At 48.4% G+C, this 137,467-nt stretch overlaps 36 protein-coding genes across 36 annotated transcripts; 16 read left to right on the plus strand and 20 right to left on the minus strand.

Moving 5' to 3' along the window:
- Positions 1-9,779: 9,779 nt before the first annotated feature.
- Positions 9,780-10,094, minus strand: EPUS_01194 (uncharacterized protein; the record flags this gene model as incomplete). The annotated part of the gene is made up of 1 exon (XM_007788487.1): positions 9,780-10,094. The coding sequence occupies one exon, from the start codon at positions 10,092-10,094 to the stop codon at positions 9,780-9,782; it is 315 nt and encodes a 104-aa protein (XP_007786677.1).
- Positions 10,095-12,244: 2,150 nt separating this feature from the next.
- On the minus strand, positions 12,245-13,262 carry EPUS_01195 (uncharacterized protein; the record flags this gene model as incomplete). The annotated part of the gene is made up of 2 exons (XM_007788488.1): positions 12,245-12,740; positions 12,850-13,262. The coding sequence occupies 2 exons, from the start codon at positions 13,260-13,262 to the stop codon at positions 12,245-12,247; spliced, it is 909 nt and encodes a 302-aa protein (XP_007786678.1).
- Positions 13,263-14,573: 1,311 nt separating this feature from the next.
- On the minus strand, positions 14,574-15,469 carry EPUS_01196 (uncharacterized protein; the record flags this gene model as incomplete). The annotated part of the gene is made up of 4 exons (XM_007788489.1): positions 14,574-14,649; positions 14,703-14,801; positions 14,865-15,132; positions 15,208-15,469. 4 exons carry the CDS (start codon positions 15,467-15,469, stop codon positions 14,574-14,576), a joined length of 705 nt encoding a protein of 234 aa, XP_007786679.1.
- Positions 15,470-16,732: 1,263 nt separating this feature from the next.
- On the minus strand, positions 16,733-20,068 carry EPUS_01197 (uncharacterized protein; the record flags this gene model as incomplete). Its single annotated transcript, XM_007788490.1, has 2 exons — positions 16,733-16,946; positions 16,998-20,068. 2 exons carry the CDS (start codon positions 20,066-20,068, stop codon positions 16,733-16,735), a joined length of 3,285 nt encoding a protein of 1,094 aa, XP_007786680.1.
- Positions 20,069-20,479: 411 nt separating this feature from the next.
- Positions 20,480-22,690, plus strand: EPUS_01198 (DNA replication licensing factor mcm5; the record flags this gene model as incomplete). Its single annotated transcript, XM_007788491.1, has 2 exons — positions 20,480-22,146; positions 22,198-22,690. 2 exons carry the CDS (start codon positions 20,480-20,482, stop codon positions 22,688-22,690), a joined length of 2,160 nt encoding a protein of 719 aa, XP_007786681.1.
- A 459-nt stretch (positions 22,691-23,149) lies between these two features.
- EPUS_01199 (uncharacterized protein) lies at positions 23,150-24,199 on the plus strand (the record flags this gene model as incomplete). The annotated part of the gene is made up of 1 exon (XM_007788492.1): positions 23,150-24,199. The coding sequence occupies one exon, from the start codon at positions 23,150-23,152 to the stop codon at positions 24,197-24,199; it is 1,050 nt and encodes a 349-aa protein (XP_007786682.1).
- Positions 24,200-25,833: 1,634 nt separating this feature from the next.
- Positions 25,834-27,122, plus strand: EPUS_01200 (uncharacterized protein; the record flags this gene model as incomplete). The annotated part of the gene is made up of 2 exons (XM_007788493.1): positions 25,834-25,927; positions 25,984-27,122. 2 exons carry the CDS (start codon positions 25,834-25,836, stop codon positions 27,120-27,122), a joined length of 1,233 nt encoding a protein of 410 aa, XP_007786683.1.
- Positions 27,123-28,323: 1,201 nt separating this feature from the next.
- EPUS_01201 (uncharacterized protein) lies at positions 28,324-33,836 on the minus strand (the record flags this gene model as incomplete). The annotated part of the gene is made up of 3 exons (XM_007788494.1): positions 28,324-29,870; positions 29,952-30,509; positions 32,720-33,836. The coding sequence occupies 3 exons, from the start codon at positions 33,834-33,836 to the stop codon at positions 28,324-28,326; spliced, it is 3,222 nt and encodes a 1,073-aa protein (XP_007786684.1).
- A 620-nt stretch (positions 33,837-34,456) lies between these two features.
- EPUS_01202 (uncharacterized protein) lies at positions 34,457-34,801 on the plus strand (the record flags this gene model as incomplete). The annotated part of the gene is made up of 1 exon (XM_007788495.1): positions 34,457-34,801. One exon carries the CDS (start codon positions 34,457-34,459, stop codon positions 34,799-34,801), a length of 345 nt encoding a protein of 114 aa, XP_007786685.1.
- A 942-nt stretch (positions 34,802-35,743) lies between these two features.
- On the minus strand, positions 35,744-36,501 carry EPUS_01203 (uncharacterized protein; the record flags this gene model as incomplete). Its single annotated transcript, XM_007788496.1, has 2 exons — positions 35,744-36,405; positions 36,477-36,501. 2 exons carry the CDS (start codon positions 36,499-36,501, stop codon positions 35,744-35,746), a joined length of 687 nt encoding a protein of 228 aa, XP_007786686.1.
- Positions 36,502-37,065: 564 nt separating this feature from the next.
- EPUS_01204 (uncharacterized protein) lies at positions 37,066-40,768 on the plus strand (the record flags this gene model as incomplete). The annotated part of the gene is made up of 3 exons (XM_007788497.1): positions 37,066-38,158; positions 38,205-40,059; positions 40,153-40,768. 3 exons carry the CDS (start codon positions 37,066-37,068, stop codon positions 40,766-40,768), a joined length of 3,564 nt encoding a protein of 1,187 aa, XP_007786687.1.
- Positions 40,769-42,569: 1,801 nt separating this feature from the next.
- On the minus strand, positions 42,570-46,121 carry EPUS_01205 (uncharacterized protein; the record flags this gene model as incomplete). The annotated part of the gene is made up of 6 exons (XM_007788498.1): positions 42,570-42,777; positions 42,833-44,907; positions 44,955-45,386; positions 45,435-45,610; positions 45,665-45,887; positions 45,939-46,121. 6 exons carry the CDS (start codon positions 46,119-46,121, stop codon positions 42,570-42,572), a joined length of 3,297 nt encoding a protein of 1,098 aa, XP_007786688.1.
- Positions 46,122-46,422: 301 nt separating this feature from the next.
- EPUS_01206 (uncharacterized protein) lies at positions 46,423-50,747 on the minus strand (the record flags this gene model as incomplete). Its single annotated transcript, XM_007788499.1, has 2 exons — positions 46,423-46,532; positions 49,427-50,747. The coding sequence occupies 2 exons, from the start codon at positions 50,745-50,747 to the stop codon at positions 46,423-46,425; spliced, it is 1,431 nt and encodes a 476-aa protein (XP_007786689.1).
- Positions 50,748-50,995: 248 nt separating this feature from the next.
- EPUS_01207 (uncharacterized protein) lies at positions 50,996-55,121 on the plus strand (the record flags this gene model as incomplete). The annotated part of the gene is made up of 5 exons (XM_007788500.1): positions 50,996-51,241; positions 51,304-51,330; positions 51,377-52,332; positions 52,395-54,727; positions 54,820-55,121. 5 exons carry the CDS (start codon positions 50,996-50,998, stop codon positions 55,119-55,121), a joined length of 3,864 nt encoding a protein of 1,287 aa, XP_007786690.1.
- A 1,552-nt stretch (positions 55,122-56,673) lies between these two features.
- On the minus strand, positions 56,674-57,602 carry EPUS_01208 (uncharacterized protein; the record flags this gene model as incomplete). Its single annotated transcript, XM_007788501.1, has 4 exons — positions 56,674-57,221; positions 57,286-57,342; positions 57,397-57,453; positions 57,512-57,602. 4 exons carry the CDS (start codon positions 57,600-57,602, stop codon positions 56,674-56,676), a joined length of 753 nt encoding a protein of 250 aa, XP_007786691.1.
- Positions 57,603-60,641: 3,039 nt separating this feature from the next.
- EPUS_01209 (uncharacterized protein) lies at positions 60,642-60,952 on the minus strand (the record flags this gene model as incomplete). The annotated part of the gene is made up of 3 exons (XM_007788502.1): positions 60,642-60,672; positions 60,733-60,835; positions 60,898-60,952. 3 exons carry the CDS (start codon positions 60,950-60,952, stop codon positions 60,642-60,644), a joined length of 189 nt encoding a protein of 62 aa, XP_007786692.1.
- Positions 60,953-61,730: 778 nt separating this feature from the next.
- Positions 61,731-62,873, plus strand: EPUS_01210 (uncharacterized protein; the record flags this gene model as incomplete). The annotated part of the gene is made up of 3 exons (XM_007788503.1): positions 61,731-62,016; positions 62,075-62,373; positions 62,478-62,873. 3 exons carry the CDS (start codon positions 61,731-61,733, stop codon positions 62,871-62,873), a joined length of 981 nt encoding a protein of 326 aa, XP_007786693.1.
- A 934-nt stretch (positions 62,874-63,807) lies between these two features.
- EPUS_01211 (uncharacterized protein) lies at positions 63,808-68,128 on the minus strand (the record flags this gene model as incomplete). The annotated part of the gene is made up of 5 exons (XM_007788504.1): positions 63,808-66,268; positions 66,328-66,909; positions 66,963-66,987; positions 67,037-67,210; positions 67,270-68,128. The coding sequence occupies 5 exons, from the start codon at positions 68,126-68,128 to the stop codon at positions 63,808-63,810; spliced, it is 4,101 nt and encodes a 1,366-aa protein (XP_007786694.1).
- A 902-nt stretch (positions 68,129-69,030) lies between these two features.
- On the plus strand, positions 69,031-70,584 carry EPUS_01212 (uncharacterized protein; the record flags this gene model as incomplete). Its single annotated transcript, XM_007788505.1, has 1 exon — positions 69,031-70,584. One exon carries the CDS (start codon positions 69,031-69,033, stop codon positions 70,582-70,584), a length of 1,554 nt encoding a protein of 517 aa, XP_007786695.1.
- A 3,541-nt stretch (positions 70,585-74,125) lies between these two features.
- EPUS_01213 (uncharacterized protein) lies at positions 74,126-75,158 on the minus strand (the record flags this gene model as incomplete). The annotated part of the gene is made up of 2 exons (XM_007788506.1): positions 74,126-74,765; positions 74,818-75,158. 2 exons carry the CDS (start codon positions 75,156-75,158, stop codon positions 74,126-74,128), a joined length of 981 nt encoding a protein of 326 aa, XP_007786696.1.
- Positions 75,159-76,530: 1,372 nt separating this feature from the next.
- EPUS_01214 (uncharacterized protein) lies at positions 76,531-77,576 on the minus strand (the record flags this gene model as incomplete). Its single annotated transcript, XM_007788507.1, has 2 exons — positions 76,531-77,179; positions 77,272-77,576. The coding sequence occupies 2 exons, from the start codon at positions 77,574-77,576 to the stop codon at positions 76,531-76,533; spliced, it is 954 nt and encodes a 317-aa protein (XP_007786697.1).
- A 2,398-nt stretch (positions 77,577-79,974) lies between these two features.
- On the minus strand, positions 79,975-81,005 carry EPUS_01215 (uncharacterized protein; the record flags this gene model as incomplete). Its single annotated transcript, XM_007788508.1, has 4 exons — positions 79,975-80,193; positions 80,254-80,385; positions 80,435-80,719; positions 80,781-81,005. 4 exons carry the CDS (start codon positions 81,003-81,005, stop codon positions 79,975-79,977), a joined length of 861 nt encoding a protein of 286 aa, XP_007786698.1.
- Positions 81,006-82,127: 1,122 nt separating this feature from the next.
- On the plus strand, positions 82,128-87,014 carry EPUS_01216 (uncharacterized protein; the record flags this gene model as incomplete). The annotated part of the gene is made up of 3 exons (XM_007788509.1): positions 82,128-82,575; positions 82,658-83,344; positions 83,407-87,014. The coding sequence occupies 3 exons, from the start codon at positions 82,128-82,130 to the stop codon at positions 87,012-87,014; spliced, it is 4,743 nt and encodes a 1,580-aa protein (XP_007786699.1).
- A 1,741-nt stretch (positions 87,015-88,755) lies between these two features.
- EPUS_01217 (uncharacterized protein) lies at positions 88,756-90,507 on the plus strand (the record flags this gene model as incomplete). Its single annotated transcript, XM_007788510.1, has 2 exons — positions 88,756-89,635; positions 89,705-90,507. The coding sequence occupies 2 exons, from the start codon at positions 88,756-88,758 to the stop codon at positions 90,505-90,507; spliced, it is 1,683 nt and encodes a 560-aa protein (XP_007786700.1).
- A 332-nt stretch (positions 90,508-90,839) lies between these two features.
- EPUS_01218 (uncharacterized protein) lies at positions 90,840-92,828 on the plus strand (the record flags this gene model as incomplete). The annotated part of the gene is made up of 1 exon (XM_007788511.1): positions 90,840-92,828. One exon carries the CDS (start codon positions 90,840-90,842, stop codon positions 92,826-92,828), a length of 1,989 nt encoding a protein of 662 aa, XP_007786701.1.
- Positions 92,829-98,365: 5,537 nt separating this feature from the next.
- Positions 98,366-100,439, minus strand: EPUS_01219 (uncharacterized protein; the record flags this gene model as incomplete). Its single annotated transcript, XM_007788512.1, has 2 exons — positions 98,366-99,782; positions 99,835-100,439. The coding sequence occupies 2 exons, from the start codon at positions 100,437-100,439 to the stop codon at positions 98,366-98,368; spliced, it is 2,022 nt and encodes a 673-aa protein (XP_007786702.1).
- Positions 100,440-102,211: 1,772 nt separating this feature from the next.
- EPUS_01220 (uncharacterized protein) lies at positions 102,212-103,897 on the plus strand (the record flags this gene model as incomplete). The annotated part of the gene is made up of 1 exon (XM_007788513.1): positions 102,212-103,897. One exon carries the CDS (start codon positions 102,212-102,214, stop codon positions 103,895-103,897), a length of 1,686 nt encoding a protein of 561 aa, XP_007786703.1.
- Positions 103,898-106,874: 2,977 nt separating this feature from the next.
- On the minus strand, positions 106,875-108,281 carry EPUS_01221 (uncharacterized protein; the record flags this gene model as incomplete). Its single annotated transcript, XM_007788514.1, has 1 exon — positions 106,875-108,281. One exon carries the CDS (start codon positions 108,279-108,281, stop codon positions 106,875-106,877), a length of 1,407 nt encoding a protein of 468 aa, XP_007786704.1.
- A 631-nt stretch (positions 108,282-108,912) lies between these two features.
- EPUS_01222 (uncharacterized protein) lies at positions 108,913-112,084 on the minus strand (the record flags this gene model as incomplete). The annotated part of the gene is made up of 3 exons (XM_007788515.1): positions 108,913-111,903; positions 111,960-111,995; positions 112,052-112,084. 3 exons carry the CDS (start codon positions 112,082-112,084, stop codon positions 108,913-108,915), a joined length of 3,060 nt encoding a protein of 1,019 aa, XP_007786705.1.
- Positions 112,085-115,886: 3,802 nt separating this feature from the next.
- On the plus strand, positions 115,887-116,753 carry EPUS_01223 (uncharacterized protein; the record flags this gene model as incomplete). Its single annotated transcript, XM_007788516.1, has 1 exon — positions 115,887-116,753. One exon carries the CDS (start codon positions 115,887-115,889, stop codon positions 116,751-116,753), a length of 867 nt encoding a protein of 288 aa, XP_007786706.1.
- A 333-nt stretch (positions 116,754-117,086) lies between these two features.
- EPUS_01224 (uncharacterized protein) lies at positions 117,087-118,511 on the minus strand (the record flags this gene model as incomplete). The annotated part of the gene is made up of 1 exon (XM_007788517.1): positions 117,087-118,511. One exon carries the CDS (start codon positions 118,509-118,511, stop codon positions 117,087-117,089), a length of 1,425 nt encoding a protein of 474 aa, XP_007786707.1.
- Positions 118,512-119,255: 744 nt separating this feature from the next.
- EPUS_01225 (uncharacterized protein) lies at positions 119,256-126,319 on the minus strand (the record flags this gene model as incomplete). The annotated part of the gene is made up of 6 exons (XM_007788518.1): positions 119,256-122,477; positions 122,546-123,221; positions 124,563-125,464; positions 125,510-125,767; positions 125,818-126,149; positions 126,202-126,319. 6 exons carry the CDS (start codon positions 126,317-126,319, stop codon positions 119,256-119,258), a joined length of 5,508 nt encoding a protein of 1,835 aa, XP_007786708.1.
- Positions 126,320-127,010: 691 nt separating this feature from the next.
- On the plus strand, positions 127,011-127,584 carry EPUS_01226 (uncharacterized protein; the record flags this gene model as incomplete). The annotated part of the gene is made up of 2 exons (XM_007788519.1): positions 127,011-127,026; positions 127,079-127,584. 2 exons carry the CDS (start codon positions 127,011-127,013, stop codon positions 127,582-127,584), a joined length of 522 nt encoding a protein of 173 aa, XP_007786709.1.
- A 443-nt stretch (positions 127,585-128,027) lies between these two features.
- EPUS_01227 (uncharacterized protein) lies at positions 128,028-128,723 on the plus strand (the record flags this gene model as incomplete). The annotated part of the gene is made up of 1 exon (XM_007788520.1): positions 128,028-128,723. The coding sequence occupies one exon, from the start codon at positions 128,028-128,030 to the stop codon at positions 128,721-128,723; it is 696 nt and encodes a 231-aa protein (XP_007786710.1).
- Positions 128,724-129,093: 370 nt separating this feature from the next.
- EPUS_01228 (uncharacterized protein) lies at positions 129,094-130,022 on the minus strand (the record flags this gene model as incomplete). The annotated part of the gene is made up of 2 exons (XM_007788521.1): positions 129,094-129,704; positions 129,773-130,022. The coding sequence occupies 2 exons, from the start codon at positions 130,020-130,022 to the stop codon at positions 129,094-129,096; spliced, it is 861 nt and encodes a 286-aa protein (XP_007786711.1).
- A 1,715-nt stretch (positions 130,023-131,737) lies between these two features.
- EPUS_01229 (uncharacterized protein) lies at positions 131,738-134,719 on the plus strand (the record flags this gene model as incomplete). Its single annotated transcript, XM_007788522.1, has 1 exon — positions 131,738-134,719. One exon carries the CDS (start codon positions 131,738-131,740, stop codon positions 134,717-134,719), a length of 2,982 nt encoding a protein of 993 aa, XP_007786712.1.
- Positions 134,720-137,467: the final 2,748 nt, after the last annotated feature.

The following is a 137,467-nucleotide window of genomic DNA, read 5'->3' on the forward strand; positions in this document are numbered from 1 at the left end:
TAATAAGTAATCTAAGATAGCAGATTATATAATATTTTAGGCATGCTTTTCCTTAGCTATCTCTATAATGTTTCCTTAAGGTCACCTTTCTTTCTTATAGATTTCTTATCTGCTTAATTCTTTCTTTAAGGCTTATAACTTTCTTTTTCTAGAGTTTCTTTAGTAGTACTTAGCTATTACTTAAAGTCCTTATATTCTTTAGTAAAATAACTAGGTTTTCTGTAAAGTAGGTATAAGCCTTTCTTATATCTTTTTATTTATTAATCTTTAAAAATTCTTTATTTACTTTTCTTATCTTAACTCTTCTTTAGTAGCTCTTATTTTCTTTCTTTTTAGGTTATATTTAGGTTTATTAGCATGTTTTATCCTGTAAAGTAATATCCTAGAGTTCTTTATTTTAAACATTATATATTTGCCTTATATTATACTAGAAAATTAATGTAACTTTTCTTTTAGCCTCTTTTAAGTTATCTTTTATAATTCTGATTATTAAACTTAATTATTATCTTAATTAAAGGTGATAATTTACTTAAATAATTAATCTTAAATAGGTTATCTTTTATTAAATTCTTTAGTCCTTTATAAAAGATAGCTATTAATATAGTATCCTTTTAGTCAACTTATAAGGTGATCTAATAATACTTGGAAACGTAGTCTATAACAGATCTCTTCTGCCTTATGCGTAATAGGTCTTGTTTAGCTTCCTTAATTATATTCACGTTTTTATATACTTATTTAATCTTAATTATAAAGTTAGTAAAGCTATAAAAGATTTATTATATATCTAGTTTTTAATTCTTTATTACTTCCTTAAGTCTGTCTTTAAGATAAGGTTTAAACTAATTATATTTATTACTTCCTTAAGTCTGTCTTTAAGATAAGGTTTAAACTAATTATATACTACTTCTTAAAGAAAGGTAGCTATATATAATATTTTCTTTTTATTTATATCTACTACTTATATATAAAATAAGAAGTTAATTCTTAGTTAGTTTAAGAATTCTTAAAATCTTTTTTAGTCTTTATAAAAGAGATTTAGTAATATAACTTTAAATTATATATTTCTTCTTTTACTCTTAATAATAGTAGTAAGTTCTAAGGTAACTAATATAATATATGTTGAAGTTCTTACTTTATAGTATTATTTATTCTCCTATCTAGATTTTCTAGTAACTACCTAAAAGGGATTTCCTATGCTAAGGCACAGGAAATCAGGGCACATGACGCGTCAGAGTAGCGCTAAGCCGCTTTGAGATTTGGCTGTATATGTATAGCTAAATCCTCTTAGTAGTTATAGCAGCTCGCGCTGCCTTGCGAGGAGGTTGTTAGCTATATAGCCATATTAGCATTAAACTGTGTTGCTTAACACTTCTACTCAGACGTCTAGCTAGCAGACTACGAGTTGCAGATGATAGCGGCGCCAGGAGAATAAGAAGGAAGCGCTATTACTGAACATCCCTGCCCTTTGTTGTTTACCTAACCAGGAGGGATACTGCGGCGATAGCACGGACCAGCCGTAAAGGAAGAAAAGTGTGGCGATGCCGTGGTGCGTTAATTGAGAAAACCGATAAACGAAAATAAGAGAGAGGGCCTGCTACGCAGCAGGACCAAGATACACAGGGCCATGACGAAAGATGTTAGATCAGGCTAAGGAAGTTGTTGATAGCAGAGAGGGTCTGAATTGCCTTATAATGGCGAAGGAAAGAGTGATAGAGAAGTTTAGCAGATTCTAAGTACTTAGCTTAGTTATAACAGAATATAATAAGTTGCAAGTCTTATTTAAATTAATAATAATCATGCTATTTAGATAATATTATTAGTAGTATTATTTTTTAGAACTTGTAATCTAAGTAACTATAAATAGTTATTAATTTGTCTCTTAATAAATCTTTTATATAACTATTAGTAATTATTTTGTTTATTTAATAATACTACAGCTTAATATTCTAGTTCTTAGAGTATTTATATATAAAGTAATAGCTAATATTAATATGCTTTAATTATTTAGTAATTTAATTATTATTAATTATCTTGATTATTGCTTAATTATCCTTATTTATAAATATAGTTCAACTATTTATTCTAATAAAGTTAAAATAACTAATTTTGATAAGGAATTTTGATAACTATATAATATGCTTTATTATAAAGACTAATGCTATTAATTCTGCTTCTGCTATAGATATAATAACTACTTAAATACAAAACTAGATATTAATTATTTATTATTCTTATTAATAGCAAAGTTAAAATCAGAATATCTAATAATCTGCTTAGACTTAGATTATACTTTATAATAGATTTGAAACTTCCTTATAAAATATAAGTATTACAAGAGATATTTAATAGTAATTTTATAATAAATGCTAGGATTACTTATATATTAACTTAACTTATATATTATAAAATAAATATCTAAATAAAAGTAAACTATAATAAATATTATATTACTAATCTTTTATTAGTAATCCCTTAGTTCTCTAAGCTCTTTATTATTCTATAATTAATGTAAACTATTAGTATTAGGCAATAGAATAGTTATCTCTTTTATAATAAGATTCTTTATAGCAAATTTATAAAGAAACTTCTTAATATAAGCTTGTTAGTCTAAGTAGATTTTGCGCTTTTTACAGGTGTGTTATATCCTAATACTAAGGACTTATTTAATTATACTAAGTTCTTTAATTTTAAAAATTAAACTTAGTTAATTCTTGATATTAATCATTATTTAAAGATGCTCTTTAAGGGTCAGGATTATCAGGTTATCTATATATAGCCTAATAATAGCGCCGTCCTTTTAAATAAAGATATAAGGATCTGTGTTTATTACTCTAAATCCTATATCCTTAAGGACTTTACTATATTAAAGATATTATTTATATGCTAACTACTTAAGGCTATAAAGACTCTGGATTAGCTATAGAGTAAAGCTAGATCGAATCTGAATACTAAGAGATGACTTTATATAAATTATCTTATAAAGCTTGAATTCAGTAAAGACGTTATTAATATTTACTTATTTAGCTTTTATGTCTTTTACTATTATAATAGCTATAAGCATCCTTAATAAATTAATACATCTTATTAAAGCGAATATCTTCTTGAAATCTTGATTATAAATTTGACTAAACCTGCAGGTAACAAGTCTGGCCTTATAATATTTAATACTATTATTAATATTATACTTAATAGTAAAGACCTACTTACTAGTAACCTAATTAGCGTCCTTAAGGAGCTTCTCTTCTTACTAAGTACTATTACTAATTAGTCTATCAAGTTCTTTCTAGATTACTTTTTATTATTTTTGTCTATAGATAGAGTTATTAATAGTAGTATTATAGCTTATAGGAATAAGGACTTAATTATTAACTTTATAAAGCTAATTAGCTTCTGTTACTCTTACCTAAAAGATTATTTCTGCTATAATTATATTAATCTTAAGAATAATATTCTTTATACTAGCTTTAGCTTCCTTTAGAGATAGCCAGGCTTTCTTATTATCCTTAGGACTAATATTATTTTTAGCGTGATATTTAGATGTCTTTAAGGCAGGAGCAGTAGTAAGAGAAGATTCCTTAACTTACAAGATTCTTAGTCTAGCAGGAGGAATCTTAATAATAATTCTTAGGAAGGTTTTCGCTTTAAGTAATAATTTAGTTATATATATATAGCTAAATTTACTTACTATATTAAGTAATTAATCTTTAGCAGAGTTATTAGCTCCTACTAAGTCTAATTCCCTTATTGCCTTTGTGCTTAAGTATAAACCTGATTATAAAGATGTCTTAAGAGCTTAAGAGGCATTAAATAATAGAAGTTTATTAAGAGTCTCTAAACTGCTAGGCAGCTTTAGATCCTCTTAAACATTTTTAGCTAAACTGCTAGATAGCTTTAGACCTTTCTAAACATCTTTTATACTTTCACTTAAGCTGAATCCTCTACTTAATGTTGCTAGTTCTATATCCTTCCTAGTGAATAGATCTAGTGATTTCTCTGATCCTTCTCTTACTCTTAACGAATCTGGATTATCATTATTTGTTAAGCTAGAGAGGAGAGTATCACTAGGTATAGTTTTGTCTACTAAGACATAAGTTACATCTACTCTTTTTAGTATGCTAGCTTTGACTATTTCTACCTAGTATTAGGCAGCATTAGCATAACTAAGAAAGATGCCACTATTTCTACCTAGTATTAGGCAGCATTAGCATAACTAAGAAAGATGCCTATCTCTCTGTATTAGCTTACTTTGTTTTCTAGTTTATTTATATAAATAAAGTACTTTAAGCTAAAGACGCAAAGAATATTAACTTAGGAAATTTTCTTAAACTAAGCTTGCTTAAGGGATTACTTAAGCTTGCTACTATTTTTCTTTTCTAGATTAGGATTATTAGAGAGCCTATTCTTAATATAAAAGGCTACTAGAACTATAAGATTCTAGTAATCCTTTAGAAGTTAAGTATAAGTAAGCATTAATTATATAATAGATTAAGTAAATTATAAGGCTTATTTAGCAGTTCTATTTTGGCTTAATATATATAGCACTATAAGTTATACTTTTATACCTGATTTGTCTACTTATAATTATTATTACTTTTGTTAGAAGCTACTTGTTTAATAGATCAAGTTATATTATTATTCTCAGGCTTGTTATTATCTAGGTAAGCCTGTATTAATTTTAAAAAGCGTACAGACTTAGATGCTTTATGACTGCTCCCTAGTAAGAGAGATCACTATAAGGATCGATTTTAGTAAGACTAAGACCTGTTTAACATAGATCTTAATACAGACTTCCTTTTGTGCTCCCTAAGGAGGCGAAGAATGAGCTCTTAGTTAAGGCAATCTGAAGAAGCATGCTTAACCTTGTTATATTAATAATAATCAAGCTCCTTTCTGCTATCAGCTAATAAAGAAGAAGATAATAAATAATTTAATAAGTAATAATAAGGGCAGCGGCTATGCTCAGGGCTCTTGATGACCTATTAACAAGGAAAGCGGCTACTAGATTTCGGAGAAGGACGCCTGTCAGCCCTGGAGTAGTAGGCTTTTTCTCGTCTTCTGCTTAATACAGAATCGAGCGCCTTCTCCGTCTCCTCTAGCTACGTAAGTCCTTCTTTGATTTCGACCTCTTAGGCCTGCAAAATACGACTTAAGGCCACGAGCTCTCTCAGTAGCACGGATACCAGATAGTTAAAGATATGCCTAGGCGTTATTATAGCACCTAGAGTTACATTATATTCTCTGACTTTTCAAGCCAGATTCTTCACAATATAAGTTATACGTACGCTTTGTTCCTTAATCTTGTATCTATAGAATTCGCTAATGTAGTTCTCTAGGTTATAGACTCTAAGGCCTTCTTATATTTGTATTTTAAATACTGAACAAAAAGAGCTACTTCTTAATATCTATATGCTATTTAATAATTATTATCTTTAAGTCCTTAAAAAATTAAGGATAATATTATAATGTTTTAGGCTTTAAATAATAACTTTTTGTTTTCTTTTTCTTATTATTAAATATTAGATAGATTATTACTAATTATATATTTTATATACTATTCTTAAGTACTTATAACTTAAGATTATATAGCTAGTCATCTTAATTATTATATATAAGTTTTTCGCTACTTAGAATCTTGCCTTTTATAATATATATTAGCTAATACTCTTATTTATTATATATTTTATAATTATTAGAATCTTAATTAATTATAACTTATTATAGTTATTTCTCCTTCCTTATTCTTTCTTTAATTATTATAGCATAAAATGCCCTATAGCCTAGAGAGGCGTTAGGGCAGGGCATAATATTAGTCAAGTATTAGCTGCGCACTAAATGCTCTATTAGTGTTATGCTGTATTCGGTCTTAGGGCTGAGAGCTAGAGCAGGCTTAGCGCCCTATGCGTTATACCTTTATCCTCACCTTTATAGCACTTAAATAGTCATTTATCTTTATATATACCTACTTAACATAGTTATATAGTTGCCTTCTATAGCTTCTTTGTAACTCTCTGCTATCTCTATAATACTCTTATACCCTATTATATAGCTTTCTGCGTAATAATTAGTAGACATGCCAGTGAATACTTAATTATAGGCGCTATAGCTACTCTGCCTATCCTTGATTTTTGTTAAAGCCTATCCTTCGAAATTTAACCTCCTTAAGCTTGTAAGGTATCCCTGTAGCTTACTAATAATCTGTTAGGCCAGCTCCTTGTCTTAAGCAGCTCCTTTGCCCTTCTTAATCTTCGAAATCGCGAGCACAGATTTCGAGCCCTTTAAGCCCTCCTTGAGCAAATTAACGCTCGCCTCTTTGAGCAACTTAATGCTCGCCTCCCTAAGCAAGTTTGACGCTCTCCTCCCTGAGCAACTCGATCTCCTGCTCTCTCTCTACCGTCAAGTCCAAGGCTTTCACTACAGAGCCTCCTGCCTCCTGCCCCTCTCTACAAGCCGACTCCTCTGTTAACGCCTACACGCAAGATTAGACTTGCTTGGCATCCAGAAGTCGTGTAAATCCTTAAAACAGGCTAGTCCGGTTTGTCCCTACTAGTTGTTTGTTAGACAGCGCAAATATAAGTCTTATAAAGCGCTTATATATATAGTATAATCTCTCTATGCCTACAACTCTACTATTAGTCGAGCCTTATCTACAAAGAATAAGGGTAAAACTAAGGAAGCAGATATAGATAATAAACCTGAGGAAGTAGATAAGAAGAAAGAAGTAAAAGAAATAAGCAAGACTATATATTTTATATTTATAGTTATAGACTTACAACTCTTTCAAGGGCCATGAGTCGTTTGATATCCATTGGTCGATTTCGACGCGTTTTAAGCTCGCCAGAGGACCTGACCTACTACCCTATCACGAACTTCAAGGACTCTGAGGACCTGCTCAGAGACTATTTCGAAAGGCACCCAGCGAAAAGAGCGCCTGATTGGTTGAACTTAAGCTGAATACAGGAAAATCCAACAGAAACGTCACGTGACAAATTTGGCTGTACATGTACAGCCAAATTTCAGACTAACCTAATTAGGAAGTTGCTAGACTTAGTAATAGAATTTAAGAGAAATAAGCTTACTTTCTTATACTCTTAATTAAGGGCAATTAATTTTTCAGAAGGGGGAGTAGTATAATAGATGGAGTATCTCCTCTGCTATAGCGCAGGAAATACACAGGACCAGCCACGCACTCAGACGGCAGCGCTGATAATGTATCTATAACGGCACGCGGAACTCTTGCTGTTAAGCTATTATGCCGCCGATAGAGGCATCCGTACGGCACGTGGCTCCCCGTACGAGTACTATGGAACAGGAGATTGATACGACCCCTTTAGGGAAGTATAATCTCCTCTAGAGGGAAGCTACCGCTTCTGGCCCTGCAGATACTCCGTCGGATCCTTTGTGTAGGTTTACTAGTAGCACCCCTTGTGTTCGATGGAGGAGTATATAGAGTAGAGCGCTGGCCGCACTGTAGATAGACTCCTCAGCTTACGTTTTAGCAATCTATAGACTATTGACTTGTTCTAGTTTCAAGCCATTGCATAATTAATATACACAGGGCGTCTTGATCTATAAGAGAGGCTTTATCTAGGCTCTATCTTTAATTACTTAAGGAAGAATAATGAACTTTGCTGCTCTCTCTTCTCTCTATTTAATCATGAATCATCTTGATTTAATAGTTCCTAAACCTTTATATAATACAGGGTATTTATATCAAATAGACCTTGCGTTACTCCTAGAGTAACGACTTTCTTACACAGTGTTACGCGGATGGCCGTGCTACAGGGTATGGGGGTGCTATAGAGATAGCGGAGAGTCACGAAGAAGCTATAGAAGGCAACTGTATGACTGATTGGTATGAAGGTGGATACTCTCTAAGTGCTATTGAGGCGAGGATAGAGATATGACGCGCAGGGCGCCAAGCCTGCCCTAGCCCTCAGCCCTAATGCCCCTTTGGGCCATGGCGCAGCTCATGCCGTAACACACAGTCAAATAATCCCAGATGGGTTCTCTAATAGCTGTGCTACAGATAAGAGAGTTTTGTATCGTCTCTTAGGATAGCAAGTGAGTGTTGAGCTTTTGTTTACTGTAATGGCTCAAAACTAGAATAAGTCAATAGTCTATAGATTGCTAAAACGAAAGCTGGAGAATCTATCTACAATGTGGCTATGCACAGATACATATACTCCAACGCCAGCGGGTGAGGCCTGTGTATGCGTGGGCCACGCCATAGGCCACAGAGCATTCATAGTTCCTAATCCGGCCTCCTGCTGTATAGTGAAGTTTAGGCTTCCCTAATCAGGTAAGGCGAACCTCTCTATTCGTAATCCGTCCGGATAGCTCACACGCTTTGACAAGCGCCCTACGGCAGGAGTTTGCTTGCTGTCGCAAGTCAGTTATAGGCGTTGCCTCCTGAGTATTTGGCTGGCACATGCATTTCCTGTGCCATGGCAGAGGAGATGCACCATCCATCACAATATCCTTTAATAATTCTATATTAAAGCTCTTTTATTAATGTATCTAAAGCTCTTTAATTAGCTACCTCTTTTTCATCTTCTGTATAAAGATGTCGCTTTAGTCCTAGTTCTTCTCGAATCTATATAAGAGAATATTTCTTAACTTAATAACCTTCTTCTTATAGGATTTAAAGTAATTTTGTATCATCAAATCCATCAAAGAATAAGTCCTGAATTCGAGTTTGTAAGAGCGAAGTATCTTGTGTTCAAGGTCGTACAGTGACTTGCCAAGTCTGTATACGTTGTTGTAACGTACGTAAAACCAGTTGAACTTCGTACGTTTCTCTTAGATATTGTATAACATCTGAGATAGTCTTTCCTTGAAACAAGAGATCAACTATTTCATCTTTATACAGTTCTAAATTCACAGATGGAAGAGCCATTATACAAAGTGTGAATAAGAGAAATCAAAAGAACAAGATAGACAAAATTTAGAAAAAAGCGGTAAGTAAAATTTTTCCCTAAATTTTTCCTACTCAGAATCTTTAACTTTCAACCTTCGTACGATTAATCAAGATGGGAAAAAGATATACTATAATAAACCAAGTTCTGCGGAGAAAATGCAATACTATATAAAATATATAATCGTCTTGAAGAATGTCCTATTTGTGGTGCTCAAAATCCAAAATTTCAGATCTCAACTATTATTAAGATACCTAATAATTCTCCTTAACCAAAAGCTCTTCGTACAGAATCCTCCCTGTACGAGGTGTCAAAGGGGACTTAGCGTGTTTTCAGAGTGTCATCGGGTATTAGGACACTTCGGCGGCTGCTGTAGCAATTGCAAGTGGCCTGAGGCTGCTGCTCATTATCAGTTCCCGATAGTGATTGATTTGCATGCGGGGAAGTCTGACGACGACCCTGATGACGATGAAGATGTAGAGCCTGCTGTACGACGGTAAGATCTCTCACGGGCTATCAAGGGGCCTGGGGTGGCGGCAGATCATCCTATTGTGATAGGATAGGGTACGTACGAAGCTTTCTTGTTCTTCTTGCATGCATTCAGCGTTCAGCACCAGCACTGCCTAGTCGTACGGGATGTGTACGACACTCAGACGATGAGCTTGCACTTCTACGCAGTGTCTGAGACTAGTAGCCGCAAGGTGAAGCAAAGTGAGCTCGTACATAGCAATCAGATAGCATCTCGTACGAAATGTATTATTATGGAGTTCTGGATTCTGGATTTTGAATTCTGATTTTTGATTTCCGAAAAATTTGATTTGGGCTCTAGCACGTAATAGTCCTCCGTACGTTTTTTCTATGAGGTTAATTACTTCCTTGGATTGAAGGAGTCTTGCTTGCACAAGCTGTTTGGGGGTATATTTTTCTCTTCTCTTTGCCATGTTCAGACTGAAGACGAGAGTCCGACAGTCCTTTTCCTACGATTGGGGGGTTCGAGCGGGTGAGAATGAGGACGAGAACTTTTTGCTGGTAAGCATGCCATATGGTATGGTATCCTGGCTGGAGCTTTGCGTGAGGGCTGCGTGGTGGTGGTGCTGTTTGGGTTTGGGACATGGATTCTGTGCTGCTTTGGATGGGGCCTTCTTGCGACGTTGCCAGCATTTTTGTCGTCTGTTCCATCTGATGCCACTGGCTGACCTTTAGGCAGTTATAGGGAATGGATCTTGTGGGGAACAGAAACGTGACTTTCCGTGGACTTGGATGATGGCGAATTAGTGAGATATGTCGCGGCGTCGGTGGATATGTCCGGCACTTTTCCCTGGCTTGCTTGTTTTCACGACCGAGATCGTGAGTTCTGCCTTTTTGATTGACATGATTTTTTCGCGGTTATGGGAATTTTCAGACGTCAAAAGCCTCCGGGCATTTGCGGTTGGGAGTCATCCTCCTCTGAATCTTGCTCTGAACCTTGCTTTGATTCCCTTGCTAAATCCATTTCGCAGGAGTCGCAAATGGTTTGCCAACGTGGGTCTTTTACAAAGGGATCGGTCTCGCTATCCTCATATTCCTCGTCATACTCATCTTCCTCGTTAGTGGAAGCTGAGAGGCAGTCCTCCTGCTCTGTGCAGGGAGGTCTTGAGTCGATTGAGCCTGCCGCATTTGGGGGCCGTGTAGCATGTTCAGGGCACCTAGTCGACTTGTAGGCATCCTCTATAGAATACGTTTCATTTTTCCTTCGTCGATAGCCCGGATATTGCACTTCCGATATTCTGCCTTGTTTGATCATCTCCAACGACCCTTCCCATAGTCTGTCCCTGAGGCCAATTATCCATTTGTCGCATAGTCGACACGGTGCATATGGTCCCTCAGGCTCCCAAGGCTGCCTAACGGGCTGAAACTCATGCATGAACAGAGCCAGGAGTGTATCCTCGGTCCAGCCCTGATTGACCAATGGCGAATATCGTAGTTCCTGTATCACGAAGCAATGCAAACAATGTCCATGCTCAAGTAACATCTTACGCCAGCAAAAGAATTTCCCTGATCCACGCATTGCTATTGTAGTCGGCGATTGAAGTCCACTGATCGAAAACAATATTTTACTATGATTCATATGATGTCCTATACGGTGGAGATCCGAGCCCTGCTCCACACAGTAGGTTATACAGTCGTACTCTTTTGATAACCAGGAATCTGTTAGCCCGACCGAAAGATGTAAAGGTGAAAGACCCCCGGGTTCAACAGCGGCGTTGATGTCAATATCTAATACGGTCAAAATGTGGTGTAGTGTTGAGATAGAGCAGTTAAATAAAGCTGTTTCGCAAGCGTTTATAATAATCGGTCTGAATGCATCTTCTTTCAATTCGGAACGGCAAGCTTCCAAGGCCCACTTAAGAGCTACTTCGGATTTTTCCACAGGATTGCACACTAAATCGTCAAGGAAGCAATAGTCATCCTCAAGTCCATTTTCGAGCTCTAGATATGGAAATAACAAGCGAAGCGTGGGAAGCCGACGAGGTGTGCCAGGTGGACGGCCACTGCCAAAATAAATGAACGGACCACGGCATGCACTCTCAAAAGCGGAGCTGGATTGAATCGCATCATAGTCAGCGGTCGGTCGATGTGTATACTCAGGTATAAGACATGTCTTACCGTGGAAAATCTCCTGAACCTAGACGGTATGTCTTGGCACTCGGGTCAGCACCTTCAGTCAAGAGCAGCTCACAGACTTCAACATGGCAGCTGAAGGCAGCCATCTGGTGAGGCATATCTGGTTAGCTATTGGTAAGACCTGGTGACGATCCGAATGCATAGGCATGACGAAGAGAACTGCTCTTACAGAGAAGAAGTCCATCCGGGCTGAACCAATAACAATGGACGTGACAGAGCTATAACGCAACAACTCAAGAGCGAAAAGATCGAAACGCATGACTCACATGTAATGGGGTCCACCCATTGGGGTTTACATCCCATGGTGAGGCTTCCCGCCTGGCAAGCAAGGTTCTGACCCCGTCTAGGTTTCCGTTTATACAGAAGTCAAAGATCAACGAATCTCTAGGGACAGCTTGAAAGGTTTGTATTTTCCATTGCCATCCCTGGGCTGCCTTCGCAATAAGCACATTAATGCCAAAATTGAAACACATCCGTAAATACCATAGAGCAGGATGATAAATAAAGGACGTCTCGTGCTCCAGAACATAATTGTTATGAAGTGTGTCACTCTTGGAGCATAATCCTGTTGTGACTTGATACACGTCTGTTTGCATGTAGATCCGGCCGCCGAAAAAATCCTTAATAGACGTTGTGCTCCGCGCAGGACACCGCACGCGCGCCCTCTATCGACTAGACTCTTTAGCGGTTGGGCTCACAGATCTTTTCCTAGCCCATTTGTTGCTAGTGTTGTTATTGATACTCGAATGACCAGCAACCTCTGAAGGTGCTGAAAAGGCACCTCTTCGAGGCGACCATGCCGCCTGCTGTAATACAGGTTCCTCGTCTATTATCGTGACCAGGTGGGACTCGAGGGCTGCTTTGGCAGCTGCTTCGAACCTCCGGCGAATTACCGGGTTCGGTATTTTGGTCATCATCCGGGCTAACTCTTCTGAAAGATCCGCCGCATGTTCTGAGAGGCTAGAGGAAAGCGATGTAGTAGAAACAAGCCGCGATCTGTGCTTGACAGATAAATCAGCGAGTTGGTCAGCTACTTGTTGCACAACTCCTGATAGCTTGTCTCGGTGATTATCAATAAGTTCAAGCATATGCTGTTGGCTTTTAGCCAGGTCATCGCGTATCCGCCGTTCTATAGATACCATGTGAGAAGCATTCCTTCGACTAAAAATAACAAGGGTGCGTTAGTATTATAGCAAATGAGGAGCCGAACCTTGAACAAACGATACATAGCTCAAAGCGCCCATCCGGACTACGACCTCATTTGACTTACCTCAACAAGAGATTCCTCGCCTGTAGCGCTAATACTAAAGTAATCTTCGTCTCCCCCAAAGTGGCTTGAAATTTACTTATGACGCTGCTCTTACGTGCCGCTGTAAATGCAGTCCAGCTTCGGGTTTTCCGACTTGCAGATCGAAATCCAGGTTCCAGTTCATTAGTGAGAGCGTTCAGATCATTGACTTTATCTATGCACGTGGCCAAGACGTCGTTTTTGATGGATCCGTCGACCTTTATGTCTTCTAAGATTGAGGCAAGCTGCGAAAGATCCTTCGTGATGGTCGCAACCACTGCTGGGGCCGTTTTGATGGACTCAAAGAATTCACGCAATTTGGAGATGCTTTCCACAATCTGAAAAGTCAGAGAGACAACGGCTATACCGCTGGCGGCGCCTGAAAGACCGTCCATGCTGTCGGGAATGTTTCGGGAGAGCGATTTCAAAAGCGATTTCAGCTCGGCTCGATTTTGGCTAATACGGCGGACTGTTATTGCTGCGTGGAATTGACAGAATCTGAGGAGTTGGTGCGGAGTTCAAAATTTTGATGTGTCCTCAACCCAATAACAGTCCGCCGTATACGAGTTCATACTAAATAAGAACTAAATTAGTACTAAATTAGTAGTCATGAACATCACGCTTACTACGTAAGTACTTACTGTATCGTGAGTCACGTTGTGAAAGCGGACACAAGTGCTGCTGAAGCCTGTCAAATGACACCACTAATCCTACATGCTGCAGAGGGTACTACCTACTCAATTGTCATGGCCGTGAGTGGCCCAATCTGCCCTCTATGCCACGTCCATAAGCTGGCCAGGGATCATTTATCCCGCTACAATCCGTGTTGTCAGACTTCTGCAAGGTTGAACTGTCTCTGAGATTTGGCGTAGAAGCTGACCTTGTGGCCTTGAACCCATATACTTACTTAGCCTGAGCTCCGAGTACAGTACCTGCGTCTGCGGTGCTGCCCTAATTCTTCTCTTGCGATATTTAAGTACTCCATCCTCGTCAATTATTTTGTATCTACTTTTTAACGAATCAACATTCAAGAAATGCTTGTCCCCCCTCCCCTCCCCTGCCGTTTCCTAGCCTTGTCTTTTGTGACGCTGCCTTCCTTTCCCTCCTTATTTGTCCAATTATCTACCTCTTCGCTCCACTACATACTCTTTGCAAGACGTTCTGCCTCTCGAGGTTTAGTTCTGCTATGACTTTGGAAGTGGTCCGTTACATGATGAGGCTGATTGCGCGGGGCCGAATTACATATTATCCCCCTGGTACATCTTGTACTGCACCTTTTTGGAATTTCAGCAATTTGATATAACTAACTCCCTAGGAGAGGCCCCGGGAGGACGCCCTGGAAGAATGCCCCAAAGGCGTGTCCTGGGAGGCTGCCTTAGGACAGTGATCCAGGAGGGTGCCCTAACAGAATCTCCAAAATGATACCTCAGGAGAAGGTGGCCTAGAAGAATGCCCTAAGAGGGTACCCTAGGAGAATGCGTGGTTGCCCCGTTTAGTCCGAGTCGACTATCCCCAGGAGCTTTGTATTTCTTGGAGCGTAGGACGCTCCACAGCACCTCAGTAGCGTACCACGCGTAGCTGGTGACCCCCAGCTCAGCAAAAAGGGTGCTTAATGAAACGGGAAGGGATGACATACAAATCTGCATTGAGGGTTGCATATCGTTTGTCCAACTCACAGTAGACATTGTCAAGCCCATACCCACTAGTTAGTTAGCTTTATCAGGGCCGTGTATGTCGACAACCTCGCCGCCAGTGATGTGGGTCAGGAGCCAATCCCAATGACTAGACGCTTCAGCCTATACGCTAATATCCATAGGTGTCGATCAGCAACCCACGTATATTCGTGGAGAACAAGATGGCCCAAGATGATCATCTCGTCGCTGAGAGTGTCACCAATCTCGTTGCATGTCAAATCGTCCCTGTCAGGGGTGACCCTACGGTTCGGTGGTTTAGTCCGGCACATGCCACTTGACTCTCTTGATCAGATACCAACCTACCACGCATCCTCACAGACAACTACTACGGGACCACCTGTTTCGTAGTAGTCCGTGTACATATTTGTCCCGGGTTTCTCACAGCCGGGATCATCATCGCCAGCATCGGGAGTGTCTATTCCTTGGAAGGTGATCTGGCCCAACTCGGTAGCGCCTTCGGGGATGAGCTCATGTTGGTTTGCCGGATTGCCAGCGAGCTTAAGGAAAAAAAACGGCCTTGAATTTGGCGCGATCTCCCTCGTGGAAGTAATGGCTAAAGACTGGGCTGTCGCTGTCTATACCCGACGCTAAATGAGATAAATGTTAAAAGAAATGTTCGGCACATCGTTTAGAAAAGATAGCACACCTTGTTCAAACAATGCGTAAGTCAGCAACTGCTGCGCATTACTGAAAGCCCCGGTTGTTGGGAGCCCCTGACGGGCTACTAGCTTGCCTCCTCTGGCGGCGTCATTAACGTCGATGGCTTTGCCGAGAATGGGGTTCGTACGTTTCGCAAGCCTGCTGGGATTGGATGTTTCAGATGTGACACGCAAGCTATGAAATGGAATGGCATTGGTGAAAGTGAAGAAGGCGAGAAGGGCAAAGTGGAGATTGTGCAGGCAAGCCATCTTCAAATGGATGTTGCTCTGACTGGGATGCAGAGAAAGCAATGCATGATGAGAGATCGCAGAAGAGTTCGATAATTTTCAGGAAAGGAGTGTTGAACCCACGATTTAAGAAGAGACTCCACACCCTCGAGGCCCTCGAACGCACTGGGTCAAACGTTTGGTGATAAGCTGACCGCCCTGTCCTGCCATAGCAACCAAGGACACATTGTGCGCATTTCACGCTGCCTGTGTGGATCGGGCCATGGCAGCTTGTTCATTTAGGATTTACTGAGAGGAACGTAGGAGACTGAGGCATTCAACCGAGAGTACGGTGTCATGTGCTGTGCAGCAATGATCATTCAACATCTCACAACCTTCGTGATTCCTAATCATGGAATCCAAACAGGTAAGCGTAAAGTCATCTCTCGGGTTGTACGGAGTACCTGAGGCCGTTTTATTACTCCTATTCTGTCCGGCTTACTTTCTCCGTCCCTCTCCTGTACACAATATCCAGCATTTCCTACCCGTTCCAGTTTACCCCCCCAATCCGGTGCTTGTATCCATCATGTGCGACCCCCCGGCCCCGAAACCCCCTTTCACAGTGACAAACTCGGCGCCAGCACCGTTGCCGCTCGCTTGTCTGAGGGGGTCCTCTGTGGATAGCTCAACACCTCGGTTTGTGCAAGTGTAGCGTCGCATTCTCAAGTAGAGGAGGCCATCATCTTGTTAGAGGAAACGAGATATATGGATCGGGAAATGGTGCTGTTGGCTGTCATTACTATAATTGGTAAGTCGACCCGATTCTAGCGACGATGCGTGTATGGTAGCCATATGGCCTATCATTGTCTGTAGTGCGTTTGTGAGAGCCTGTAGGAAGATCTGCGGACGCATGTGTGGCGAGAGAGACACCCAGCGGTAGCCGCCTGTTCAGACTGGGTAGTAGGGGAACTGTGTATTGGTTGGAAGCCACTGCAGTGGAAGAGGCGAACTGCCCCTACTGCAAGTAAGGTATGAGAATTGCATGGTGTGAAGGCGTGGTGGTAACCAGAATCCGACAGGCATTGGCATGTTCAGGGGTCTTCTGTAGCAACAATTGCAATCACCGAGATGCAATTTAGGAAGGCTGTTCTGCTTAGACAACTCAAGACTCGTGTTGTCTCGCTTCGCAAAGAGTTATTACAATCGTGTCCGTGATTGTTTCCGTTCAGAGGGTCTTGCTCTTTAGTGGTCCTCCACATGATATCACTAAGGGAATAAGTGTCTGGCGGCCTACGAAGAATACGCTCAAGGTTTTTCTTGTTCGCCGTCGACATGAGTAGTTCTGTCAGTAGTCTCCTTTGCGGGTATGTCTTCCTTCTCTGATGAGACTGGTTCAGGTTGTTTCGAATCTGCAGTAACCGTCTTGCTTCTCACTATCTCAACAATATGCGAGCCCAAGTCGCCAGCGCCTTCGAGCTTGCTGATACGATTATTGAAGTATTGTGCATCGGCCAGCATTCTGTCAGAGGTCAGCTACCAGAACTCACATGTAGGAGACATATCTTCTTACCTTTCTTTAGCGACCGTCGACTTCAATGGAACATCTCTATATGCTAACGACCACTGGTCCCTATAATTCGCATATACTGGCTTCATAATCGATGAGACAGCGGACTCGGGGAGATGCTTTGAAAGCACTTTCTGCAGGGTGGCAGTCTCCTTCGTGAGCGTCTCCACGTACGGACTGATAGCTGCTGAGTCTGAACGAGAAGCTTCTTCCCAGTCGATCTTCTTCATTGCATTCGCATGCAATGACGCTCTGGAGCTCATAATCTCTATCAACTTCTCGTGGATAGCGTTTTGATGATCTTGATACAACCGTTTCACTTTGTCAAAATCTGCAATCAGATTCGACGCGGTGGACGACATGTATCGTCTGAAAAATTCTCTGATATATGGTATCTGCGCGATAATGAAGCTGAGTGCTTGCGAAGCCAGAGCGAGATGCTTCGTAGTGATATTCTTAAGCCCAGCGCTTCGAGTAGCACCAGCACCAAGGATGAGCTGCGACAATCTTGAATTGAAGAGCTTGAGGCAATCGAGAAGATTGCTCGCAATTTCTTGCCCCATACTTGGGATGCCGGTCATCAAGTGTTCGAGGCTTTCGACAGCGCGAAGAATCGCTGCAGCAGACTCTGGAAGGAGAAACTTCTGCTCATCAATGACTGCGCTACGAATTTTGTCCCTTGGATTTGAGTGTATCTGACCGTTAGGAACTACTCCGTTGGCACCATGTGCGACCCCTTCGTCTTCACTGAGCCAGATCATCGAAGTCTGGTACCATGCGGGTGCATCTCGAGTGCCACCTTCGAGCACTCTCGTCAGTAATGTAGACTGATGTTCTCCAAAGTCTTTAGCATCCCACTTATCGGCATCCATTACTTCGATGAGAATCCGCTTCTGTAGATTTCCGAACTGTGAGACAAATTCCTTGATCTGGTTGTCGACAGTGCTTTTGAGAGACGTTCCACTCCTACCGGAAATAGCTTCACACTCATCAGCAAAGAGTCGATTCAGGGTGAAGAATCTAAGGAACGCTGCCAACGGGAGGTGAGAGGTCTGCTCAGAGCGAACTTTGATCACCTTGGTGATTTGTCCCTGAACTATGTCGACTGCCTCTCCTAGAAGGCTCGACATGTCCAAGACTTGTTGGATATCTTCCTGAAGCGTAATAAGTGGCACCTGTTTGTTTGCTGATTGCGGAGAGAATGCATCACCTCGAGATTGAGGGTTTGGGCTACTCGCTAATGATCTTGAACCCGGTTCAGGTGGCTTTGAAAGTCCACTAGTGATGTCTAACAGGATCTTCACCTGCACACTCAGCCTCCGAAGCGATTCACTGACACCAGTGTATATCTTCGTCAGCATCACCTGAGCATCTTCGGCATCGAGCTCCCTTAGGTTTCGGGCCAATACCGAGGACTTTTCTTGTGAGCTGAGTTGGCGGCCTCCATGCGTAGAAGCGGACGTCACCGACTCGCTATCATCATCATTGGAGCTGGGCAGATTTTGGCGAATGACGCTCTTCATCTCCCGCAATATCGAGGCTCTGAAAGCCGCGGCTGCCGGCATTGTGTGTTGTGCTCTCGCTAATCCTCGAAGCTCAGTCTGTAATTCGGATCTTAAACCATCGTCGACGTTCATATATGTAGGAAAGGTGGACGGCTGCCTATCCCTTGACCTTGAGCGACTGAAGGCAGCAGCCCAGCGTCGCAAAGTGACATCTGCTGGTACGCTAGTAACGTGGTGTCGCACATCGTCCAGCAAACTGGTAAGGAAGCGAACTTCATAAGCCTTGCCTATTCGCAGTCGAAGCTGTGCGAGGTCATCCATAGCTCCATCTAAGGCTCGAAGGCGCCGAAGATCGTATAGAGAAGAAGGATTCCTAAGATTTTCGGTGCGCGCCGTTGGCCTGCCTGCCATCAGTCTCTCGACATGGTCAAGCTGATCCAATGCCTTATCCACATGGCCATTTTCAACCATGTCCTCACACTCGATGACAGACTCGACGATGCCCCTGAGCTGAGACACTGCCTGGCCAAGCTGATGGACGTTCTGCCTCCTCTGCTTCAGATTGACCACTTTCAAGCCACCCATAGCCATGTCTTTGTCCAGTCTTGCGAGATCTTTGCGCAAAGTCCGGATTTTGTCTACCGAATCAGCTGCTTCGGCATGCAGCTCTCGCAGTGAACCAAGGGCAGAGAAGAATGATTTGGAAGCAGTCGAGATTGAAGATATGAGATGGATCTCTACCGTGTCCATGTACCATGACAGCTTTTCTTGAAGGATAGCGTTCGTGGCAAGGGCCTTCCTACCGCTTCCCGTGGTGTCTGAGCTACGATTGGGATCTCTCACAAGCTCTGATCGTTCTGACACGACATCAAATGTTCGCGGATTCTCGATATGAAAATCCTCGTCGAAGTAGACGGGAGGAATTGAAGACAATGGCGCTACAGCATGCGAACGTCTCTGGCCGGTCGACTTTCTTCTTGGCTGCGGCTGTTCCAATGGTGAAGCAGCAGAGTAGGCAGAGCCTGCACGCGAATGAGCCGGCCGGACGGGAGACGACGCAAGGAGTTTTTCTAAGTTCTCGTCCTTGCTCTCTTTGGAGTCTCTATGAAACAGTTGTGAGTCGCTTTCAACTTCCTCCTTTGCCTTCCTGAAAGCGTCGTAGAGGGATCCAACTTGTGTAAGGTAAGGCTGAAATGCCTTCGATTCGACGTGAGGAATGTTCGTCAGGGTCACCGGAGGGATATCGCGAGGAGTTGGGGCTTTGAAGCCGCTCGTCGAAACACTTGAATGTGGTAACAGACCTGTTCGTACGACAGGAGGCTGTAAAAGTGTAGATATTGCATTTTGGCCTGACTCCGCTACCGAATGTTGACCGCTGCGGCTGAGGTCCAACACTCCTCCGATGCTGGTGATTGAGCTAGTATTTGATCCCTTGCGCAATTGCTTGCTGTCCGAGGAGACCAAAGTTTGTGCAGACTCCCGCCGAGGGAACGGGAACTGAGAGTGAGATGCATTTGGGGAAGGAGACGCAAAGGTTTGCTCAAGTCCTTGTCGATCCGGGGAGGACATCCTGACAACCGTGTGTCTGAATGAAAGGTAGGCATGAGGACGAGGACAAGGAAAAGGATGCTATCGACCGGACGTCATCTCTCGCGCAGAAAGGCCCATCAAAGTGTGCCTATTGTCGCCGGCGCAATAGACTCGTCCATGATAGTTGATGTCGACTGCTAACCTTAGCTCCCACATGGAGGACTAGCTAGCTCACCATAGGCATAAATACTTAAACTGTAAGGGCCGAAGGGCCTCTGGGCTTTCGCCCTCGGGGTCGGGGAACTCTTCGGCCGACCGCGCGCTAACTAATGCAACCACTCTCCAACGCGTCTTTCGTCGCGTCTTCTAACTAGATCCAAGGAGTATTGATCACGATTACCACGTACCAGAGTACCGTTTCAATCCTTTAATCCAGAAACCACAAGCCTTATGGATACACGAAGCACATACTCGCTCAGCGTGCTTGCGCCTCTGCATGATGGCACAGAAGAGCCAAAAACAGAGATCCAAGCGAAACTGCGAGAATTCATCCTTGCTTTCCAAATCGATGGCACATTCATCTACAGAGACCAGATCCGTGAGAACGCTCTAGTCAGACAGTACTACTGCGACATCGATATCGCGCATCTTATATCCTATAACGAAGAACTTGCGAACAAATTGACGACTGATCCTTCAGTGACGATACCACTATTTGAAGCCGCACTACGCCAATGCACGCAACGCATTGTCTATCCACAGAAGCCGAATGAAGACCTACCTCAGCATCAGTTGCTACTACACTCCTCCGTTTCACATCTGAATATTCGCGACCTCAACGCAACAAATGTCTCGCAACTCGTCCGCATACCAGGCATTGTCATTGGTGCCTCTACCCTATCCTCGAAAGCAACAGTCCTAAGCCTGCAATGTCGAAGCTGTGCAGGCACATATCAGATGATTGTCGAAGGTGGGTTTTCCGGGATAACACTACCAAGAGTATGCAATCGACAACGTCCAGAACACGAAGCATCGGAGAAATGCCCGCTGGACCCCTACTTTGTGGTCCATGAGCGCTGCCAATTCATTGACCAACAAGTTATCAAGTTACAAGAAGCTCCAGACCAGGTGCCAGTTGGCGAGCTGCCTCGTCACATCCTCATCTCAGCAGACCGATACTTGACCAACCGAGTGGTGCCTGGCTCTCGTTGCACCGTGATGGGCGTATTCAGTATCTACCAATCCAAAGGCGCAAAGGCCAAAGACAGTGCCATTGCAATCCGGAACCCATATCTGCGAGCGGTCGGAATCACTACCGACGTGGACCACACAGCTAAAGGGAACTCTGTTTTCTCAGAAGAAGAGGAGCAAGAATTTCAAGAGATAAGCAAGACGAAAAATCTATATGAGAAGTTTGCCGATTGCATCGCTCCGTCCATCTATGGAAATAAAGACATCAAAAAGGCAATTGCATGCCTCCTTATGGGCGGATCGAAGAAGATCCTACCAGATGGGATGAAATTGCGTGGTGATATCAATGTTTTGTTGTTGGGTGACCCTGGAACGGCAAAGTCACAGCTGCTCAAATTTGTTGAAAAAGTATCTCCAATTGCCATATACACCTCTGGCAAAGGTTCATCCGCCGCTGGACTGACAGCTTCTGTCCAACGTGACACTGCAACACGAGAATTTTACCTTGAAGGTGGAGCCATGGTGCTCGCCGATGGTGGTGTCGTGTGCATTGATGAGTTCGACAAGATGCGCGATGAAGACCGTGTTGCCATACATGAAGCGATGGAACAACAAACCATCTCTATTGCCAAAGCTGGAATCACCACTATTCTCAACGCCCGGACCTCTGTGCTAGCAGCGGCCAATCCAATCTTTGGACGTTATGACGATCTGAAAAGTCCAGGTGAGAACATCGACTTCCAGACCACAATCCTTTCGAGGTTCGATATGATTTTCATTGTGCGGGACGAGCACGAGAAAGGTCGAGATGAGCGAATTGCGAAACACGTCATGGGTATCCATATGGGTAGATCCGGCGTTGAGGAACAGCGCGAATCGGAAATACCAGTAGAGAAGATGAAGCGATATATCAGTTACTGCAAGTCGTGAGTCTCCACCAGCCCCATGGTTGATGTAGGTAGCTGACGTCCAAACAGGAGATGCGCACCACGTCTGTCCCCTGAAGCAGCGGAAAAACTCTCGTCCCATTTCGTTTCCATCAGGCGACGTGTCCACGAATCTGAGCGCGCAGCGAACCTTCGTTCCTCCATTCCTATCACTGTCCGACAACTCGAAGCCATCATCCGTATTAGCGAATCTCTTGCCAAACTCACATTATCCAATGTTGCGACAGAAGAACATGTCGATGAAGCCATCCGGCTGTTCCTGGCATCGACAATGGATGCAGTGACGCAGGGTGAAGGACAAGGAAGCAGAGAGCTGATGGAGGAGGTTGGAAAGGTGGAGGAAGAATTGAGAAGGAGATTGCCAATTGGTTGGAGCACTAGCCTGGCAACTTTGAGAAAGGAGTTTGTGGAAGGAAGGGGATATAGTGAGGAGGGGTTGAGGAGAGCGCTTGTGGTGTTGGGAAGGAGGGAAACTGTACAGATCAGGAGTGGAGGGAGCCAGGTATATCGGTGTGGTGCTTGAGGTGGGGAATGTTATTGGCTGTGTTGCAGTGGACTGGTCCGGCGTATGGTGTGATGGCATATCATGATGGATGGTCTACTTGGGGATACACGTAGTAGTAGTGCATGGTTGCTGTAAGAGTCATGGACGAATCTCAAACAACGAAGAAGTCTCTGTTTCGCGGTCAGAACGAGTTGCAAGATCTTCATGATGCCGGAAAACTAGACTGACTCGATACCTGGTTATCGTTCTGGATGTACAGACATTCCCAACAAAGCTATGCCTCTTAACTGTTCCCCTTGATAAGTAAGCATGAGGCTTGGCATTTCCGTCTGACGTCGTGCCTCGCAGTGTCTCTCACTTTCTCATTTTCTCAAAACACATTGACATCGTCGCCGTCTCGATCAATCCACGGGCAATTCGTGTGGAAGTAGGGCTCTGCCTACCCCCAAGTTACAGAATCTTCAAGAGATTTTTCCAATGGTGTCGCCCCATATCCGCGTGATTGGATCGTTAAACATTGATTACACCACTACTACGCCGCGGTTTCCAGGACCAGGTGAAACCCTGACTGCAAAATCTCTATCTATCAGTGCTGGAGGCAAGGGAGCAAATCAAGCCGTGGCATGTGGTCGAGCTTCGTACACTAGTACAACAGAACACGATGTGCAGATCGAGATGGTCGGCGCAGTGGGTGCAGAGGATCCTCAGTATGCCGCTTTACTCAAGCCAGTTTTGGAGAAGACAGGAATTGATTGCAGCGGTATCCGAGAAGTAGAAAGGTCACAGACTGGCACTGCAACGATTATTGTGGATGCATCGAAGGATGGGGAGAACAGAATCCTGGTTGTGCCGGGGGCGAACTACGATGGCATGAACGATGTGGAGGACGTGCTGGAACGAGCCTTGAAGGAACCATTACCTGAAGTTTTCGTCTTGCAGGGGGAAATACCGGCAGAAACCACGTTTGCATTGCTAAAGGCTATTTCTGACACAGCAGAGAAGACTGGAAAGTTGGTCGAAATCGTGTTCAACCCGGCGCCGGTTTATCCAGAGGGCATACCCCTGGACTGCATGAAATGTGTCACACATCTGATTGTCAACGAGACAGAGATGGGCCAATTGGCTGTTGATGCAGGCGACCAATATGTGGCAGCGAACACGGAAGAAGAGAAGAGAGCTGCTCTGGTCATGGCGGCAGAGGTCTTTCATCGAAGAATGGTCCGCAACGTCATAGTCACAAGAGGAGCCGAGGGTGTTTTTGGCAGCACGCCTGCTGGTCCATTCCACCTTGAGGCCGCCAAAGTCACCAAGGTGACTGATACAACAGCTGCTGGAGATACGTTCGTGGGCTACTACGCTGTCGTACTGGCAAGACAAAAGAAGGAGGGGGGAAAGGGAGCCTCACAAGATGCTCTAAACGAGGCGTGTCGCCAGGCCACATTGGCCGCGGCAAAGTGTGTGGTAAGAGAAGGGGCTATTGAGAGCATTCCCTGGGGATATGAGATGGAGGAACGTAGCAAGACGTGATCCGGGAACCACATAATCATGCGGGTAGGATTCCTTACTGTCCAGGGTGGCGACAAATCATCCAGCCTGAAAGACGAACATGTCGTCTTCCGTGGCGACAGACGTCCCGGCAATAAGATCTGAATTATGGCAATGCTTCTGGCAATGCTTCTGGAATGCTTCTGGCAAGGGGATCTCAAAATTCATGATGCTAGCAAGGGTTTCTACGCTATGCTACTAATATATCTGCGGCAGCCGATGCAGCGACTGTTTCCTTGGATGTGGCCTCAGTGTGAGCAGCGAACATGATAGGAGAGCTTGATGCCTGAGGCAGAAACGCGCTCGGCTAGAACACTGAGCGGTAGGCACAATCTTATACACTGGCAGTTGGGACCATCATGCAACAGATGATACCTGGATGGAACCAAGGTCTGATAGGGATCGGGGATGAAGGGAAGGGAGGGAAGATGATTGGTGGTGTGGTGGTCGTTATTGAGGTCACTCGTTTTCGATTGGCCTAGATTGGCCTGGATTGATTGGTGAACCGCTGGCGCTGAAACAATACTAGGTAAAGCCGAACAACCTCGCAAGGTTATGCTCCGTACTCGAGTATGATGATGTAGACATTTGCAAGATAGGGAAATGGTACCATAGTGACTACATGCTTATACTTGTCTGGACTTGTACCCTTTTCAGTCAACGCATATTCAGTTACTTCCCAAAGTGGATGCCTACCACCAGTACCACTACCACTGCCACTACCACTAGTGAGGGCGCGAGATCCTGGCGTGATACCGTGACACCGTGGAGCGCGTCGGGCACCTAGCCTTGCATCCTCGCCCTGGTTTCGCCCCTCTCTTGCTACGTAGCATTGCAACTAACCCAAGCCACCTCCTCACTCGGACAAGGTCCATACCCAATTGACTGCCTCAGGCGCCAGGGCATGAACGCTCACCTGCATTGGATCGTCACGCTAGAACAGGCAGCACGTCTCTATCTGGTTTTCCCCCTTCTGTCCACTGGTTCTCACTCTAGGCTTAACACAATCCCTTGCCAGAGAGGACTACCACGACTTTTTGCGGTACAGCGTTGACCCCATCTCAGCCAGAATAAGGTTGGCTTCTCGTCACGCTTCAGAAACCTAGCGCGCAATTGCTCGCGAGTCCTTGCTTACTACGTACGGAGTATTCTTGCTGGATATACACCCACCACTCCCCTCAGTCAGCCTTCTCGCCATATTTCCGTCACCAGTCCTAGAGAGCTCTTTGTGTTCCACTATCACTATCATACAGCTGTTTGTTCTCGAACACTTTATATCATTACCGACAGCAACTATTTCATATTTTTGATTGTGATCCACCAGTCGCTTAGCACAACAGTGAAGTTTGGACGCTGAACACTTACGGGTGTTGGGGATCAACCTGAGGCAACAACAACATCTATAAAGGGCGTTGAACCACAACATCCACTTCTCAAACCTTACATTACCTTCCAACGATTCATAACTTGGTTCTCGAAGCTACAAACCTCTACCTTTCTTGCCAGCCGTTGTGATACCAAGATCCGAAATATCCACGAGCTTCTTCCTACAAGGTGCTGCAACAACAGATCAAGACACCAAAAGCAATTCGAATACAGTCTCCTCGCTCGTTCTGATGGCATCAGTCCAGACTCCTGTGAGGCAGCCATTTGGCGTGCTTGACAGTTCCAAGCTACGCAATCTCCAAAGTATCAAGAACTGCCAAAATGGTATGCTCATATAGTTCAAACTGCCGTATTTGTGTTAACATCAAGCTTAGCAATAGCTCCATCTTCAGCACCCTTGCTCAAGCGTCGCCATGTTGCTCTGGACTTGTCAGACTCTGAGAATGTTGATCCCATAGACTTCAAGGCAGCAGGATCTAAACGAATGAAGACTGATACCTCCGACGACCTTTGCAAACCTTCAGCATTCACACTGAAGACCTTTCCTAAACCCAAGTCTCGGATCTCAAGCTCCTCAATCTTGACACCTCGTCCAGAGACTCCAACCATCAACACTGCCATCAAGCCAACCATTACCTCTTCCGCCCCTGCAGCAGCCGGCCGCTCTCCCATCAAATCAAAGCGGTCCGGTATCCTCTCCAACCGCCGCACGCGTCTTAATGCTCCAGTACTTGGTGGTCGTAGCCGTGCTCCTCTTTCACTAGCAGCAGCTCTCAATGGCACTATAGCTAACAAGAAGCACAAAAAACACGTCGATACTGCCACCCTGGAGGATTCTAAGCCCAAGTCGTGGTTCTTCGACATCTACGAGGAGACAGAGGCACAGCAGGACTTTGTGGTCAATGAATGGACCATGACCCAGTCTGCCTGCTCTCTTGACATCTCTGATGACGAAAGTAAGGCTGTCACCCAGGATGATAGGGGTAAAGAGAACGTTCCACCCAACGAGGTCCATTCCCTTGCCATCACTCCTTCCGGCAATGCTCCTTCAACCCAGGCAGCCACTTCAAGGAAAGACATGATGACCGATGAGCCTCGAACTCCTCTGGGGGACCTCAACCCGTCCGACTACTACGCTGACGGTCATGATGCCACTTCCATCGTCCTCGTCGCTGAAGATGAGCCAGAGCCTGAGAAGCCAACCGCCTCCGACGCTGCCCAAGACCTCACACCGGAAGCCCCGTCAACAGACTTCAACTTCAGTGCTGGATTACCAGCCACCGAAGGAGAACAAGACAAGCTGATGACCAAGGCCGAGCTCAGCAGCCTCCTCCTCGGCGCTGCATCGTCCCTCCCCTCGGAGCAAGACGACGTCGAAGCAGGTCTCTTCGATAGGTGCCACGGAGGTGCGGATGCCGAGACTGTCGAGCCGGCTGATATCGAGATCTGGGAGAGCGGAAGCGCAAAGGATGAGAGTGGCGACATGGAGGCCCGTGACAGTATCTTTGCTGTGTTGTGATAGACCCCTCTTTCTCTCTCTCTCTCTCATGAAATGAAAGTTGACTGTCTGTGTGTGACCGATGGACTCGCTGTCCGAGATGAGATGAGCTGTGACGTGGTGTGATGTGGGTACGATCAGTTCCGGGCTTTGAGATTTTCCCCTGTCAAGAGTATGACGGCGTTAGGTATCTGCTTGCTTGCTTGCTTGCTTGCTTTCTGGCCTTGCTTGCCTGCCTTGTTTGATTTTATTGTTGTTGGGAGTCTTCACGTCGGTCGGTGGATGCTTGCCTCGGCGTTCGTTTTTGTTCGCTCGCTCGGTAGTATGACTCTGCACCCAAGTTTCTGCTAGTTAGCAACCTAGTTTTATGTTCAACTTGAGTTCAATCATCTTCCCATCTCCTTCCTGTGCATATCAATCTCTGCTGTATGGATGGAGGAAGGAAGGGTGGAGATGGTTTCGGTGGGAGAAGGTACGACTTACATAGTCTACGCGAGAACTCCTTTGCACGTGATTGCTGCTTTACTTGATCCTTTGATCTCGCCGACTTCATATGGCATGTAACGTAAGTAAGGTGCGTGTGTCCGTGTAGACAGACGTATGTATTGTCTACCCCATGTGGGTGGGAGAGGGGAATCGATTCAGGGGGAGGATCATCCCTCTCCCTCTCCCTCTCTCCCATGTCAGTCTTCCTTCACCCTCAAAGTCTGGACGCTTCACTCTTGTATGACATGACATGGCCTGCACAACTCCCAACTCCAAACAGACTCTAACTTAGACTCTAGACTCTACGGATATTACAGCTACTACAGCAGCTGCTGATAAGAAAGTGACAAGGCATATCATATGTTCATTCTACCAACTAACCTGACTAACTTGGTCAAGCCAGTCAGTTTCTAGACGGCGCATGCATCTCTCCTGATATCCAAGCCTCGCCGCTCAGTGGAATTTTCTCTCTCCCTCTCTCTCTCTCTCTGTCTCTCTCTCTCTCTGAAGTCGCGGAAGAAAGCCAGCGTAGAATGCGCCTCTCGACCTGCTGTGATGGACAGCCCCAATACAAGTTGGCCAAGTAGTAAAGCATGCTGATTGCAAGCCGACCCGACTCCAACTCCGACCAACTCCGACCAAACCAGACCAAACCAAGGCAAGGCAAGCTAACGCCTGTGTAAAACATGCCCGTGCCTTGCTACCATGCCATCTCGTGACGCGTACCCGCTGATTCTTAATCTTTCTTAGCCTCCTGCTCCAACCTCACCACTGCCGGATCAACCGCCACAAAGGGGTCGGCCTCTGCCTCCGCCTGCCCGCCCTGCCCAACTCTGCTGTTGGCCTTCACCGCCCCGATATTCGCATGCCCAGCTTTGTGCTCGACTTCCTTCCTCTCCGCCTCCGCAGCTTCACTGGGGCCCACAAAGAGCATGTTGCCGATCCTGGGCATCTTAGGACTTGGCTCCCCCATATCCGCGTCAGTAGCACCACTTCCTCCACCACCACCATCCCAATTGCCATCTGCGTCTGTCGTGAGGCCACTCCCCACGACTTTGCGCCGAGGAGGCGAGTACATCTCCACATACGCCTCCCTCAGCACCTCGTAGAGAAAGCTATACTGCACATCATTCATCACCATCATCATGCGCTGTTCACGAAGCGTATTCACCGTCTCGAAGATGAGATCTTCCTTCGCTTCTGGCGTTGATTCCTTACCCATCATCATCGCAAAACTATTGCCATCGACGGACGCAGTGTCGGATTCCTCTTGTGAGGTCTGGGTGCGCTGGCCTGAGGAGCTGGGCCGGGATGAGGTGGACGGGTTGATTTCGAGGTTGCCTTGGGCGAGCTCTCGGAGGAGGAAGTCGAGGGCGATGAATGTCCCTGTGCGGCCGACTCCGGCGGAGCAGTGGACGAAGCGCGGGTTCAGGCTTGGGTCTCCAGCTTGCAGGGCGGATTGCTTGATTAGTTCGAGGAGGGCCCGCCGGTCCTCGCCTTCGGGTTTGGCGTAGTCGGGCCAGCCGTTGAAAAGGTAGTGCCATATCGTTTTGGTTTCTGCGCCAATTTGGAGTTTAAGCTTGCGCACCTCAGATCGCGATATCGTGTCATGGTGAAATTCGAGTAGAGTAACACTAGCTTCTAGACTTCTTTGGACTTTGGGTTCTGGAGTGTTTCGATCGGAGCCGGGGTCTTCTGCAGGGTTACTATCAGCATCGGCGCTTAAGGGGTCCGAATCCAAGAAGGGATCACCAATAGGGTTTGAAGGGTGATCATCTCCTTCGCTAGATCCCAGATCAAACGTAGGTATATCCATGCTGGTGGGAAAATACTGTCCGCATTTCTCTTTATTGCCCTCCCAGCATTGGGTCAGCATTACAATCACACCTATTTCGCCGACGGTCTCTTGCATGACCATATTCCAGAAGTGGGAGAATTGCCCCTCCTTGGGACCTTGTGTGGCGATGTATTTGTATTCCGGGGGGTCAACATTGGTAGAGGCGCTTTGATGATGGACAGACACAGAAGATCGTGCATTTGGGCTAGATGAAGGAGACCTGCTCTTGAGCCTAATTGGAGAGGCATTGACGTAGTCTGAACCAGCGATCGGAACCTCCAACTTTATTCGCGACGAGTCCCAAGGCTGAACATTGTTATAGCGATTTCTGGAGAAGACCATAGGAGACCTCTCGATGCGGAATGGGGAGCTCGTAGGATTGTTCATAGCATGCTGAAGACGAAAGCGTTGGCGCCATTCAAGCTCTTGAAACAGCTTTGATATGTCTTGTAGATAGGTCAGCATGATAGAAGAACAGTTCGCGGATGATTGTGCCAGAATTGCCCCGTCAAGGGGTCACGACCCACCTGCTTTGGAATGATTTAAGAAGGCAGGTATGCGGAGACCTGGACTTGGTGGAGGACCATCATCTACCTCACGATGCGTAGAGCTTGCTCGACCCAAGAAGGGGCGACCATCTCGCGAACGCTGTCTCTTTGATGGTGGAGCGGGAGGAGTAACCGTGAGGGAAGAAGGAATCATATCGCCGAAGGATTCTGGTGGAGCGGAGACATTAGGACTTCCTGTGACGTCTTCATCGGCTGGATGAGGAGATCCAGCGGGTGAAGGTGACGGCGACGCCTTCGCTGACAATCTTGTCTTTGACTTTGACCTTGATCTTGATCTGTGCAGGAGTAGAGTTGGACGGATACTCAGTCTCCGAAACAGTGATGGACGGATTGCGTTCAAAGATTCCTCGGCTGGAGACTGAGGAGCGGCGCCGAGGTGATGCGTGTAACGAGGAGAAATGGTCGTTTTGAAGGAGTGACGGGATGATAAGAAGCAAATCTGGTGCAGTGGAACAAGCAAAGGGGCAAAGGCTGACGGGAACTGGAAGTTTCTTTGGCAGTCAACACCTTTCGCATCTAACAGGAATCAGAAACACAAGTTGAAGCTGGGCAGGCACAGCGGTAAGAGTGTAAGAGTGTTAGACTGTAGGATGTCAAGTCAAAGGTGCCTTCCCGAAGCACAGTTTGAAGAATATTCTTTTCTTTTCCAAAAGGCAGAAGGAAAAGGAATCTATTCAATGCAGGGATCAACTTTGGATCAATTTTGGTTGTGACTGATTTGGTCCGAAATCAAGGGCAGGATGGAGGGTACGACACCAGAAGGGAAGGGCGCATAGAATGATATTCGTAATGAAGGAGGTCTTCAAGGAGTGAAGCAACATCAACCAGAGCAGAATTGTAGTGGTAAGTATTGAGTATGTGTTTCAAGATGCTGACTTGAAGCAACAGCCAGTGAGAAGCGCTGCTCGAGCGTCTGAAGTCTCCACAACCCGCTGTCAACTACAGACTCGTATGTATGAATCACTCTCGCCACCACCACCACCCATAATCCAACCATCTGCTTAACTTCTCCATTTGTTATCCCAACCTTCATATTCGATCCTATGGCATTATTGATACACCGACTGGGGGATTGGACGTGTTTCACGAGATGAAGTTGCCATGGCCAGTCATTTGGCAGTTGGAGGTGCGTCCATTTAGTTCGCTCACCTAGATGGCTCGCGGGTTAACATGCGCTTTCCAGCAATTACTCGTCCTGAGAGTAGGCTCTTGTCTGTCCATCACCATACGAGGATGTGCGACCTGACCATCTCCGCAGCTCCTTCGCAGTCCATCTTTCCACCGAGGAGTGCAAGGTATCCATAAAACCTTACATCGACTGCGACATGGCACACCTCCCGAAGAACTAGGAGGGATCAAATCAGACGGTATACGTCTTGATCTGCAGATGCGCTCGCTTTTGTTGACAGTAATCCGTTCCAGGAGACCGTGGACCTCGACGCTTTTTGCAACTGTTTTGGGAGGAGCTTAAGAACGGGACCCAGACCCGGCCGAACAACAAAAAATAGTTCATTTGCATGGCGATAGTTTGGGGCTACTATCCTGGGTATCTGACGATCGGACGGAAGCAAGGCGAGTAGAAATAGACAATGAGTCTACAATTCATAATATTTGGTCGAATGGCAATGGGTGCGCATCCCCCCCTATTTTAAGTCCTCTTGACCACATACCTCATATCAATTCACCGGATCAGATTGGGTCAGCATCATGTTCAGTTGGAGACTGTCCCTCACTCAATCCGAAGACAAAACTATGCTCAGAACCCACGATCACACCGACCTGTTACACGGTAGAAGCTCGTATTCATTCAAGCGCATACAGACCTCGAACGTTGTGGCGCAATCATGTAGGAAGCTCCTAGGGGCTATAATACCCTATATTTGTGGTTGGATGGCCTTTAAGCTGGTATTCTCACTTCCCACACCTCAACCCTGGCTGCTGTTCTTCTACGTGCTAAAGCTCTTCCCTAAACATATCAACGCTCGCGTTCGCAATTTCACAGCTCTCGTGTAGTCGACCTTACCTTACTTAACCCTACCCCTGGACAACATGAACTCACACCTTTCTGCATCTTTACAAGACGTTCACAAATGTCATCCAAACAGGGATCCATCGCTTCCATTTCAAGGATGGCGCTTTCGAAAGACAAAATAGCTCAGAAGCAGGAGCCCCGAGACCCATCAGAGATCGTCAGCACGTTGGAACTACTCATAGCTTCATCCTAGACAATCATTTCGGAGAAGACGGAATTTCGGAAGATGGTCGACACGATGGGCATGACGGGTCAGATGCACGGCATCACAACTTGGTACTCCGCCGAGGAGGCGAAAACCTTCAACATCGCGACCGACAGCCTCATGGAAGCATTTGTGGAAGATCATCGAAAGCGCAGTTGGTGTCCCCATCCACTCTGATTTACAGGTGACTAATGCAAACAACGAAGGCATCGAGCAACATCTGGCCGATGATCGAGAGATATATGACAAGGCGTATGGTCCAGAGTCCAATTTAGATCATGCCGTTCGAGGTTGACGATGGTTTCATGGGCTACTGCAAACTAATCAAGTCTACGCTTACCCTCCCATTGAATTCGGCTGGCATGGAGCTGCTACCCGTCTATCTATCTCTAAGGCAAATGCTCCAAGCGCACAGAATCAGTGATAGGTAAGATAGAACAACTGCTAAGAAACATTTTGCATCGGAGTAATAGAACGGGAGACGTTTACCGGCCTGTAAAATCCAATTCCCCTTATTCCAATAGTCCATTGCGGCCATATACCGTTTCGCAGTCAAGTATGACGCGTTTTGACACGAAAGAGAATCCTGCGACAGTCCGGGCTCACTTTCGAAGCGCAGGCGAATTTCTCCAGCCTTCCGCGATTTGCCTATCTCGGCATCCCTGTCTCTGGCAAGATGTACCCTCCATCTGGTATCCGTTGGGGTCAATCCTGCACCCAGGTCCAGCCATTTCGTAATAACTAACGCTGTTCCTTCGTTACCAACCTCTTTGATCTCCATTTGGAAGTCTATGTTGCAATAGCGACATTTGAGAACTTCCGAATCTGGCCGGCACACAGATTCTGTGTGGTGACGCTTTAATTTGGACTCGATAAGTCGAGATACCTCCGAAGACCTGGTTGTTACATGGTCACATATCATCACGAATTTGGTCTTGAGAAGCATCGAATCACGTTTCGTAGAGCCAATCAACGCCCATTGCTGAATGCGTAGAGATAAACTCGTCGGCTCGAGGCAGATCCGCGCTTCCACTGATAGCAGCGTCGTAACCTGCTCTGGCTTGTCTTCGTCAATGGGTACTTGAACTTCTGTGAATGACAACGACTCGGTAGGAATCCCATATCCTGGGCCGTAGTAGTGCCTTCTCATAGCCAGCTGCAAATGTGGAAAAACAAACCGGTATCGGGACAGCGACCGGTGCGCTCGTACACATCGCCAAAGTTCGAGCTGGTGTCCAACGCAGGGCAACTGGTTCTTGGGCTGCAACGCCGGGCCAGGCGGGCCTACGTTGTGCCATAGATGGAGACGAGAACAATGGTGGCAGAAGAAATGGCCAGGGAGATCTCGTGCGAGGGTAGTCAGGAACGATTCTCGATAGTCCTCGTCTTCTTTGCCGGATCGTAGTGAATACCAGTATTTGTTTCCAAGGGCCCACGGCAAGTCGTGATTGCAAAGAGTCAAGCTAGCTCTGTCAACCGGCGAAAGATATTCTATGATGATCTGCAAGATTTCTGATGGTAGATTCATGAGGTTGGCACCCCCTTTTTCGTGCTTGGTCTCGTTTGGGGAGTGCTGAGGTCGGAGCATACGCCATCTAGACGGCATTTCTTTTCACCGCAATACTGTAACACAATTGAAGTATCTCGTAGAGCTTAGCCCGATCTGTACGAAGTAGAACGAGGTTCATAATTAAATTAGCGTTACAGAGTACATGAGATGGGAATACAAAGCAGCGTCACGCTAAGCTACAAACAAGTATCAATTCATGGTCAAATCCACAAACCTCAACCTCAACCTACTACGTATGGTTTCGTACACACCCAGCAGCAACTTTATCTACATTATGCGCTTCTGGTGGTCTGACATCTTGCACAAATTTCATGTCAACTACTAGTGGCCCCACATCGACTCTCTCCTTCAACTGACCTGGCCTCTGCCAACACCTGGAACAGATATCCACGTCATACCCACCTCTCTTCTTCACTCCTCTAACATTCAATATGGGTTTAATCCCAGCTGCATCTACTATTTCGATGTCTGATAACTCAATCCTTTTGCTTTAAAACATCTCTCAGTTGTAAGGAGCGGTCTTCTCCCAATTCTCTTGTCTTCGTTGCCTTAACCTCATGCTTACTGCTATCGTGATTGGCGCCATAGGTGTAGATGGCCCCGAGATTATCTCAGCGCTGTCGAAAGATCCTAAGACATGAACAAATGTCTACAGCATGTCGCAGCGGCAGCAACTTTCAACAGGGCCTCAGACATCTAACATTCCGCAGTCAACGCTCTATTTGCAGTCGTCGTCAATGGATACTACGGAGCAGTTGACAGACGTTGAGGCTGACTATCTGTTCTTCTGTGCCTACGATGCTAAAGGTTGGGAGCAGGAGAACGTAGACGTCAATGTTCCCATGTTTTCAAATCTACTTGAAGTTCTCGGCAATACAGGCGCAGAGAAAAAGACTCAACGGCGTTATCCTTACAGCAGGATAAAGCAAGTCGGCGTCCAGTGGCAGAGGCCTCAGAACTCAATGGATAAGAGTGACCCGGGTCCAGTGATCGGCCCTTGAACTTCTATTACGACCAGCAAGACGTGCCAAGAAAGATGCCCAAAGACAAAGGTTGGGACTACGTTGTGACTTATCCTCAGGATGTTATTGGTGTGTCGTGTGATAACCCTATAAATCTAACTACAGGCCCCGGTCCCTTTGTCGCGGTGGGTAAGGATGTCTTTCCGGACTCAGAGTTGCCATTTCCGAGTAGAATGGAATGCTTCTTGGGGTACAGCTGCTGGCTGAGCAGCAAGATACACGCCAAGCTTGTCCTTGGGCAGCTCCTATGGACTGTATGGATGGAAAAGGCTTCAACCCGATGTCGGCAGCATAGGAGAAGCTTCAAATAATCTGGATGAAGATGCCTGGAAACAAGCAACTTGGACCTTTATGGCCTTCATGCTTATGAACAACGCCAGAAGCTATGGCTTCATGGTTACCAAGACACTCCAGCAAGTTTCGAGGATGCCATCGACGAACTGAGAAAAGAGGGTATCCTACCGCCAACGAAGTGATCAGATTCGATTGTGAATTATAACGGTGTATGATGCTAACGAGCTCTCTTGGAGGCTACCGGCGTGGGCTTACATGCGAGTAATCTAATTGTCATTTGTAGTATGCAAATCAAAAGTCCTTCGAAAGCTATAACTTCCTGCTGAAGACCTTGTATGATGTTCCGCTGTCCCAAAATGAAACTCCTGACTTATCTCCTAAGTAACATGAACTCCCCGCTGGATATTACAGGATTTGGATGCTGTATCTTCAATCTCTTCTTTTTCTTAGCTCTCTGTTGCCGACATACCAAAGCTTCAAGCCCCAAATGGCAATGCCGTGGCACTGCTTGGCTCACACGGAAGAATAGTTAGGCTGAAATGAGCGTTTATGGGATGGTTGTTGGCTTTGCATTGAAGAATGCACATTGTTTAGCTTTTATGAATAATATAACCTGGGAACGCCGACTCAATCAACCGCGACCTTCTTCGGCGCGTCGTCATCGCCAGCAGAGCTGCTTGCGGGAGTAATCTTGGTCCCGGCAGTACTTGTGCCTGTAGCATCGTCATCCCCGTCCCAAGCGTCATCCTCTGCATTTTCATCCCAATTGTCCAGCTCCTCTTCCACTGTCCTCGATGCTATAGGTACCACTCCTGTTTGTTGACCCTCATCTCTGTTTCGATTACTGGGTCCCGACCCAATGCCAGCCTCGCCAAGCTCCAGATCCTGCTCCCCTCCTGGGCCCTCACCAGTCAAAGCGCTATATTTGGCCTTCCGCCTCCTTTCTAGCGATCGCCTGTGATATGCGCTAGCCAGCCCAAGCGCGGCGAGACTACCGACAACATTGGCGAGAACATCCAACGGATCGAAATCTCGGTCGTTAGGTAGAAGGCCCTGAATCACCTCACTGCCTACACCTAATGCAAAAGTGCAAACAAACAAAGTAATGTGGAGCACGCGCCGGCGAGTGGTATCCAGTATAAAGTAAAAGGTCGCGGTCAGAGCAAAGAAGGTGAGCAAGTGGAGGAACTTGTCTGTCTGAGGAACAGGGGAGGTAGGTGTATTTGGGAGGGCGGAGTGCGGAAGAAGACCACCAGCGGAAGCAAGGAAGAGGAGGACCAAAAAGGCAGCTGTAGAGATGATTAATTAAGACTAATCTCCTCCATGAAAGTCTCAGAAAATCAGAATCTCGTAAGCTTACCTGCGAAAGGGAATCGTATTCGCATGGTGGTTATGTCCGCTGGACGGCCGAGCTGAAGGCGTCAGGTATGGTAGAGCTGCAATTGCGCCCTCGTTCTGCGCAAGTGCACAGCCAACACCTATACCATCTTCTCGATGATCTCAAAACCCATCAAGATCATTCAGGGGCACAGAAACAGTCAGGTCTTTGAAAGAGTGGATGGGTTTAGTGACGGATCTACTAGCTGGCTTCGATGGTTTGCGGACTGACTTTCTTAGCCAGTGCAGACAGATAGTGACCGAGTACTATACTACAGTAGTTACACTGGGTGACTTCAGGCCTCTGGGCTGGGCGGTCGGAGTCTCTTCTGACCTCAACCCCCCAGCTGTACTGGCTACCAGCGACGAACCACCGCAATCAAATCCATCGACATAGCACCACCATTCATCGAATTATTCTCTAAATTTATCATCATTCGAATCAGCGATCTGCAAAATACCATCTACCTCCATTTTCCAACCCACAAAGCCTTCGATGTGATCACAGTAGCGACTCCTAATTACCGTGGAGGCCGCACCCCTCGCCCGCCGTACAGGCGAAATCGGCGGCCATGTCGCTGGGTCACCACGCAACATGGCTGCCACCAAATCACCTGCGCCCACCCGACGATGATCACCATCCCCCAGCCCATTTCCTCCATAGCCAATTCAAGGGCCCATCGCGACCAAGCACTCCCCGGATGAGGTTGCGCAGTTTGGGAGATGGGTCGCAATCCGGTACAGCTGCGGAGGGTGACACTAGTGTGGACGATGACCCTCAAACCGCCAAATTCAGAGAACTGTACAATGCCTGTGAAGACAAGATTGCCCATCTCTTCAGTGAGGAATATCAGGCTGCATTGGCAGAAAAACAGGCAGAACAAGACCTCGAGGCGCAAAACACCCAGGTTGCGACACAGGGGCAAACCCAAGCTTCGGCCACTGTATCGAAGAAGCGCAAATTGGATGATGACGATTACGACGACTTTGACGACGATGACGAAGATGATAGCACCGAGATCAATGCATCTCCGCTTAAGGGTAAAAGCCATAAGGTACAGATCGTCGCCGATGCAACCCAATCGCCCATGCCAAGGCCAGTTGTGCAATCGAGGCTCTCGTCGGACATACTCAGGACAACGGTGAAGACTGTCCCACCGAAGTCGCAGAAGGAAGAGGCAGAGGCTGCTCGCAGGAAGCTAGAGGAGGCGAAGCGGGCAGAGGTCGAAAGCGTCCAGCGCGCATCGCGGATGATGTTCTTCACCCTCGAAAATGATAGGGATGCTATGCTCGACCAGCAACGACTTGACGAGGCCGAGAGACGAGCGGAAGCCGAAGCCGATGGTAGCAGTAGGACACATCCTGCCGACCAACAGGGCAGCCTTGCCAGTGCCAACCTTGGTGCATCCAATCTCACGCTGAAAAACTTGATCGCACGCATCGACCAGCATCGCTCAAAGGTGCATGCCACAGAATCTGAGCTGCGAGCTTTGATGACCGAGGTCCGAAAGAATCGAAGCAAGTGGGCAAGTACAGAGAGGGTAGGACAAGAAGAGCTTTACGAGGCAGCCGAGAAAGTACTCAATGAGTTGAAAGCCATGACAGAGCATTCCGGGCCATTCCTGAACAAGGTGGCCAAGCGAGAAGCGCCTGACTACCATATCAGTAAGGATCTCTTCAGCTGTGTTGCAAAGATACTAATACTCAACAGAGGTTCCCAATCCAATGGATTTGGGCACCATGACCAAAAAGCTCAAGCAGTTGGCTTATGGCTCCAAGGCCGACTTCATCAAAGATCTGGCTCTAATATGGCAGAATTGTCTTGACTACAACGAAAGAGCAGATCATCCTGTTCGCAAGCATGCGCTGTTCATGAGAAAGGAAACGGACAAATTAGTCCCCTTGATCCCAGATATCACCATTCGCGACCGGGAGGAGGTGGAGGCCGAAGAGAGACGCCAACAGTTGGCAAATGGTGAGATCGATGACGGGGCCGAAGAAAGTGACGACGAGCCTATCATGTCATCACGAGGACGTAAGGCACCGGGCAAATCGGCCAAGAAAGGTGCACCAGCGCCTCGAAAGACAGCACCAACTGTTGACAGCGCGCCGACTGCAGACACCAAACCGCCACTGCAGGCGTTCGGATCATATGCAAGCGGCAGTATTGCTGCAGACTCGGAAAACAACGAAGGCCGTTTGACTCCTCCACCACCTGGCTCGTTGACGCCGTCGGGTCCGCATGGCCTTAGTAGCGGGATACCTGGAAGTACCGCAGATCCGCTGGAGCTCGAAGGTCTTATCGGTGGCTCTCTCCCTCCACCAGCCGTCATCGAGCAAGAAGATGAAGAGTACAGATTGTGGAAGCAGAAAACCAAGAAAGACCGCGCACTGATGGCAGCGGAGAGACATCGACTTTTCCGCGGCGATCGATTGAATGCCGATGAGAATGCTTTGCTTCGAAGCAAATCTAGGATGCGAAGGTGGCTCAAGATCCAGAAACAAGCGATAGCCGATCACACTCCCAATGCAGAGAAGGCCAATACCGAAGAGCCGAAGCAGTCCACGAATGGACAGACCCTTGCGGAAGGCATGGAGGGCGAGGACGATAGTATGCTTCCTGACTACTATGATTCTCTGGCTGGTGTTCCCGACCTTGATCGTCACTTAGCATGGGAAGAGGACTCCGAGGGGCAGGTTATCGACCAGACCGAAGCTTTCTTACGACTGTACCCCAAGAACCGATTCGTCTCGAGCGGAAGCAAGCTTGCTCAGAAGCTACAATCCAACATGCGTCAACTACAGGAAACAAGAAAGGTGTGCACCAAGATCGGCGTTGTCAAGCAGATGCAATTGCAGTCACAAATGTACCAAAATCAATTCCAAAAGTACCAACCCGAACCATTCGTCGAACGCGACATCGAAGACCATGTCATGTCGGATTCTGGACCTCTCGTGGCACCTTATGTTGCTAAAGCTGCACTGCAACGTTCGGTTGGGGAGTTGTTCTATCATGCTGGTTTTGAGGAGTTTCAGCCATCAGCCCTGGACGCTGTCACCGACATGGCCGCTGAATACTTCCAACGCCTTGCCACCACACTTGTAAATTATCAGGAAGCACCGAAAATTGCCGTCACCACTACCGTCGCCAACTCAGCCGGCCAACCAGAAACCACAGTCACTTGGAAACCCGCGTGTACACCAGAAGAATCCATCCTTCACACCCTACACGAATCTGGACTTTCCCTATCAGAACTAGAAACCTATTGTCGCGACGACGTTGATCGCCTCACCTCCAAGCTCACCACCATGCACGATCGGATGCGAAAGCACCTTGCCGATCTCCTTCGACCTGCCCTGAATGATGGATCCGCCGACGGATCCTCGAACTTCAACGACGGAAGCGAACAGTTCGTTGGAGGCGACTTCGCGGAGGACATCGACGAAGACTTCTTCGGCTTTAAAGAGTTAGGGCTGGACAGAGAGTTGGGCTTAGCCAGCTTAAGCGTGCCACTGCATCTGCTACAAAACAGGTTGAGCACGGTGGGGAGATTGGCGGATCCTAAGTATGTACTTCCTCTTTCCCTTGCCGTGGCCTATCTTCTCCATCTACCGCTGTATCCTACATACATCACTTACTAACCATCTCCGAACAATAGCGCAACCACGACAACCGAACATCTCTTTCCTCCACCCCCTCCCTACCCCCGCGTCATGCTCTCCCCCATCCAATCCCAGCCAACGCTCATCCGTGAATTCTTCCTCCGTAAACTCCACGCCAATAACGACGAGCCTCTCGCCGAAGACCTCGAGTTACCGCCCAAACAACGCCCGAATCATGGACGGCCGCGTCTGCCTGCCACCGGGAAGATTGGGGAAGGCAAGACGGCGAATCCCAGCCCCGCTAAGAAGAAAGACGGTGTTGGGAAGGGAATGTCGAAGGGTTTGGGCAGTGTGAAGAAAAAGAGCGGACCGGCGACCGAGCTGAATGGTATCAACACCTCCGCGGCTAGTGCCGGTGTGGGAGCTGGGATGGAAGGTGAATCTCCCAAAGTCAACGGTGTGCTCAATGATAAGAAATCGCTATCTTCGGCTTCCATGGGGAAGACCGGCGTGGGAAAGCTCAAGCTCAACGTTCCGAGCGCTACCGGATTGGAAAGTCCGAACAAGAAAGACGGCTCTAGTGCCGGTGGAGTCAACGGTCTGACGCACAGGGGTGGTAGTGCCGCTCTGACAGATGGCGATCCCATCATGATGAGCCCGGATAGCCTTTGAGCGCTCATTCTCCATTGCTGCCTTTGTCATCCTACTCGGGGAAATGGGGAAGAATTGAGAGCAGTCGTGCTAGACGCAGGAAGAGAGCAATGACGACGCTTATCTCGTCCGTGATGTGATCACTCTTCAGTTCTGCCGAGCAGGGAGAAGCACGACGGCCGAAAGATTAGTATCTAGCGAAATGTATATCACTTTTGGAAGCAGTGCCCCCTTATCCCCACATCTGTCCTGTCAATGCTGCCCGACCTTCAAGGAAACTGAAACCGAAACCAAAACTCCAGCGAGCGGAGGGAGCGCCTCGGGCTAACTTAGTATGAGCTCTCGATGAAACCCCGAGTTACGTATCTGTTCGATTCAACCGAGGCTGGCCCAGAGCAAGTAAATATTGTGTGACACACACGCCCCCTCTCCCGTTCCAACTGACGAGAAAGACGCCCTCCCATCCATCCATCCATCCACTGTACTCCTTAATCCCACCAGATCTCCATCCCCACCTTCCCCTTTCCCCCAAGAGAGATCCATACAACATAACATACCCACCCAGCACCAATACCCACCAAAAACGGACATACGCGCTCGCTACGCTGTTGCAGCAGGCAGGCGGTACCGGATGATTAATCATAATGAAGACACCAGCGCCGCTCGTTGTTGATGGTCCGCCGCTCTGAGCAAGCTGGCTGGCTGGCTGGCTATGTACGAGTATTCATGTAGCTAAGCATCTTGTGTACAGCGACTCCGATTACTTTCACTCTATGCACTACTATATAGCTTGGGGGTATGGTGAGCGTGGGGTCTATAAAAGTCAATTGAATGTCATGGTACATATATTCTGTCGATAAGCCCTGCTGTCCTCTTCGGTGAGAAGGTTAAGAGGGAGAGGAGGACCGGGCTACGGTGCTCGGTGGGAGGGATGAGCTGTCACGTTATATCAACACATGAAAAGACGAGAGTTTTTTTTTCAAATCTCGTTTCAGGATTGCTAAGTACAGAGAAGGAATGAGACCGATTGTATACTCAGCGTGGCCCTATGAAGGCAGTATGTAGATACTGCCTGCCGGTTTCCCAGGGGGCATTGCTTGTCAGCGTCTGCGTATTGAACCGAACGGAGAGCATGGATCTATCAACTCACAACTCATTTTACATCCAGATTACCACTTGGCCGTTTGCTGGCTATGTATTGCTTTCCATAGTTCAAGTGAGTGATCTGATGAGAGGCACATGTGCTCGGGCCCTTCTGGATGTAATGCTATGAAAAACGGATTGGGAGCGAGTTCCTACTTTATATAGTTCGCCAGCTGAGACGATTTGATGTCTTGCAAGCGACTTGCTTTCATTGCGGTGGTCTCTTTGTCCCCCCCCCCCCCTCGGTTGAATGCTTGAGTATTTTCCAGATAGACGTCTGTCGTTTGGAATCATCGGCCTTGCACATCCCTCCGGTCACGAGACCCCCCATGCTGGCTCTCGGGTTGTGTGACAGAGGAACAAGGTCGCGGCGTGCCTTTGAATGCACCATCCGTCCTACTTCGAAGTATCAGTGTTCGCGAGTCCCTGTCCACCATCTAGAGAACGCCGATGTTTGCTGAGTTGGTGGGAGGTAGCTCTCCTAGGTGGTAATGGCATGATATGCTGATCCGAGATCGTCACTTCGTCCAAATTCTCCCCCCTTGCCGCTAATTTGCCTTGCACCAGCCTTGTATGCAGCCATGAAAAAACTCACATCAACTCTCGCGCTGATCTGCGCGGCTTTGTAGCTCTCCACGAGGCACCTATCTCGCTACGCGATTCGGTAATTCCAACTCCATCATTGAAAATACGTCCTCACTGTCACCTGTCCCTCCGGCGTAAGAGTCTGCAATATCTGTTCCGCATTAATACCTGTCTGGGCCACAAGTTGCTTCGCCGACGAGGTGACTTTGGTAGCAATTTGTCCTTGGATCATTTCCGCCTCGAGGGCTTGGACGATGTGTTGAAAAACCTGGGCTGCTTTTTGGATCACCGCTGGATTTGACCTGTGTTGCGTGTCAGTTTCTCATGCTAAAGATCTGTAGGAGTAAAATTTCTTACTGATCGATCAGTTGCGCCAAAAATGAATAACCGTACGGCGCAGTCTCCTCGTCGTTGAGGATGGGTAGGGTGTCAATCCACGATTCGACCACTTGTTGAGGATTCTCCACCTTCGAATTGTTGTAATGTAATATCTTTGCAATGGCAGCACATGCGTTTTCTGTGGCGAATACTTCCTCTTCACTCCTTGCATTCGGTACCTTGGTGGCTCGAAACAAAAAATCCAGGCTGACGGCGGAGAAATCGGCCCAGGCTTCACCTCCCTTCTGCGCTGCGATACCAACACCGTATATGGCTGCCTGCCGATTGGCGGAATTCTGATCCTGCATACCATTGACCATTGGTTGTATGATGTGGTCTTTAAATTCCCACGATTGAGGGCCACAGAATTCGAGAACGTCGTCGAAGATGCAGATACCCCACTGCCGTTGAGATGGGTCATGTGATGCAGCAAAGGAGTCGTAAAAAGGCATTAGTTGTTGCCATGCCGGTATAAATGCGACGCCCATGTTCTTGAAGATCGTGTGGAAAGCCTTGTTCATGTCGGAGAGCAAGCTTTCGTCGTCTTCGATTGCGTATTGCACACTCTCGGAGTCGTCTTCATCTTCTGCTCCAGCATTTGCAGCGTCTTGCTTATCCTCAATGCGACCTTTAACCCGTTCTTGGTAATCAACAAGCGTGCTTTTGGCAGCTTGAATGAAAGCGTGCATGTGTTCATCTGACAGGCAATTCTTACCTACCACCTCGACGCATTCGTAGAAACACTGGTACATCTCTGCTAGAGTGTCGATAGCTGGTTCGGCTGATAGAATCTCAATCACTTTCTTGGCTGATTGGCTCCATAAGTGCTGGAATTGGTGGTGTTGTTCGCCATGCGCCTTTTTGTATGAATTTAGAAGTTGGGGAATCAGTTTGGCTGACGACACTCGGACAGGGTCGTGGAAGAAGAATGCGAGGCCTGTGAAGGCAATCTTTTCCGCAATTTCAAGGACATATGACTCGAAACTGGCCTCTAAGATTTGCGCATAGATCGTGATCAATTCAATGGCGGTATTTTTTTCTTCAAGCGAGGAGGTCTTGATACCAATGACTTTGCCCTTGAGCGGCACCAGTTCCCACCCCTCATCCTCTATTGCTTGGACTTGATCCTGGTCTTCGAGAAGCTGTATATCAGCTTTGGCCGATGCTTGCTCAAGCAGAGGAGGCATCACGCCACGAAGATAGGGCACGAAATCCATCCCTAGTACACGACACATCCTTCCCCAACAATGTAGTAGATAGTTTGCTTGTGGATCATCAGCATCAACAACGCTTTCTTGTATATTGCCCAAGATTTGGACCAGCTCGAGAGCTTGAGCGCCCATTTTCTCTTTCCCAACTGCCAAAGCAATCAATGTGGCACATTCCATAGCTTTGGCTCGGAGAAGTCTGTATTCTTTGGATTGTTCTTGTCGCAGAACGTTGAACAACAGGGGCATCAGAGTGTCGTAGTACTTGCCAAATGCGGTTTCAGCGGAATCCGCAATGGTAGCAATCGTGGAAAGAGCTTGTTCTTGGACAAAGCGCTTGGGAGATTGTAAAAGCCGGAGAAGGTGGGTAAGTAGCTCGTCTAGGTACGGCTCGAGGATTGACTTCTCTGCTTCTTCGCAGAAATTGACCAGGGCGGCTGCTGCATGAGACTGTACACGAGGTTCTGGCGCATCGAGGACGGGGATGATATTGGTGAGAATCACTTGGTGATACTTTTCTTGCACCGTATTGGCAAAATCTGTGCTCATTTGACCAAGAGCGTTACAGCCGGCATATCGTACACGAGGATGGGGGTCTCTTAGAGCTGGCACGACCAGCTCGAGGACCTTGTCCAATTCAGCAATCATCAGGTCTCGACAACCTTCTGAGATTGCTGAGATGGCCATCAGTGCTGCATGTCGGTCTCGCCAAGACGAGGAAACCATCATTCGGGGTAGCCATGTGAAGGTAGCTGGGAGCACAGCAGCACCGCCCAGCTTATTGGCAAGACGATCCATGCATTGTTCACCAGCAACATGGTTCAGATCGCTCTCTTCCAGGTCGAGCTAGACTTGGTCAGTAAGGATTGACAACAACAACAGAGAAAACCCACATCTTCTGACGAATTCCATTCGGATGCGTCATCATCGTCAATTCCGACATCAGTCATCAGACTGAGGCATTGAGTAACCATGTCTTGAGTATATGATGGATCCTTCTTGCACATAGCAGGGGCGCAATCTGCAAATGTGCCCATCAACTCCAGAGCTTGTTGCCTCGTCTGGTCACCAAGTTCTTTATCTTGGATTATGCCAATACTGAATTTGACCACATTATTGAAGAGGGGTTTGAACATCCTCGGCGCAGCTTCTGCAAGTTCAGTGAGAGCAACAAATGCAGCCTGCAGATGCTCCGAATCCCCAGAGTCTTTGAGAGGCGGGAGAATATTGAGAATGTCGGGTAGGAGGTTGAAGTATTTAGTCTGCGCTTTCTTGGTAATCGAATGGAAGAAAGACGCATAGGCTTCCAGAGCAGCAAGTTTGACCTATATGGTGGTCAGTCTGATATTGATGAGATGGCAATGCGCACCAACCTCGACGCTCTCATCTTTAAAACCTTTCGAGAATGCTTCCTGTACGGTGCTTTCATGCTGTTTCTCAATTATTCCAGGCGTGGTGGAGAATATTTTAAAAGCTCCCTCTCGCATGGTGGGATCATTCGATTGGCTGGCCTGAAAAAGGGCACCGAGAAGCTCTGGCCAACTTTCATCTGAAACAAAATGTCAGACTGAGCAGTGCGCCTGAGCCAATGCGTGAAACGTACTGTTGTCTGTATACTGTCTTGCCAGCTCAGCAATGGCATCTCCGATCTTGTTCCTAACATGAGGTAGTTGTTCATCTGGAAAGCAAGCCAATAATTTCTGCCGGATCGCAGCTCTTTGATCCTGACCAAGAGATAGGAACAGCTCCGTCATCTCACTACTCGCAGGGCTCTTGCGGTTCTTCGACGCAATTCGACGAAATAACACCGCGGCGAAAGATCTTGTCTAAGAATATCGTCAGTCTCAATTGTCCTTGTAGCATCGAGCCTTGCTCACCGCAGCATCTTGAGCACCTTGTATTTGCTCCACCAGTCCCATGAGCAGGATATCTGGTCTGCCCGCAGTCCAGTCGGTGTGGAGTTGTTCTTCCGCCAGCGTTCGCACATTGTTGTCGGGAGATTGTAATGCTTGTAGAATTTGCGCCAAAGCCGTATGAACTTCAGCTGGTAACACCGACATGTTGTTGGCTACTCGATGGGCGCCACATGCAGAACGGGCGTCCGCGATCGTGGCAGGGATGGAAAGACGCGAGGAGTTCGGGATGGGCTGGAGCTCGGAAAAACGAAGGGCAGGCGTCGAAGGAAAGGCTGGGTTCAATTCAGGCGATATTTTGCTTCGAAGGCTGTATATCTAGAAAGATTCTTGGTCAGGAGGACGGGAATGTAAAGTCAGATACAAATCAAGAGCCATGTACGAAACCGATTCGCGCGAGGACACAAAGTCCACAAAACTTTTTGAGTTTAGCCCCACCAATGGAGCGCTACATCGAGTGGCCTTGCCTATTGCTACATGGTAGATACATATACGAAGTACAGTTGAAGCATATTAGGTATCGCCCTCCAGCCTCGAACTTGCTGCACTCTTCTGCACCTAATATTCAACGTTAGTTGAATGTGTCCAGCAGCTGAAATACGAAAGTGCCCCGAGGAATGGAGAAACATATTTGTTGGTCTCATCGACCTCCCTCCCACAGTGACTGGTTGTAATATTAGCGATTTCGCTCAGCCATCATTCCAATTGGGTGTGACAAATGCCCAATGTCTTGGTCTTCGTCGAAGATTATCGATCCATCAGCGGGCTCGAGAACTATATGCAAATGACATTTCTCAGCCACTTTCTAAATGCGATACTCTCTTTAGGCACAACCTTCCTCCAGGATATGCGTCAATCTTCTGTATATATTCTACAGACGGTGTAGCAGGCTCCTTTCAACTAGACTAGAGTGGGAATGCCATACTCGGATAGGAGCCAGACCATCGCCCTCCAACTCTCCATGTCCTCTATCATGATGTCGCCAAGAAACCCGGAAAGGGAGCGACGCTATTTGCCAAGGCTGACCCCTTTATGATAGCTATATCCGCAGCACGTTCTAGCAAGGCTGATTTGTAATAAAAAGGCTTTACAAGCCAGAGAATTGAACCAGAGTCAGGAAAGGTCAGAAGTAATCACAGTTCCAGAATGAAAGTAGCAGGAAAAGGTCGGGGTATGTCTCTGTCATCACTCGCTGAGATACTAAATGAGGGAAAATGAACAAAAAGCAAAACCTTAACCCCAAGCTGTCAATGATAGACAGGTCAGGATCAGGAGAAACCCTCAACGAAGAGGGTTTTTTTCGTATTCGAAGGGAGGGAGGGGTTCGTAGAGGAGGAGGACTGGTATCTGACTTCGGGGGGTATGTGTCAGCGTAACAGTTGTCGAAAGGACCTTTGGGAGGGACTGTTGATTTTGTGGCGAGGTAATGGTATGTTAAACCACTACACCACTGTGCCAAAGGATATTGGTAACCTGCACCAAAACACAAAATTATATGCTTTGTGCTGAGTAAACACCGCGGGTTAGGACAATTGAATTTAAGGGGCAATGCCACAACACAGCGATCCCGTAATATTCTTCACCTCTACTGCAATTTGGACGATAGGGATTGACATGTTGAGCTCAGAGAAATTCGATGTGATGGTACATTTTCAAGGCACAGGTATTGTGGGTAAGGCGGCTTCAAGAGTCCATGGAAGAAGAAAAAACTTCAGAGACCCCAATGGCCCCATTTCGACTAATTCAGATTCCTGAAATCGCTGGGCAGATCAAGAAGCAAAGGAAAGAGCAACAGAGCAAGGCTTCTGATAACGAAACCAGAGCCATCGTCAGGTTGAGGCTAGCGATACACTTCCCTACCGATAGTGCAATTCCTTTGCTAGCAGCTGCAAAACCAGGTCGTCATCATCTGGCTCCCATTAATACTCTAATAGATGCGAAAAGCCGGTTGTTGGTTCTAGTTGACACATTGAAAACGGCCGAGTTCAGTTAAAATCATTCCACAATGCAACAGGCTTTGCACAGTCTTGTTATATCATACATCCGGACACCAGACGGCAGAAGCTCAACCCATCCATATTGTGCGGTCTCGTCGTCTTCGCCTTTCATCCTCAGCCCATCGGCAAACCTAATAGAGCCGATTTCGAGACTTCTCTTCAATATGGTTGACCTTAGGGAACTGCGGGTTTCGACAATTGGGCCATTCGGGGCAGCGAACAAGAGGTCCGTACTCAACTGATCCCGAAAGGACCCGAGGGCATTGGCCGCAAAGTCAGGTGGTCACGGTGCTCGAGCACATTGTGCTAGGACTGTTGTGGCGAACTGTAGTTGAGCGAACCTTGGCTGGGGGTAGAACAGGTCAGCTTAGCGCCAAGAACTCTAGATGTGGGTCATTACTTTTTGCAAAGGGAAGGGGAGTGGCTTAGAGAATGGTATGTTGATTTGAAAGTCAGTCAGCTTCAGCTTCCGCTTCCATGATGGTGGTTGTAACAGAGGCCTGACCACGAAATTTCTTAGACCTGTGACATTATAGTGTAAACCTTGTTTGCACTCATCGCAGTCTCGCGGACGTTGTGACAGTCGGAAGCACCGACTGGGCTTGATTTGGACTCATCGTTGATGTCAAACGGGCTTTCACACTACCCGCGTCTTGTCAAAGCATGCAGCTATATGCTCATGGCCTCGATCATTGTGAAAATGTCTTGGTTTCTGATCGACGTGTAAAGCGGACAAATATAGCCATGGGCTGTTCAGACTATGAAGATGGCCAAACCCATAGCGTGTACTGCGTGCTGACAGACATGGGCTGCTTCCAGCTGATGCAAGCGAAGCAAACGAGGCAGCTTCTCGCGCCGACATTATTCAACTCAGAGCGAAGGGCGGTGAATGGCAAATTATTGACTGCATTCGATGCTAAGGTAATCGCAGCTGACGGGGCAAAATGGCCGCGCCCCGGTATATCATGGCGAAATGACATTGTGCATATCTTGCAGGCATGTTCTTGGACACGAAGATTGCTGCATTCTCCGGCTTAGAGGATGGCCAGGTCATGCAATGTGCAAGGGATGCTCTGTAGGTTCGAGATCACGTCTTTGGCACGTGCATGTTTACTATCGTGGAAAGGCTAGCATTCCGCTTGATATTTGTTCGAATCTATGGGTATATATAGTATTGTACATGAAGGCGTGCGTTTGTTAGCTGTAGTGAGGTTAGTGAGGTGTCCTTTCCCAGGACACTTGTTGATGAGACTCCTGAGAAAGTTCTCTGCCGGGGGGTAGCCATACTTGCGAGGTGAAGATGTAGTTGGCCGTGCTGAGCTTTGCCGTAAGGAGCGCTTCTTTGAGCCGTCGTGAATGCGCTAGGTGCTCAATTTCGTGTTACCGTTTGTTCACGACATCCTTTTGTCGTAAGACTTTTCAGGCGCCAAAGCTATCGGCTCGGGGCAGGCTCACGTTCTTGCTCCCTCTCTTGCAGCCAGCCCTCTTTCCAAAGCCTTAATATCTCGAACCCGACCTCTACCGCGATCAATGTGATGATGGTCCATTCTAAAACCAGGCCATGCTTCTCACTTAACCTCTCTCGCAGCACGCTTGCTATTTCTTGAGCATAATCCATTTTCTCATTCAACACCTTGATCCTAATACCAACATCGAGAGCTCTTCCCACTTGATCATAGTAGCCCTCAAGACCTAGCTCATGGCGAGAGTCCCAGAAGAGGTCCGGTAATGAGTCGGTGAGTTCCGAATAGAGATTCAACTGAGCTCTCAAGGACAGAAGCTGACCGGTCTTGCGCAGAATGAAAGACCTATTGTATGGTAGTCGTGAGCCACGGGAGAGGAATGTAGGGATGTCTCGGGTGGAATTGAAGTAGTCCAGAAGCATTGTTTCAAGAACAGCAAGCTTGGTACTCCTAGCAAACCCAGACGAAAATGCGACTTTGGTGAGCACAGAGTTTATGTTACGACTATCACCTTCGGTTGCTGAGTCCTGCTTTGTACCCAAAATGATAGTGTCTCCCTTAATACTGCTGTGCTCTCGAGACGGATCCTCGACGTAATCCAGATCTTCAAATTCGACTTCGTTGACATGCGGACCTTCTGCGGCAGGTAATAAAGTTCGTGTTGCAAAATACGCAGTGAAAGCTTCGGGCAGCGACCAGCTGACCAGGGTGCCAGATGGAAATATGAACACATCACCAATCTCCTTGGACGATAGTGCTTTGGTTGAGGTCTTCGCGCTACGGTGGATGGACGAGAGGGGAACTTGAATATGTGTGAATTGCGGATATAGACCTGTGTTGAAAGGATCTGGTTCGTATCCCTGAGCTCTAAGGATTTCATCCACTTTCGCCAAATTGAATTGCTCTGCCACAGCATACGCAGTGACCGACCTGGCTGTTTGGGCCTCCTGGCCCACCGACTGTGATTTGGATAGCGAGCTGTCTTTGGATCGTTGGGCTTCCACAGCTACTCGACGCAAGGATGTTTTTGCAGCCGAAGCTCGGGCCCCCTTTCTCTTTGGTATCTGCGCAACTTCGCCATTGTCGGATTGCGTAAGCTGCTTATCCTTCGAACCATCGGGGTTTTGTACTTGCTGCCTCAAGACTGAGTTAGATGAGAAAAAGTCGCGGCGCCGCGGGAGAAGTAGAGCAGGTGCCGCGTGTAATGGTCGAAGATCCTTCTGCCTTGAGAAGTCTCCAGCGGCTTGCCGACAGGATGGACAGATATACGGACCAGACAGGAGAGCAAATGATCGAATTTGTATGCGAGACATGCAGAAATAAAGAGTATAGCCGACCGGAGATGCAACAGGTTCAGACGTCCAGAACAATCACTAGGAAAACGCCTGTAGAACTTCTGTAGTCTGCTTGATGGTTTTCTTCCCGCTCGGTTCGAACTTTGCATCCCAACTTTCTGTTTGAGCTCCGATGCAGGCTTGGCGACGTCATTGGAAGTTCCTCCATCCACCCTCACCACGTCCGGAAATTCTGGGTAAGTTCTGTGTAATTCCGGACACCAGGCATGGCGGAGGGGGAGGGCTCGACGGAGCCTGCTATATCAGACACAACACCCATGAGGAATGGTGGCATTCAAGACGGACCGCCAGCCTCTGCGTCGGTTCAGGACGAGGACGGGGAGGAGGACAGGGAGGAGGATGACGAGGAGGAAGAGCCACGGCTCAAATACGCCACCGTCAGCAAGCGACTGAGTTCCGTGTACAGAAATGGAGATGCCGTCAGCGCGTTTCTTGTCGGAGGTGACAAAATGGTACGCGTTGTTGCCTAAGGAGTGTCGGCGCATGGCAACACACCACTGACGAGCTGGTGTAGATCGTGGGAACCCATAACGGCAACATTGTACCTATCCCCTCCTATCCTATCCATGACCTCTCTAATTCAGTAGCACACTCTATCTCTGCCGTCATTCCAGTCTCTACGAGTCTATCGTGCTCACTCCGCAAGCGTGTCGGCCGTGTCAATATCACCTTTCCCTCCCCCACTTCCGCTCCCAAGAACAGACAATGTCAACAAGTTGGCGTCGGAAATACGACCTCACTCCACTAGAACCTTTTCAGGGGCCTCGGGAAAGCAGCAAAGCCCAAAACCGTTCGCCATTGCGGCAACTCCTTCGAACTCGATTTATATAGGTACAGCTTCGATTGACGGCAATATCTGCATATCATCACTTGTCGATGCAAAGGATGTCCAGCTACGGAATTTTGGCAGACCTGTGCAAGCTGTCGCCTTGTCGCCTGAGTACAAGTACGATCGCAACTACCTCTCGGGAGGTCAGGCCGGAAGCCTGATTCTCACCACAGGGGGGCAAGCAGGGAAGAGCGCAAATGCCAGCCTGGGGGGAGCCGCCGCCGCCGCCCAAGGCTGGCTTGGTGCCGTTGGGTTGGGCTCACATAGTGGGACAGATAAGGTCCTGCATAGTGGCGAAGGTGTCATCAGCATTATCAAATGGTCACTTTCTGGAAAATATGTTCTTTGGGTCAACGAGCATGGTATGAAGTTGATGAGATCAAATCTACATCTGAACAGTGCTGAAGCAGGTTCTGAGTGGAAGCGTCTCAGTCACATCGATAGACCGAGCCGACAAGGCTGGGATGATATGGCTGGAGTGTGGAAGGCTAGAGCTGAGTGGATTAACAGAGGAAATCTGGAAACGGATGATGAGCCAAGGACCGGCACATTGCAGAGCAATGGCAAGCCCTTGACCTCCTCCAAACCAGACTTTGAAGAAGTTGTAGTCGGCTGGGGTGATACGGTCTGGCTCATTCGAGTCCATGCTGGCAGTATTGGAACTGGTACAGAGGCAGGTGAGCGAAAGATTGGACGTGCGGAGGTTACGAATATGTTAGTATTATGTTTTCTCTATTTATATCCTCGAGTATGCTTTCGATTGCTAACTTGGACAGTCTACGTGTGGATTGCACGATTGCTGGCATTTCGCTTTATACCCAAAATCTACTTGTTGTTCTTGCACATACGGAGTCGGCAGAGGATCAACCAGCAAAAGCATCCTCCCTCTCTTCTACGAAGAAAGGCAGGCATCAGCGACATAATGCTCTTGAACCAGAGTTACGATTAATCGATATCAACACAAAGGAAGAGGTCAGTGCTGACACTTTGACTGTCAGCAGGTATGAAAGTCTTTCTGCGTCAGACTATCATCTGGGAGTTCTGCCACCAATGAGGCTCTCTCTTACAATCAATCAGAGAGGAGCATTCGGTGTCATAAGTTCAGGCCTGGAAACAATCGGCCAGGGTGTATGGGATGTTTCAATGTACCCTGGACGCTTGTTCACCTCTGGTGGAAGCATGCTCTCCGGGAGAAATAGTGATGAAAAGGGCAGCAGTACTAAGGTAAGCGATGTTGCCTCCGGACAGGTCGCGAGTCCAGGCCATCAACCCAATCAGGTCAACGAAGTTGCCACATCCTCTGGCATGAAGATCTTTATCATCAGCCCCTACGATTGCATTGTGGCCTTAAAACGGGACCTCGCGGATCGACTGCGCTGGCTCCACGATATGGGCCGCTATCAAGAGGCTTGGGAGCTACTGGATCTACATCCTGAAGCTGTGGATTCTAATACCGAGCCGTCTGAGGTCTCATCACCGACCACTCCTTCGAGGTCGGGCTCATTCATGGCAGGCCCAGGACACAGAACAAACAGTCTTGCGGACTTCTTTACAGACACTAACTCAGTTTCAAGTCCATCGAAAAATGACAATATCAACTCTGCTGCGGAGAAGGAGAAACGTAAGATGGGCGAGCTCTGGCTCCAAAAGCTGATTGCCAACAAGAATTGGGCTGCAGCAGCGGAAGTTGCAAGCAAGGTGTTGAATACGTCTTCCAGATGGGAGCACTGGATATGGTTCTTTGTGCGCAACGACAAATTTGATGAGATTAGTCCTAATGTACCGACGTTCGAGATCACTCCACCACTGCCATCGCTCCTTTATGAGAGGATCCTTGGCCACTATGTCTATTCTGACCGCGCTCGGTTCAAGGAACTTCTCGACCTCTGGCCTCCGACTCTGTTTGATGCTAGTAGTATTACCACGGTCGTGGAAGATCAACTTAGAGATGCTTTCGCAACACCCAAAGAAAGCAGAGATTGGCGTATATTGCAGGAATGCCTTGCGAAGCTTTACCTAGCCAGTGGCCGGCCCTCGGACGCTTTACGCTGCTACATCCGCCTTCAAGATGCCGACACTGCCTTGACTCTAATCAAGGAGCATCATCTTCTTAGTGACGTCTCAGACGACATTCCTGGCCTCATTCTCCTCCGCGTATCTCATTCCCAACTCCAACACGCCTCCGTCTCCGAACTTCAAGACCTGACCTCCGAACCTATCGCACTCCTGGTCGACGAAGCTCACCACGGCACCGTCCAGCCAGACCAAGTTGTTCATCAATTAGATAAGCCCTCCCTCCAGCTCTTCCTCTATCTCTACCTCCGTGCCCTCTGGCTAGGTCAAGGCGCAACAACCTCTACTGATCACCAATCAACTCCCAAAGTCGGCCACTCCGCCTTATCCACAAACCTGATCGCCGACGAAGGCAAACTCCTCATCGAACAATTTGCCGACACCGCCGTCACCCTCTTCGCAAACTACGACCGCATCCTCCTTATGGACTTCCTCCAGACATCCACAGCCTACACCTTCGACGCCGCTGTCCGCGTCTGCGAAAGCAAACACTACATCTCGGAACTCGTCTACCTGCTCGCCAAGACGGGCCAAATGAAGAAAGCGTTATTTCTCATCATCGACGAGCTCAAGGATGTCGTCCAAGCCATCTCCTTTGCAAAGCAACAGGATGATCCGGACCTCTGGGACGATCTACTCGATTACAGCATGTCCCGGCCGAGATTTATCGAGGGCTTGTTGACGGAGGTGGGCACGGCGGTCGACCCGATCAAGTTAGTCAAGCGGATCCCGAGTGGGCTTGAGGTTGAGGGGTTGAGAGACGGGCTGAAGAAGATGGTCAGGGAATACGATTTGCAGGATAGTATCAGTGTGGGGGTGGCGAGGGTGTTGCAAGGAGAAGTAGCGGTGGGGATGGAGAAGTTGAGGAAAGGGAGGAGAAGGGGAATCAAATTCGATGTTGAGGCTGGAGGGAGGAAGACTAGGTCGAGGGATCTGGCAGTGAAGGGGGAGGATGATGTAGCAGTGCGGTCCGGGGACGGGGTGAGTTCGAAACCGGGCCATTGCGCTGGCTGTGATGCTGTGTTTGGCGAGTATGGTAAGTTTTGCATTTCGCTCTTTTTGGTCCGTTTCCTCTGCCTCTCCCACCTTCTTATACCACTGACCCGCTAACTCAAATCCAACACCCAGAATCCAGCCCCCTAATCGGCTTCGCATGCGGCCACGTCTACCACGCCCCTCACCTACTTCACCCTCCTCCCCGTCACCACCGCCTTAGCAAATCAACCTCCTCTCCCAAATCCGCCCGTCGTCCCTCAAGTCCCCCTACTCCGCCACTAGACACTAACGAAGATTTCGATATGGATCTCTTATCGGCGCCGTTCACGCGCAGCATCGGCGCCAAAGTCACCAATGCACGGTTGCTGAAGATGCAGATTGACGAGGTGGGTGGGTGTTGGGTTTGTAAGGACAAGAAGGAGGGGCATGGTTGATGAGCTGGCTTGGCGCAGCTGGTATGGGATTGCGCGCTCTGAGTGCATGGTGCATGGAGGAAGGCAACTAATTGATGGTGTGGGATGGGATGGCGTGGGGTGAGAACTTCGAAGCTGTGTATATATCGAGGGAGAGAGTAGCTAGGGCATAGGCACAGGCAAAGGCATATGGCACAAGACATTGCAGGATCGAAGCAAACCAGAATGAACTGCACTGAAGCAAGCTGAGCGTAGCGAGCAACTTATGAAGAATCAGTCCTCCATCAACCTACGACTGGAAATACCACTGCAATATCTCAACCTCCCCCAAACAGCCGTCCAAAGTTACGTGGTCATTCACCCGCCTTAGATAGTTACCCCCTCCATCCTGGCAGATACTTACCCAAGTATCCAAATATCCCAACCATCACCCCAGCCAACAATGATAATAATAGTAACTTAGTTAGTAGCACACAGCAGCAGCAGCAGCCCCAGCTCCCGCCTCAAATCCTCCAACCATCTCATCCTCCCCTCCCTCCCTTCCGTCCTTCCCTTCCATCTCCTCCTATTCCCCGTATATATACATTACAATGTAGAATCACCTCAACCCCTGTCCTTCATCAAAGCGCCCATCCCTATCCCCATCCCCAGTCCCAGTCCCTGTCCCTGTACCCAATAACTTCTTCCCCAGAAACCCAACCAAACAAACTCCAGGACTCAACAATCTCGCATCTCTTCATCCTTCTAATACCCAGACACCCAAGACTGAAAGTGTTTACATAAGCCCAACAGAAGCCAAACCCGGTGGAGCAGGTCACGACGATAACATACGTATATCTTCATACGGGAAGGGGGGGTTTGTACGCGAAGCTGGGGTTTTGGTTGCTTAGGCGGTTTGTCGAGCAACATTAAAAGTCATGGCTCAGAGTTTGTTGCAGATATTTGGGGATATGAGATGTGAAGACGATAAGGGGGACGAGGTTGAGAGATCTCGGGAATGGTGTGCATGTTGTTGTCTGAGAGTGGTATTCGGTGCGAAGAGGATAATCATATTGCTGGAAGGGAGAAGGATTGGTGGATTACGGTATTCTCGCAAAGGAAAAAGGCTGTGGTGTAGATTGCGTACGTTGCAAAAATTGTGGTTCTGGGGAGGTGTGGTGAGGGAGTCAAGGGAGTGCTGCGGTGAGGTGCTCAGCGTCAGCAAATATTGCTAAGCCAGCACGTCACATATTGATGTCACGATCACGATAGATGGGAAGCAAAGTATTATTGAGCGGTTGATCTATCTCTCGCCTGTACCACTACCAGGCGTGTCTCTATCTACGTCCCCAGAGACAAAAGATCAACACTTGCTCATCCTTTTCTCTCTCTCTCGATGAGCCGCAATGACAAAATCCTCAAGCAATTTTGTCGAAGAACATGAATTAGTGCGGCATATTCGCAATGGCAAAAGCAAAATAGAGAGGATCAGTGCCCCAAAATGTCTGTCCAACCTTCCTAACATATTGGCCAAACCTGATGGAAATTACCGTATGTTGAGGACAGGTAAAAGACGCCATATTGAAGGGGATGATCAGATCACTGCAATAGCAGCGAATATCATTCCTGCCATGATAGCAGTCTTGTCGTAGTTAATTTGACCACCAGCGTTGGGCGCAGGAGGAGGGGCGCTCGAGCTGGCAGGAGGTGCAGTTGAGGTAGTTGCGCGAGTTGATGGTGCACTGCTGGGCGGTATTGAGGAACCACCTGAGGTGCCTGGAATGGAGGTTGACTCAGCTGGCACAGTGATAGTTGTAGACCCAGAAGAAGCTGGTGGAGGTGGATTGCCGGTAGTCTCAGATGCAGGTGGGGCTTCGCTGGCTGGTGGTGTGGCCACAGAAGAAGCTGGGGTTGCTGGCGGTGGGACTGGTGCGGATGTCTCTGGCGTAGCTGGTGGGTTTGCTGAAGAGACAGGAGGGTTTTCAGCTGGAGGTGGGCTGCTAGACGCAGGAGGCGGAACGCCGGTGCCTGGAGGGGTTGATTCGACGGGAGTGGTGCCAGGAACAGGAGGAACAACAGTTGCTGGAGGAGTAGTCTCGCACACAGTGACCGTTACAGTCTCGGTAGTGGTGTGGACGACGTCTGACAAATTCGAGTATTAGCGGCGTCAAAGCGAGGTTTATGTGAGGTGAAGGCGAAATCTTACTACGCGGAAAAACACCAGCAGCGCGGTTCATCTTGACAGCGGCGTCGCCTTCATGACCTGTCGAACGACCTTGTCAGTCTTGTTTCGTAGTCATTGTCTAGTCAGACTCACCTTCATCAAGATCGTGATCACCGAGAGCGGAGACATCGTTGCGGGAGTTGAGAAGAACTATCATCAAGTCAGACATCGGCTTGATTTCCACATAACTTGAAGATCGGGTATATACCAGGTGGACTAGTAGCTTCAGCAAAGCCCTGAAAGATGGACTTGCTCAGGCTCAGAAGGATGAAGCCGATGGCGATGAGTGAGATCGTCATTGTGGATGATTTGGTAGAAGGTACTCGGTAGCAAGTCAAGAGTGAGATATTGAGATAGCTGTAGACTATCCAGAAGCCAGAGGCAGGTTGACGGTGACTTGCAAAGGAGTGTAAGCCTGTAAGAGCGCAGTTGTTGATGCAAGAAATGTAGTTGGGTGATAGTAGATGGTTGGGGATCAACTTTTTGAATGGGTGTGGTGAGAGTGTGCGCAAAAAATGGAGATGGGGCTGCCAGATATTTGTAACCGCAAGGAAGGAGCAAAACCAAACCACGCTAGCGCTTGGCCACAGTGAAGTGGAGCAGATGGAACTCAGTAGCAGTAAGCAGTAAGTAGTGTTTCCTGTGTTCACAGCAGAGTCAATGTCAAGGCCCGCCTGGAGTCCGTTCAGCCAAGTGGACAAGTGAGTTGGCTTGAACACCGCTCTTGATGTATCCACCCGCCCATCTACTCCCCCAATCTCACTGTCTGTCGCAGAACGATGCCACAGAGGTCTCCGCTGCGAACGCTAATCTCCTGATTTAGTTATGTTCTACAAGCAATCTTGTCTGTGGGTGGGGTTTGATGGTGGAGAACAAAGCATATGAAAAACGAAGTTCAAGGAGAGCTGATTCTACCGGCAGGCTGCAGGCTTCAATCTGGTTGCGTGACGACGAGAGTCCCTTGTACAACTAGCAGCACACGCCTGATTTGAGATTGAGCCCAGCGAAGAAGCTCCCGACGTCAATGTCCCTACTTATCATGATGTAGGGGATAGTACCACCCCAGCCATTCAATTGAAGCATGAGGTTGGCTTTTTCTTGAGGCGGAGCGGCTCCACACTTGGCATCCCCTCCGCTTCTGCTTGGCATGAATGCTTAACACGCGATGGCTTGATACATACGTAGTACAGCCAGAGGTACGCAACTAACTAGTAGGTATAATCTTGCCGGAATCCACATGAAGAGCATCTACTAGTACCCGCACTGCAGCGACGTCGACACCGTTTGAGCATGGAGAGATGACATCCCAGATGCCATTCTAGAATCCGCTGGCACAGTTTTGGAATATGTGCATTGTTCGTCTGCCTGGAGAGGAAATTCCACCATAAGGCTATGTATCCTTTCTTCTGCCGCCTCAATTATCCCACCATCCATGTAAATCCCAAACTCCCTCAGATGCGTTTCGTGGAGCCTTAAAACAATCGCTACAACCAGCACCTCAGAAATCCCATATTTTGCTACTGCCTTTTTTCTCTCTCTCAGTCATAATCATCCCTCTGAACCTGCCATGCCAGCACCATCATATAAAGGAAGAATACTGTTCCTACCACCTCGAACGCAAATGCTGCCCTCCAGCAATTGCATATATTTATCTGTGTCAAGTATTGTAATGTCTCCACACTCACCCCGGTAAATGCCTGTCTCTGTACATACGTCTGACAATTTCCGTTGACGTTTGCAGCAGGACCGTAGAGTTGGATTGATGTCTCGATCAGTAGCGTGAGCCAAAGCACGAAAAGTATAAAAGATCCTAGCAGGATGATGCCAGGTATCAGAAGTCGTTGTCCGGCGAGGATAAGAATGATCAGAAGGAAGACGAGGGCAAGTGAAGAGACGGTCACGCCGTACGGGAAAAGCCTGCGATTCATCGGTCAGATACGTTGGCCTCCAGCTGCGGCTTGGAGGGAGATCAAAGCTTACCATGGTATGCCCAACCGCATTTGCGTTTGTACTGTCATGAACCACGCAAAGATACCTAGACAAGTTGACGCCGCAACAAGGACGATGAAAATCCACAGATTGAGCTGCACCTCAGGCCACTGATACCGCCGCCGCCTCTCGCGATATATAATCTCTGTCGTCATGACGGTAAGACGGTGAATGAGGGTGTTGGAGTGAGGATGGTAAGTGCGCTTGTATCGAGGATTTCGGCAGATCCAGCAGAAGACAACGAACGTTGATGGACGAAGTTGTGGGAGGCTGGATACTGATTCGGATGGAGGAGGGTGGATGACAACGTGTGGCTCGGAGGGGCTAACAGGCCGAGTGGAGACTTGGGCAGCGGTATTTCTTGCCGCTGTATCTAGATAGACAATGACACTTGATACTGTCTCGCTCGATCGCTTCGAAAGCGCCCGGCAGCGCCGCTGCTCAAGCGATGTATCTGCTTCGAGTCCAGACAATCACGACAACAAGGACTCGGGCCACGAATCTGCCAACCCGAATGCGCCTAATTTAGCTAGCGCGGTGGGCAGCTGCAGGTAATACAAAGGGTCAAACAGATGATTTTCGGATTGTAAATGTACAGGAATGAAATTCTGAACGACCTTGAGATGTGAACAATGGATTGTGTCTCATTGGCCCAGAATGACATTTCTGGGTCCTGATTACTGTGACGTTGTTGTTCTGGGGGGGCTGGCTTCCAAAAGCATGGTGGCAGGTAGGAAAATGGTCCTATGGAATGGCGCCCTACCAAACATCGAGTAAAACTTCGCAACAATATTTTGGCTAAGAAGCTGCTGGAAGGGCAACGCCTGCTCAGAACTTGAAGCGCTCTTACTAGTATTGCTTGGTAGTCCTTGGAAGGCACCTTCTCGAAGGCCAATCCTTACCTTCAAATGATGCATACCCACTCGGAATCCTGGCAAAGGTATATCATCTAGATCATTCTATAGAATTATCTTACCAAAGCCCAAATCTGAAGAATCTACAACGCAACGTAAGGAGCATGCTAAAGCAAGAATAGTTCACTGGGCAAATAGAGCTACCAAGAACAGCTTACGAAGTACATAGCTATGCAGGTGGTTCACCACTTATCTGTATAGATTGCAAGCTCCATTTTGAGTCAAGATCTGTCCACAGGAGAAGCATCATTGTCGTAGGGACACCAAAAAAACCACAGTGTGATCGTAACGACCATGAGCAGTCAAGAACTCTTCTCATTTAAACCACTTAAGGAAATTGTGGGTTGGTCTATTTGGGTATCATCGTATCAACAGCAAATCCTCCTGCCATCAGAACGCCAACCCTCGTCCTGAGGGCACACCACAGAGCTTCAGCTAGTTGGAGTATTTCGGGTTGACCTTCTTGCTGTGTTGGAAAAGTCTTGTCAGCCTCGAGCTATTTGGCTCCTCTTTGGGGCTGGCTTACCCAGTCGCTTTCTCATATGCGCTTCGAAGTCCATCGGTGATCTTCTCCATCATCTTCTTGTCCTTGACGTGGCCTCCAGTATTCTTGTTGATGAATGCGGCAGCTATTTGCATGGATTAGCATTCGTAGGCAGAAGTTTCTTTGTAGCCAGATGTGATCAAGTACCCTTGTCGCCATAATCCTCCTTCTGACCAGCGGGGGCTTGTCCTTGGTTATTCATTGTTGCGGGGGGAGTTTTGGAAGGTGTGTGAGCGAGTAGACGTCTTATCTCGAAGATTTGGTGTAATGTGTAGTAACTGTAGTTCTCGAAAGCAAAGCGCAGTAGCTACGAGGACGAGTGAGTCTTAAATATAGCTGACATGTGCCGGAAGGAGGCAAGCTTATTGAATTCTTAGCCCCATTGGAGCTTCGTGAATGACTCGAGCAAGGTCCACTGCAGTTCCAGTTTCAGGGGGGAAGTGTGGCTGGGCATTAGCTGTCACAGGACAGCACAGCCCGCGCTCTGGCCATGCATCTCATCCAACCCATCACGCCACCATCTGATGCGGTGCAAAAGTCATCTCCTTCTGATCGTCAGATACCCGACCGGGTTCTAATTGGCATTTGGGCGGAGTTGCTCTCTGAAGGATCTACCACGAGCATCCCAGTTTTTGTGCAGAGCCCTCATGCAGTGGGTGCAAGGCATCCAATGTTTTTTGGATTCTACTGCAGCGGAAATTTCTTCCGTCTCTAAAATTTGCTTGCGCACGATCGCATTCTTACTCGTGAGTGGATCTTTATCGCATGTTAACTGATGCGCCTGACTCGTGGGTGGCAGCCAACGCCAAAGGCCTGACTATGACCAGCAGGTCAAACCAGAGCCCCTGACCTGGAATTTACGAATAGTAGTAGCTCTTGAAGCCCGAATTGACTCGGACTAGGCATTATTGGTGCAGGTGAGGTAGCACAGGTGATTCACATTCCTACAATGCAATTGCTCTCACACCTTTACATCGTCAATGCAATATGCGACGCGTCACAGAAGACTGTCGAGCACTGCGCAGAGCAATTTCGCGATCCCAAAATCGACGATTGAGCCGGATGAGATATTCAAGGCCAAAAGCATGGATGTTGTCTTCATCCTTACCAGCGATGAGTACCACACCCTCTACACGATTGCAGCTATACAAGCTGGAAAACATTTTATGCTAGAGAAAGTCATGACATTGTCACTGCCTTCGGCCAAGAAAACCATAGAAGCCAAAAAGGCTGCAAATGGACTTGAAGTCTTCGTTGCATACATGCGTTGATATGCACCGTCGTTCGCGGAAGCCTTCAAAAGTGAGGTTGCCACTATTTCCAGGATCTGGGCCCGGGACATCGTTGAACCGAATTCTCACTTTGTCAGCCAATCAGGCACCTTTCCGCAGAATTTCACAGACAATCTGCCAAAATCCAACAATACCAGACTTTGCGACTGGCGAGACAGTGGGCTATATACCTCCAGACGAGGCAGCGGTCGATGCTGCCTTCCAGAGATCTGCGGCCGAGGTTGTAAAGTATCCAGGTGTTCAAGCTGGCTACGAGTTGACGGATCCTGTTCCTGAGAATTCACCGCTACCATTTGGTCAATTAATCGAGAAGTACGATCTTGGTGCTCTTGTCACAATGATCTTTGCCCTTGCTGGATATTAGTACTATCTACATCTTCAAATACTTCAACATGGACCTGCTGAACACGTTAGGCGAAGCCTTTCTCATGACAGAGCGAAACAACGTTGGCAAACTTTGCGACAAAGGCTGCCAACGAGCTTGGCTCAGATGCTCTACTGAGTACCACAATCATGACCATGGACAGATCCACCACCCCAGCAAGAGTACTCGTACAGACACTCTTGGGCCGGAAGCTGATCCTTGCGAAGAAAATTATATCTACTGTTCCGCACAACCTCAACAACCTCCCAGGCTTCGATCTCTCCAGCCACGAAGAATTCCACTTCGCCCAATTCGACAATAGCGCCTTTTATACCGGCGTACTGCAAGACACAGGACTCCGCACCAATACCTCAATCCACGCCTTTGGCTCCAATAAGCCCTACGGCATCCCCGGCCTGCCAGGGATCTACTCCCTTAATCCCAATGCCGCAATAGACCTCTTCTAAGTCTATTATGGTAGCCCTTATCTGCTACTAGGGGAGTAAGTCCGAGAAAACATCATGCAACTGTGCAGCGGATACAAAAAAGCCCGCGGTATCTCACCGGAGAAGAGACCTGAACTTGTTACATTCGCAAATCATACACCTTTCAACATGATGGTGTCGAATGATGCTATCAGGGATCGCTTTTACGAGAAGCTATATAAGCTGCAGGGTCAGAAGCATACGTTCTATAATGGAGCCTCGTTCCATACCCAGGATTCCTCAGTGCTTTGGCGATTTACGGAAGAGCTGCTGCCACGAATTCTTGAGGTGTTGAAATGATTGATGATAGTTGAGCTTTGGACTCGCAACAATCGAGCGGGAAATAGTAGTCTTAGAGACTATCAAATAATGGAGATGGGTAGTATCGGCTGCGGAGTAGAGAAGAAAATATTGTAGCACGGTGCCTATATAGCGCTGACAGGAGAAAATAAGAGCCCATGTCTCAGTTAGATTCAAGTCCAAGTTCTTGGTGTTAGTTTCGTATCAAACGCTTGCTTATCTGCTTCAAAGTTTGCTGGACTATCTACAGGTGGGTCTACACGTCTTCTGTAGCCACTGAGATCAACAACCACATACTTGATAGCAAGATTGAAGCCCTCGGTGATGCTTTGGAGTTTGGTCAATGGCGGTCGGCAACAGTCAAATTTGGGATTTGTTCGGAGGTGTTTTTGTATATACTCGGCGGCGAGCTTGCTGGCGTGGCGTGTAGCTCCAGTAAGAACTCAATACCGCTAGAGATGGAGTATTTCTGAATGAAAATGGAACTATTTCTGGCCTTATTGAGATGGCAATCAACTTCTGGTGTGCGATCGTATCTGCGTGCTTGAGTTGACAGGTTGCTTGAGCCTAAGAAGACCTCATCTCGTCTTCCTTTTCGTTCGCAGCTGCTCGAGTATCAAGCTGCGATTATCGTAGTGGAAAGCCCTGCCTCGTTTGCTTTGTTGGCCTCAAATTCCTCCTCACCATCTGCTTCATCTGACGCATCTGTCCAAGCTTCGTCCTCATCAAGTCCATCAGCCGTGTCACCTCCATCTGCTTCTTCCGCTGCCGTCACATCATTTTTTCCAGACGCGTTCTCGTCATAGACAGCCCCCTTCGAAAGCAAGAGCTTAACGATAGCCGCACATCCATCTCTTCTCCAAGCCGCATCAGCATCAGAGACTTCATTTGAAGCCATCTGCAAAGCAGTTCTGCCGTCATTACTGCGAGCATGGATGTCAGCACCTTTAGAGAGTAGCAGATCCACCACTTCCGGCTCTCCTCGTGTAGATGCTTTATGCAACGGAGTCTCGCCATAATTATCGCGAGCATCGACGTTAGCACCCTTGAGAAGTACCAGCTCAACAGATGCTTCGCCACCATCCTCCCACAATCCTATCACCGCCATATGCAAAGCAGTTTGACCGCTATCATTTTGGCCATCAATATCAGCACCTCTATCAAGCAGTAATTCAACGATATCTTTATGACCTCCGTATGAAGCTGCGTGTAAGGCGAAGCCATAGTGTCCACCTTCCGCATGAATGTTGGCACCTCTATCAAGCAGCAGTTCAACAACATCTCGATAACCTCCGTATAAAGCTGCGCGTAAGGCGAAGCCATAGTGTCCACCTTCCGCGTTGATGTTGGCACCTCTATCAAGCAGCAGTTTAACAACATCTTGATAACCTTCGTATGAAGCTGCGTGTAAGGCGAAGCCATGGTGTCCACCTTCCGCGTTGATGTTGGCACCTCTATCAAGCAGCAGTTCAACAACATCTTGATGACCTCCGCATGAAGCTGCGTCTAAGGCAAAGCCATAGTGTCCACCTTCCGCATTAATGTTGGCACCTCTATCAAGCAGCAGTTTAACGATATCTTTATAACCTCCGCATGAAGCTGCGTGTAAGGCGAAGCCATAGTGTCCACCTTCCGCGTTGATGTTGGCACCTCTATTAAGCAGCAGTTCAACAACATCTTGATAACCTCCGTATGAAGCTGCGTGTAAGGCGAAGCTATGGTGTCCACCTTCTAGATTGACGTGAGCGTTATACTTGAGTAGCAATCTGACAATGTTCAGGTGACCCCCAGCTGCAGCTGCCTGTAGTGCGGTACCACAACATCCACAATTTGCATTAACATCAACTTTATCAGAGAAACTGGCGCCCAAACCATTTAAGCCATCATGCAAGGATATTTCTGGATGAACATCACCATGATCTCTACCGTGCATATTGCTATTGACTCTATGATTGAGAAGTTGTTGAACAATATGCTCGTAGCCATTGCAGGAAGCTACCTGTAGTGCTGTGCCATATCTACCACCCTGCACATTGACATCAGCACCGTTGTCCAGTAGCATTGTAAGGATATGTGTATGTCCTCGACTTGCTGCATAATATATCGGGCAGATGCCAACTGCATCTGCTTCGTTCACCTTCTGCCCGTCTGATAGAATTCGTGAAACAACACCACCCAGACCAGCGAAGCAAGCGCGATGCAGGGCAAATGGAGCTGGTCTGAGGTCTCCCAACTGGTATCGCAAGCTTGGTAGATTGTAAAGCTCTGTTTCACATACAAGGGTGTTACCATCTGCTGTGCAATAAGGCTGGGTGAAATCTATGTATGCTGTGGGAATGTGTGAGTAGCCAGGCACGCTCCCAACCGTTCTCAGCTGTAGGACAGCGGATAGAAACCATTGTTCCTGTCCAAGAAATGCCAGTACTCGACGATGAAGCTCATCAGGAAGATCCCCACACTTCGTGATGTGATAGTCGAATGCACATGAAGCGTACCACGCAAACGGGATCGAAACGGTGCGTTCCTCAAGTTGCCTGGCATTTGAGCAAGGGCCCTCCAATATGCAGGACTGAAGATAGGAGAGACAGGTGGAAGCAAGCTGCGCGTTGATATAAGGTACATCACTAAGCTTTCTAAGAGAAAATCTTTGGAGTACACTTTCAGGAGGATTTTGGATAAACTCCTGCACTGAAAAATGCACAGGACGAATGGTATTATAATACACACTCACGGGACAATCGCGTTTTACAAGTAAATTGGCGCATGCCCCAAGTATAGTATCAACTGGGTAAGGTTCCATTTCTTGTGTGTCGTTGTGGAGCTTCTCGGTGTCTGTCGAAAGAGCATGTTGCAACTCCCTTATGGAAAATTCTCGGGTGGCATGCATAACCAACATAAAGCATTTGTAGGCAAGCTCTTTTAGGTTTGAAGGCTGCTTCTCGATTTGTTCCAGGGCGCGAATATAGGTTGCATTCAGACCTAGTGGCAGAGTGTTTAGTTCTTTTTCTAGCTCGCTATCCTTCTGCGACTCGCTGACTCGACATAGGTTAGCAATCTGCAGGCTTGTCCAGAGAAACCTGTTTCACGTTAGCGTACATAAGATTGCCAATCTGAGTGTAGGGAAACGACTACTAACATGCCATCAGCCTTCGTTGTTAGAGTGTCGATGATCTTTTGCTCCAGAGTCTTGCTCTTCACATAGAGCTTCTTCCCGTCGTAACCTTGACGTAATCGCTTGATCTCATCTGTAACGTACTTGGTTATATCTGCTACAACGCTTTTTGCTTCAATTTCAATCTTTGGTGCTCCAAGCTGGTCAAAGGCCCTTACTATATCGCTTTCACGGCGACTTGTGACGAAGATCTTCTGACGCGGTAGGTTCTCTAGAACAAATTTTAGGAAACCCAGAACATGAGATCTCTTGTCTTCAGGGCATTCGTCAAGCCCATCTATCAGCAAAAAGACTTCTGTGAAGTCTTGTGCAACTGTAAGAAAGGAGCTCTGGTTGCCCAAACTAGATGGCGGAAGAGAGTCTTGCTTGGCTCTGAGGAAGGTGGTAGGCACATTGTCTCTTTTCCGACAAAGCTGCTTAACAAGGGCGGAGATGATTTGGCTCAAATCCGCCATCTCGGAAGACTGATAACTGTAGTATGAGAAGCAAATGCCAACTTCACGGTGTGGGCTGTGGTGGCTAGTGATATGCTCGAGCACATTGGATCTATATAATAGACTCAGCGCAAGGAACAAAAGTCACAAGAGTAGAAGACTTACGCTAAAACGGATTTACCAGCTCCAGCTTCATACTATCAGTATACAATGCAAACGCGTCGATCTACCACACTCACGGTTTCCATGACACCATAACAAGGTTGAAGCTGGACTATGAAACCAATCCTGGAATCGTCTTGTTTGTACTAGCCATTCACCGGTCTGTGGATGCTTCTTTGCATGTATATTTTCGTGAACCGTCTCAAATGGGATACTCGAGATCCAATTCAAAAAGCTTTCTCGTTCCGCAACTAAGAATGAGGTGTAAGCCAACAATCTTGCAGAATCATGGAATATAGATAAGGTGAACCTCTGTCTTTCTCGCGTCTTTCCCTTTCTTGATCATTTAGATCCAGCGTAGCGTTTAATGTTACAGCTTGAGCAGCATTGCTGAGTACTTGAATGTGATGTTGCATACGTGATTCGATCTTGCTGAACTCCTCTTCAAATGGCAGCCATTGGATATGCCAGAATGTCCTCCAAGACGTCATTCTTCTTCGCACCCCTTGGTAAGTAAACACAGCATGAGCATGTTTGCAGAACTGGAGGAGGTCTCCATACACATTTGCAAGCGTTTCGACTATGGTGGTGTTCCGTGCAGAAGAGTTGTCGTATTCATGTAGAGTTTCGAGAAAGTCGCTAAACCGACAGAGCATGTCCGACAGTTTATCGAAAAATCCGACGAACTTGACTGCTTGGTCGATCACGACCCGCACGCCGCCAACCACAATTGCAGAGATATCAGGGTTGGCCTGTATGCCAATAGTGACGCCAGCCATGAATCGATCAAGGAGTCCAAGAAATCTTGAGAGAGTTTCTGCTTTAGGTCGGAAACATGACTCTGCCTTATGAGCGTCGTCCCATTCTTTGACCTTCAAGAGAATGTTTTCATCTGTCAGATCCTTGGAAGCTTTGCGAAAGGCTTCTTTCTCAACAGCCGGCAAGCTTTCAAGCTCCCTGCTTATCGCTCGCTCCAGAGCACGGTTGTGTGACACCTGTTTTGAAGATTTTGGGTCCTTCGTTGGCGAGCTTTGGATTGATGGAATTGTGCTAGGTGTTTGCACTTGGGTCACCGCAGCTGAATTCGGGACAACTGTGGGCCTGGGGGTGATACCCAGCAGTGTTCGGAGACGGTCGCGCTTCGACATGCCTTTGGCTGTGCTGGCCATAGCGCGGAATACACCTCTGCTCAACTATCAGTTGCGCTGAGTAGAAAGAGCAAAAATACTTGCCAGCTACTCAGACATGTTGCAAGACTAAGGATAGAGATAAAAATCGCAGTCGATCAAGGCCAGCCTTGCGCATTAGAGTGAGTATTGTGTGTAACGTACGCTGGGGGCTGAGACAATCATGGACGCCAGCTAAACCTTGTCATACCAACGTGACTTGGATTACTCGGTATTTTCCACAAAGGGTAAATAGTGGGAAAGATTAGTATCTTTGCCCGTCTAGGCAACAAAGCATTTCCGGCTGTACTACGTAAACCTTTAGTTCTCCTTGTAACTGTCCCTAGCACTCCGTACCGTCGAGCGACGATCTCAGATTGGGCAAAAATCTGGCAAAGAGTCTGACGGTGCGGTACGGAGCGATTGGCCGAGCGCTCTGACGATAAGCTACGTAGTAGACTTGCCTTTTTGGTCTCATGCGGAGGGTATCGGATACCCTATCCATGTGATTGACAGCAGATTATGTAGCTAACCACCAACTAGCTGAATGCGGGGAGCACTGCCTCGTTCTGACAGTTCTGACACGCGTACCCAAGGACATGTGTACGTAGTAAGTAACTAGTACAGGTAACTTCCTAGTACTTGTCAGCCTCAGCTTAGGGTCAGCACAAGCTTATGCTTCTTGCTAACTTAGAAGTTGATTTGTTGGGGTGGAATAATCAACCGCAAGGCACTAAGCTAGGACATTTTCTGCCGACTACGTAAAACACCTTGCTACTGTGGCGAGAGCTCTGGCTTGGTCAAGCAACCCCGGATCGTCCCATCCAACTGATGTAACTAGTCCTCTTCCCCCCCCCCCCCCCGACACTTTCGCCTTTGCATATCCTTCTACCTGCAGCATAGCAATGGCAGGAATGACGAGAACAGCATCCATATTGCTTGTTTTGGCCGCCCTCCTCTCCGCCGTTATTCCTATCAATGCCTCGCCGAAGGTTGTTGGCTTCCCCTTCCACAAAGAGGTCCGTAGAGATGTCCCTCACCTTCATCGCCGACAGGAGTCTGTCGAAGTAGTTATTGGCAATGCACAGATCCTATATTATGTCAATGTCACGATCGGTACACCACCACAGCCATTCTCGCTACAGCTAGATACCGGTAGCAGCGATATCTGGGTCCCATCGACAGAGTCAGACATCTGTACCCAAAGTAGACGAGCTTGCCAAGTAGGCGCTTTCGATTCCTCCGCATCTCGCACTTTTGTGGATCTGCTACGAAATGCTTTCCAAATCCAATATGTGGATGGCAGCCAAATCCAAGGAGACTACTTTGCCGATACCCTCTCCTTCGGTAACAGCATCACACTGCAGAATATGACAATGGGCTTGGCGACAGAAGCAACAAGAGGTCTGGGTATAATGGGCATTGGGTATGCTGCTGGGGAATCACTTGCCATGGAGAACCCCGAGGCCATTTATCCAAACGTCATCGACGAGCTGGTGCTTCAAGGAGAAATTAGTAGCCGTGCCTATAGCCTCTACCTCAATGACCTTGATGCAGAAAATGGGAACATCCTTTTCGGTGGTGTTGACACAAACAAATATAGCGGCGACCTAATCGCGCTCCCCGTGCAAAATGACTCCAACTCCGGCAGCCTAACCTCCTTCACCGTCGCCTTCACCAGCCTCAGTGTGGTGGACGGCTCCGGAAACAACCAACTGACACGAGACTCCATCGCTGTGCCTGCCATCCTCGACTCCGGTACCACAAACACCTATTTCCCAGATGACCTCGCCAATGCCATCCTCGAAGGTGTAGGCGTCACCACCGACGAAACCTTCGGCAATGTCGTCGCTTGTGAAGTTGGCAACGAAGAAGCAACCTTCGTCTTCGCATTTGGTGGTCAAGGTGGCCCCACAATTAACGTTCCCCTCTCTCAATTCGTCACCCCACTCTTTACGAGCAATGGCAACGTTCCGACCTTCGATGATGGAAGTGAAGCTTGCAGTTTCGGCATCTATGGCGCCGGGAATGACCCAGTGCTATTTGGGGACACCTTTCTCCGCTCCGCGTACGTGGTGTATGACCTGGAAAACAACCAGATCGCTCTCGCGCAGGCTAGATTCGATGTCCAGGACAGCAACATCCAAGAATTCACTGCCGGTGGCGCAATTCCAGGTGTGGAGACCGTGGCGTCGCAGGTCACGGTCACACAGACCTTTTCGGGTCCGCTGCAGACTCAGCAGGCCACCGAGACGGCAACGGCGAGTATTGTGGGCGGCACGCAGAGAAGCGCTACGTTTAGGCTGGGCACCGTGACTGCGAGTGTGGGGACAGAGAGCTCGCCGGCCGGCATGGCGAGTGGGCTGGGCGTGCCAAGTATGGAGCGGACTGCTTTTTTGGCGGGTGCGATGGCGCTGCTGAGTTTTGTGCTGGGCGGTGGAGTGGTGATGTGTCTATAGATTCTTTGGATTTGAGGATTTGAAATATCGAAGGTGTTCTGGACTATAAGAATTGGATGTGGACATAGGTTGGTTGGGCATACATGTACAGAAAATAGGTAAAGTAAAGAGCTCCTGGGTCAGTGAGTTTTGGCACCGGGCTGCGACATGCTCGTTGGTCCTTCTTCATAGAAGATAGTCTAAGCCAGAGGCGAATACATCATTCTCCACCATAAAGATCTAGCTGGCTCAGCAAGGCCATAGTGTAGCATGGGATAGCAGTGTCTAGGGCACTCCGTGAGCATGCAGAAGAAACCCAGTGTGAACAGGGACTTCAATCAGTGTTTGAACGTGCTACATGGTGTACGTAACCAGCCTGATACTGTAATCACAGCGTCAAGAACCTCGTGGCCTTCTACGCAATCAAACCCACCCTAGAACCACTGACAGCTCCGCACCGCGTATGATTCTCTATCGAGCCATTGATACTCGTCGACTCTGGCATATAATTAGATGATATTCCCGCCTCTTGACCCTCTGCAATGTCCCAATCCTCCCATCCCCAAATTCTCTCCCTGACCCTTCGACGAACGAAGGTACTTTTCCACTCCTGTCGCATAGACAGTGCAGTCTGTTGTCTCCCGCATGCGCGGGATGCGGCTTGACAAGAGCGGGTACAGCAGAGGTCAAGATCATACATGTCGGCTTAGAGCTCGAGTCAGTTCGGTGGTAGCTTCAGTCGGAGTGCGCATCCAACGGGCATATCTTGGGATTATGCATAAGGGTGTCAAGGATCGATAGTTCAGCATAGAGCAGTAAGACCAAGATCGTATAGAAAGTGGTTCAAGTAGTAGCGTGTATGCAATCGTTCAGTAAATCACGAGTTCAGTATTTGCTGAGTTGCTTCGCTCTCTTCCCAGTCTTACCAGCAATACTCATGAGCAAAATCTGCTTTGTGTGGCCAGGGCTATCCAAGTCGCTTGCCGTGAATTGTGTCCCTTCGTTGTCGAGCTTCTCCAGGATTCCGAGCAGCATTCCGCCAGCATGAGGGCCTCCACTTAATAGCGTTGGATAATTCATCCTGTGAACCACTACCACGTTCGGGTCCATTTCCAAAGTCCTGCCAGGTTTTCGATTTGGATTAAGACTTAGTTATGGGTCATGGCGATTACATGAACGCAAAAGTCTGTGGCGCAGTATGAATATTGCAGAAGACTTCGACTCTTCCAACCGTGGTGCAGCTGTGATGAAGTCACGTGAGTCCTTCCTTTCATCTCCATGACATATCGCAGTAAACAGCTTGCAATGGCTAGAAGTGACCACGAAACATGGCGGCAATCACAGGCCCGCAGCGCCTGGATCTGCGGGATCAAGCCGATGGAGAAGTCCACCATGATCGCCTCAACGCGCAGAAGCAACAGCGAGCCTCCAACGACCCTGAGCGGCAGCCACAGAGGTGGGCAAAGGAGGAACGAATGGCTGATCGATGCCTCCTAGCTAGACAGCAGTAACGCTCAGGTGATACCAGGCTCGAGGGATGTTCTCCATTTGTAGAATTTGTTACAGGCGCAGCATAGGGGCTGTATCAGTGAGGTCCTCTTTGAGAAGAACAAGGAAATGCTGCCTGGCCAGAGCATCGTTACGAGCACCAGTTGAGCGGTTGACACAAGGGTAAAGAAACTTTTAGATACTAGACATGACGCTGTAACGAGTTCAGGAGGCAAAAAAGCAGTTATGGCTAGCACCATCTCGACCGGTGGTTGTGCGAGGATTGCCGGTTTAACAGCAGGCCAGGATGGTGTGGGAGAGTCCAATTTAAGTACCCGGCTGATACCAAAGGCACCATTTGAAAACATGAGAAAGGGACGGTTTCGATGTGGCAGAAAGCATGACCAACATGATTGAGGTAATGGTCTAAGTGTTTTCAGAACATTGTAGATTGTGCTGCCTGATGCCAAAGACCATTGGGTAATGAAGACTGCGTACTAGAGAAACCGCATTGGGCTGAAGATTAGAAATGCACAAGTATGATCGACCAAAGGGGGGCGCACTGATGGCTATATGGAAGCCTTAAAGAAGTCTGCATTGCGGGGTTCATGCTCTTTCTACACATGTGGACACTGTAAGCAACGTGCCCAGTTCTGCCAGTTAGTCGATTGCTTGGTGATTTTCGTGCATTCGATCTGCGGCTTGGACTAATTGAGTCCAGGTGCATTTCAGAGCAAACTCTGCTTCACGTGTAGCCTATTTCGTATACATATTTAACGTTTCCACATTTCCTTGTTAGACAGCGGATCAATTTGCAGTTTCTATTTCATTGGTGCAGTGTTCGACAAGTTGGTAGTGCTTGGTAGCTAGGATGGTGGTGGTTTCAAGAATTTCTAGCTGGAAGCCTAGGTTCAGAGGCCTGTTTAAATGGTCTAATGGCTCGAAGACGCGGCATAGCATACATACATAGTAAGATGATTATTTGAGCTCACGATTTAGCACGAAAGCATAGAAAGCACAGAAAGACGAGGCAGACACATGAGCTTCCCAAATTGGAAGGTGGATGGGTGATTAGAATGGTATGTCAGCACATGCAGTGTAGCTGGAGCTATTGCGGAGGCCTTCGATAGCCTTCTACCAGCGTCTCTTAATAAGTAAAGGTTTGTAGCAAAGGACTGTCTCCCTTGGGCCAGCTGGGCATAGCTGTACCTTCACTCCATTACCTCTAGGACTTCCACAATCCAGCACTAGAACACCTCATCGTAATCCGGCCTAGTTCACCTGGTTTACCTCCCAAAGCCTGATGATGTTTGCAAATCGATATCCAGCGGGCACAATATTTGGTGCTGTGTATGAGAAACATCTATCCCAACGGACGATTTGGGTGATGACGGCTGGAGGCTGGGTCTGCTCACCGTGTTGATGACCACGCTGATTGTTCAATAGACAGGCCTAGCGGACTTTGTAGAAGGCGGTATCGCTATGATGGCAGCCAGTGAAGGTGGTTCGCTCGACCTTGCACTTTGTGAGGTTGATTATGTTCGGGTTCAAATTTCAACTCGAAGTTTTGAGGTCTGTTTGTAGTGATGGTTGGATACTGGTTAATCGAGATTTTCGTTTTGAGTATGTCTGCTGGGGCTGCTGGGTGATGATCATGCCGAATGATAGAAATCGTTGCATTGTTTCAATCTCAAGATCTTGCTGACACTCGCCTATGAATGAGATGTCTCGGAGGTGCCGAGGACGGCCATTAAAATTCATTGTAAAGAGTTAACGCCGGCACTGTTGATCGGTTCCCGCTCAGAAGTAATGACTCTGGGCGTTGAGGGTAGCCATGCAACTGAATACGGCAGACGTAAGGAACGTGTAGTCGTTGAGGAGACTAGCGGTTTCGGAAATCGTACTATGTACCGCTATAACATTCAGAAGGTTATCCGGAGTCCAGCTGTCTGACACTGCGGTGACAACCCGAGAGAGCCTTCGAGGCTTGTAGAATGATCAGTCGCAAGTGCAGCGATCCACCATCATCCTATTAGTTTGGCTTTAATTAATCTGGCAATAGATGACGGTTCTCTCAGCCTGTTCTTCTCCACTTGGTCTCGTCGGTCGTTCCGTTCTCGTGTGCTGCCTCGTCTTCGTCGTCCTCTCTTGGCCGGACAGATCCAGCTCCAACTCCCAAGGTATCATCTTCCCCTGCTGTATCTTCACCGATCAAATTTCCTTCTTCATCAAAATACTCTCCCATGTTTTCGGCGGTAATCCAGCCACCACTTCCAGGCATAGGAGGCGGGAGATCTCCACTCGCATTGCCAGGTGCGATCATTCCAGCTTGGAATAAAGCACTCTCTTCTAAGCCACCAAGTTCCTGCTCATTATTAACAGGATCCGGGTGAAGATTTGAACAGTTGGACAACGCCGTAAACATTGCTAATGATGGCGGTTGAGGGGTGTGATCTCCACTAGTGCTGTCCGGGTCTGTTGTAGTTGGAGGTGGTGGTGCATCGTTTTGCGGAATAATTGTCAAGGATATCGAATCTTCTTCCTCGTCCTCCACCCCACCCTCAGCATTTGGCGATTGTGAAAGAAGCTGCATATAGAGCCCTTGATGTTCACCAGCGGATGGCGCTGGTACTGACTGGATAGCGTGCAGCGAGATAATCGGATACGGAATTGAGATACCAACCTCAGATGACGGCGAATATAGGAGCAGTTTTCTGGGAACAACAGGTTTAGCAGAAGCGCCTCTTACGTTACCAGTTGACTTACTCGGAAGTGACCCAGACGTCAATGTCGCTGATAACTCTTTGCACTGAGATCTCCTCTACTAAAGACTGGGCTTCCACATCATCTCCGTTGGCACTTTCTCCATTTAGAGTGTTCAATTTTTCGCTAGCTTGGGCGAGCCCCTGAACCGCCGCTGACTTCGACATGTCGCTTTCAAGCACAATGAGTTTGCATCTTTGGCTGTGGTAGTGCAATACTGGGGGACCAGAATAGAACGAAGCCGGGGTTGTAGATTGATGCTCTATTAGCGGAACGAAGGAAGTGACTTCTGGGGCCTCAGCTATGATTTCCATGCCTGCTGGTTTGCTGTTTGCAGGTATCATGAAAGGGAAGCTGTGCAGTCAAGGAATGATTTCAAGGTAGAATTTCAAGGCAGAAGTTTCGTCCGCAACATTCGGCCTTCAATTTTTTGATGATCGTTAACTCAAGAACCAGTCTTAGTCTTGGCATCTTTTGACTTCATGAAGAACCGGAGCCACTGCCCTTTCAAGTGACTTACAGCTTCGCAAGCATTACCAGTTACCAAGCTCATGTCAATCAAAGCTCACCCTGAAAGATTTGCGCTTCAATGTAGAGCTAAGGTTAAGGCTGTCTTAAGCTCGAAGGCGGGGCTTCAAGGCTTTCAGGCTTAAAGATCAACAGTTCAGTGTCTACCAACTATACCCAAGGTCCTTCGGCCCAAACTGCTTTCCTAGCTAGCCCTTTTGGTTGACTACCAGGTCCCTTCTAGGCTCTTCAAAGGATCTCGAACCTTGAAAGAGCTGAAATAAATAGATCTCTGTCCAAGCTATCCCTACTTTCGATCCACACATTCCTAGACCGTTCTGTCTTCCTGACATCTTGCTAATTCTACTCCAGAGACTTACCAGTCTGATCGGAGTCAGTTAGGTGTAAGTACCTTCATCTACTATCCCATTTTTGGGCTTTGATGCCTATCATCCTGCCATAAATGTTTTGATTTCGTCCGATGCCATCCTCAGCTTTGTCCCAGCATGTACTCCTTCGTCGTCACTCAGCGTCGAATACAAGGGGTTCTGGCACCTCCTCAAATCATCTGCCATGACTATCGTCCTCTACATATCCGCAGTGTTTTGGTCAGCTCAACACAAATGGATGATGCTTGAGCAGCATGACTATGAGAGTCTTTGAGGCCCATCTTGGAGCTGTAGATGGGTCATGACGCCAGCGGCGACGGAGGCTTTGATGACCAGCAAGTGTAAGTATTTGGAGACCGACTTGTGCTTCGATGAAGCATGGGATAAGGATTGTGAGGAGCCGGGCAACCCCATTCCCTGGCCTGTGGATGGGTAGTCATTTCTGGGTATGTGCCTGTTTTGTTCAGGGGGTCCTGCACAGATGCGGCTGTTGTGGGCAGCAGCTCTTCCAGCTGGGGAGAAGGCAGTGGCCAAGTAGTAGATGTGCGTGATCGAAAGGGCAAGGCTAGGGACATACTTTGTCCGTGTCCCTGGTACATGTCAAAGAAAGCGATGGCCCATGGTAGCGTTTGCCCTCTGGTTGGATTTCATGGTCCGTATTCTAAATAATGTCAGAATCTGTTCTAGATCTATATTAAAATCACATTGGACTGATCTCACTCGCAGGTAAGTTCCCACAATTCGAACCGGCTATCCTCAAATGCCTAACTCGAAACACAACTCTTCCGGTCTGAAACAGACATGACTACGTCCAACGAACTCACGCAGAATGCTTCTCCACAACCACACGTCTCTTCTTTGCACCCCTGAGGCTCCACGTTGCATTTGCCCACATTCCACCAAACGCCGGTCCAGGATGCAAAGCCGTCAACAACATTACTGCGATCACAATCATAGCCCCTTCCAAGACCATTAACGTTACCTCATCGTTTGCCAATCTCCCATCAAAACCCTCACTCAACTCTGCACATCGGAACACACACCTGACGAAAATGGCCAAAGTTGCACCCGCCAATACCCACAGGAACACTTTGAATCTTGTCGTCCGTCTCAAGTCGACAAACTCCACTTGCTGGTTTAGATCTTCTTCGCGCGCCTTTCGGACCCGCCATGCGAATTCTAGACACACAACAGCGAAGAGTCCAAGGCTGAAGACCTGCCATGAGACGCCAGCAATCATGATGTTGATTCCTATCTGACCTAGCGAGTCGTCCTCAGCGGCAGAGGCGATGCCGCCGCCAGCTGCTTGAAGGAGGAGAGCGAAGAAATCAAAGATTATGAAAACGATGGTGTATGTGCGGGGTTGGAAGCGAGAGAGTGTCGGTGAGTAGACCGTGATTATCCGGGAGAGAGTCAGGTAGATGGAGGCGGCGAGAAAGGCGGGGCCAATGGTGAGGCAAACGATGTACCTGCGCCGTGTGAGAAGATTGCAGTTGGCATCAACAACAACCGGTATAGGAAAATACGATGGTAGGGATATAAAGGACAAGCTCCAACATACATCAAGAACGGATCCTCGCGGAAGGGATTGAAATGAATCTGGATCCGTGCAACGTATCCGAGAATCTCAAGTACCAAACCGCCGATCATCCCGGCAAGGAAGCCCCAGGTCCGATAACGAATGCCAAAGTAGAGCTGGACGAGAAGGCACAGAGCGAAGAGAGAGACATAGAGGGCATTCCCTGGAAGCGTCGGAATGTATTCGATACTGGCTAACTCCAGTGGACAGGTGTCGATGGTGCAGAGCTCCGGATTAGCGAGCAAAGACGGTGATAAGTTTGCGAATGATGAGGTCGGGGTGGCCATCTTGACGTTGGTTCTGAGAAGGGCAAGCTATGGAGTTGGGACTTCTTTTATTGTTCAAGTTGGCCAACAGAGCACGTAAACGGAACAAGACAAGTTGCTAGGAATGCATCGAAGAGTGCAATAACGAGAGAACAGCTGCTCAAAGGGAGGAAACAATCGAGAAGAAGTACAACAGACGAGCGCTGGTGCCTAATGTACATCATATTCCCCATTTTTTCTACTTAATATCTTCGTAGATACGTCGCCTCGCCATTCCAATAGTACCGGTACAACATTGCACCGCCTTTCGCTTTTCTACCCATACTCGTACGAAATGAGAAAGGAAAGGAGAGAGCGAATCATGTTGCTGCGGGACATGGTGCAGAAGAGTGCTGACGCGTAATACGTGGTAGGATGAAACGCTGCATTGAATTTGGACACCAACAGGGGCTTGGCAAGTAGCCGAAGTTAAATTTCCACCATATTTAGAGAAGTCGAGAGAGCAGATTCAGGCTGCTTACGTAGTGCGTGACCGGCTGATAGATAGGGTTGTGTAGATTGACGTCTTGTCTGAGTCAGAATAGAAATGCGTGATGCAGGAAATAGGTGCAATGTGGAAAATTGGTGTGAGACGCTAATCATGAGGGAACAGAGAAACGTAAGCGGTAAAGCCACTTCGGGCACTCGTCGTACGCGACATAAGGCTGAGGTTTAGATTCCAGGAGGCCTGCACGGATTGTGCCTCCACGCGGCGCAGGCTGAGAACCTGATCAATTCTCTTGATCAGAGCCAAACAATCCATCGACATATTTTCCTATTATGCGCATCTATCCCTACGAGAAATCTGCAACGAGATGTGCCTCTTATCGCTATTTCGATCGGATTGAAGCTTGACGAGTTAGAGAATAAGGAGGAGGATAACAGAGATAATAGTTACAGCAAAGCGCATAAAGAAGATAAGGTCTTGTAGAGCATAGTTCTTAACTACAGACTCCCCTTCAACGACCTTATACCGAGAGATAAAAGAACAATAAGACGGTTTTTCTTGCTTTTTCTTTACCTGTTGTCCTTGTATAGTTGCAATTTCGGATTGGCTAGAGGCAGTATCTAAATGGGATTGTTCTTTGGTACTATCTTGATGAAGCAGCTATATATGTCTGTTGTTGCAGAGTCTATGACTCGAGTGTGTACATAGATCAATGGTCTGTGAAGCACACTATAATAAAGAGAAGTCATCAGCTTAGATTCCAGGACAAACACTGGGGTCCATTGAGAGGGAGGAGGCGGGAAAGTTACTCAACCGTCTTGTGTGTCTTGGGCACTATTAGCAGTTCTGTGGGAAGGCGAGGCCCCAGGACAAAGTTGCGTCTGTCACAGACCATTATGTGATAGTACCCTAGGATCGAACGAGTACAATCAATGGTACGTACCAATCCTATGCCTCATCTTACACAAGGTATGGGTACCACGTTGCAGGACTCTGTCATTTCAGGGAAGTTGTGCTGAGTAGGAATCTACTACTACCTGAGAAGCTCTGAAAGGAATGAGCGGTCTGCAGTGCCAAGCCCCCCCAGCGTAAATAATAAGTAGCGGCCGAATCTGCAAATGGTCTTGACGGTACGCAGTAAACACACAACAAACGGACCCAGCCATTACACAAAATATGCACGTTGCTTCCACTCTATCAAGAAGATGAGCAAATACCCATCTCATTTATGCTGTACGGTATAGCAGAATTAGCTTCAAAATCATGCTCAAACGCCCTCAACCAACTCGTAGATTAGACAACCAGGATATCACAGCCAAATCGACTGACGGTAGGTCGCTGCGATTTGATGCCCGTCCTCCCGGATAGAACAGACTTCTTGGGTTACATTTGGTTCTCCGTCCCCTCTGCTTTCACTTCCTAAACGACCTGTAGGACCACTCCCAAACCCCAACACGCAGTGACACAGACATGACTGCGGATCTAGAAGATCAACGCCAACGATGTGATGTCAACTAGGGTGCCAATTCGACTCATACAAGCACTGTTCGGACCATCGGCTTTAACAAGGTTCAGAGTCCTTGGGTGTGCTTCGAGGATCATCCTCTTGCTATGATCTCGGTCAGCAGACGCAGTCCTTCGCACCTCAGCATTGTATGAGACCTGTTCTGACCTCTAACGAGACTCCTAGCATACCGCTTTCGTTCAAGACACGAGATTCGTCGCATCCCGGCTCATGGCGAAGAATGGAAGCCGGTTCTTTACATATTTTAGCGGCATCTCTCTGAGCCCTCGTGCAGGAAAACACAGTGTGCGTATAAACATTCATGAGGCCTTGGTGCTTGAGCGACAGTTAGTTCTGATCTTCGATTAGCCATGGAAGCGGACCTGGTCGTTTCTAGGTCTGTCGATGCTCGACAACACCGTCAACAATCATCGCAGCCGCTGTTGTTGTCCAGAACGTTCAGACATCTCATACCCGACACCTCTAGCAGTGTACCAACACTGCCATACTAACCACAACATGATTGTGACTACCGTGAGAGGGGCGGAGAACGCCCAGTAGATCCAGAAATGGCTCGAAACCACCCAAGAATCTTGACCCGACGGGCTTTCTGGGGTGAAATTGAAGAATTGGGTGCTAAAGATGGCCTACGCTGTGGTCAGCGAATAAACTTTCACTAAAATCAACTACCGTTGTCGCCAACTGACTGAAACAAACGTTGCTGGTAGGAAGGTTAGCGTGAGCACGGCTACCGTCTTCATCGCTGCACTGTCCCTGCGCGCTGCTTTGCCGATGCGGACTGTTGCCTGACTATCTTTTTGGGTCACCATATTGAAAGCCTGTTCATTGTGAGTGCATGATCCACCTATCATCACCATCTCCACCCACCAATGTGATCTCGTTCTGCAACCTTGATAGGTTCGAATCCGACCGAGCCTTGAGGCTTTTCAATGTCTGCAATTGAAATTGGAATAATTGACGAGTCTGCTGAAATCTAGATAGTTCAAGTGGTGTCGACGTTGCTTTGTCGCTGAGTGGCCACTTATGGTGACGGATCATCTCCGAGACGGTTTCGACCGCGATACCGAGGGTCTCCGAGGAGTGAATCGCGTGTCTGGCAAGGTCGTGAAGAGCAGGAAAGTCCGGCTCAAGCTGTTTATTTCGGTCCCTGTTCTACGTGGAACTCAGATATGGTCCTAAAGCTTCTTCAGATCTCAGTGATCGTAGCACTTACTCTCTCAACATCGCGAACAACGTCACGTATGGTCCAAACTGATATATCATACAGATTGATGACTTCACTGGTCAGAAAAGCATGAAGGGTATAGCGGTTGTAATCATGCCCTTTCCCCGAGGAAAGCCTCAGAGATTCCCGAAGACGATGGCGGAAGCTATCTGGCACGTCAAAACAGAGCACAGTGGTCCTATTTGGCGCAGTGCATTGCGTGAAGAAACCCATTTCGTGCCAAACATATACCGAATTGGCAAAGCTGACGTTCTTTTTTAGTTGCTTGACCAAGAACCGAAACCAGGTCTCTGCAGCCTTGTCAGCGGATATCTACGCAACTGAAGTGGAGGTCAAATGCAGCAGTACGTTGACAATCGACAATAGTGCCACCTTCACAGATGGTCTGACCGCCAAAGCTGCCGTTTGATCGCTGGTAAGATTCATCCCAAAACCATAATGGTATCTGAAAACGGGCGGAAATTTCTCGGCGATGACGCTCCGACTTCAAGTAAGTGCTTGAAAACGTAAAGCTAGATACCCGGTCAGATTCGTAGTCTCTAACGAGACGGCGACGTACATAAAGCAATTACCCGGAAAGCCTGTTCTTGTTAGGGTTCCATGTAGATGAGATGGGTAAAATGTAGCCTACTTGAACATAGTAAATCCTCCACATTGGGTAGAGTGATGTCTTGCCACTTGAGTCTAACTGCTTTCTCATCGATCCTGCTCATTTGCGAGTCGTCCCTCTGTCTTGTCTGTTGAAGAACATGAATTACCGGCATTGTTGGGCTGGACATGCTCTGTTACACGGACGTGGACAAGGATAATCATCAAGAAGAAGGGTAGAAAAAGGCCAGATGGATGAAGGATGAAGGATGTCTATAAGAGGCTCCAATCTAACCTGTTTACCATGCGAGAGAGAGCGGATCCTGCCTTGTTCTACTGAAGCTGTTACCAAGAACAGCAATTGGACCAGTAGAAGCTAGCCGGAGTTGCCCGCCCGAACCGGTGCCCATCCGAAGCTAGATTAGTGTCTCATAATAAGGCTGTACGTACTACGTAGTAAGCCTCGTCGTCTTGGTTTCACAGACCTGCGAGGCCGAGGCCGCGAGGCTACGAGCAGGAAACAAAGCCATACTTCAAGCTCGGTGAGATTGAAGATTTGGGGCGGCCATCGTGGGGTATCTTTCCTCCCTTCACGTCAAAGTGTTAACGGACTCTTGAGCTAGTAAGCTCTGTGCTACAGCTGAATTGCGGTACTTCGCAAAGCTGGGACTCTGACCATTACGATTATCCTTGCCTTGATTACCATTCCGAAGCATTAGAAACCCTCGCAACCATTTTACTCGAGCCATGAGCGCGGCAAGCAAACGTCCTCGTCGACCTCGGAGTCGGAATGATTTCGAGATCGCTGTAATCTGTGCCATACGCATCGAGTGCGACGCTGTCGAGGCTTTGTTCGACGAATTTTGGGAGGATTATGATTCGTACGGAAAGGCTCTGGGCGATCCCAATGCCTACTCAACGGGTAGGATCGGTAGCCACAACGTCGTGTTAGCCTTTATGCCGGGCATGGGCAAGGGAACTTCTGCCAGCGTTGCGGCTAGTTTCCGCTCCAGTTTCCCCAACATCAAGCTGGGTTTGGTGGTGGGGATTTGTGGAGCAGTGCCGACTGGATGGGACGACGAAACAGAAATTCTGCTTGGAGATGTCATTATCAGCACTGGACTGGTCCAGTACGACTTTGGGCGCCTGTACCCAAACAAGGTCATAAGGAAAGATACGTTACAAGATAATCTGGGTCGGCCAAACCATGAGTTACGAGCATTCTTGGCTCAGATGGCAGGATTGCGCACGAACACGATTGATGAATCACACTTCAGCTTATCTGAGAGAGATATGTTCCAAAGAAAGCTTTGAGAAATCAAAGTACCCTGGACCAGAAGAAGACAAACTCTATCCATCGACTTACCGTCACAAACATCATGACCCGACCACTTGCCCTACTTGCCTCCAGTGTCTCAGCAAGGATGATGAGGTCTGCGATGTTGCGCTTGAGTCAGCTTGTGTTGATTTGAAGGGTGATGAGAAGCAACTACTTCATCGCGACCGGCTGCAAAAGGCCAGAAAGTCTGCTATGCAGTCTGCTGAGGACGGTGCTGTAATTGAGCCACCCACGGGTGTACAGACCCTACTGATCCATTTCGGTCTCATTGCATCTGGAAATCTGGTGATAAAGTCGGGCTACCATCGGGACGATATTGCTGCCAGAGAGAAGGTGATCGCCTTTGAGATGGAAGGTGCTGGAGTTTGGGACAATTTCCCAACGATAGTTATTAAAGGGGTTTGCGATTATGCTGACAGCCATAAAAACAAGAAATGGCAGAGATATGCTGCCGCCACCGCAGCGGCCTGCATGAAGGCGATTTTGAAGGGATGGAGGACTTCAGACAAGCCAGCTGATAGAGACACATATCGTCAAGGCGACACCCTGCTCCCGGTCACTATGCTGCATGAGCAGCTCCCAGCGGGCAATAGTCTGAACACGGGGAGTAGAGAGATCAGCTTCGGTACGCTCAACACTATCCACCACCAGGAGTCTGCGCCCTTTGCTGACAACAAGCGATGAAAGGATCCCAGGCTGCGGCACAAATCAAACATGTTGGCCATTATTCACACTCATCGCTACGACCAGTGGCAAACTATATACAACGGCCCGCACTCCACAAGAAGATCCAGGAACAGTTGCACGATAGACTTGAACATCGCCCCCCAACAGCTAAAGTGCTGGTTGTTCGTGGGCTTGGGGGTGCCGGGAAGTCGCAACTAGTGCTACATTACGTCCAAGAGTGTCGCCCGGATTACAGAGCTGTCTTCTGGATCGAGTCAGGTCGGAAACAGACCATCGAACGTGACTATCTGCAGCTATACCGCCAGCTATTTCGTGGTGGTGCTGGGACGGGTCAAGATATGGTCAAGCTTGAAGACGCAGTGCTTGCTGTCAAGAACTATTTCCGCAGTCAGACAGGCCGATATCTCGTTGTGTTAGACAGTGCCGACTCAATTGATAACGAACAAGACGAGTCGTATGTTGATCTCACTTTCTTCATTCCTGATGCGCCTAACGTCGATGTTATCATTACGACCCGAAGTGCAAGAGCCGAAGATATGAGTCCGCTGGAGGTGGTCCACGTGGCGGAAATGAAGCATGAGGAGGCGAGAAAGCTGTTCATAGCGTCCGCGAAGCTCAAAAACGTGACGGAGGAGGTCGAAGCCCAGGTAGATTTGATAACGAACGAGCTAGGATGTCTGGCACGTGCTATCACACTAGCGGGCTCACACGTGGCCGCCACACCTCGCCTATCATCCGACTTACGGCGGTATCTTCCTGAGTATCAAACGAAACGAAAGAGGCTGCTAGGTCGTAAACCGATACAATATATCCATCACTACCGCGACAGCGTGCTTAGCACTTGGGAAACGTCGTTCGAAGCCGTCGCGGCTGTATCCACAGTAGCATCCCAACTGCTTACCTTTATGGCATTTCTGAATTTTGATGATATATTTCTTGGACTGTTCGGCCTGAATAACGATGATTTCGAACAACCAGCGGAGTTGGGTAGTAGTGATAGCCAGAGTGGCGACGCATTCGATAATCTGATACATAGATTGAGCAAGGTTGACAACGAAACCGGCGCCGCTCCGGACGAGCTAGCAGAGGAATTCAGCAGCGTTGAAAGCCTGCGCAATGACGAACCTGACGAGTCCGCAGACGACCTCAGCACAATGGGTAGCCAGACCGACGATGATCTCGACAAGCTAGGCCATGAGCTAAACACATCTAACAGCCCGGACAGGGATTATCCTGCTAACTCAGTGCAGGACAGCAGCACAGGTGATGGCCAGAGCAGTGATAATCTGAACCAGGCAATACAGCGCCTAAGTATAGACGACACCCAATGGCAGAGCCTAATCTCCCTAAATGATCCATTGGATCTAGACACCATAGAATCCGCATTTGAAGTTCTACGAACACACTCCTTCATCCAATGGGAAGACGACCGAAACAGCTATTCGATGCACAAATTGGTGCATGCCTGGGCTCATGACCGACTGGACGTACAGGAACAATATCGCCTGAGCCTGGGCGCGCTGCATCTTCTGGCGGAGGTAGTCTCCACGGTTGCGATGGGTCCCACCTCGAAAATGCGTCTAAGGTCACACTTGCTCGCAACTTTCAACACATTTCGATCTTTATACATTACGTTAGATCCGCCAGACGTTGAAGGGCTGAAATTGCTTCAAGGCATTACAAGATTTCTAGACCAGGCAGGCTGGTGGTCTGACGTGGTAGATATTCAACGATTCTGTTCTTACCACTTCAAGCACATTCTTGGGAAATGGCATTGCAACACGATAACCAACACGGTTGAACTCGGAGTCGCGCTAGGGAAGCAAGGACGTTTTGAGGAGTCCGAGAAGATACTACGAAAGACATTACAGACCTGTAGAATTGCTTGGGGAAAGCAGCATCCTGGTACAATGGCAACTATGAACAATCTGGCAATCGTGCTACTCGATCAGGGAAAACTTGAGGAAGCTAGAAAGATGTATCATAGGACATTAAGAACCAGAAAGATGATATTAGGAAAGCAGCATCCTGATACATTGATTAGTATGGAAGAGGTGGCCACAACATTAATGGTGCAGGGCAAGTTGAAGGAGGCTGAGGAAATGTTCAGAGAGATTCTAGCATGGAGAGGAAAAGTACTAGGGATGTGGCATTATAATACACTACAAGGTGTGGAAAATCTAGCAGCAACGTTAGGAAGGCAGGGTAGACATAAAGAGGCCGAGGAAATATTTCGGATGATTTTAGAACGGAGGGAGCAGATTTTAGGAAAGTGGCATCCTGATACCTTACACGCTGCGGCCCATCTAGCATTTTCACAAGGAAAACAGAACCGAGATGAAGAGGCTGAGGAGCTATTTCAGCAGACAATCCTTCGAAGGGAGATGGTTCTTGGAAAGGAACATCCTGATACACTGATAAATACAGGTAGTCTAGCAGCAACTATAGCAGACCAAGGTAGATATAAAGAGGCTGAGGAGCTACAACGACAAACAGCCCTTTCGATGGAGATGGTTCTCGGCAAAGAGCATTCTGATACACTGAGAACCACAAGCAGTCTAGCAGCAACTATAGCAAACCAAGGAAGATATGAAGAGGCTGAGGGGATGTTTCGGCAAACAGCCCTTTCGATGGAGATGGTTCTCGGCAAAGAGCATTCTGATACACTGAGAACCACAAGCAGTCTAGCAGCAACTATAGCAAACCAAGGAAGATATGAAGAGGCTGAGGGGATGTTTCGGCAAACAGCCCTTTCGATGGAGATGGTTCTCGGCAAAGAGCATTCTGATACACTGAGAACCACAAGCAGTCTAGCAGCAACTATAGCAAACCAAGGAAGATATGAAGAGGCTGAGGGGATGTTTCGGCAAACAGCCCTTTCGATGGAGATGGTTCTCGGAAGGGAGCATTCTGACACTCAATGGTGTGTGAGACTCCTGATAAGGTGCCTCAAAGACCAGGGCAAGAATGAGGAGGCCGCGAAGTACGAGGGTGAGAAGGCTGTGGAGTACGAGGATGAGGATTTTGAGGAGAAGGAGAAGGAGGAGGATGAGAATGAGGAGGATGAGAATGAGGAGGATGAGAATGAGGAGGATGAGAATGAGGAGGATGAGAATGAGGAGGATGAGAATGAGGAGGATGAGAATGAGGAGGATGAGAATGAGGAGGATGAGAATGAGGAGGATGAGAATGAGGAGGATGAGAATGAGGAGGATGAGAATGAGGAGGATGAGAATGAGGAGGATGAGAATGAGGAGGATGAGAATGAGGAGGATGAGAATGAGGAGGATGAGAATGAGGAGGATGAGAATGAGGAGGATGAGAATGAGGAGGATGAGAATGAGGAGGATGAGAATGAGGAGGATGAGAATGAGGAGGATGAGAATGAGGAGGATGAGAATGAGGAGGATGAGAATGAGGAGGATGAGAATGAGGAGGATGAGAATGAGGAGGATGAGAATGAGGAGGATGAGAATGAGGAGGATGAGAATGAGGAGGATGAGAATGAGGAGGATGAGAATGAGGAGGATGAGAATGAGGAGGATGAGAATGAGGAGGATGAGGATCAGGATAAGGAGGATGACCCTGGGCGTGGAGAGAAGACTTGATTTGGTCGAGTCCAATTAGTGGATTGACTAAAAGGAAACCTCCAAGTCATCCCAGGCGGATATACGTGAATCGAAGACCAAAATCCGATTGTATGCGAAGAGTCCACTCGACTTTCCTCGGCCTCGCAAGCTGCGAACTTGTCGTCTGCCAACGCCCATTGAGCTGTGGCTAACACTTTCAAGTATTTGAGATCTGCTCAAACGAAGGCCACTACGTTGACCAACCTCAAGGCCAAGGCCCAGATCCTGCCACTTGCGCAGCGAGTCACATATGCCGTCGGCGACGCTGCGCACCCCCAAGACAAGGTACTAAATCGGCCGAGACAGAATCTTCGGGACTTTTGAACAGAAATCGCTTCGAAAACAAATTGTTAGAGCATGATCTGGTCTTTGTTCTACACACCAAGTGCCACACCTGCTAAGATACTGGGTTCGCTGTTCGCAGGGTCTGTCCTGGGATAGAACTCGTTGTTCACTCGATTTACTCGGAGTTCTGCACGAAAGGCCCATACCGCACAGCAGTCATGGCAATCTCTATCAGCCAGTGACTGATTCGACAACGACCCGAGTACCGATCTTGGCTAGTACCCCAATGGATCATGGGAAGTCGGGGGATTGGATATTGCTGAGCAAGGTTCGAGAGGGAGGGCAAGAGAGAACACGGCCAAAAGGGGACGGTGAATTCCCTATATAGGACATAGATCTTGATCTGGCGTCTGCCACTGACCACGAACATTGCTCGGAACTTTTTTTGTCTGTGAGCAGGGCTGTCAAATTGAGCCAGAAGCAGAGGAGTTTGGGGTTTAGAATGACGTGGATAGCAACTGAACGTCACTAAGACAGAGCAGAAAAGCACGTTCTTCTATGTACTAAGGAGTTGAGGGCGTAGATATGTACAAATTGGCTGTACGGTACGGCAGAATTTGCTCCAAAGTTGCACTCGACATCGTTCATCAAACGCAGCCAAATAGCAGTGATTAAATGTGGAAGAAATTGGCCAAAAGGCGCTTTCACAACTTGACAGTATAACATCGAGCCGTTAATCATGACGAACCATCAAGCCGAACATGTCAGCAAAAGGTTGTCAGTAGAGATTCGAATAGAAAGCTGAAAAGGGGTAAGCAAATGGGTCAAGCGGCGAGGCAGTGCATTACTACATAGTTGTTGAGCGAACAGCCTATGTAATAGTCACCGGGCAGACACTCCTGGTTCACATCGAAACCCTGGTTGAACATGCAAGGCTACAAAAGCCTCTAGGACATGGCGTAAATACTACCATGTATGTTTTGCACACAATGGATCCAGAGAGAAACATCTTCCGAGTTGAACTTCAAATAGTACTAATTATGATTATTGTTGCCAAGATTTCTCACGTGCAGCGGTCACCCTGACCCGTGATTGGCGAGGGCTGTCGAAGCCTGGCATGGTCGATGACTTGTAATGGCCAGTTTGAGATGTGTCGCAAAATCCACGGCATGGCATCAGCTGTCCAAACATTAAACATCGGGTTTACGATCTAAGCCAAACGTATCTCAAACACAAAACACTAGTATACTACCTAGTCCTCTGCAAAACAACCCAGCACTCTTTATAAAAGGAACCCTGGAGCCGACACAAGGTAGGGTTGAAATGTGTCACCTTTCTTTCAAGTCAATACTTTCTCTTTTGGTATAACTAGGCATCAATTACGAGATCCAATCGTGTCCGTTTTTCTCCTCTACGCTAATTACCACTGGTCGTGATGTCAGACCCGGGTCGCCTGGACACAGGAAAAGAAGCCAGGAGCTCTGCTTCGGCAGCCTCAGGTCAACCAAGAACCCATCCGCAGAGAAATTTGACTGCGCGGAGGCCTGAACCACCTTCTGCAAGCCCCGGTACACCTCCGTTTGCACGTCAAGCAGCCGCACCGTCAGAGGCCTCTCAGGTGTCTGGTCTGACTAACATAGCAAGCCAGCAGAGTAGGCGCATAGCGGGGACAGCGGGTTTGGTGAAGCAGCAACATAGTATCTCAACTAACCCAGCTAGCTCCCAGAGCTGCCATACAACAGGGACACCGCGCTCAGGATCCCGTCGATATAATGACTCAACTGGTGTAATCCAACCGCAAAATGTCGCTCATGCTACAAGTGAGGTGACACCGACATTACGAGGAGGGGAGCACCATCAAAGGCCAGGTCTGTTAGCAGTAAGCGAGAGTCGAGGGCTTCGTTCCAACGAAGTAGGCAGGCAGAGCCCAGCATCTAGAAGAAGGCGGCAAGATTGGACGAAGTCTGCCGCTGGCCTGCCTTCGGTAGCCAAGACAGGAGAGCAATTCCGGCCGGATCCAAGACAAACCACTCGGAAAGTGCCAGGCGCCAACCAATCCGATAGAGCGCGGGCACACAACAGCAAGATCGGTATTGGTATTGAGACAGAATTTTTGCTTGCAGCCCGTCAACTCAAGCATAAGGCGAATACTATCGAGGAGTTTGGGAAGATCGCTGCAATCAATCACAATGACTGCGTAGCCAGTCAGCATCCCAGAATGGGTAAGAATGTCCTATCGTATCCTCCGGAAAGGGCTGTCTTCGACCAATGGGTTTTGTCAGAAGATCCAACTATCTCAAGGGGATACGAACCATGTAAGCTATTTCCTCGCCAAGGATTCGTAACAGAGTGCTTGTATCGTCACAGCTGACCAGAACCTGCAGGGGGAGTGGAGATGGTTTCGCCGATTTTTGTGGCCTATTGCGGTTCACCATGGCGAACACATGTCGAATCTACCTGGAACTACCTTCAGCAGTATTATAAGATAACAGAAGACGACAGCTGCGCCACTCATATCCACGTCTCGGTCGAGGGCGGTTATTCTTTCGAAGAGATAAAGCGCGTCGCTCGTTCCGCCATACATTTCGAAGCAGCCCTTGACGCACTAGTGCCTTCGGTACGTAGAGGAGGAAACTGTGAATGGGCTAAAAGCAGTTGGCTTGATTCCGAACATCTTGCCCTCAAGGATAGATCTCGAGAACGGTCCATGATATTTCTTGACACTGTCAACGATTTCTTCAGTTTCTTGAGCGTGATGAATCCGGACGGAGAAAGAGGCTACACTTGGAACTTTCATAGTATCGAGAAATTCTACACGATAGAATTTCGCAAGCCTCCAGCTAGCATTACGGCCAACCAGGTCCTCAGCTGGGCTGAACTCGCAATGTCCTTTGTTCAGGCATCGATTAGGTATGGATCGCTGGAGAAATTGCGGAGAATTCCATCAACCACTGGAGGTTTGTGTTGGTTTTTAGAGCAGTGCAATGTTCCTGGATTGAACGAGCATCATCGATTGCACGGATTTTGGGAAGGCAGGGATGCGCGTGCATTCGAACAGCCTACGCCTATGAGACTCTATCTGCTTCCAGAAGAGGAGAAGGTGCTTGACAAGAGGAGAAAGCTGGACCAAGGTCAGACATTAATGAACGCGATGAAAAGAGCGCCATACTGGCAAAAAGACGAATAGATAGTTGTTGGTGTTGTGCTGTGTAGTGTAGTATAGGTGCCGTTTTTTCTTCTTCTGAGCAATAAGTTTTCTCCATACAATGTCAAATTGAGTATGTCAGTCCGTTGGCGAGAATACTGAGCATTACATGAGCCTCTTTCAAGACTACCCAGGTTTGCAGGCAATTGATGAAGAATGCCACTGGTCGGGGACAGGCGACATTGTTACATCTAGTTATTGGAGTAGACTGCAAGTACCAGATAGAATCGAACGGATGTACGGGACCGTGCGCCAAGCAAGTTCTGACAATCAACCTCAATTGGTGGTTTCCTGGCGCAGCTGGAAGAGGCATTATGCCTCCAGCATTTTCCTCCGGCAGCTCATCACAACTTTGCAGAATTATCCCTACTCACCTCTATTGCCCAGCTTGTTCAACATGGCGATCGCGACTGGCACGATCAGGGATCGCTCTGCATCGCGCGAAGAATCGATTCGCGTCCACCCTCGCTTCTGCCACTGCAGTCAATGCTACAAAATCAATACCTCCTAAAAATAGAGACCTCCATCAAGCTTTGAATGAGCTGAGAAAGAAGGCACCTGGACAAGTCAGCCTCAGCAGGCTTCAATTGGCGATACAAGGACTCGAAAGCGAACATCCGACGGCTCGAATCGCTCTGCTTGGAGCAAACGTGCCGGTGACAGCTCGTCGCCTGATTCGCCTCTTTTTGGCAGATGCATCAAAACCACAGCATGACTGGGAAGCACGAATCTTGGGAGAGGATTCATTGCAAAATCAGGATCTGATCGTGAGATTCGGCACTCCCCAGAACGAAGGTTTACAGCCTGCTAGTTCTATACTACCAGTACTTTTCGTCCCCGCTCCGGTACTTCAGCATCAAGGTATTGAGATATTGATATCGTCTGTCAAAGTTCGAGACGCAAGCACCGGACTGAACGGAGATACCCTTTCTGATGTACTGCTTTCGCCTATTATCGGCACCCCCAACTCCGCTGCTGGACGGCAATCCCTGATCAGCCAACCAGTTCACCGGGCAGCAATTGTGGCTAATGGTCTCGATGAGCTAGTAAGCGTCGCTGAGTTGTTGGCGAAGACAAAATTTCAGTCTGGATCTGAAAGAAGGCTGGTCGATATTGTCCTGAATCTGGAAGGAAATGTCCAGAGTTTAACCTCGGGAACTATCACAGTGGATGCAGCGAAAGCTGAGGAGGGCTTACAAGTTGTCCGGACAGACTTAGCCAAAGCGTCAGAATTTGAAAAGGTATGGACAGAAAGTGGTATGCCAGCTTTATCAAGGTGGCTTGCTAGCTCGTCTGCGGAGAGTAGTGTAGGTCTATCGCCACTCCTACGCGACCTGATAGCGTCTCTGTTGGAAGCAATTAACGCCAACATTGCGATTCAAGCCCAAGAAGCCAGAATCGTAGCTCGATCAAAGGCAATGACGACTGAAACACGGTTGTCACTTGAGAATGCGATCAATACATTTTCGCAACTGGGTCACGCGGAGCTACAAAGTGGACTGGCAGCAGCATGGTCGTCCCGTAATTGGCGCAAGTTGGCTTTCTGGAAATTATTTTGGAGAGTGGACGATGTGCCATTGATTGTCACGGACCTGGTCACAACTGCCTGGCTGCCACGTACAGAACGGGCAGTATACGAGCTCACCGGCCGATTGAAGCAGGCAGGCGTCTCAATGCCATCGGATTCGTCAACCATGTTCTCACCACCACAACCTCGTGCCATTCCAATGCAAGCAGATGTCAAAGAAAAGGCGTCTAGCCCTGTCAACGAGTCACTCATTCTAGCCTCAACCGCTTCAACCGAATCTGTTTCAACTCCCTTGCTTCCTCCTTCTAGGACTGTAATCAAGACAGGCTCAGTTCCGTACAGAGCACAGTCTCTAGCGTCAACTATCTCCACTTCCCGACAGGCCTTCATATTCACGGCTATCACCTCCCTTAGTTCCTCCGCCCAGCAAATCGTTCTGAAAGCCCTGACCATCACAGGTGTTTCCGCATCCCTAAGCGCTCTCTCCTTCCTCTCGGTTACCAATGGCAGCATCTATGAAAGCGCCACCGTTCTCGCATTGGGCACAGCCTACGCCTTGCGCCGGATGCAAAGAGAATGGGAGGTTCAATGTAAGGACCTCGAGCATGGATTGATGGAAAAGGGCAGATCGGTTCTGAAGCAAACTGAGGAGCATATGAGGCGGCTTGTGAATGATGCATCGCAAGTTGTCGAGGACGAGGCAGAGGTTCGTGCGAGGAGAGAGGCAATTGAGGCGGTGGAGAAAGCGAAACTGGCGCTCGCGAAGCACACATAACGAACGCATAAGCCTGTACCTGTAATGTAGCCCGCTGTAAGATATTCTGTGATACCCCTATGCATATCTAATCAATTCAAATGGATCTTTCGTCCTGGTTATCCAATCTCCACACTCCCTTCCGGCACCCCCTTTCTACTCCTCAACCTCCTCCCAAAAAATCGCATCAAAGGCAACACCTCCTCCCCACTAGCCGGCATCCCATCCTCCCTCCACTTCCACTGCACATACTCCACATTCCCAAACGTGGCCTTCGTCCACTCCACCCCACCATTCCTAGCAATCAAACCCTTCGCCCCACCAAGAAGCAACACCGGCGACCTGATCTTCGGCCCATTAAGTCGCATGCATGAACTCGGAAGCGGGGGCCCAAATCGTCATCACACAACCTAACTCCATCTCCTCCCTGGGCAGTCTAGCCGTAGCGAGCCCAATCATCCTGCCGTGTCCGCACCCCAAAATCAGGATCTCGCGGGGTTGGAATCCGCATTTCGCGATCAGCACTTTCTTGATCGCGTCCTCGGTGAGGAGAGTAGCGGTGTTGGAGTCGAAGTGTATGTTGTCGCCCTAGTGGTAGTGGCCGGATGGTATGAGGAGTCAGATGGGCAACGGTGCTTGAAGGGTTATACGAAGGGTTCCGGGGAGGTTTGCCAGAGCGGAAGAGGAGAAATTGGAGCTGGTGTCGCCAAGGCGGTGGAAGGGAATCAGGACTCGATGTTGGATATGGTTATGCCAAACGGTATGATGGCCTATTGGCCAGTTTTGCTGCGTTTATCCCTGTTGTTTGTAGCTTTTCTGCTTCTGCGAACATCGTCCCCCATTGTAGCAGTCACTTATCGAGCGCATGGTACTCCCGTGCGAGTTCTAAGCGTCGAGCTCTATCGGGTAGGGGCCAGCCGCCTCTTGAGCGCTTTGAGGATATCGAATGGAGTACTGAGACAATAAAAATACGGCCTCAAGTTACGGGCTACGCTGGCCTGTATGAGATCGGATATTTCGATCAACGCCTTCTGCTGCATCTCATACGTATACATCCGCACCTGGTACTCTGATATCAAGACCTTATAATGGTCCTTTTCACTCGATGTGAGGTCTGCATAGGAGGTGATGTTAGCGATGACTGGGCTGTATTTCGGTTCAGTAGGAGCAGTGAGCTGGCCTGACGCGTAGCAGCGTTGACATCAACTAGGGAGAGAATGCCCCTGACATGGGCAGAGCTCCGAACAATATTGTATCAGGCCTCCCAATCCCTAGGGCTCTCCAGTAGCACAGGCATCTGCTGAATATGCGTCCTTCGTGCCGTTGAGCGCGTATATACTGTAGATCTTCGAATTCTGAAGCGAATACGCGGCAATTTGGGGTCCAATGGGAGTCAAGAGCAGGGACAGGAGCTCTAGGTTCGGCAAACTAGGTCTGTTTCAGAGGGTTTCAACGCTATCCCCTCCGTACCCGAACAGGGGTGTAGAATGTGCCAATTAGCGCTGTCGATCACTGCGGGGAGGCTCAAAATGTCAATAAACACCCTATTTGAGCTATTTGAGGCCGTTCTATCTAGCAATTGACTCCAATTGAGTGGTGATATTGTGCCCAGCACTCTCCTTCGATACAGAGCCAAATCTGGCATTTTGAGCACTCATAATGAGTGTGTGAGCCTCCTAAAATAGCTGTAGAAATGCCATTATTGGTTGAGCGTGTAGTATCTGTTCCAAATGCGCGTTTTGATGCCCTTTTGCGTGTACAGCCTGGCAGATGAAGCTTTCCCCATTAGCACCGTCCGCCGGACTTCTTTTGTATGGGTTTATGGTGTCTTTGAAGTACTATAGTTAGTAGAGATTGTAAACCTTCCTTTTCCTTGGTTTTATCATTCGAATGTAGTAATTAAATACAGAGGGCCTCCATAAACTCTCTATAAGTGCTATATATATGTTTCGCAGTTGCTATGTACGTAGTAAAGCTCTATAGCCATAGCAAATACGCGTTAACGCGGGCAACATTAATAAGGAAGTAGATTAAGGGCATTTGCGTACAATAACTTTGCTTGCGATAGCAAGTAAATGCTGCGTGTAACTGATCCGCTTGATCTACGCCCTTTATATAGTGGTTATAATCATCAATAGCTCTTAGTATGAAGAGATCCTTAAAGGGTAAGCCCTTGAATACAAGGTCAAGAATACGTCGATTTTCAGAGGAGATTTTAGGGCATCTGCACGTTCGTTGAATTCGATCTTCTGTACAGTAGAGGCTATAAGCAATCGTAAGAGCATAAACAGCCTTATTATCTTGCCAAATAAAGGCTAGAGTATTGTTATTAATGACTTATGCTATTATAGAATCCCAGAGAGAAGCTCACTATTATTGTTAAGATAATGCTAAAGTTATACAGGCACGCCTACAGCCTTTTTTCGTGTAATTCTTATACAGTAAATACCCATCGCCAGGAGGCACTAAGCTACTAATATGTTCAAAAATAGATTATCTAGATAGATACAGAATTTCAGCTTTGGCAGTTATGTAGCAAGGCGTAAAACGAGTGCGTACGTAGGCGCAAGGAGAGCGCTCTTTTTAGTATCTGAATCTGCGTCTGCGCCCTGTTGCTGTGGCCACCGTGTTTGTTGACCTTTTGTGAATGTTTCAATGCCATCAACTCTTGAATGAAATAGCCAGCTCTAGATATATCCATGGTCGCCAATACACTATAGCTTGTAACCGTCAGTGATTGGCTTATTCTTAAGCTTAACCGTATAATTCAAACGCCCCTTAAAAGCCACTATTGCTTCGTCAATTATAATATAAGAGGAGGGTATGTAAGTAGCTTGTAACCGTCAGTAATTAGCTTATTCTTGAGCTTAACTGTATGATTCGAACGCCTCTCAAAAGCCACTATTGCTTCATTAATTATAATATAAGAGGAGGGTATATAAGCATTTCGGCAGGCTATTCGAATAAGGTCTGCAACACGTTGAATTCAATAGAACTAAGGCGCATTTAGCTATGCAGGAGCAGAATTCATACTAAAATAACGATGGATTTGCTAAAATCAATTTCGACCTATAAATTGACCTAGTTTGTGCATCTTCTAATAATTACTGCGTACGGCTAATTAATATAAGCCAAAATGAAGATGTATGCCTAGATATACACGTATTTCGGCGGGTGTAGTAGGTATCTAACGCCCTTCAGGATAAATATAGATTTTGGCGTACAAATTGGTTTCTTCAGAGAGGATTTCCACCATAATTGGGCTAAAGAAGAGCTTAAAAAAGCCTAATTCTGATAGATTAGAGTATGAGGATTTCCACCACAATTAGGCTAAAGAAGAGCTCAAAAAAGCCTAATTCCGATAGATTAGAGTATTGAGGAGCTCCTGTTCGATTTGGAACGTAATTAGCCTCAAATTGAGGCAGTTCTGTTGGTATGAATGTAGGCAGTTCATCTGTACACATTCTGGCGCTGGAGCGATCACTGCCAAGGTCTGATCGACATCATTTCGATCAATTGCAGACGGGTTAATTCTGCTTCGTTTTGACCGTTTAGTAACTTGTTCGAATCGCGGAGGTGAGCTCGATCTATATCTCAGAGGGATCTGGGTATTTCGCTGTGGTCGTAGCATATTTCGTGGTTGAAATCTCAAGAGCAAAGTCAGCTGCGGAGCGTTGTGTAGATCGAATGCGGCTTAAAAACCTTAATTTGAAAATTTTACGCTAATTGGCACATTGGGTACGGAGGGGATAGATGAGTCAGTCCGGCTCACAACCGACGAATTGCCTCCTGGAGTGTGTAGAAAGCAAGCTGTATTATATGTTAAGGAGCTGTGCGCGTAGATATACCTACAAAATAGGCTGTACGGTACAGTGAAACTTGCTCCAGGCCAATAACAGGGATGAACGTAATTGTCACGTGCGTTCCGTTAGCTCCGCTTGGTGTTACCTGCATTAGCTCTTGCTGCTGCTCGGTAGATTCTTCTTTTGCCATCCATGCTAGAATCAATTGTCAACCTGCTGTGCAGAGTGCGTAGAGAAGCAAGTTGATTGATAGCTACGGGGGTAGAGAGCGTAGATCTATGTACAATTGGCTGTACCGTAGAGCGAAATTAGAAGCGAAATTGCGTCGGAAATTGACCAATTAGAAGCAGCAGAAACGCAGGGATTACGCACATTAAAAGCGGCCAATTAGCCCTCTCAGAAGGTCAACATCAATCAATTCATTCAGAACCACTGCCGTGATAAAACTGGCTAGCAGGCGCTTATACGGTTCGACAGGTTAGGTGGGTTGGGGGGAGGTAGGACAAGTGGATTATGAGATTGAGAGAGCAAGGGAAGTCTGAGGGGATGGGAGATGGGTCAGCATTACTCCTGTAACTGATGGAGCGTCAAAGAGAGTAGAGTGTTCTTGAAATTCGAAACAATGTAACTCCGTACTCTGTATTCTGCCAGAAAACCACCATTACTAAGCTTCCCAGTTCACCCTTGCTGACTCAGATTTCAAATGACGTTTCATCGCAATCATATTTGACAAATTGTCAACAATACCCTTCCATAGTTTCACCTATAGCGCTCGTCCATCCATCTCAAACTCCCGGAAACGCACTCCACCCACTCTGCGCAGTCCCAAACCAAACCCGCAGCAATCCTTCTCCGTGTCTTAGACCCTCTGGTATCCTGCATCGAATCTTGACCGCGCCTTGGCACCCAGTCGGGTTGGCGGGTTTTGCGGCCTGACTCAGCAATTAGTCACCTGGCTCAAGTTCGGCTCACAGGGCGCACCGCCACTGCTTACTTGCTCACCTTCTGTCCTAGTGCTGCTTAGGGGACTTAAGTCTCGCTTTACCTTTGAGCTCTTGCTATCATTAGCGAACTATGCCTTACCTGCAACTGCTGTCTCTTTGAATTTGGGTTAACTTTACGCAAAGATCTAATAGCTTTGTTTTAGAATCTTTAAAGGGGATATTGTATTAACTAGATCTTTATATATAGTGTATTTGGGCGCTAAAGTCGGACTTTAAACCTTGTAGGAGCGCCCAGAAACTTCTATTGTTATGTGAAGGGCTAACACAGAGACGTAGTCGAACTGCAGGCGGGCTGTGTGTTTGACATGGCATAAGCGGAGTTGAAATGGGGAAGGGAAGAACATAAATCAGGGGGAAATGTGACAAGCCAGTCAGTAGACAAGGAATGTATCAACGAAACAATTGGATACGAACGCGCCAAGTCCAGCGTCAATGACACTATCGATTGTGGGAATGGGTCTTTCGTTAAAATGGAGTATGAAAGGAGAGACCTTATCCGGTGCCGATGCATTAGTCTATAGCATGAGGCAATATTTAAAGCAGAGTCTGACCTACACCGGGGTCCTTTAAACGCAACCACTTACTGCACCCTTTCATTCCCGTCTAGTTGGGCAACGCCGGCACTCGAAGCGGAACAGCAAGCTAATCAGTCAGAGATTGAGTTGGATATCTTTAGAAGCTTGCTCGACCAGTAATAAAAACCTCCTGGACGCCTTTTCCTTGAGCTGCAAGCTGAATAAACACATGAAAATCACCGGAACTCCTTTGGGATTTCTTTCCGCGAAAGAAGCCATGGGCACTGAGCTCTCAACACCGCCCTTTCTTCCATGGCTCCATGCCAAGTGAGGAATTTGTCGAACGTGGATCCAAAAATTCGGGTCTCCACGCCCTCTGGACCGAATACAACAAAACCAAATTCAATGACACGCCACAACATGGCCATTGCCTCGTCGATCCTGTCCGTATGTTCTAGTGTTTCCGCCAGATGAAATAGACCGTTGTGAATTTCACCACACCAACCTAACGAGTCTGAGTCCGAACCTTCTGCCAAAATGTCAAATTCGTCCTCCTCTAGGAGCTCCAAGCATTCTCTCAACTGGATTTCCGCTTCCAGATACTTATGCTGTATTGCTAAAAAGCATGCTTTTCTCCCCATATACCTGGGTTTCTGCTCTTGTATCGTCCCGTTCGGGCCGCAAATAACGTCCAGATAGACTTGTGCTTCAGTAATCAATCCTGCAGCCCGTATACCGGAACCGTACCACCATTGCGTGATTCGTACTGGTTCATCGTCCTTCAGACACCTAAATGAGTGTCCCAAAACATCAGTCGCAGCACGCCATACAGAGCACTTCTCAACCAAGCCTGAGAGCATGTATAGGTGGTTGATCACTTCCATCAACGGATGCGTTTTGCCAAGCACATTTGAAGCCATATCCACTAGGAATTGAGAGACGTTCTGTTCAAATTGTGAGGTATTGTTCGCCCTGTACGATGTAAAAAAAGCGAAAAAGTAAGAGATTAATGTTGGTGTTTGCTGCTCCAGAATGGTCTTGACGAGATCTAACGCTTTGTGGGATTCTTGAAATGCTGTTTCTATGAAGCCGTTTCGAAAAGCGTAGAGGGCGTTGTCTAGCTGTCTGATCACGGTTTCAGGCCTCACGATGTCGCGCCAAGCCTCCTCGTTCTTGATCAGGACTTGAGGTTGCAAGGTAAGCTCGTTTCGTGCTGGCACTGTCGGGTCAACTTTGTAATACCAAGTGCCGAGTCCACTCGTGAAGTAAAAGTTCATGTAAATATCGACGTTCCTTACAATTTCCTCTGCGAACCTGATATCACCATATAGTGCGATCGGTGGGGCCGGTTGGGAAGGGGATCGGAAGACGGAGTGCAGGTCGAAGGTCGCTGATTCTATTCGGCTGCTGACAGCAATTGGGGCTCTCCGCCGTCGGTCTCGATAGTGGCGAGTAATTTCTCGTAAGGGTCCTGCTGGGACCCTATTTTCTTTGCAGAATCGTCTAAGCCGATGTTCAACAGGTCGGCCGTTGTAAATGAGCTGGCCCCCGGCTCCTGTGTGTCTGATTTTCTGAACCCATACGGCTTTTTCCGCCTTCTTTAGGTTTTTGTGAAGCTTCCAGGCGCTTATTCGCGCCTTATACATGCGCTCACTAACATCAAGTCAGTAGCGAGAACTGGAGCCATTTAGTGCTGGGGTTATACCTTGCTACGAATCCGCGGTCTCGTTCAAGGATGATCCTGACATCTTTCAGGGTTCTATTCTCCGTGCTGTAAAGTCTTTCAAAAACTGGCTTAATGTCCCGCCACTCCTGATCGTTTGGATTTTTGGGTGCTTGAGAAGCTAAGAAGCTTGGTTCGCATAACCGATACACCAAACCACTGGCCTCCCATGGGACATGATCTGCATATCCAATGGTTCTGTTAATGTCGCCGTGGGAAATGTCAAAGGTATGATCATGCTGGGATTCACGCTGTATAAGGTCGCTAATGCTCCCGTCGAGCATTTCGAAAACCTCGCCTTGCTTGGGTTCATGCCGTACCAAACTGTTAGGATCGCCGTGAAGCGAGTCGAAGACTTGATCTCGCGGAAACCCATTCTGCAGCACTTCGCCGAAGTCACCGTCAAAGATCTCGAAGACCTGGCCCTGCCGAAGCCCAGGCTGAAGTGCAAATCGGGTCTGCTTTACGTGAGATTCCATAATGACAAGTAAGAGGATTGCTATACCATCAGAGGAGACAATACTGAATGAGCTGCGGCTGCGAGCACAGTCCACACCAACTGAATATATAGGCTTTTCGTCTGCCATCCTGCACAGGAAATTCAAGATGGTTAATAAGGCTAGGATCGCTGGATCGGCGGTGGGTAGATGGGTATCATGCCAGTGGCATAGGACGAAGAGACCAGTCACTCTAAAGTGTGAAGGAAGTCTGATTGTCTCTGACCGTTGCCTCAGTCATCTCAGACGGGCTTTGTCATGCGCCTGCCGTATGCCTGCCGTGCGCCTGCCATACCCCCGCCCGCCGTGCGCCCGTTGTACGCCAAATAGAGGCCTTATAGCGGTCTGCTGGGCATAGATAGAATCAACACACTCATTACACCTCTTGTATTAGTCTTTTGCTTCTCTTTTTGCGTTAGGCCGTGGTCGTCTGCCAGGCTTAGCATCTGACAGGCTTAGCGGGCTACGCCACGCACGCCATGCTCGAAGGGGCTAGTCGATGACTACGCGACTACTGTCTCACACGTCTGAGGACAGGATCCTGGCCTGGTTGTCATTCGTTTTGTTGCAAAATAGGCTAAAGTTATATTACTATGTGTCAAAAGTGTTGTGAATCCTTAGCGCGACCCAAAAATTGCTATGCTGGCGGGGCAAAAAAGCGGTCAAAAGGCGGAACGTTTTGTTGCAAAATAGGCTAAAGTATTGTGAAATTCTTAGCGCGACCCAAAAATTGTGGTGCTGGCGGGGCCAAAAAGTGGTCAAAAGGCGGAATCGCCAACTGCGTAGTAAATAAGTTTTTAGGGCAGTCTGCCTATAGTAGCTTATGCGTCGCGAATAAGGCCCGTTTGACGTGGAATATGAATAATTGTTTAGGGTCGCATCACTCAGGCTACAGTCACGTGTGCTTAGGTCTTGAAGCGGAAATGGAATTAGGTATGATATGATGTTCTGGATTATAAGTTTAGTGAACTGCCAACTAGTTGATATGTATGTAGACTAACTATATTCTGAGAACATTGGGGACTGAAAAACCCCATATATGAGGAGAGGCCTTCATACAGGGAAAAAGTTACTATCTCTTTTTGTGCCACATGTTATTATGTCACATGCAGAAATTACTGACTCTTTCTGTGTTTCTGATTCTGATTGCCCATTTGGCATATGTTGATCTTGGTATTCTCTGTCGGCTTATATCCTGCGTATCTTCTTTGTGTTCTGTTCAGTTTATATGAGGATCTAACATATGAGATTCTTTCTCTTTCCTTCTCTCTTCTGTTAACTTATGTAACGTAGGTGTTCGCATGTACGAGCCCTCGACCGCTTACTGTTGATCTTTCTTCGCATTTCGTAGAAGAAGTAATAGGGTGAATTGAGGTATCGTACGCCAGCTGCGGCTGGGAGAGGACGGACTTATGAGGTGGTCGTAAGGTACGCTCAAAGCTGCAATAATATGAGGAGGAGAGCACACTGCTGGTACATTGACGCGTCAAAACTAGCGCGCCTTCAACTCGGGATTGCGGGTCGAACCGCTATCGCGCGCTTTGCGTGAATACGAGTTCGGTTCGCGAGGTTGGAGATGAGAGAGCAGGATAACGAAGCGGTTGAACAGCATCCAAATCGCTCGTACGAAGAGCGTGAGAAGATGAGAGTTTGTAACCTTCGGTGGATTATTCAGCACTAACCAAAAGGATCAGGCTCCCGGCCTACGCCGCGTGGAGGCACAATCCATGCAGGCCACTTACTCAGCCTATGATGCAGGACTATGTGTATTACAGGCAAAATCCAAACCTTTGTTTTACTGTACTTTTGAGAGGCTCCTCCTATCAACCTGCTGCGAAGAGCGTTTCTCGGCGTCGATAGAAATGGTCCTCCCCTGGTGCCTATCCTGGCCTCATCAGAGCTACTGGGGCGAGTTTTCTCTCAAAGGGATCAAGATCGAGGTCAAAGTGCCGAAGAAAGACACTTTCCCAGGCAGCCCAGCTGCGATTCCCCCATATTTCTGGCGCAGTGGTCTCCGAAATCGTTTTGGGAAGCTCGTAGGCAGGAAGCCAAGACAGGCTCCTCTCCCCATTCATGCCGGTTATTCGGAAGCGAGAAGTCTGATCGGTAATGGCACTGTGGCGGATTTGAAAACGCTTTCCATCCAGGCCCGAGATTTCATCGCTGAATTATTCAGAGACATCGAGGACGTGTCAGAAACCTCGTCCCAGGGCGAAGTAAAATCCCTGTCCGCCCTAGAATCGGGACCCAGGTTAGTCCAGCTGCGACTATCCTCTGACCTAGAGCGCTGGAAAGAAGCTCAACACGCAGTCGACAACACCCTTCCACCAAAAGGCGCCGGGTTGGCCCGGGCCTCAGACAAAGTCCTCAGACTTTTCGGGGCAGCGGGCTGGCCTGAAGCCTTGAAGACGAACAATGCATTGTTTGGCTGCGGCATCGCTAGCTTGCTCATGGGCGCCGCTGACACGCCAACCATGTTCTCCAACTACGTGACCGACATGGCCTTTTACTACGAGCACGGTTACAACTACGTCTTCCCATCGCTAGAACCGCTATTGCAGAAAGGCCTGGCAGACCCGCAAGCGCTGCGCACTCTGGGGGGCCGCGAACGGCGAAACGGCGTCCTCGTCGGCAAGCAGTACATCCAAGACAAGATCGCGCTGGAGCAACAGCACAAAAAGCACTTGACGAACCGGTCAGCGCGACTAAACCGTCTTACTGCACAGATCATCTCCCTATCGGAGAGCAGCCTACTAGGGATGGCGGCCGAGGCGATGGCGCGGGGTTTCGACCCTGGTGCCGTTATGAGTGACTTGGTCTTCAGCTCGCCGTGCACCGATGTCGTCGACGTGGGATGTGACCTGGTGAACTCGGAAGTCATGAACTCATTCTTAAACGTGACGGACATCACAGACACAGGCATTGTGAGCGAAGACGTACTACGCAGGGTTTACGATGCCTACGCCGCAACGGGGGCCAGAATGCTGACTCAAAGATGGCATGAGCCGGTGGCCAGAATGTGTGCCTCACTATATACGTGGCACATTAACAACGACCGGCACATGTTTTTCCGGCGCGCGGTTTTGGGCTGGCCCAAAGCCCGGAAGATGCCGGCTCGGCCTCAGTGCGAATCGGATTTCGACGAGGTATTTGACAAACAGTACTGCACGACAAGCGTCTGCAGGCCTCTTGATCCCAAATATGCATGCAACGGCGAAGACCCTTGTGATCACGTTCGCCATTTTCTCGATTGCAGCCAAGAGGAGCCATTGCTCTGGGAGCTCTGGTGGTTCCTTGTCACAGGTCCGCTGGAGTATGTCAGGGGAGGCCAGGTCGATGAGCGGCGCGAGCACGACCTCGTCGAGGGCTCGCGGCTACGGATAGCCGAGCTTTACTCTCGGGGTCTGGTGCTCGAAATGGCCTGGCTTACTGCTCATGCAAACCATCATGCCTGGCAAGTCAACTATCTGTTTGAGGCCGCTATGTTCGGCAGCATTCTCGATGGAGGCACACTGGCTGGCAAGCTCGACAGGCAGGAAGAGAGCTAGCTGTGGCACGTGGAGTTGATGTCCTCACCACCGAAACTGGTCATTGATGTTGTTTGCCCCGAGTTAAGGTCCAGCAGGCCACATAGGTGCCCCAATATGACCCAGTTTCTGTTAGCAATAGAGAGAAAGCCATCTTTTGGCACATCCAGTGGTAGATTGTACCTTTCTCATGCATTACTTATCCACTGCTCACACACCTAACTACATTATCTCAGACGATGTCAGCCTACCGTAGCTTTAGAACAATATTATTCTAGGCCGACATAGAAGCTATAATAGCCTGACTATCTATCCCAAATAAAAACAGGCTGATTTCATCTTGGGAGACTTTCCTCGCGTTCCTAGCATCTCCGTCTTAAGAGCCACCTGATGCTGGGAAATCTCTGGCGTATTACTCCTGGGTGCCACCGGAAGGCCTTGCTTCCACGTTTGGAGGGCTCTCATGAGAAGTCTGCTTCCAGGAATCTTGAATACCCCAGGAGCAAACCCCTCCCAAGAGCTTGCCATATTTGGGGTCAAACACCACACGAAATGTGCTCACCATAAGGTTCCTGGAAGCAGACCTTTCCTGGGAGTCCTCCAAATGTGGAAGCATACCCTTCTTGTGGCACCCGGAGTTGATCAACCTTAGCCACTAGGCCAAAAGTGCGACCGCACTGCCAATCGGCAGTACACAGTAGATACTCATTGAATTCATCAACTTTTGGTAACAAGAAAACAGAAGCAACTTAGTATCAGTGAGACTTATTTTCCTGTTCACTATTCTCTTTCCCAGCTGCTTCGGATCTATTAACGCCATTTGCGCATAGTACCCCTACAATTCTTATCGACTACTCTATGAATATGGGAGAAATATGATTTGTCCCTGTGATGAAGGCCGGAAACCTGCAAAGGGCCGAATGGCGGTTGAAATGCCGACAGATGTTAGCAGATCATTTGAGTAAGGTCGAGTGCAGACAGAGTGAGGGGATAAAAATGAATTAGGCTCAATTCCTAATAGCGCTTTGATGGTTCAGTCGTTTTGTCTCCTTTTTCTGACAGGGGAAAAGGTTTTGATTCTAATTATTTAGAATGCACCCTAGGAATCGTTACTCTGCCGGCTCAAGTTCGGTTAAGTAAAGCCAGATTTTCAAGATGGATACATTTGGAATGCACTACCAGAGAGCCGGCATCTTTTCACAAAGCAACTAAGCAAACATTCGGTTGGAGCGTACATAGAGCTGTGTCGAGAAATAGGTAAATCATTCGAAGCGGTGGCAGAGACAAGTTCAGATGTCAGTATGTCTTGCGACGAAATTGAGGTTGGATAGGCATTTCCCATGTCTGATTGCGTATTCAACCTAACTAATGGTCTTTTAGTCATCGAACAACTCCGATAATAGCTTCTCTATAACAATCTGCCGTTTACAGGAGGACAACGTTAAGTTCATGAACGAACCTAAATGTGCGAAAGAAAAAGCGCGCAATGACTGCGTGACACTACGACAGAAATGAGTCAGCGTCATGCTACAAGAACTTCGCCTTTGAAGCACTCATCCAAGCACTACCAGTCCCATTCGCTCTCTAACGCCAACACACTACGGCTACTCACTCCTTAGAATTCGCTGAGGACTACAAGATCAAGAATCTGAGCTTAAGAACCCCCTCTCAATAATGCTTAGACTGCAATTTCGCCGGCGGCACTGACCTCAGAGATCCGGCGTTGCAAAAAGGTGTACATCAGGAGGTCGTCTGCAAGCTGAAGGGCATAAAGGACAACCTCTGAGAGCTTCAGATCCCTACTTAGGCTAATATTTCACATATGCAGCCGAGGTTCAGTATCATAACAAGTAAGCAGCGACAATATACTCGCTGTCTTCTACCAAAAAAACCTAGCCATATGTAATTTCCCCAGTTCATCCTGCATCCGCATCATAGCGGAGACAGTTGTCTACAGGTTACATAAGAAAAGCAAAAGTCCATCATAAGTATTCAGGTTCAACGGATGAAGTCACCACAGGGAAAAACATCCGTATAGTAAGTCAGCGTGAAGACCCATTTCTCGCTGTCAGGGGGAACTCTAGTATGTCAATCACGAAACTTGGATGTTGACTGAGTTCAAATTGGTAAATCATAGATTTTACGTTTCTTACACAGCTCAAATTCTGTATCAAGTCACCACCAAAAAAAAGTCTGGGTGTACCCAGCATGAAAATTCCAAATACAAGCAAGATGACCGTATGATAGACTTCAGTATATTAAAACTGATGAAAATTTTTGATAAAGATAAATCTTTGATCAACTTTTTTAAAATTCTGTCTCAACTTACTACCTGACATAGAGGGCTTCAGTAAACCAGCACACAATTTCTGAAATCATGTAAAATTATTCCGAGGAGAACTCCAGTATATTAACACTGATGAAATCTTGATAACAATAGACCTCTAGTCAAATTCTTCATATTATTAAAGTTTTGTCTTAAGATACTACTAAGAGGACTTCAGTAAACCAGCTACAAAAAGTTTATAATTATGCAAAACCACTTCAAGGAGGACTCTAGTATGTTAACACTAATAAAAAGATTTTGATGATAGATCTCTAACCTAGTCAAATCTTTACATTCTTGAAGTTCTATCTCAAGGTACTCCTTAGAGGGTTTCAGTAAACTAGCATAAAACTTTTGAAATCACATAAATTATTCTGAGGAGGACTCTAGTATACAAACATTAATGAAATCTTGGTGACAATAGATCTCTGGTTAAATCTTCACATTATTGAAGTTCTGTCTTAAGGTACTACTTGAAGGACCTCAGTAAACCAGCTACAAAAATTTCACAATTGTGTAAAATCATCACAAGGAGGACTCCAGTGTATCACCAGATGGAAACTTCTCAGCCAGAACCCAATTTTCATTGTGTACGTAAGCACTACATCTGAAAACTTCCCCTTTCTCCACCGGCCCCAAAGCACAGACCACTTCCTCAACCAGGAAACTTCCCTACTTCTCCTCCTCCCTGATCACCTCCAAAATCCTCACACAAGCCTCCCAGATCCGCTTTCGGTTCCTCATCCCCCTGATGGCCCCGAAGCCCGTCCCCGCCGTCCTCCGCACAAGCCGATACATCTCCTTGTAGTCGATCTTCTTCCCGGGCAGAGGCGACGGTATCAACGCGCCGTTGATGTTGTTGCCGTCTTGGAACACCTCGAATGCCCAGGACATGTCGTGGGCGATGCGGTAGCGGAAGTGGGTCATGGGGATTTCGGCGTATTTGCGGGCCATGAGCCGTAGGTTGGCGAGGTCGAGGGCGGGCAGGTATTGGATGATGTGGAGGAGGGTTTCGGGGGGGACGGTGGAGAAGAAGTCGCGATTTCGCGGACTGGATGAGGGTGGGGCGGCAGCGAGGGCTGGAGCTGGGTTGGTGTTGCTAGGAGGGGCATTCGAATGTCCTGCAAGGACCTTATGATTGTTGGATGATCTAGGAAGAGCAGATGGTTCGGTCTTTGTCCTCTTTACGACAACATCCACACTTCTCTTGGCCGCAATTGAGCGTGGCCGAGCTTGCAAATTCAAATCATGTCTCCAAGTGGCGACTCTGGGGCCCCAATAGCTCCATGAGCCTTGGCCGATACTGCCAACAGCGACACGGTAAGTACCGGAAAAGACTTGATCTCGAGCATCTTGACCAGTTGCGGAAGGATCATAACAAGCTGATTGAATCGCATATTGTGCGAGGTATGGGTCTGCCACCACCCACTCTGTGCCACGTAAATGTAACCACATATTCTCGCGGGTTGTCTCGTTGTAACGATGATTGGTTTCTGTAGCAGCACACCTGCCGATCTTCTTGAAGCCTGCGTGATTCTTTTGTATGCCTAGCCGGTAAAGCCCAGCCCAGACGATCCTGTCATTCTTGTAGAGGCTGACATTACGAAATATCTCCAAGCAGTTCCTATGAAAGGGGACACCAACGACATGTGTGGGATCTTCTGGATCGAACTCATCAACACATGTTCCTTCTTTGTGACTACACATCTTGATCTTACGAATCCCGTAGTCTGAGCCAGCCGGAAGCCTCACTAGGCAGTAAAACCCCCAGTGGCGACGGCCAATAGGAAAAACATCTGTCAGGAAGTGTTCTTCATCCTCCTGACGTGCTTTGGAGAGTGGATATCCATCCGTCATGGGCTTGACCTGGTCTGCGGGCTTCTTAACCAGTACCTGCACTTGATTGCAGTTTTTGATCTCATCCTGACTGATATCTGCTGCGTCATATGCCATGCCACAATACTTGTTACCAGGGTTGGTGTTTTGTACTTTGCGGTCTCTATCCCGAAATCTGTGACAGATGAAGAAGTTGACATCGCAAATGCCACACACAGTGTGATCTCGATGTACAGCGGTCATGATTGTGGCTTAGAAGTGAGCAACAAGAGACACTTGTAGTGGTTGTTCTCGGAATTGTTTGCGGGCTGACTAGGAAGAATGAAATCAGTAAACCCCAAATGCGGCGGGTGCCAGATCAGGGAGAATCTACTGACCTTGTGGTAATGTCCCAAGATGGCGGGTGCCAGATCGGGAAGATCGGTTGATGTTAAGCAAGCAGATCAAGGAAGTGTGGGTATGCAACACGATAGTCTTCTAGTCGATCACACAGACTGGAGAGTATTGAAAAGGCTGAATTTGATATAGGATATGCTGTGGCTTCGTCTGACTGCGGCTCACTTTGACTCGCTATGGGGCTCACTGCTGGATGGAAGCGGGATGTTGAGTGCACGAGTGGTAAGGCGGATCTTCCTGTCGTAAAGGGTAGGACAGTTGTGTGATAAAGATCGAAGTTTGCTTTGTTGTAGTCGTGCTCTTGATCACAGGGATGGGAGATGGCGATGTTGACCCAAGTAATACTTCAGAGGGCCACACAAGGAATTCCACAATTTCCCAGGTAGCCATCATTGCATTATTGCAACGTTGGACAACACCGCATACTACTCAAAACACATATATAACCAACTAATTTTGGCTGCTCAGGCAAAGCAGGTCAGCCCTGTGCCCTGTCAATAATTTCTCTCGCCTGCAGCATATCTTCTGCATTAACATCCTCGTCTCTAGGATTGTCATTTTCGTCGTCATCATCGTCTGAGCTATCTTGCTTGTTGGCAGGTGCATTTTCAGAATTCTCCCCAACGATACCTGAACGATTTTTCCTCTCAAAATCTTGTTTATGAGCTTGGTTGATTATTGTGCCTACACGATGGATACTTCTTGATACCGGCGTGCTTGCTGATGAAGGTCTCGTCTTCCTGAAGCGGAGTGATGAAGACGAAGTAGAGGTTGCTTGTTCTAGGTCTGCTCCCGTAGCCGACTGTCCCTCCACTGGCCCTCCTGCTTCTCCGCTCCGTCTAGGAGAACATTCGATAGAATATGGCAAGGGTACATCACGTGAAGCTCTGAAGCGACCCACGTTGCTGCAGTGTTCATTTTCGACCCTAAAGCTCGCCCATATGCCCCTCCTGGCCACTTCCGAAAGTGCAATGAGGAAACTGACAAGCGTTGAATGTTGATATTCGTGCCCGAAAATGGCGTAGAATATCCAGGTAAATCGAAGAATGGGGTCTAGAAAAATGGCTACGTAGTATACCCATACTCGTCGGTAGCCAAGGGTGTCGCGCAAGAAGGGATGAATTGAGTATGGGTTTCCCAAGCTCCAATCCATCGCAACATCCCATACCGAGCAGTACAGCGCATTGATTGTGGCGAAGAAGATAAAGAGGGCACGCAGTGGATCGGTCCGATCGATCCGATACAGACTCAAGCTCATGTAGTAAAGGATACTGAATGTGTATTTGCCACAATTGGCAAGGTGTGGAAACCAGTTGCGGGAGTCGTAATATCGACGAATGCACTGAAAAGCACGCCAGATGGCAGGAAGAGTAGCAAAGAACCCCAGCAGTCGGGAGTGAGTCGAGTTGCACCTCGGTGGATCTGTCCACTTCTGAGCGTAGAGGCAGAAGAAGAGTGCAATGTTGCCCATCGAATATGTCAATGAACAATACATATCGCCCAGAAAGAAGTCGCGGAACTCAACAGGGTATAGACCGGCCAGCAGAAGACGCCAGTTGGAGTATCCCCACCATTTCCGACTGCGGTGATATAGTATTCGCAGAGGAATGCACATGGTAATCAGTGTCAAACCAATGAGGATGACAGGCCAGTAGATATACATGGCATTTTCACCGCTCTGCCGAAAGTTGAGCCAGACGATTAATCCCTCGAGGAACAAGAAGAGGGTGGGCAGCTCAGCAAGCTCTCTCCAATCCAGCACATGCCGGCTGTCGTATTCAAAGACAAAAATGTAGTTAATCTTGGAGCGGGTCCAGATGCGGCAGTCCATGGCGAAGAGGAGGAAAAGAAGGACTCCGAGAAAATAACCACCATACAGCTGTAGCAGATAGCTAGTTTGTAAGCGTACTGCCTTGTTGTCATGGTGGTTTAGGTGTTGAAAAGCATAGATCAGTCCTTGGCTGGCGAGGGGGACGCTGGCCGCCAGCCACACTCCATTGCGAAACGAAGTCTGAGAATAGTCCCCTGACTTGGACATTTTGCTGCGCAGTTTGCCCACAGCGACCTTTCGGTTGCCACGCTCAAAGTATCGGGCGTAAAGGTCTTCCACAGCCACGATAATGTTCTCCACGGCGTCACTTTTGACAAAGTGAGCTCTATTGACTTTTTCCATCATGTAACGTCCAGTTGGGCGAGCATTTACAGCCTTATCATATTTCTTATTGATTTTGCGAAATGCTGTTCTGTTCACGAGCGCATAGGATTTCAAGAGTTCTAGCCCGCGGTAGAACTCTTGCAAAGCCAATTTCAACTTTCTTTTCGCTGATCGGTAAGGCACTCGCTGATTTGGATCCACCCGCGTGACATAATCCCGACGAGCCTCATGATCTGCCTCTTCTCTAGCAGAAGGGGTGCCAAGCTGTGTCATGGCCTCGGTAGTCTTTCCGATCTTGGTTGGTCGAGAGACAATGCCTCCGAATGGTTTGAAGATTCCTGGACCTTGTTCTTGGCCATGGCCGTTCGGCAGCGAATCCGGATTCCCCAAGGCTTTGTTGTCCAGCTCTCCCTTTCTCTGAGCAGCCAGAACTTGCTCCATTCGACGATCCCTCATTTCATGCAGCTGTGCCCTCAGCACTTGGAGCCGACGGGATGCTTCTTCTTCTTTCAAGCTGTAAAAGTTTTCGATCTTATCCAGCTCTTTGTCCAAGAATTCAAAGAATTCTTCTTGCTTGTTATCGAGCTCCTGATAAGCCTCAAGAGGCACATCCAGACTTGGCGGAGTGCCTATACCAGTACCTGAGAGCATGCGTCTCAGAAATGGGCTGGTAGACACTGTGTTTGCTTGAGGGGACGAAGCTGTCCGGTGGGAATGAAAGAGGTGTCTGGGCAAGCTGAGAGCTTTCCTCTGTGGAGTTTGAGTTGCTCCCACGTGGTAGGCATCGGAATCAGAAGGAGGTGTCTTCATCCTCACCTGCTTCTTCGACTGTGCATCATTGGGGGTTGGTTGATCTTGGGCACGTACCACACCCGGGCCGATTGCCGGATCGGGCAACTTGAGAGGTATCAGGTCCTGGCCTGGGGATTGTACAAGTCGAGATGGCGAAGTGACGAAGCTGCCATAGTTTCTAGATGCTTGACCCGGTTCTATGGGTCCATTTTGTCTGCTTCTTAAAGGTTGTGTCTCCGAAACCGGCAGAGGTGGAGTGTGCATCAGAATCGTCGTGCTTTCTCGACGCGCCGGCCGTGGTCTCGGGGTGTGTGCTGATGGAGCAGCATCTTGTATGATTGTTCCCGTGAAATCTCTTGTATGTATATCAGTGCGACTTCCAGGGAAATCGTAGTGGGTGTAGGGTAAGCGAGAGGCGAAGGAACTAGAATCGGCGGCATTGCGCCAACGTCCAGCAAGTTTAGGAGTTTGCTGAACACTTCGCAAGGCTCGTGCAACAGCTTTGATTTTCTTTTTGCCTTTCTAAGAGGAACATCAGCCTATTCAACAAAAGTGCAGGATAAGAGATTGCATGGTACCTTGTAGTCCAGATACTTGACCCTCCACTCCGGAACCTGCAAGCTGTCAGAGCCATTCTCCGTGCAGAACAATGTCAGTCAGTGATGCTCACCAGCTGCTCCTCGAGCTCCTTCGCAAACTTCATTTTGTGTGGGAGGGCTGGACGTCAGAGGGCAGACTGTCCAATTGACGGGCGTGCTTGGCACTGATGCGCCCCTGACGCCGCTGTTGTGTCACCATCCAATTCAACGTCTCCTAACCACCACTGCACTGGCACACGACGACAGACCGCGCTCTCTCTTGAGCAGTGCACTATTAGGGCAGCAGAGAAGCCTGTCATGCGTGGCATTCACATACTACATAAGACCTCGTGGCAGGATTCGCAATTCCAAAACATTCAAGTTGCTTTGTGCTATTTCCGTTCGGATACGGGGTTGGTGTAGCGATGAATCCGACTGGGAAGAAAACGGTTTCCGAAGACACCAGGCTTGGCGATCTCTTTCCCTTCCATGTTCCAATCGTTTGTTCTTCAATTTGCATTCCAAGGCAACTGCTCCCAATTTTCTTCCTTCACCATGTGTCAGCTGGCCCACCACAAGTTCTGCTGTTAATTCGCCACTCAGGAAGGTATCTCCAAACGGTAAAGCGACATATGAGATGATTTTCGTGCCATCATCTTCTATGCGACAGGGAGCGAGGGCAGTAAACACTGCAAAAGTAGGCCTCTGGATCATTTTAATCGCCCATTTGGCGTGATCGACGGTCACCCAGGGAGTGAACTTAACTAACGTTAGGGCAAACGTCTAAATGGTGCAGGCCAACGAAGCCTTGGCTGGTGGTACCGGTATTCCAGACATAGGTAATTTCAAAAGCAGCAGCCTTCCTAGGATAATCCGTGCGAGACTGTACGCCTCAAAGCTCCATGTTTGTTCTTTTGGAGGCGCCAATTGGCTTCCCAGATACATCCTACGGCGGGATGCCAGCTTTCGCAATCAATATGAGAAGTATGCTCGGGTCTTAGAACGGGCAGGAATTCACTATCATACGGATACTTCGACGCGCCTGACACGTTCGCAGCCAGAAATACAAGGATGTGGAGTCCAGGTAGGTGGTGTGGCGAAGGACTGGATGACCACTGATCAAGTATGCCAGTTCTGCTGGGCAGTAGCAACAACACGATAAAGACTTTATCACCCGTGACACGTCTCAGTATAGTGAGCTCAAAAACGACTAAGCTGAGCTGTTATATTCGCCAACGGTAGCACGCACTTCCACCGAGGCATGCTTTTCGAGTCATAGAAGATAGCAGTCTTCAGAATTGACTATGCGGTCATCAGGATGGCATTTACGGGCGGATCAGGGCCATCTCCCATGCAGGACCATTTGCTGGTGTCATGTTCGGGCGAAGTCGTGACTTTGATAATGGCTATTAGGTAGAGAGATTACCATTCTTTGGTCATCCTCGCTCTCTGGTTGAAGGCCCCGGCTTTCTGTGCTCAGCCTTCATAAATACTTTCTTAGCCCTTCTATGGCCGCTCCACCCTGCTCGACCATACCCAGGTTTTGTGCCCGTCATGCGCCCTCTCCGCAAATCGTTTGACGAGTTCGTGTACCAGATGATCATCCGGAACATGTCAGCTTTTACTCTCAACAAGCGGATCAAAAGTTCAACGAAACCAGCAAGTGTGCTTCTTCTGCAATGTGTGCTAGAAGGAACACCAACACGTTACAAAGTCAGCGCACCTGTTTACACAACGCGGCAAGAAGATTATGCCTGACTTCGGAAGCTCTCTGTTCTTGGAAAAGACGAGCGTGAAGCCTCCGACTGAGCAACATCGACAAACAGCTTCATACCATGACTTGGTCCTAGCTCACGTAACCCCTATCGCCGGTGACCAGTTGGCTAGCATTTCCAGATTCATCTAAACAGTGGCGAAGCAGGTTCCAGCTCTTTGGGACACTCTTAGGGAGACCAGCAATGCTCGCCATAGCCAAGTGACAGTGTGAGACCCAACGAGGGGAATTGATGGATGGCTGGTCTACCTTACAGCTGTGTACAACTCACGGCGGTTACTGCAGATGAACCGTGCCAAGAGAGATGGAGAGAGAAGAGTGGACACAAACTCAACGACCGATCGAGCCCAACTCTAAAGATGATGCCTTCTCCAGCTGTGTTTTCCTACCCAGCAGTGACAGCTGACTGCTCTCAATGACGCGAAATGAGAGACAAAGTGGCAAGATCGCTTGATGATCACCCTGTGGTAGACAGTCCCGTCTCCCCAACTCAGACCCTCTGGAGCAAGCAGGTCGTCACTGCTAAGCAATGAGTTTTCAGCCTCGCATGCAGCCGTCCCACTACCTCAAGACTTTGAGTCGAGGTCCATACTCGGATAAGCTCCCATATACTCACACTCGACATAGAGGAGCTATTGTCCTTCCCACTCACTATAGTACCTAATCCCTCCTCTTCCCAATCTGTATCTGCATCCACATGATAATCACCCTCTGAACTCCTCCACTCAAGAGCAAGACATTCCGCCCTCACTTCGTTCCCCATTCCCAAAAGCATACCAGCTCCCATCCCCCCAGCTACCCAAACCAGCTCCACCAATACTACCCCCCAACCAAACCCCGAACTACCCAAACCCACGGCTCTACCAAAGGCTCTAAAACATCACGCATAAGGACCTTAGTCCCACCCAGAGAAAAAAAAACCTAAAAACTACTCCTCAACGTAGCCAAAGTAGCAACAATCACAACTATAGCATTGTCTACACTCCTTTGTGAGGGGACAAGGAGGTCAAGAAACACAATGCCCAGGATAAAATCGTATTATGTTGGGATTATCAATTCATGTGCGGTGTTCACTAACACTACCACCACATCAAGCCTGAGGACCATCAACAACCTAATGCTGTAGGTATTTAACCCGTCACAGCTCCAGGTCCTCACTCTGATGCACTTGCACTTGCACATGGACAGTCAGACTGTCTTTTCTGCTCTCCGCTTCTAGCCTATCCTATCTACAACATAACACAACACACTACACAATCTCACCGTCCATCCAGCCTTGCTTGAGAACCTACACCTCTAGATCTTCACGGTGGAGTAGCCATCAAAACGTGTTAGACACCTCTCCCACAACCTCACCGTGAGATCAGATCCCCCCATCAAAGAAAGCGCTCACACACCAACGACAAGAAAGTGAAAGTGATGAAGAAGAAGAAGAAGAGGTGACTCAACCGCGCATCTAACCGAGAGTGAAAGGCCGAGCGAAGCTCCAAAAACACACTCATATCACCCGCCTACCACCCACAAGTATGTAAACCTTCACCCCTCTCCCACCCACAGAAACAAAAATACAAGCCGCATACTTCGGTAAACTGAAAAGCACCACCCAGCAAGACTGATCCGATCTAATCAGAACATCACACAAAAGCTGACTCCCACGCAAACAGAGATACAACAACAACAACAACGACAACGACACGGAACGCTGAAATTCCCCACCAGAGATAAAGACACGCCTAAGTGACAGATAAATCAGAGATATCCAAACTTTTTTTCACGCAAGGAAAAAGCAAGAGGCAGTCCGACCAACAAACCAACAAACCAACCAGCCAATCGATCCTCCTCTTTCCCTTTCTTCTTCTTCTTCATCTTCATCTTCACTTGACTTCACACAGCACAGTCGTGATTCGTGCTCCGTGATCCGTGATCCGTGATCCGTGAATTGCGCCCCGCAGGTGCCGTCCTCCAGGTGAAGCATAGCACCTTCCTATCAACCACAGGCCTTTCCCCAAGGCACGGGCCGCCACCCATAAGAACGAGAACGGGCAAGCCAGCAAGCAAGCAGGTAAGAATTCAGAAATCAACACTCTGATACCCTGCAGGCTTACTCCCAGAGCTTTGAGAAGCTTATTGGCCATCTGCGAAGCAAAGCGAGTATGAATATCCGTTTGCGCAGACACAGAGACACGAGATCGGCACCAGCAACATCAACATCAATACCAATATCGACCAACCTCGATTTTCCAGGTGCGCAACCTCGCCGCACCACCCTTAGGGAACGACTCTGGAGTCCCACAACCGCAGGCGCAGCTGTACCCCAGCCGACTTATATTGAAGCAACATTGGACGCAACCCACACAACTTCACGCAAGGATGAGAACAGATCAAGATCAAGATCACGATCACGATCACGATCTTGCATCACCAAGAAGAACCGTCGCCGCCACATGCGGCCTCACACCCGACGCAATCGCAGCACCACCTCCAAACAACCCTACGTCTACACCGCCACACCCTTCACAAACCACCTTCCCTCGTTCCAGCAGCAAGCTCAGCATACCCAACCACCTCACGGCATCCCAGATCGATGTAAAACATTCCTCAAAGCGCTCCGTCGAAAACTCCACCTCCTGAAATTCAGCTTCCTCATGCAATTCGACCGTTTCCGTATCTGGCTCTCCCAAAAGTCCAAAGAAAACTTCTCCAAACTCAGCGAATGGCTGGAAACCCACATCCCGCGCAGCAAGCCCGAGCCGGCAAGACGTCCCCTCTTTCCCTATTGCCCTGATAGCTGTAATGCAGCGACGATAGCTGCTAGCAGAAACGGCAGCAATGGAAGCGGTGGCGCTGGTGATGGCGAAGGCAAGAGAGGAGGCAGACTACGACGCTTATCCGAGTCGACGGTGAAGAGTCTCAAGAAAGCGTGTAGCTTAAATTCGGAGAGGGACGAATTGAGGGAGGAGGACCGGAGGGCGATGAGGAGGCTGGACGAGTTGTGGAGGAGTGGGGATGATGATTATTGATTGATTGGTTGGTTGAGGACTCAGGTTGGTAAGGGTAATTTGAAGACCATTGATGGCGAGTCGATACCGGTGAGCTGAGGCTAGGACACAGGAAACCTTGATGAACCGGTGGGAAGTGCAAGTGATAGGGTTGTGCTCATGCAGGTCCTTTAGCATTACTGTTCAGGATGGCTTCTGCCACAAGCGAGCCTAGTCAGCTTGGATAGCGCAAAAACAGCTTCCATGCTCTTTTCGTCTGTTATGCAGTCAAGTCGAGCTCGTCAGATGTACGACTCCCTCGCCACCTCAGATCAGCGTGGGAAAGTCGAGAACATCTCAAGTCAAAGTGAGCAATTATCCCTCCATCTTAACATCCACATCCACTTGTTCGCTGCTAAGGCCGGAGGCACTCGAAGACCGAGATGGATTTTCCTGATACTGAGACTGTTCGTCCATCTTCATGTCTTCAACCTGCAACGCCGACTCTTGTTGCTGATGCTGACCCTGCCGCCGACCTAGTTTCTCGCACCAGCTCTCTGCGCTGACGAGAGTGTCATTGACGACTCCACTGACTTGGCCCATCATGTTCAGGCCTTCTTGAGCCAGCATCATCACTTTATGAGCGCTTTCATTTCCGCCATTCTCGTCCAGGGACATTGACGACGCCATTCGAAATCTAGCAGGTAGAGAAGTGATATGGCGATGGACGAGGTGTCTGGCATTCTCGGGGAGAGCACCTCCAGCATAATTGCTGACGACCTCAACTACCTGCTTCAGAGTCTGAAGAACGACTCCTTTGAGCTCCTGAATCTTGGCTGCCATGGCCGCCTTGCTCGGCTTCTCATTCTCTGCTTGCTCACACTCGGACATAATCGCTTGTCGCTGACCTTGCTCCCTTTTCTTCAAAACGTCGTGAAGAGAGAGTATGACTCCGCCTAGTCGTTCATTCGCCCACCTTAGCCAGGAGAGGCAATACCTCAAACTTCGAAGGCTTTCCTCGCTCATGGCAATGCCAAGACCGCTGGTGGAGATCATCAATTGTGCTCGCCAGCCAGGTGGAGTTTGACCATCTCTGGTCTGAGGCACCAGTTGTTGCTCTTGGTACGGAGGTGATCTTCCCGAATCGTCATATGCTGGTAGCTGTTCACTCATTCCTGAGCTTCGCCTCGTGTGTCTTCCATTCCTCCGAGGACGTTCTATACCGGCTTCGATATCGGCCTTCTGAGGCTTGGAGGTTGACGCGTCGTTGCTGTCTCTTCTTCTGGGCTGCAATGCCCATCGGATGCCACCTTCGACACCGGTGACACGGCCGAGCATACTTGCAAGCGGCAGCCCAACGTTCTGTTCCACCGTATAGGCTCCGGGTATTAAGGATTGGGTTCCTCGGTACACGGATAGCGATCGGTTGATCATTGACGCTGTAAGAGGGTACTGTGAAGTGAGGAGGGAGAAAAGAGGCTCAGGCTGGTCGTCTGGGGAGTATGTGGTCTGAGACTGGATCAAGTTTGGAGGACGTTGCTGCGAAGGGGCATGAAAATCTGAAGATGTCAACCGAGAGGATTTTGTTGGACGTAAGTTTGGGGTCTTACGAGCTTGTATACTGTTCAAGGTCTCCGCAGCTTCCATGTCTTCCTGCGACATGCCTGACAGAACACTAGCTGCACGATTCCTTCTATCGTCCTCATAGTCGAGGTCCATTGCAAGCTTCTGCGACGTCATCTGCGCAGCTGAGAAGGGTGGAGGGCCATGCTGATATGCTGCGGGCTGTTGAGACTCCATTGAGATGTGTTGTGTAATGGTGGGCGCTGCAGAGGTTGCTCTGCTTCACTGTTCGGTGGATGAGATATGAGATATGAGATATTGGCCGTCTCTTCACATGCCTCTCTCCTGACTGTTCATGGGCAGCTGTACTGGTTCTCCAGTCCTCGGTCACATAGTCACAGGTAGACAATCTCTCAGAGCGCCGACAGAAGAAAGCTCGAGAGGACTTTTGTGTAGTAGCAAGAGTAAGGAGTGGTTGAGCAGTCCGGATCCATGGTTCCGTGGTCGTGGGATTTAGCATGAGGAAAGTCATTTTCATTTCAGGGACATGTGACGGTGGACCACGCCAAGAGGAAGCCAAGATTGCATACTAATTGAGCCGTGAGCCGCAAGCCGCCGATTGGCATTGTGCCGAGGCCTGCAGGTCCGGCAGCTGCAGACGAAGGTGGTAGAATTGCATGGCACGCAGTGTAAGTTAGGAGTATAGGGTTGAAAGAGGAAATGGTAAGCAATATGCAGAGGATACAACTGACATTCTTACAGCAGAGCGCTCGTTTCCCGCGCTCTGACCTGACATGTTTTATCCTCTATGCTTGACACATGGCCGAAGATAAAGAGGAAGAACGTTGTACTCATTGCCAAATGGGGTATCTCAAAACTGAAAATATGACATAAAAACTCCCAAAGAACCCCTCCCAAAAACTGCTCAAAATCAAGACAACATTCCCCGGTTGTGAAGGTCCTCTTGCACAAGGAAATCCATCATTCGTTTTGTAGTACCTTATCCATATCTTCCCAACCAAAAGTCTCCTCCTCAATTTCCACCTCGTCCAGCCTTTGCCGTACCCTTTTGGCGATCTTTGTGTCGCACTTCAGGACAGAATAGACATCCTTGAGCACATTTCGGAAGCCAGCAGGACATGAATGTGCTTTGATGCAGCACAGCTCTTCGCCAGCCAAGTACCAGACCGATCTTCTCTTTGAAAATTCGTTGTAAAGACATGATGCGCGAAGCAGTGACCAATGACCGAGTCTTCTGTTGTCTTCATACGTCCATAGATGGGAATATTCGTGATGCGCTCCTGAAGGTTTGATTGAACGAAAGTGATGGTGGAAGCTCTCGACCAACTGCCGGAACTGCCCAGTAGCCCAATTGCCTTCTTTCGGTTGCTGGCGAAGATAGTCTTCAGCCATCTGCTGGATATCTTTTTTCAACTGTTCCAGAGTCTTAGCTAGCTCGGCTGATGACTCCTTGCTGTTCCCAAAATTCCGCATTGAGCTCCATGGTTGACAGAGCGCCGAATCCTTCGCATGCTCCTGGCGCCAGTGGTTGTTGAATTGTGTTAGGATTCTCTCCTTCTCAGGAACCGCTTGCCAGAATTTCAGATAGTCGACAATGTTCGACTCGCGCTTGTGACCTTCACAGTTATCATTTTTGTAGGCAGGCGCATCACGAATGCGCGGGCTCACTTGTTTCCGAAGCTTTTGCCAAGCGACTTGTGAAAGCATATCCCCCTGCTTCGCGCTGTCCACAAGGTAGCCGGACAGAGTGGCTAACTTGATAGCATTCGGGGCGGTCAAGCTGCCGTCGAAGTACACCACCTTTTCGTGTTCGTGTGTGCACTGACCAAGGTAGGATGGGTTCAGGTTAAATGCAAAACAGCCGGCGAAGAAGCTCTCCGTCTGTGATGCGAGCTGTCTCCTAGATGTGTCTCCTGTGAAAATATCTTTGACTTTACGATTCTGCTGCACAAGTCCGCAATCTTCCTTGCTGGGCATGTCTGGCAGACCAGCATTTTCAAAGCACTTGACGACATCAGGATCCCAACATATCCAGGGAGTGTCGCCATCGTAGTCTCCACCACTTAGCATATGAGCTAGTGGTATATCTCCTTTTGTCGAGAAGACGATGACATCCTTGAAATGGTGAAGCTCCCTCTTCCATACGGCTTGTCTTCGCTGGATATCAGAGGGAAGCAATGCCGGCAGTCTGGCAACAAGGATATCTCGTCCATCCACGAAGCTCTCTTTGAACCCTGAAACGGAGTCTTTCCATACTTCAGAAAAGCTGAGGTGGACCTCATTTGGCTCGAGTACCCCGTACGGATCAGCGATACAAAACAGAAATGTGCTACAGGAAATGCGAATCTGAAGTCGCTCGACATATCGGTTCAGATACTTCACGAGAATGGAACGGAGACACTCTCGAAGGGTAGGGGAGGTGTCCGGAGTGAATCCACTTTCTATCAGCATGATCGTCTGCTCTTCGGATTCGTCTGGCCAAGAACCAGTCATTCTGATTTCCTCTTCGCCTCTTGAATACAGCCCACTCGATTGCACCCACGAACGCAATCGCAGAGGCGAGCGCATAGAAAGCTCGAGATCATTATGAAACGTGCCGATGTCTTGCAAAAGAAGGTCGGCCAGAATTTTGCGGTCGACTCCACGGTCATGTAAAATCGTTAACAATTGAGTATTCAAGGCAGCCGCCTTTCCAGGTACAGAATATTTTATAACCTCGAAGGTGCGTCGCGCCTCATCAGCAATTGAATGATCCTTTGGATGTGGTTTGATTTTAAGCTGACTGTCAGCAATCTCGATGCAGTAGTTCCTTCTGCCCATTTCATCAAATTCATCATCAGGGACAACCATCCACAGCCCTTTGGCGCCGGCTATTCTCGCTTGAAATACGCTCGGGACCTCGCTTAAGCCAATGTGTTTGGCTACCTCTTTCGCAAGAGACATTGACATCCTTGCACAACCATCGTTCATGACTGCATGGTTGGTCGGGTCGGCCAGCCGAATAAATTCGGAGGCCTCCAGAACAATTGTCGGGATCGTCTTGGACAATCCTAAAGAGAACCGCTGGAAAAGTTTCAGATTAGTGGATTGGAGATTATAGTCTATGGGAATATGCCAATTGAGAAAGTGCTCCACTGCAATTACACTTTCTGTGGGTAGGTCTTCACCACAGACCGCAAAAAGATGGACTTTATAGCCTGGTACTTGGCCCATGATTTTTGTCTTCTTCTTATCTGCCTCTAAAAAGAATGCGCGCCACTTTCGGCCTAAGAATTCGTGGGCTGTTGCCAGCCATCTTGCAACGCTCTCCGTAAGTACACCTGATCTAGCGTCTTCTTTGTATTTCGTTGGAAGATTAGTGGCTAAGGAAGGCAGGGAGAGCACCATGAACCGTGAAGGACCGTATTGGCGATGAAATCGACAGCTGGTGTCGAGATTAAGCGGTTTTAACTTAAGCTCATAGAGCCCATCATCCGCTTTTGATCTGTAGCTTAATGCGCCTGCCAGATAGACGGATTTCTTCCTTGACTCGGTTTCAAAGAAAGAATCAGAGGCGCTGTTCCAGGCGGAGGATGACGATCTCCCGGGTAAGCGATGGCCTCGTTCTTTTGCAACCGTCCGACAGGCCCCCAAAAAGGCATCGTAATCGTTGGTCGAGCTGATTCCTTTCCGGCCAAGGTCCTTCAAAAGCTCCTTCGGAGTTGTGTGTAAAGCATCGGCCACACGCTCTAACTCATAACGATGTCGGAAAGACAGCTTGTGAGAGAGTGCCAAATCAGCGTTCTTGAAAGGAGTCTTCTCACAGAGCTCGTCAAATATCTTGTCTGCTTTGGTCGGCTCGCAAAGCATGTTGAACGATGTCGTGAAATCCTCATCTGCATCAAGCGCCATCACGTCTTGGGTTGGAAAGAGATCTGGACTCGAATTCTTGGCCTCTTCCTGCAAAGACGTTGCTGCTGAAGCTGAAGGAGCAGTTAAGCCAGTCGCTGCAGGCGTAAAAATCTCTGACGGAACGTTAGATGTCGTCGTAGAGTAAAAGCTCTGGGCGTTTGAAACAGTCTGAGGGCCAAGGGGTGGTTTAATCGGTGGCATAAGATCTGCAGCATTTTCGATATCCTTCCGAAGGTGGCGAAAGGTTTTCATCTGAGACAACGTCATCTGCTTCTTTGAACGCTTTTCTGACTTGAAAGCACAGCATCGTCAGCTTGGATTGTGATTAAGAGATATCTTAATCACTGTTGGTTTCGTACCTTTTCGGACCCTGAGGACTTTCGCTTTGTCGCTTCCCGGGAACGTCTATTCTGCGGCCTCCCGCTCTCAGTGTCGCCGATCGCTGTCCCAGCAACTTGCCTCCTTGCAACTTCTGGAGCTGCAATACGAGACGTACTGGTTGTGTTGTCCTGGCCCACAATACCCTGAACGCTGCGGGCAGCATCGCATGTTGCAGTGAACGATGTGCGCCTATAGACTTCAGAGTCCCTAGCCAGTGTAACCTCCTCGTTCAGCAGCTCCCAAAGGCGCTGGAGAAGCTCTTGACGGTGTTTTCGTGGCAGAGCCGGTCTCGTGGATATGAAGCTCTTGGTGACGGGCATTGCCGGCAGAGTGCCTTCCTCTTGTGACGGTTTCCACACCCATTGTGAGCAAATTGGGGCAACACTAGCCTCAAAATCATGAATGACTTTATCAAGTTGGCAGTCACGGAAACAGAGGTATCGTATTTGCCCGGAGCATCGTTTCGCTAGGGAGTGCTGAACATCTGCTTGCTGTAGCGCACTCTCTTGAGTTCCATGAATGCTGGGAAGCTCAAGATTCCATCGTGTATTGAGCCGTCCGACAATCTTGTCGAAGGAATGTCGCACCCGTTTTGGAGTGTCTGTTGGCGCAATAATAGCATGAGATGACATTGGGAACGGCTGTCCGCTGGATCTATTCGTCAACTACGCTTTCAGGGTCATTCAATGGAGAGCGCACCAGTCAGAGAAGGCACCTGTCAACTGCTTGGTTCGGGGTAAGATTAGAGCTTCTAGAGCTTCTAGAGCTTGGTGATGAGGTCAGTTAATGTAAGCGATTATTATCCTGGGGTATGGGCCAATTGAAGATGAACGCCAGCCAAATACAATGAAAATGATCAAAAAACGCCGAGGCTCAATTGACCCAAGATCCTCAGTGGGAGCCGTTTGAACCAACGCCTCGTCAGCTCATTGATTGTTGACAATCTCCGCATCGCACGACAGATTAAAAGCAGCGAAGGATAGAGCGTGCATTAGGGGCTGCGCTAGGCCGACGGGCCGAGACCTCCAGACCTCCGGACCTCCAGACCTCCGGACCTCCAGACCTCCGGACTCTGGACCTTGTTCGCTCGGTTAGTTAATCATCCAGGAGACCATCTTCCATTCCAATCATCAGAAGCGAACATTCCGTCAGTCTAGATACCAGGGCAAAACTATCAGAGTCAGCCTGTTGATTGTAAAGGCGTGCAGTCGCAATTGCAGTGAGCGTTGCTTCGAGAGGCACACACAGTTCCCTCCAGCCGCGTGGGGTCTGAAGGTAGGTACCCATGTTTAGCGACCAGCTTGCCGCTCGCCCCACAGCTCTCGAACCGCTGGCGAAGGCGGGACCGACAGATATTCTGTTCCTCAGATGGTACGGAGTACGTTGGACTGATTTGGACGAGCCAAAGACTCGATTTACCCTCGGCCCTGGCCAAAAAACACCGATCCCAGGTTGATATTGAAATCAACGGTCGGTGGGAACAGATGGTCAGCGGGAACGAAGGGCGTAACTTACGGCAGATACCAGGCGGGACGAGGCGTTGCGCTACTGCATAGCGGCCTAAGGCATTTTACTACTATAAAGCGGCGGCACGAAATATGAAGCACTTTTAGTGGTTGAACCTCGTAAGTCAGTGTCAATGGGATGACTTCGCCTTCTGTCAAACCTGCACTTCTGTTGTGATCAATTAGCTGACCTTGTCAGGAGGTATGCTGTTCTATCAACATCATGCACATTCTCCTCCAACATGTCAGCGCTCCACCCTGTGTGCATTTGGCATACCGCTCAATGTCATCGCACAGCCACTTCCTGGTACTTCGAATCCAGAGCCTCCATCTATACATAAGGGATTCGACATAGAGACGAAAATGTGAGATTAACTTGCAGAACTCAAAAAGAAACCTGCGGCTTAATCTCTTCGACGGTGACGACCAGAAGCGCCACTGTGATTGTGTAAGCAGCACGACAACTGCAGGAATGGAGAGGACAACTTACACGCTGATTCTGCGGGCTACACCCTGTAAAGTGGTATCATTGTCTGCCTCATTCTTCGCTCGTTCCAAAGCTTGCTTTCTGTCTTCAGCACTTCGCCTCTCAATCTCATCGTGAGATGGAGGGAGGTGCTCATTCTGCAGATCGACCTTCCTAGCATCTTCGAAATTGTGGATCGCTTGTTTGATCCCTTCAGCTCCCAACATGAGTGTGCCTGCTGGTAAGCGCCCTCCTGAGGCAGTTTTGAGTTCTGTCACTCTCTCGGACTCTTCCCGCAAGACCTGGAACACCCTTGACAGCCGACCAATTGCCAAAATTTTGTTTTTGATCGCGCGACGCTTGTACTCGGTTGACTCGGGGTCCATGTTGAGCGCAGGCGACGCTGGACCGCTCGATAATGGGGTAGTGTCATCTTCAAGCTCTTCCTTGGAGCAAGTGTTGAGGATGGCAATCAACATGTCGGTGATCTTCTCTCCAACGAAAGGCAATGACCAGGTGAAGACGTCCATGAAATTTGGTAACCAGTAGGGATGGGGCGTGCAATTAAACTGTCGGATGTTCATCACGTTGTTCTCGTACTTGAGAACTGCGGCCTTGTTGTTATAAACGTCAAGGTAGTTGGGAGCGCTGAAGATGGTCATGACACTGGGAAATCCTGTCGTTCTCGTCTTGCGATACATACGATAACCTGCATCTTGAGCCTCGTGTGCTCGAATGATCGAGAGCAGATTATTCTTCTCAAGGAAGGCACATGCTGCAGGATAGGAGAAGAAATAGGAACAACCACGAACATGATTGTGGACGAAATACTCTCCCGTCTTCTCCTGACCAAATTCTTCCAGTGGGTCGGCCCAGAGGATATCACACATTAACCCGTGCGTCGGAGGCTCTTTGAAACGATCGATCTGGGAAATTTAGTATTGACGTAATAGTGATGGAGGCTTTCATACATTCTTGAGATCTTCCAGCGTGTGTAATTCGGGGCTAAGACCACCGTGGATACAGAGGAATTGCTTGTTCATGATCGCAGCCAGTGGCAAGGCGCAGAACGACTCCATACACGCATCATAGATCTTTTCCGAATATTTGTGCTTGCATTCGAGCTTGAAGGTGAAATAGTCTGTCAGATGGCGACATTCGTGATTGCCGCGTAGCAGCCAAAGGGTATTTGGATACCAGATCTTGAGTGACCAGAGGTACAGAACGCACTATCTGAAGTTAACATCGTTATAAACCCAACCGATCGCATTGGACATACCTCTATGCTGAAATATCCCCTGTCGACATAGTCACCAAGGAAAAGATATCTCGTCTCTGATGGATCTCCGCCAACCTCGAAAAGCTTCATCAAGTCAAAATATTGACCATGAACGTCACCACACACAGTGATTGGAGCATCCATTTCAAGCAAATTCGGCTCTGCTCTCAGAACTTCTGTGCCGTTCTTGATGATCCACATCGCCTGATCTTCAGTGAGACGGCCTTCTCGGCAGAAATGCTGCTTCAGAAACTGGAGATTCGGCTTGGAATGGTCCTGAGGCGACCAGAACTGTTGGTCGGTGGGTGGTTGCACCGCAGGTGCTTGGACGTCTAATGTAGATCAGCAAAAGCGTTGCTCATCGCTCGGCACGCACTTCCTTACCTTTGCAGACTCTTTCCTGCGTGCTGACTGTGGTATTATCCTCCATCGTATGCAGGGTAAAATCGATCTCAGGGACAGGTTTCTTCTCCATCACGGCACGCTCTAGGGGAATCTCCATGGTGGAAGTCGCTCGAGGGAAATATGAATTTCCTTGATCAGTGAAGGTCGCTCGCCTGTCGCCGAGTTCTCAAGGAGTGGGAGTAGGAGGATGAAGATCTTTTGTTTCGGGAGGAGGGAACGTAATTAAGGCGGCGGAGAAGCCTTTTAGGCAAGTCCTGAGGTGTGTTCAATAACCATACGCATAAACAGATGAGCTGCACGTTCTGGCCGATTCGGTGGTTGATATTGCCACTCTTTGCTACACGCGACTCGGTGTGATTTGCCTCCTGAGCCGCACCAATCGTGGGTGTTATTGCCCCGCAGACAGATGTAGAGTTATCCAACACAAGCTGTACAGAGTGAAAAAGGGGATTAGATTCTCACGAAGGAGAGGTTTAACTCCAAGCAGATGCTGCGTAATGATAATGTTGCTTGGATATCTGTACTGGGAGGATGAATTGGATTTTTTGAAACTCTCAGCTAACTTAGGCAAATCCACATGCGGGGGCCTGGGGGCGGCTCTACGTAGTACTGCTTCGTGCCCAAGATAGACTTTCTTTATCGATTGCATCCCCCTCCACAAGGGAGTGAGCTCTACGGAGTACAGAGCTTCTGATCTTATGTACAAGATCATAACCAGAAGGTTCTGACAGCTAGTGACCTTCCATAGCTTGCTAAGCCTTGTATACTTGCTCTTCTCTCTTGAAGAGATGTACAAAAGCCATGGTAAAAGCTCAGCACCAACCGAAGCATTCCGGTGTACACTGACTCGGAGTAGGATCGCACAATCTGCTGGCGCAGGTACCATTAACAGTATCGCCATTTATATCGTTGCCAACAGCTGTAACTCTTCCGTACACATACAAAAACGTTCCATCATCCCTACCACCATCTGCCACGGTGGACTCAAATAGTACTGAAAAGCCAAAATACGTGGTGTCATCCAGTGGCCACGCAGCCCACCCTGATGAGATCATCGCCTCTTGTAAGGGTCTGCAAGAGCACCTACAGAGAGCAAAGGATGAAGCGGCAACGACCCTCAAGGAATGGGAGAAGAAGATCAAGGAAAAGGAGTTGGCTGAAAAGCGCAGAGTAGCACCTGGATGGCTTGACAGGGAGGAAAAAATCCTGGAGCCTACTAAAGCAAGGAGGTCGCAGAACCAGCCAGACCTCCTGGATAGCCAAAGTTTAGAGGGCGACGCCGCGACGATGCTTCCTACAATAGCTCCGTCTCGAGAAGGTGAAGAATTGGATCGGGCTTTTGGTGGGTTGGATGTGAAGTGACTCGTCCAAAGCAAGAAGATTAGCCACAGCATCGGTTGAACGGTCATTGATACTTGTCCACGATATCCACAGAAAGAGTGATTGGGGTACTCTCTGAAAGAGGAGATAGTGTTTATCACATCTGGAAGGTGCCGTTTCTGGGCGAGTGTTTGTTGACACCGCGGAACTTGAAGGCATACACTCTTCTCTGATGCACAAGACAACTAATGTACACATGCTCAAGAATTGGTTACAGTGGGCTAGTCATCAACAGCAAATCACTGCACATTACTTTCGGGTGATTTGAGGCGTTCAAAGATCCGAGACACCCACCGTAAATCTTCAACACCTCCGCGTTGTCCGTAAGCCAATTCCTTAACCAGAGAACTACAACCTACAACTCCAACCAAGAGTCGAAGATCAACAAACAGCACGTCCATACCACCGACCCCAAGCGCCTCAACATGACTTTCGTATCCCTCGCCTACCAGCAGCATCTCACGACCTCTCCACAAGACCGAGCGTCAACCTCTCCGCTCGCCTTCCTCGACGATCCCTTCCACAGCTATACCTCGACATTTCTCTTCTTCAGCACCATCATCCTCGCTTCCTTACTCGTCTTCCACCTCATGCGTTACCATTACCGCCGCGCGAAGAAGTACTCCAGCGCCTGTCCAGCCTGTGCGCAAATCCAGGCGGCGTCAGACGCTACTACTAGCCAGAACCCCCAAGCAAGAGACATTGCCCATCCCCGTCTTGACAGCGCACTCAACCGATGGCCATGGAGGAACGAAGCTGCACCACCTTCTTCAGGATCACTGACAGGAAATCTATTCGACCAAGGAGACGGTACCTACCACTACGGCCCCCCAACCATAACCCCATCATCTACCTTCTACACTCCCCTCTCACGCGGCATAACAGTACCCTCCAATGTATATCAGGGCCTGTACTGCGATCTCCACAGCGCTAGCGGCAGTATCACGGATTTGCAGGACTCGGGATTCACGCACACAGGTTTGGATGGGGTCGGAGGGGAGCAGAGCGAGCGGAACAGGGTGTCTAGATGGTGGCCGGCGGCGTTGCAGCAGGTAGTGGTGGGGGATGTGAAGGAGAGCTCGATTGCGAAGAGGAGGTCGACCTTAAAACGGGAAGATTGAGCTGCTCACCATTTAAAGGAGTGACCATGAGGAAGTGACCAGGAGGAAATGACCAGCGTGTGGGTACTGTGCAGGCTAGAGCTGTGGTGGTCTTAATGCAGGTGCGTGCACATTCATGTTAGATTATGTTTGATTTGGAAATCAAGAACCTGCTGTGAGTGTCGCAGACGACGATACATAAGTGCCAAAATTTCAAACTTTTTTCTCTGGGAATGGCTCCCCTGGCTTGACTGCTACTGCATGACTAAGCAAACTGTACAAGCTCACTCGGAGGCTGTACAATCACTCTCTGTTCAGCATCGCGTTCAGAAGCAAGTCACCAAAGCAACCCTTCGAACTTCTTACATGCCGCGCCCACCGGGTCTACCATTCAAGGACAATGATATCCACCGTCCACAATCATATCGGCCCCGGTCATGTAGCTCGACGCATCACTGGCCAAATAGAGATACGCACCCTTCAGCTCGTGCGCCTCGCCCTCTCTGCCCATGGGGATCTTATCTTTCCAGATATCCTTTGTCTCTTTGGGTATGAAATCACTAATCTCCGTCGCCATGTACCCGGGAGATACGCTGTTCGCGCGCGCAAACTGTACCCACTCAACCGCCAAACTGCGACAGAGGTGGATCACCCCCGCTTTAGCCGCGTTGTATGCCGCCTGCAGCTGCGGGATATTGACCACGTGGCCGGACATCGAGGCTGTGGCGATGAAGGAGCCGGACTTGAAGTTGTCCAGTTTGTTTTTCTTTTGTTCGCGCCATATGGCTCCACAGGCGCGCGCGCAGTAGAAGGTGCCGTCCAGATCGGTGGTGACTACCTTGCGGTAGTGGTCGATCTCACCGTCGATCATGGCGCCTTGGGTCCAGGGGATGCCGGAGTTGGCGACGAAGATGTCGAGGCGGTGGTTGAACTCGGCGACCTGGGATCTGATTGCTTCTTCGACTTTGGCGGGGTCTTGCACGTTGACTTGGTAGGCTTTGCCTGCAGGAGTGGTTGCATGGGTTAGCCGGATGTTCACGGATAGATTGAGGTGGGTAGGGATTTGTCACATTTGACACCATATTCCTTCTCGATGTCGGCAGCACGGTCGATGGCCTTTTTGTTGCTGTTGTACCAGATTGCGACGTTGGCACCTGCCTCGGCGAAGCCCTGTGCAACTGCGAGACCAATACCGGCTCCGGCACCCGAAACGATGGCGGTTTTGCCTTTGAGGGAGAAGAGGGGTAGGACCTTGATCTCCTGGGGAGGCTCGGTGTTGTTGTGGGCAAAATTGCCTCCGTTCATTGCTGCGTCGGCCATGGTTATACTGTGATGGGACTTGATGTGAACTGGTTTAAAAGGTGGAAGAGAGGTATTTGGAGACAGAAGGCAAAACGGGTGAGGAGAAGGAGAAGGAGGAAGAGGAGAGGGGGCTTGCACGGGTCTTTGTAGTGTGAAGTGGTAGTGGTAGTGGTAGTGGTAGTGGGTATGAAAAAAGCTCAAGCTAGTAGTAGCACGAGTATGGAGACGTGTTGATATGGAGCGGAAAGAGGCCCCGCCTCGTAAGGATGGACGGAGGGGAAGGAGGGGCATCAATCATAATCCTGGTGAGCAGATGTGGGTACGGCACAAGGTCCTCACTTCTCACTTCTCACCTCTCACCTCTCACCTCTCAATTCACTCGACCTAGCTACCCCCGACTTCCTTCGCTTCTGCTGCCTTGAGCAGTCAGCATACAAGCTCGGGTTGAAGATTGATGCATTGCGGCATGGCACCAGGCGCTAAGATACGAGGTGCTGTACGTAGGACGTAGTACTACCCACGTAGTGCTAGCTTTCACTGGTTCCTGGCCTGTAGGCTGTTTGCTGATTGAATCCCTCGCCGCTCCTTGTAACGTGCTGCATCCTGGCCCCTCAAGCGGTTATTGCGTAGTACGTCGAGTAGCGAGGTGTTGTCTTAACGTCATCTACTAGTACGGAGTACGGAGTATATGGAGGACATTCATCGCTGCTTATGCATTGAGTTCTGCGATAACTAACTAGTGCATGCACTAACAACTTCCGTGATTACTTTACTGGCTAGATTAATGTCAAAGGAAGTGAGATTGTTCGTTGCCGAGCTAGCACTGAGGGAATTGCACCCCGGATGATTACTGAACGCTTATGTATTCTTAATAAGCACTCTTAACACGGTAACATGCGGAGGTGTAATCTGTTCGCTGTGACAGGAACTTTCGGCATTTTGTGGAATAGTATCCCATGACCTGTACGAGTCTAACTAGATGTGAGACCCAAGTCCAGCCCAAAGGGAGTTCCAATCTATTGGCTGGATTTGGATCTCACATCCAGAATCACACCTGAGGAACCCGGCCATATGCCCAGTGACACCTCTGATTCTAACAGCACCTGGAGTGCACATTTGGAGCTGATTCAACGCATGCTCACCGGTTGCGAGCTTCACCACGAGATACCCCAAAGAGACTGATCATCCTTGCTCTGACACCCTTCACTTGGTAATCAAGTGGCATAAGCACGCTGTTGCTGACGCATAGCTTAGTCCTCCTCGAGGCAACGTCATTCTCCTGGCCAATTCTACGTGCCATCATGGTTGTGAGTGGTGTAGCTGTGCTGGAGCGAAAAATGAACCTGTGGCCATCTTGCTACTTGCAGCGACCCTGCTTCGTGCGCTGTTGCAATTCACATTCATTGCCACATTCCTAACATCTCTGCTCTTCCTTTGGCTAGATTTCCTCAATTTCCTTCATACATTCCTTACCCTCAAAAGGCCACTCTTGGCATCAAACCATAACATATCTCCTTTGCAGTTTCGTTATGCTTTGCCTTCGCGGTATCGGTGTTGCTGCGCTCCAATGGCCACTAGAGCATTGGAAGGAGGGCCGTTTGCGTGAGCACGATGCTTCAGGGCAGCTTCCTCCTGGGTTTGGTATATTTCCTCCGAGACGACAACACAGCATTCACTTAGACTTATAGTATCCACTTGCATCGCTTGTCCATCTTATATTCTTTCTTTTCAACATGATCAGCACTCTAGGGGTGATCATTATTGCAGTCGGGGTATCAGTTTGCGTCTTCGTTGGCGGTGCTGTGTCGATCATCTTAATCCTGCGCGCAAACGACAGACGACGTCGAAGCAAGGAAGAGGTTGCGCGACAGTTCAGTGCTGGTCAAAGAGGTCGACTTAGCGTTGGTAGCACCAATTACTCGCATGTGACGGAGCCCAGAACGAATCTAAGGAGAAGTACGCATCTCCCATATGGCGTTGTGTCAGAGGGCTGGGCTGCAATTCCCTCCCAGGAGAGTATCCCCCAATATCAGAAGAACAGGACCAATCACCAAGCAGAAGGAGAAGGAGAGGCATCATCCCAACAGAAGCGTCGACGCAGCTTGCGCGCTTCCTTTTCAGCGCGCTCTTTTTCCATACCTAAGACGAGGAGGCAAAAGAAAATTCAGAGCGCAGTCCCACTTCGTGCAATCCCACGTTCACCCCTGTCCGCAATCACTGAACGGTCTGGTACCAACACGACTGAGGCTTCACCATCAGGTGAGATTGCAGAGCTCCCTAGCGAAGTTACGCCCAAGACTACGCCGGAGAAGGATGAAAATTCTTTGCCGACTGGAAGGCCAGTCTCACTGCAATGGCCCCTGATTACTACCAATAGAGGTTCCCACACTGGAATAACCACAGTCATTGCAGTACCAACCAGTCGGAAAAGCAGTCTTGTAAGAATGAACAGCACGAATCACAGCGTCTCGCCCATCCGACCCTCTCTCGGTGAGCGTTCAGTCAGCATGGCTAGCACTTTGTCAATAGCACCTGAGGGTCCACTTCCTCCCTTACCGTCGATCGCACCAAATCAGTGGCCTGCCGGACGCAGGTCACGGCTCAGATTTTCAGCAGCCAGTGTCGACACAATTGGAAGCTCTGTACTTGGAGGGTGGACGTCACCATCTCAAACAGACACCGATCTGACGTCCACGGGACTTGCGACACCTATCGATCTCAATCCTACAAGACATCAGGCGGTTGAACGAGAAGGCCCTGGTTGTGAACCTGCTACAGTCATCACCACAGGATCACCCAGAGCAAGGCATGCGACGAAGTATGGCAACGGCAGGGCTGGACATGGCTCTTTCCAAGCCAACAGGGGTCAGCATGCAAGCTCACATATTACAATGGACGAGCTAGCAGCAGAATTAGGCGATCGGGACAGTTCCATTCCACCTGCTACCGGGCCCAGCCTTAGCACCAAATATGCCAGAAATTGGGAATCCTATTTGCTGTCTCGTGCCAGTTCAGTACGGTCACATGCCAGCCCATCTCTTCCGGTACCCATTGCTCGTACAGGATCAGGCTACAGGAAGGGGACGGTGGCCGCAAGGCATTCCATGTACGAACAGGATACTGGTGACAGGAGTTTGACTATAGACCCTGCTGTCCTTCGTGACACATCAGGTAACCCGGCCAGTCCAATCCGGCGCCTAATCACCTCGAGGCCTGCCTCCATCGCTAGCGAGAATCCATTTCATTGGGACCGAAATAGTCTTCAGATTGGCCCATCGTCTTCTCTTAGAAGCTCACCCGGATCTCAATCCAAGGGTCATAAACGGCAAAACTGTATACGTATATCAAATATCTCTGCAGGAGACACGTCTTGTAGAGCAAGCAAGCTGCCACAAATGAAAGAGGAGAGCGAAGACTTGTCGGGCATTCAAGCAAGCAAGAAGATGATGATACCCGGTTTGAGTCTGCTTGAACAAGGGAAGTTCAATGACGACGCAGATTCTGGACAAGGACATGTCGACCATTCCGCTTTTCTTAACGGACCGAGATTGGAAAAGAACTCGAAAATGCGTCCGAATTATTCTCGAGCTCAGACTAGTGAGTCCATGATATCCTGCAAGCTGGATTCCGATGTCTTCAGCAATTCTCGCTACGATCCAAACGCGCCAAATATGTTCAGTACGAACTCAACATCGCAGAAACAATGGCCTTTGACCCCAACAGCACCGCGTAACTCCAGACCACAAGCGACGCCGCCTTCTCTAAAGGCTATTCAAGAGCCGTATGACCCAGACTCGCCAACCTTACCAATACCGACCATTTCATCGGCGACGCTATTTGCGCGTGCTCTACCACTAGGCACGCGTGTATCCGGCGTACAAGGGCCTCGAAACATACCTACACCTGGTCGGTCGTCTCGGGCCCATTCTCCAACTCCCACGACGGCCCGTTCTACGGTTAAGCTAGAAGATCTCAGACGCTCAGTCGCGACGTTGAGAAGAATGAATGCTGATGTTCCGGACAAAAGGCGAACATCGCAGATGTATCGAGATAATGGTTTGGAAAGCACAAACAGCCTGCCGAACGTAAACAATCATGCCAGACAGGGCCTTACCGCTGAGTTAGGTGTGAGTATCGTGGATATCAGCACGACGAGTCCAATTTCAGCTGCCCCGAGCACGATTTTGCGGAAAGCCAGCCCGAGCCACCCGCAAGCAACCCTATCCCCTTCATCCAAAAATTCCCTTACGACCACCAACATCCGTCTTGCCAACAAATCCCGCTCCAACATAATCGTCCCCTCCCCTTCAACCCTCTCTGCAGGCACAACCTCAATCTGGGAAGACGCAAGCGTGCACTGTGACTCGCCGGAGCCCGACCTACCCACCTCACTATCCTCGTCCAAAGTCTCTTCTCCTCGAGTCCCACAGCAGCAGCAGCAGCAACAGAAGAATGTGGATATGGAGGCATACGAGAATTTCATCGGACAACAGAAAGACCTAGATTGTGGAAAGCCAGGCAGTCGGAGGGATAGAGATAAAGAGCGGGAGAGTAGATTGACGAGTCCGCAGGGAAAGGGGCTGGGGTTGATGGGTGTGAAGGTTCAGGCGCAGGATCGGGATCGGGATGTGGATCAGGGCCTGGGGCAGGGTCAGAGGAAGGTTTGGGGCACTCCGGGCAGTTTGTACGATGGGGAGGGCTTCTTGAAGGATTAGTTTTATTTAGGTCTATAATGGGAAGGAGAGGGAGTGGTGTGGGCGGTGATCACATGTGAAGGATGTTGTCCGCATTGGCTTGATCGTCTGGGATGTGACTACCGACGAGTTTGCGAACTAGCGACCACTTTAGAAGGAAGGTAATGTATCAAGTTATCAGGTCGTGGAGCTGACCTTGTTCATCAAATATAAATCCAATCGATGCCTTTTCACAGAGAGAAAGGCAGCTTAGTATTTCATAACCAGATTAGGTGGCAGTCCCAACCCAGTACCAGTTCCAATACCAACATCTGTATCTGTATCTCTCTAACACAACCTCTACTGACTAGCCTCTAACCCCCTCGTTCGTTCCCTTGATCGGGATTCCACGCCGAGTCAGACAGTGACATAATCAAACATCGTCGTCCGCTCTGCTTAGCTTCTTAGCTTGCTCATGCAGTAGACATGATGGTGATGGTGAGTTTCAGGATGAGAAACATCATGAAGTCGCATAATCGAATACGGGCATGAATCATAACAGATAAATCCACCAGTTGAATGGGATTGGCTCTTGATCAGCCAAGAAGACTCCTGAGTGGGCCGGCCAGCTGAACCAGTCACGAGGCCGGGCGGGAGAGGTCGGGCGTAAAATTGCTATTGGTGAATTCAACGTGAGCGACGGTAGGTGAGGATGGAATGACTCTTAGCAAGACCGTAAGACCGTAAGAAAGAAAGAAAGAGAGAAAGAAAAAAAGAAAGAAAGAAAGAAAGAAAGAAAGAAAGAAAGAAAAGAAGCGTTCTTGGGCAAGGGAAGGGGGGGGCCCTGATGATTTGCCTGATCTGACTGGGTGACCTGATAAAAAACCACCCCTGTATTGAACGAATTTAGCAAGCCAGTGAGAACCAGAGATGGTGACGGCGATGGATGGTGACGGCGATGGATGGTGGAGGCGCTTAGGATGAGACAAACAGCTGACAGCGAGAACCGAGATATATTACTATACCCTATACCTCCCACACCCATTGTCATGATGATGATGATCATCATCATCATAGGAGAGTTGGGGTGAGAATTATCCGCCAAGAAAAGAGAGCAAGTAAACAAACAACAAACACGCTACTAGTCGCATCAAGACGGGTAACCTCAGAGTCCTGGAAAGGCTTAAACCTCCTTTGATTTGTAGAAATTGGGGTCATCGGCACCGGCATCAGCATCACGAGGATAGAAAAGCTGGGAAGGTGGGAAATGCTAACCAAATGGGCCTGGCTAGAGGAGCATCTCTTCTTCATTAGCGAGAGCTATCAAGTACATGACATTTCTGATCAACAGACGCCCCGGCCTCCTTACACCCTATTATGACAATCACACCACGGACTTTCCCACTGCAAATGCTCTGGCACCCTTTCTGACACCCAACTAAATTGTGCCTGGTTCACACCGTCTTGGCGTTGGGCTGCTGCTGCCGCTGGGCGCAGAGCGGACAGCGGCACGCCGAAACGCAGGGGATGGCCTCACAGGCGCGTTTGGCGTAGTCGGTAAAGGTTTTCGCGTCGGCATTGTAGAGGCGTGGTTGGCAGGCGAAGCAGCGGCAGCTAGTGACGTGGGAGGAGTCGCGGGGTGGTGGGATAGTGCAAGGGTTGGGGGGGGGCGGGTTCGTTGTTGCTGGCTTGATGATGGTGGAGCGAGACTGACCCATGCCTGTGGTTGAGAAGGCTGTGTTTGCCCTTGTCGACGTGGAGGTGGGTGGCTGGATGCTTGGTCGGCGCATTTACGTGGAGTACCTAGGCAGGGGCCCATTTTGGTGTTGTACTTACGTTTGTGGTTGAAGTGAAGCTGTGGAAGTGAACTTGAAATTAAGGAATCAAATGGAGCTTCCTGTTGATTGTCATCATAAGGGATCGAATTGAGGACTCTCTTTATCCATTGAGACTTTGACAAGCTGTCCCAGTGTAACACAGTTTTTGCTGCACTTCCGTTTGAACGACGTCCGCCATGAGGCACGTGTCGTGGTCAAGCTCTCGAAAAGCATGAGTAAACCGAGCTGTGCTATTGGGCAAGAGGGAAGGGCCGACTTCAGAAAAGGGTTGGTCAAGGTTTGGCGGTTCGAGATGTGCAACCGAGTCAGTGAATGATATGACGAATGTGCCAGAAATGCCTGTACCGCAATTAGGTCAAACAGAAACGCTCGTCCGCAAGGTAGCTGAACAAAAAGAATAGAGTAAAGGTTTTGACATTCGTAAGGGCTTAAGGTTCACGGGAAGGTAGTTTGAAACAGTAGCCACACAGTTGAGAGGTATGCTCGGCAGTATGGGCTTGCATATACTCCGTAATAAGCGGGTGCCAGGGGAATGCGTCTCGTAATCGTCGAGGTTTCCAGCGCCAGCTTTATAGGGGTGCAGCCGAGTACAAAGAAGATGGAGATGCCGAGGCAGCTAAGAATATGTCAGATTTGGTAACTGTTACACACTGGAGTGGTGTGTCAGCGCCCGGCCACTGACAAGGTAAACGTAAAGAAGCCTGCCTATAGTGGTCGTTGACTCATCATGCCCGACATATTTGCGTCTCACGATACGTTGTCTTTTGGGCAGGGTGGGTATCTCACCAGAAAGGCAACGATTTTTCGGCGAGGCTCCAGATAGAACATCTGCGCTTCGGACGTCATTGATCATGTAATTGATTCCATTGATCGATGGGACAGGCGGGCTACTCTCTAGATAGGGCACGCCTTGCAGTGGGTGCATCCAATCTTCTGACAACTGTGGTAGCAG

Source organism: Endocarpon pusillum (genome assembly GCF_000464535.1).
Source record: "Endocarpon pusillum Z07020 unplaced genomic scaffold C720987, whole genome shotgun sequence".
Taxonomy (NCBI): domain Eukaryota; kingdom Fungi; phylum Ascomycota; class Eurotiomycetes; order Verrucariales; family Verrucariaceae; genus Endocarpon; species Endocarpon pusillum.